Source organism: Cherax quadricarinatus, chromosome 81, assembly GCF_038502225.1.
Source record: "Cherax quadricarinatus isolate ZL_2023a chromosome 81, ASM3850222v1, whole genome shotgun sequence".
NCBI lineage: Eukaryota > Metazoa > Arthropoda > Malacostraca > Decapoda > Parastacidae > Cherax > Cherax quadricarinatus.
The window spans coordinates 19091906-19236084 of NC_091372.1; the positions used below are offsets into that span (position 1 = coordinate 19091906).

The 144179-nt window shown below is 46.0% G+C and overlaps 1 protein-coding gene across 2 annotated transcripts; it reads right to left on the bottom strand.

The window, feature by feature from the left end:
- Nucleotides 1–14018: 14018 nt before the first annotated feature.
- On the bottom strand, nt 14019–84759 carry LOC128699914 (uncharacterized). 2 transcript variants are annotated; one of them, XM_070102245.1, is made up of 8 exons: nt 84584–84759; nt 55921–55973; nt 53281–53599; nt 43675–43715; nt 21060–21132; nt 19881–19993; nt 15267–15396; nt 14019–14132 (listed from the first exon to the last, which is right to left on the bottom strand). In XM_070102245.1, exons 1-8 carry the CDS (start codon nt 84597–84599, stop codon nt 14101–14103), a joined length of 777 nt encoding a protein of 258 aa, XP_069958346.1. In that variant the 5' UTR covers nt 84600–84759; the 3' UTR covers nt 14019–14100. The 2 variants fall into 2 exon arrangements, with proteins under 2 accessions (XP_069958346.1, XP_069958345.1); XM_070102244.1 differs by having other exon boundaries at nt 53281–53629; nt 84584–84753.
- Between the last annotated feature and the right edge of the window lie 59420 nt (nt 84760–144179).

The window sequence follows — 144179 nt, forward strand, 5'->3', positions numbered from 1 at the left end:
TGCTCGAAAATATCACTGCAAGACAGAAAATCATTTTGTACAATGGTATGCGGTAAAACCACCATGACTTTAATGTTATCAGTGGAAGTAAGATGGGAAAGAGCATGAGCTTGATCTGCATTCTGGACTAACAATTATTATTATTATAATCAAAAAGAAGCGCTAAGCCACAAGGGCTATACAGCTGGACTAACAATGCATGCACCACTTCAAAGAGTGTGAAAGGATATATTTTGTCCAACGTGTTGTAAAACAGCTTTACCAGTACTATGGTCAGAAAGATAATCAGTTCGAGATGTCGGTTGCAGGGAAAAGAATTTAGTCCACTGCATACTTATAAACATGGTTCATTAAGGAAGTGGGTGTCATGTAGTTCGTTTCTAGATGGAATGAGCAGCAAATGGTCTGGGACATTAAGGCATATTATCGCGGGTGGCTCGAACTGACATATGTGGGCAATTCAAAAGCCATCATTCCATATTCGGGGAAGCTGGACACATAGTTACAGGCATGTAAGAAGTAGACACACTAACAAAAAGGCAGAGCCCCATCACCTGGAGCACATGAAGCATCACTAGGAGAAAGTACAGGGGTATGGGAAGAGTCTAAAGAATGGTACAATAACGAAACTGGGTCAAAACAGGATACAGGAACCAAAAGGGACCGGAGAGGAGGGTTATCATGGAACAGACTCCATGATAGTGGCACTTTTCTTATTATTTTAAAGAAAACGAAAGAAGGAACGAAAAAAAAGTAGGGACAGTGGAGATACAGTCACTAAAAGGCATGAAAGGGCCGTAAGTTACTCCCACTCATCTGAGAGGACCTCAAGCCCTCAAGGAGTGCAGATATAATGTGAATCTGTGCCATACCCTACCCTTCATGCAAGTAAATCATCGCTACGGGATAGCAACCTCACATCTACCGAGCCACCTCGGCGGACAAAAGAGAGGGCAGTTGGAAATCCACCACAAAACATACCTCTTTCGGCTGTCATCTACCAGAACCGACAGACAGCTTCTGGAGATACACCTATCATCTGCAGGAAATCCAGAAAAGGAGAAGGGCTCCTCCAGACAATCCGGATTCCATAGCGAACTATGCCACACCTGAGGAATCTCATGACGGAAAAGGGAAAAATGGGGAGTGGGATAGGGAAGGGAGGATTGGTGGGGTAATTAGGTTCGGTCTAAGGTAGAAGACCAAAAGGTCTAATTCCTCAGACGAATACCCTCTTCACCACAACAAGGAGCCCCCCCTCCTTGAAGATGTCACTTACAGTAAGCATTGGCAGACTTCCTTAGGTGCTGCTTGAGCACGATGCACTCTCTCTGGCTTCTGCTTTGCCATCTGTCACTGTAGTGTACACTTATTATTCAATCTGTGCATACTGTACATACCTGTAGATATCATCTGGTGAAGGCAAATATAAATTATAGTCTACTGTTGAGTTTTGTTTCCTAATATTCTCATTACGACCAGGTCTCACAGGCCAATCTTTACCTGTATTTGAAATACCATGGAAGCTAGTACCCCCCATGGGGCAGAAGTACTACCCCCTGAGCGGTAGAACCTCCCCCACGGGCGTAGTACCTCCCCCCTGGGCGGTAGTACCTCCCCCCTGGGCAGTAGTACATTCCCCCTGGGTGATACTACCTCCCCCTGGGCAGTAGAACCTCCCCCAAGGGCAATAGTACCTCTACCCTGGGCGGTAGTACCTCCCACTTAGCAGTAGTACCTTCCCACTGGATGCTACTACCTCCCCTCTGGGCGGTAGAACCTCCCCCTCTGGACGGTGGTACCTCCCCCCTGGGTAGTAGTATCTCAACCCTGGCAGTAGCACCTCCTCCCTGAGCGATAGTACCTCCTCCATGGGCGGTAATACCTCCCCAGTGGCCGGTACTGCCTCTCCCTGGGCAGAAGAACCTCTCCTCTAGGTGCTACCTCCCCTTGAGCAGTAGTATCCTGCTTTTAGGCGGAAGTACCTCCCCCCTGAGCAGTAAAACCTCCCACCTGGGAGCTACCTCCCCCTGGGCGTTAGTACTTCCCCTTTGAACATAAGAACATAAGAAAGAAGGAACATTGCAACAGGCCTACTGACCCATGCAGAGCAGGTCCACGTCCCTCCCCCGGATTAGATCAATGACCCACGCCCTGATTAGCCCAATGACCCATCCAGTCTGATCATCTCCACTCAAGGATGGAGCACTGCACCAGACCCAGCAGCACAAGCTAGTCAGGTCCAACTCACACGCACCCACACCCACTCATGTATTTATCTAACCTATTTTTAAAACTACACAATGTTTTAGCCTGAATAACTGTACTCGGGAGTTTGTTCCACTCATCCACAACTCTATTACCAAACCAGTGCTTTCCTATATCCTTTCTGAATCTGAATTTTTCCACCTTGAAACCATTGCTGCGAGTCTTGTCTTGGCTGGAAATTTTCAGCACGCTATATACATACCCTTTATTTATTCCTGTTTTCTATTTATACACCTCGATCATATTCCCCCTAATTCTACGCCTTTCGAGAGAGTGCAGATTCAGGGCCCTCAGTCTATTCTAATAGGGAAGATTTCTGATACATGGGATCATCTCTGTCATCCTCCTCCTCTGTACGTTTTCCAGAGCATTTATATCCATTCTGTAATACGGTGACCAGAACCTAGCAGCATAGTCTAAATGAGGCCTAACCAAGGATATATAGAGTTGAAGAACAACCTGAGGACTTCTATTATTTATATTTCTAGATATGAAGCCAAGAATTCTGTTAGCTTTATTGCAAACACTAATGCACTGTTGTCATGGTTTTAAATTACTGCTAACCGGAACTCCTAAATCCTTTTCGCAATCAGTAGTATTAAGATCTACGTCATTTAGTTTATATGTGGCATGGTTATTTACCTGTCCAACATTTAGAACTTTGCATTTGTCAATATTAAACTGCATCTGCCACTTCTCCGACCATTGCATCACTCAATTCAAATCATCCTGGAGTGCTCTAATGTCCTCATTAGAATGAATTGGACGGCCTATTTTGGTGTCATCAGCAAATTTGCTTATGTCGCTATTTATTCCCTCATCTATGTCGTTTAAGTAAATTGTGAACAACAACGGGCCCAACACTGACCCCTGAGGAACACCGCTTGTGACGTGCCCCCATTCTGATTTCTCCCTATTTATGCAAACTCTCTGCTGTATTTGTCAGCCATGCCTCTACCCAGGAAAAAAATTCTCCTCCTATTCCATGTGCCTTAAGTTACCTCAACAGCCTCTGGTGTGGAACTCTATCGAAAGCCTTACTTAAGTCCATATACACAATATCATATTCATTACCATGATCTACCTCCTCAAACACCTTAGTAAAAAAAGTTAGTAAATTCGTAAAACAGGAACGCTCCTTTGTAAAACCGTGTTGAGATTCATTAATCAATCTGTGCCTCTCAAGATGGCTACGAATTGCTTCGGCAATTATTGATTCCATAAATTTTCCCACTATTGAGGTAAGGCTTATTGGTCTATAGTTCGAAGCCAAGGATCTGTCACCTGCCTTGTAAATAGATATTACATTTGCCATTTTCCCCTTATCAGGCACTATGCCAGCTTGTCATATATTAAAAAGATTAGCCAAAGGTATGCTAAGTTCCTCTTTACATTCCTTTAACACTCTTGCAAACAGTTCATCAGGACCTGGGGATTTGTTAGGTTTCAGTTTCTCTATTTGTCTGAGGACCATGTCACTAGTTACCGCAATCGTACATAGTTTATCATCATCCTGTTCTACATAATCTATTATTTCAGGAACATAGCTAATATTTTCCTGGGTGAAAACAAAGTTAGTAGGTATTTAGAATTTCACACATATCCTTATCACTGTCAGTGATCTGACCCGAGTTACTCTTAAGTCGGCCAATCTTGTCCCTAATCTTACTTCTGTATACCTGAAAGAATCCTTCAGGGTTAATCTTTGAATCCCTTGTGACCTTAGCCTCATAATCCCTTTTTGCTTTTCTTATTCCTATCTTTATTTCTTTCTTTAATTGAATATTTTGATTTCTTAACTGCCCATCCCCTCTTTTGATACGCCTATATATGCCTCTCTTTTGACCAGAGATGTTTTAATCCATTGTTCATCCATTTGGGATCATTTTTGTTAGATCTAATTTCCCTACTCGGTACAAAAGTTGTCTGGGCAGCTAGAACTATCCTCTGTAAAACGTCATATTGGCAACCAAGATCACCTACCTGACCCATAGTCAGGATATCCCAATTTAGCCCACCCAAGTAATTTTTCAGTCTCATGATGTCGGCCAAGCGAAAATCTGGGACAGAGATTTGATTGCAGTTATCTGGGTAATTCCATGATATATTAAAACTAAGTGGTTTGTGATCACTTTCCCCAAGCTCATCATTATTAACTAGTGAATCTTTGTTGGCAAGAACCAAGTCAAGCAGATTGTTTCCTCTAGTTGGTTCTGTCACAACCTGTTCTAAAACGCAATCCTGAACCGTATCAAGAAAGTCACTAGACTCAAGATTTCCTGTCATATTGTTCCAATCAATTTGTCTAAAGTTAAAATCTCCCATTATAACAACATTTTCATATCTAGATGCCTTATGTATTTCGTCCCATAACAGCTTACTGCCCTCCCTATAAAGGTTTGGGGGCCTATAAATCACACCCAAAATTAATTTGTCATGTCCCTCGAGAAACTGTAGCCAAACAGATTCTGTGTTCGATGTCTCTAATCTTATATCATGTCTAATACAACAATTTAAATTTTCTCTGACATACATCGCCACCCTACCACCCTTCCTGTTGACCCTGTCAGTGTGGAATAGTTTATAACCCTGTATGTTGCATTCAGAAGGCATTTCCCTATCTTTCAGGTTGAACCAGGTCTCTGTTATACCAATAATATCTATATTACCTAAACTTGCAAGTAATCTTACCTCATCTATCTTATTTCTTAGACTCCTACTATTTGTATAGTAAACTTTAAGAGAGCTAGTCACTCGTTGCTCTCTACTATCCGTCTGTTTGTTGATCAGTTGATTTGACATTACTAGCAACTTTATTTTGAATATTGTCTTTTAAACATATCCCTGAGGTATCCCGGTAATTACTGGTGTTTTTAACCCTAATGCTGCAGCCTGATTGTTTCCCCACAAACACCCATAGCTCTATAATCTATCAGTTTAAATTCCTAGACAAGTCATCAATTACCCTCTCAATTGAATTGGCTAATGCAACCACTCCATCCCCAGAGAGATGAACCGCATCCCTTGCATACATATCACGTTTGTCAAAGACTAGGTCCCAGTTATCAATGAATGAGATTGCAAGTTCCTTGCAGTACCTGTCTAGCCAGCAATTTATACCAATTGCCCTAGACATCCATTCATTGCCCACTCCCTTTCTAGGCAAGATGCTACATATGACTGAGATCCCTCCCTTAGACCTAACTACTTCTATGGCTGACCTGTACTTATGCAGCAGCACCTCTCTCCTCCCCTTCCCAATGTCATTACCCCCAGCACCAAGACAGATAATGGGCTTGTTCTCATTACCTGCCATAATATTGTCCAACCTGCTGACTATGTCGCCAACACCAGCTCAAGGATAACTCTCTCTGTCTGACCTTTCTGTCTCTGTTACAAAATGCACGGTCCATACATCTTACCTGAGAATCGCCTACTATTAAAATATTCTTACCTTGATTAGCAGGGGAATCAGTGGTACCTTCAACCTCACTAACCACTGAAGTACACTTGTCTTTGAGAACAGAGAATCTATTTCCTACCTTCACATCTTCTCTATTAATTCTCCTCTCTTCCTACTTCCTGAACCACTTGCCACTTAGAGCGGCTGCCACTATCACTGCTGGCGACCATTCCTACCTTACCAGCTAAATCCTTCTCACACTCGCTACCAAACTCATCTATGCGAAGCTTCAGCTTCCTATTTTCCTCCTGAAGAAATAGAATCTCCTTCTTCAAAACTTGAACCTGAGATTCTAAAGCACTACAACAAGCCATGGTGCTTGGTAACAGCCCACGCTAACTCACAAGAGCTTAGGCAGGTATGACCGCAGGTGACCACTGACCTCAGCGTACTGACAGCGTAACTCTTCTGGGCAGTAGAACCTCCTCCAGGGCATTACTGTCTCCCCACTGGGCAGTAGTACCTCATTCCCGGTGGTAATACTTCCCCTTTGGGCGGGAGTATCTCCCCCCTGGGCGCTACATCCCCCCTGGGCAGTAGTGCCTCCCCACTGGGCAGTATAACTTCCCCCGGGATGTTACTACCTCCCCCCTGGGAGCTACCTCCCTTCTGGGCAGTAGTGCTTCCCTCTTGGGCAGTAGTGCCCCCCCCTGGGTGCTACTTCCTCCCCTTGAGTAGTAGTACCTCCCCTTTGGGAGGAAGCACCTCCACCATGGGCGCTACCTCCTCCTGAGCGATAGTGCCTCCCCACCAGGCAGTAGATCATACCCCTGGGCGGTAGTACTTCCCTTTTGGGCGGAAGTATCTCCCCCCTGGGCGGTATTATTATTATAATCAAAAAGAAGTGCTAGGCCACAAGGGCTATACAGCGCTGCAGGGTAGGGAAGGAAGCGAGGGTATTGGATGGCAGAAGGGAGGAGGGATGATCAGCAGGTTACAGAAAACAGCGGGGCAGGGGATTGTACGGGGGTAGAGGGTAGCAAGAGATTGAAGTAGAAAGGGCTGAAGGTATCAGAATTTGTGAAGTAAGTCAGTTGTTGTCAAAAAGTCAATGAGAGAGTCCGGATGAAAGGTGGGTCCATCAGCGAGAAGGGAAGGTAAAGAGAGAGTGGGCAGTCCAACAGAATGAGGCTGACTGATAATGGAGCTTGGCAATTCTCACAGAGAGGAGCAGGACGCCTCTCGATGAGATATCCATGAGTAAGACGAGTATGGCCAATGCGAAGACGGGAGAGAGTAGTCTCCCAACCTCGACACTGGTGATAAGAAGACGGCCAGTAACCTATACTCGGTTTAATAGATTGAAGTTTGTTGCCGAGCATAGTAGACCAACGTTGTTGCCAACGGGTGTGAAGGTGGGAAGATATTGCAGCAAAATAGTCCGTAAATGGAATACCTCTATAAGAAACTGGTAGGTCATGTACTGCTGACCGCGCAGCAGTGTCTGCCTGTTCATTGCCCTGTACGTCAACATGACCAGGGACCCAACAAAAAACAATATCTTTATGCTTGGTAAAGATGCGGCGTAGCCAAAGTTGGATACGGAGGACTAAGGGGTGAGGTGTATCAAACTTTTATATAGCCTGTAAAGCACTAAGGGAGTCTGAGACAACCACAAATGATGACACAGGCATAGATGCAATACGGATAAGTGCTGTAAGGATGGCATATAATTTAGCAGTAAAAATACTAGCCGAAGATAGTAAATGCCCTTGTACGACGCTGTCCGGAAACACTGCTGCGAATCCTATGCCGTCAGAAGACTTGGAGCCATCTGTGTACACGGCAATGGCATGAGAATGAGAGTGAAAGTGGTCAATAAAAAGAGAGCGGGAAGCGACCGTAGACAGTTGGGCTTTCGAGCAAGGGAGGGAGAAAGAACAAATTAACAGCTGGAACTTCCCAGGGGGGTAGGGAAAAGTGAGATGCTACATGTACATAGAAAGGTGGTAGTTGAAGAGAAGACAAGAGCGAATGAAGGCGAAGAGAGAAGGGACGGAGTAAACAGGGGCGGCGAACAAATAAAGAATGTCTACTAATATCAGTGACCATTCTATCAATGGAAGGATTGTGGAGATCATGAGAGCGAACATAGTATTATTATTATTATTATAATCAAGGGGGAAGCGCTAAACCCGGAGGATTATACAGCGCCTGGGGGGGGGATGTGGAAGGCATTCAGGCTTAATTCGGGGAACTGGAGCACAGATCCAATTCCCTAAATCAAGAGCCCCTCACCAACATCAAGGAACCTTCCTTGAGGGGTGCGAACATAGTAGCGCAGGCAATGGGCATCACGGCGATTGGATAAGGATGGAACGTTCGCGTCTGTATAGAGGCTCTCGACAGGGGAAGAGCGAAAAGCACCAAGGCATAAACGTAATCCTTGGTGATGAATAGGGTTAAGGCTAGAGAGAGTAGCAGGAGATGCCGCTGAATAGATCTGGTCATCATAATCAAGTTTCGATAAAATAAGGGTGGAATGTAGGCGGAGGAGGGTTTGACGATCAGCTCCCCATGAAAGATGAGCAAGGGTTTTAAGAAGGTTCAGCAGGCTGTGACAAGTTGCATTCAGAGAGGTAATGTGAGGTTTCCAGGATAACCTACGATCAAGGAGGAGGCCCAGAAACTTGACTATCACGTTCAGGGATACGGGAGCCATAGAGGTACAAAGGATGATCGGAGATGACAGAGCGTCTAGTGAAAGTAATTTGGTGGGTTTTAGTGCTGGAAAATTTAAACCCACGTGTGGTGGCCCAATTGGAAACACGGTCGACTGCATGTTGGAGAGAAACTGTAATGAGGTGACAGTCAGCGCCTGCACAGGCAATAGCGAAGTCATCAACATAGAGTGATGACCAAATATTTGATGGAAGACTAGAGGCCAAATCATTAATAGCAAGGAGAAAAACATTATTAACCCGAACACGGAAATGCCTGTCAGTTAAAAAGTTCTTAAGGAAGGATGGTAGATTGCCTCAAAGGCCTAAGGAGTGGGCTTGGGCTAAAATATTATACCTCCAAGTTGTGTCATATGCCTTCTCAAGGTCAAAAAATATGGCAATAACTGAGTGGTTATTCGCAAAGGCATTACGAACATACATATCCAAGCGTAGTAAGGGGTCTATGGTAGAACGTCCCTTACGAAAGCCATATTGACGAGTGGAGAGACTTATGTGTCTCTAAATACCACACTAAACGTCTATTTACTAGGCGTTCCATTACTTTGCAAACTGCACTGGTAAGAGCAATGGGACGATAGTGGGAGGTTTCATGTCCCGTAGTGCCTGGTTTGCGGAAAGGGAGAACAATGGCGGATTTCCACAGCTGTGGAAGAACTCCTTGTGACCAAATAAGATTGTAAAGGCGTAATAGGACTGCAAGGGCTGACTGATGTAAATGTTGTAGCATACGAATATGAATGTCGTCGGGCCCAGCTGCCGATGATCGGCAAGCTGAGAGTGTTGCCTCCAGTTCTTGAAGTGTAAAAGGCACATTATACTGTTCTTCTCTGAGAAAAGAAATGTCCAAGGGTGCTAACTCTCAGGCAGACTTTGAGGAAAGAAATGAGGGACATAGATGGAGTTCCTGAGAAATACGGACCAGATGATTGCCAATTTCATTGGCAACATCTAGTGGGTTTGCTATATCAACACCGGCAACCCGCAGAACAGGAGCCGGGTCAGGAGAATATTTACCACTCAGTTTTCTTACTTTTTTCCAGACTGCACTCATAGAGGAAGCAGAGGTGATGGTGGAGAAAATCTCGCCAGCAAGTGCGTTTAGCGTCACGGATGACACGGCGAGCGATCGCATGCTTCTGTTTAAAATCAAGGAGTCTCTCTGTGGTTCTATTGTACCGGTACCTGCCTCATGCAGCGCGTTTCAAACGTACTGCACGAGCAAGGCACGCATTTCTGAGAATGCCTGCCCGAAGTTTGGGGTATAGAATGAGAAGCTGCGGTTAAAACGGAGGACGAGAAGAGGTGTAAAAGCTCATCGATGGAGGACGAAGAAGGAACCTCTTTTAAAACAGTTAGGTGCGAGTAAAGGTTCCAATTTGCCCGATCAAATTGCCAGCGTGGGATGCGAAGAGGTGGTGAATATGAAGGGGAAGTAAGAATGATTGGGAAATGATCGCTGTCATGCAAGTCTGGGAGAACAGACTAAGTGAAGTCTAATGCGGTGGAGGAAGAGCAGACTGAGAGATCGATGCAAGAGAGAGTATGAGTCCGAGGATCAAAATGGGTGTGTGTACCTGTATTTAAAACATGGAGGGGGTGGGTGGCAAGAAAAGCCTCTAACTGAATTCCACGGGAATCACAGTGAGACCCCCCCAGAGGAAATGGTGGGCATTAAAATCACCAAGTAACAGAATCGGTGGCGATAATGACGAAACAAGAAAGGCAATATCCAGAATAGATAATGCCCGAGAAGGAGAGAGATATAAAGAACAAGAGCATATACCACCTATGCAAGTGGATACGGGCTGCTGTGTAATGCAGCGAAGTATGAACAAATAGCTGATGGTACGGAATATCAGTACGTAGAAGAAGGGCACTTTCATTAAAGGTCCTCTCAGGAAAAGGATCTGAAGAATACAATAAATTATAGCCTGAGATGGGAGAGATAACAGCAGAGTGTAATTTTGGTTCCTGTAAGCAAACACCAACAGGGGCAAACAGAGAGTAACATCTGAAGCTCACTCCGATTACCCCTGAGGCAGCGTATATTCCACTCTAAATAGGCCATGATTTGCAATGATAAAGATTCTTGAAATCCGCAGGTAAGGGTTCCTACGGACTAGAGGGGTTAGAAAAGTCCACATGCGGAGGCAGTGGAAAACGTTCAAGCAGCGAAGGAACGGTGCGCTGTGAAGAAAGGAGTTGCGCAGATGGAGGAGAGGAGAGAGAAGGAACAGAGGGTGGATCAGTGTCCATTGATGGTTTGGTCTCTGCAATATATTCAGAGATTGCTTCAAGTGTTTCGGAATTCAGAGACGTCGTATGGGAGACAAAATTGGAAATGGTAGGGGGAGGATGAGTAAAGATTGGAACTGTATTGGACTATACCAAGGAAGGTGGGGTCGAAAGGGTGGAGGAAACTGGAGAAGCGTGGAAGGGGATAGAAGAGGCAGAAATCCGGGAGGTGGCAGAAGAGGAAGAAACCTGGGAGGGAACAGGGGAGGAAGGTACAGTACGAGGAGGAGGGTGATCCTCTACACTTGTAACAGAGCCATTGAGAGGGGGAGAACCAGGGACAGAGACGGAGGGTAAAATGAGGAGGTGGAAGATGGGTAGGAGGTGTTAATGGACTTTTTTTGACTTTCGAGAAGTAGAGGGACGATTGGGAGGAGGTGTCATACAAGATCTCGTCGTTACCGAGGCTTGTGAGAGAGAACACGAAGAAGCGGGATCAGACTGAGGCGTTGAAGTAGGGACGTCTGAGCCAAGGACAGCAAAAGGATTAGATACAGGAGTGACTATGGGAGAGGTAACCACAGAGGTGGGTGTAGAAGATGGGATACCAGAAGTGGGGGGACGTTTTGAAACACGGGAATAAGAAACACGTGGGAGTCTTCCTTGGAGGCGGAGATGAGAAACTGCCATGGCATAAGGGAGACCTTCTGTCTCTTTGAGGTAACGGATTTCCCGCTCGTTTAAATAGACTTGACAACGGCGAGAGTACGAAGGGCGAGCCTCATGACAGTTAAGGCAAGAGGGAGATCGATTGCAAGACGTATGAGAATGGTCATCGGCACCACAGACTGAGCATTCGGCGATAGATCTGCAATATTTCGCTGGATGGCCAAATCGCCAGCAATTTCTACACTGTTGCGGTGTAGGGATCACCTTTCGGACTTGTAACCGATGTCCTGCTATATAAACTGAGAATGGGAGTTCTCGGCTGTCAAGAGTTAAACGAGCCACATTGCTAGGGTATCGTCTCCACCCGTGGGCAGGAAGAACATAAGTGTCTACCTTGAGGATTGGGAAATCTTGGAGTTCCAGCTGTTCAAGAATGTCAGTGCCACATGTCTGGAAATTTTGTTGAACTATTGTATGGGGCAGAATGACGGTACCACTACAAGAATTAAGGGAATGATGTTTTTCAAGAGTGATAGGAACAGTATCGATATGGGAAAGACGAGAGAGCTCATGAGCCTGGGTAGCATTCTGTACGGTGATGATGCGCATACCGCTCTTAAGAGCATGAAAAGAAATATCTTTACCAACATGGCGTAGGAGTGCCTTGCCAATACTGTGGTCAGAAAGATAGGCAGTAGAGGTAGTCGGTCGTAAAGTGAAGAATTTAGTCCATTGTTCAGTCTGAAACCGAGCGTGGAAAGGTAGTGAAGGACGAGTCAATCGTTTCTGAGAAGAACGAGAAGGTGGAGAAGTATCATCAGCAGGTAATTGTCGTTGGCGTTTAGGCGTGGGACCAGAGTTGGTCCGACGTGGAACGGGTCGGCGATTTGAAAATTGCCGCACCGTAGAGGGAGAGGCCGGAAGCATAGTCAGAGGAGAGCGAAGGTCCGATAAATCGAAGGAGTCAGTCGAGGCCTCAGTACCTGAAGCGGGTGAGGAAACAGCACCGGCAAGAGGTACAGAGGCATGAGGAGTGTCTGAAGAGTGGTCGAAAGACGAGGCGGGGTCAGAACGGGGTGCGGTATCAAGAAGGGGCCCGGGGGTAGGAGGTTCATGGACTAGGGCTGCCATGGTTAGGTTACTTCTTTCTTTTTGTTTTTAAGAAAAAAAAGAAAAAGAAAATAAAAATAAAAAAAAAAGAATAAAAAAAAGGGGGGACCGGGGAGGGATAGTTCCTAGGAGGAATGAAAGGGTCAGAAATCTCCCTCCGTGCCCAAGAGGACCTCAGCACCGCAAGTAGCGCAGATGCAGCATGGAACCCGTGCCATACCCTACCCATCATGCTAGTAAACTAACAATCCGGGATAGCAACCTCACATCTGCCGAGCTACCTCGGTGGACAAAAGAGAGGGCGGCCGGATATCTGCCACAAAGCATACCTCCTTCGGCCACCACCCCCGGAATCCGAAAGGTGGCTTCCAGAGATACACCCGTCGCCCGAAAGACACCCAAAGCTACTCCGGGATACCGGAGAGGGATCGGGACATCCCCAGGCGATCCAGATTCCACGGCAAACTACGCCACCACCAATAACCTCAATGGAATGGGATGGACCCCGGTATCCTTTCCCCTACCTAGGAACTAGCGCGCCTGTGGGAGAAATCCCAAAGGCTGAAAAGAGGAAGGGCAAAAGGGAGGGGTGGGGAGGAGGAGGAGGAAAGGAAAAAGGGGAGGATGGGGAGGATTGGATAGGGGAGGGGAGATTGGGGGGTAATTAGGTTCGGTCTGAGGAAGAAGACCGACAGGTCTAATTCCTCAGACAAAGAGCCTCTTCACCACGCCAAGGAGCCCCCCTTGAAGAGGCCCTGGGCGGTAGTGCCTCCCTTTTGGGCGGGAGTGCCTCCCTTTTGGGCGGGAGTGCCTCCCACCTGGGCGGGAGTGCCTCCCACCTGGGCGGTGGTACCTCCCACCTGGGCGGTGGTACCTCCCACCTGGGCGGTGGTACCTCCCACCTGGGCGGTGGTACCTCCCACCTGGGCGGTGGTACCTCCCACCTGGGCGGTGGTACCTCCCACCTGGGCGGTGGTACCTCCCACCTGGGCGGTGGTACCTCCCACCTGGGCGGTGGTACCTCCCACCTGGGCGGTGGTACCTCCCACCTGGGCGGTGGTACCTCCCACCTGGGCGGCAGTACCTCTCCCCTGGGCGGCAGTGCCTCCCCCCTGGGCGGCAGTGCCTCCCCCCTGGGCGGCAGTGCCTCCCCCCTGGGCGGCAGTGCCTCCCCCCTGGGCGGCAGTGCCTCCCGCCTGGGCGGCAGTGCCTCCCGCCTGGATGGTGACACCTTCCCCCTGGATGGTGACACCTCCCCCCTGGATGGTGACACCTCCCCCCTGGATGGTGGTACCTCCCCCATGGATGGTGGTACCTCCCTCATGGATGGTGGTACCTCCCCCATGGATGGTGGTACCTCCCCCATGGATGGTGGTACCTGTCCCCTGGGTGGTGGTACCTCCCCCCTGGGTGGTTGTACCTCCCCCCTGGGTGGTGGCACCTCCCCCCTGGGTGGTGGCACCTCCCCCCTGGGTGGTGGCACCTCCCCCCTGGGTGGTGGTACCTCCCCCCTGGGTGGTGGCACCTCCCCCCTGGGTGGTGGTACCTCCCCCCTGGGTGGTGGTATAGAAGGTCAAGACTAAAGAGAATTATCAGTTGCTTATTAAATTTTATTGTAACAAAGCAAAACTAAATTATTAAACTCTTATAAAAAAAACTGTATTCTTATAATCACTTTCTTATTTTCCTTTTTGAGTCCGACGCTGAAAAGAAAAAAAAATTATTGGAGACTAACACTTCGAAAATTACTAGTATAAAACATTGTTTAAATCCATGTAAAATATCTTTATATCAGTTTCCATTAATAATAAATATTTTACTACAACAATTGAATTGTATGCAACTCTTACGTTAATAAGAAGTGTTCATATAACTGGTGTGCATGAACAGTCAAAAGTGAATGGTATAATACAAGTTGATGAGACTTTTGCAACACTAATATCTTGTGCAACACTAATATCTTGTGCAACACTAATATCTTGTGCAACACGCAAGTGTTGCACTAGTGCTTCGCACAGATGACTCAGTGGTAATGTACTCAGTGTTCCTGAACTCTTGGCTTGAACTATCTTGGGACACTAACAGTGGCCTTGTACTTAAACATGGCCAATAAGATAACTACTTAATGAATTATCAAATATACAACAGTCCATTCTCAGGATACTTAGGTTTTCTAACCAACAAAACTATCGCCAGTTTCCCCTTAGTCCACAACTATCCTGTGACTACTACTACTACTACTGCTGCACCAGATCACAATACTTTTTATATGAAAAGATTGCAAGAAGAGTTTCCTTTCGAATCATTTCTTTATATAATTTTATCAAGCCATTATAGACTGCAATAAACTATGTGGATATATGTTTAACTTGAGGGGAACCATTATTGAGGAACACAATCCGCCTCTATTATATTAAAAGAATAAGTTAGAGAAAATGCTTTTGTAGGTAACTGTTGCATCATTGTGTTCATCTATTAACCTCATCTTACACTCCCCGACACCATCCAAGAGTCGTAATTTAAGGGACTAGTCTTTACGATACTTCCCCAGAATATGAGAGTTAAATTCCTACAACGAGATTCATTTTTTAGTAAAAATGTTCGGATAGACATTGTGTACTGTTCTTGAAGCATTGAAAACAAGACTTAAGTTTCCATGCATTATTAAGTAGTAGTTCTCGCACACCCAATCATAGTTCTTGGTAGTTGGCTGGAGTCTGTACAGCAGAGGCAGTACTATATCACCTCGTCTATACATTCTTTTTCTCTGAAACTCGCTACGTCTGTTAGTATTATACCTAAGGTTCAAGCAACACCAATAATAAACGGAAAATTACCTCCCTTGGCTGGGAGTAGGACCCGTTGTTCCTTGACTTGGACCTTAGGCTCCTCTACTGGGACTAGAGGCTCCTCTACTGCGACTAGAGGCTCCTCGAGCTTTTCTTCTTCCTGCTGAAAAGAATTTTCCTGAAAATAAAAATAAGATTAATTATCTATTAATTTATATAGTTCGAGAATTAATTCTACATTCAAACTGCAGAACAAACTACACAGAAATAAGGATTTTACTCTAGCCAGACAATACAAGACAAGACTATACAGTGTTAGTAGTAAAGCAAATCTAATGAACATTTTAAATTGACTACGCGAGCGTGAAGATCCATGGTGACCAGACTACACTCACCATTGCACTGTTGGCCTTGCTACTGGCAAAAGACAGTAGCTCCTCACCTCAAGAAGTGTTCCTGCGATCCCCGTTGGGGAGGGAAACCTCTACTTCGTCGACAACCTATTTCAAGATGAGCTACTCCAACAGTCAAGATAAAACCATCCAGTGGTACGATCAATGACTCCAAGCTTGCCCTTGCTGTGGCTGTCAGAGGCTTACAAGTCAAGGTCAACACAATTCTCTCCCTCCAAAAATCCTTCATTGTCGTCTGTGAAGGCGATGTGGAGGCCGAGAAACTGCTGACTGCATCTGCCCTGTCCATTCTCGAAGAGCGTGGCTACAGAATCATATCCTCTCCAGCCTTAAGGGCTAAGAGGACTGTTTTCCTGAAGCGCCTAGACAAACTGATTACGTCACAAACCACTGAAGACCTCAAGAAATCTGTTTAAGACCAGAACCCTTGGGCTACAGTGTAAAGCATTACCAAGATTCCCGCTGCGTCATCCATGCTAAAAACCACTTTTACCGACATCACGATGGCTGCCCAACCTATGGCTGAGGGACTAGCCATCTACTACTGCTGCTGCTGCTGCAGCATAAACACCATCCACGTCGAAGCTGAGCGATACCAGCATATCACTTAATGCTGGAGTTGCTACTCATACCTTCACTCTACAAAAGACTGTCTCACCAAGGACAAGAAGTTTTGTTCTACCTGCGGTTCTGAGGGCCACGACTCAAAGACATGTACTTCCACTGCTCCACTCAAGTGTCTAAACTGCAAAAACAACCACCACACTCTTGCTAAGTGTCTCACTCGCCGAGAAATTATGAAAAAGAGCACATTATTATTATTATTATTATAATCAAAAAGAAGCGCTAAGCCACAAGGACTATACAGCGAAAAAAAAAAAAAAAAAAGAGCACAGAAGCAGAACAGAAGTAGTCACCATCCAGATCACCCACCTACGCTGCTATCACCAAACTACAGGCAGACACTACAAAACTCCTGAAATCAACCCAACACCCGACCACCAGTACCTCTTCACCTGCATGTGATTCCACGAAAATCCAATACTGTCTGCTGTATGCACGCATGCGCAATATGGCATCTCCAGGATCCTTCAACACGACAGTCAACGAACTTTTCAGACTGAACAACATGCCTGCATTTACTTTCCCACTCTCTCCACCTTCTGCCGACATCAAGCTCACCCAAGCACCAATCAATATCACTACTCCTGTAACCATAACGCAAGAGCCACCTAACACCACCACCGCCACTGACCAATCAGCAACCTCACATGTACTCGAGACCGCCTCCACGACAGCCACAGACCAAGCTACTCCATCTCCACCTCAGTCACCGATGGCCAAGAAAGCCAAAGTACTTCCACCTGAATATCCACCATCAATGATGCAAACACCTGAAGAAATGATAATAGACCAAAAATTCAGATCCACTGCACCTATCAACTTGTTCACATATAACCGTGACATGCATCAGCTACATGCAGCCCAAGCTATCTACAGCATACAGCATGGCCAAGTCAAGTACACTATCGATTATGAGTGCGAACATTACACAGCCAATGCCTTACTTGAAGATCTACGTAATGACAAAATACATCACGTAAAACTTACAGCAGTCTACGAATTTGCATTTAAAATAATCAAAAACGGTTCCTACAGTGTCTTGGACATGTTTTAGAGATTCACTCCACCAGTTGACGACGCCTGTCCCTCCAGCCCGCCTCTCGCCAGTCTTCACCAGTCACAAGCAGTCACTATGCAGATCAGGGGCAGTCAGCTGCGCTCTTCATTCTTCAATCAACTTCGCCTGCAGTTCCCGACTCTCCAACTCCTCCCCACAGTTCAGCTGCTGGGTTAAGCCCTGACTCTTTTTCTAAGACACTCCTCAAGAACTAGTCTGTCCAGTCTTCCCCGCTCACTCCTTTGGGGTCTTACCTAGATTCTCTTTCTTGCTTGCTTGACCACACTTACTTTCTAATATACAACACCAACACTGCTACTGCTGTTACTGTTACTGTCGCTGCTGCTTTTGTGAGAAACCTTATTCACCCCCACCCCCGGATTTTGTAATTTAAAGAAAGCAAGAGCAAAGTAAACTTACAAAAAAAAAAAAAACATGGAAAATTACAGGTTGACAAAGCAATGTCCTGCCACTAGCCTCTATATCAAATTGAGAAGCAGTTCGGACTTTAAGAGTATTACTTACCCAGGGTAGAGTCTTAGAAGAGCTGGTCCAGATCTATGAGAAATTAACTTGAAATGGATGTGGAGGAACTCAAGAATGCCTTCACCTATAGAACCTAAGGTAACAAGTTAAATTTCTACAGTCAGAGCCACTGGATAAACCACCCAATGTGTTACTAGTGGTCAACTTGCTGATCCTCCTGTTACAGTTACCTCTGGCTGGATCCAATCAATACATTGCACTTGGCCGTGTGTGGAAAAGGACGCTGCAGTTCTGGACATCCTTTAAAGCTGACGTTTCGCCACGAATGACTTCAGTACACAAATGTCCTCTTTCCAGTTTGTAGATATCACCACTACTTGCAACCTACACATAATAACACAAGGTAACCAACTCACTAGGGCCAGAGATAAAGCCAGCAACTTGAAGCTTAGTTTAAATCAAATGCATAAAGGTTCCTGTAGTCAATTGATCAATATACTGGAAGTTACGCCAACTTACCATATTTTTCATTACATTCATGGGGTGAAGCAGTAAGCCCACTGACAGTTATATTTCTAACATTAATGGAACACTTCTACTGCATTTACATGCACAAAATATCTGCCACAAAAACAAGGATAAATTCAACAAACTATGTCAGTAACGAACACAAACACTCAACACAAATATATAGTTAAAACAGCCAGCAACAATTAAAAATCCCATTATGTAAGTAAATAAAATGGCACCTCGGAGATTATAAGAACTACGATGAAAGTGAATATGCTAAGGCCAAGAACAAACCATTAAAATATGATCCACAATCAGTGGCACATCTCGAGCAGTGTCAGATCCTCAGTTGAAAATTAGTCTGACTATTCCTAACGGAGGAAGGCCAAACGCCCACTTCCTGCAGAAGCTTGTATAACTTGTTGCCAGTCTGGCTGACCACCCAAGCCCACTCCTTCCCGAGGACACATCTTTGGATGTGGCCCAAGAAGTACCTAGGCCAAAACAAAACCACAGCAGAATGGGCTGACCACAGCAGCCCTGGCCTTGCTAACTGCCTGTTAGCCTCCTGGCATTCCAACATGACCCGGACACCAACACGACTTCACATCCTTGAGTCACGCATGGTGACGCACCAACCACTTCAGTATCTTTGAAACAATAGGTTGTACAGAAGCATACTGGGCCAGAGCAAACACATCACTAATCCAAGTACACAGTCAACCGAGAACCAGCTAATATGACTCCATGATTACATCGAGCTCAACAGTAAACACTGAAACCACACAAGAGTTCTCACCAGCAATCGCAACAAAAACAATATCTTCGCTCTTAGACAAGCCAATAAAAACCTTTAACTTTAAGCACGAGCTGAAGTACGTAACGAAGGACAACTGTACCTCTCTTCCCTACCTCTGATAATTTACACTAAGCCTAGTGTACCTCACAGAGACCTGGTTTATATTAGCTGTTGGTTTAGAAAGACACGTAAGCAAACACTAACATATTTATTAGAAAACGTTTCGGTCCTGGGTCCTGGTTTCGGTCCCAGGACCGAAACGTTTTCTAATATGTTATAGTGTTTGCTTATGTGTCTTTCTAAACCAACTTGTCGGTATTTATTACCAAGGTTTATACCATATTAGCTGTTAACTTGGATCCATTAGGCTGCATGAGCTGGGGACTTTCATAAAAAAAACTAATGTTTATTTCGCTTACTGTTAGGAATCTTTTTCATATCTCTTAGGATGTGATTAAATAATTTGTAACCTTTAGTCTAAAAATGCAAAATGAATGATCAGGGTCAACATGACAGGTTAACCTTAGTCTAATGTTTTATATGATCGTTTGTATTAGTCAAGCCAAATAACAAAGCTCAGATTAATATTTATTAAAATCCTGGGAAAATTTGTTGCCTAGTATTCTCATGTTATACATTAAACATCATCTATCAGTCAGTCAGTCAGTCACTGACTGTCTGTTGAAGACAGGTGACAGTGCATTACAACGAACATTGCAACTTCGTGTTTACATTACAACCCGTGAGAAACCATTTTTGTTGGTGTAACTCACACTTTCCAGATAATCAGAGATGCTGGTGTTGCTGCTGCTACTGATGGGGCTGACGTTTCTGCTGTTGCTGCTGCTGCTGCTGCTGCTAGAATCATCATCAAGAATCCTTCCACCTGAAAAACAACATAAAATAAGCCAACTACAGTGCTCCTCTGGTCAAACAAGAGTTAACTGGTAGAACTTTAAAATGTACTGAGTACACCAGTGTCTGGAAAGAAACTCCAGTGTACTTTTCTATATTCATTAAGGCTAACTCTGCGATTACAGCTCTGTTTAAGACGCTACACAATGTGTTTTTGGTCACTTTTTTCCATAAAGTTAGATAGAAAATTTTTTTTATATTCTATAGGTCTTACAACTTGCCTTCAAATTTGTTTAAATGTGCAATTTTCCAGTTGACATCAGGCGACAGCTAGATAATCATTGAATAGAAGGGTTTAGGCGAAATATCAATAGACTGCATTATGCCCCAAAAAAAAAAAATGAGAAAAATAAACGAAAAATAGTAAAACATATTACAAATCCCTTCTCTACTTTTATAGAACGTGTGAAAAAAAAAACCATGGTGCTCCTATAAATACTCTTCGCAGGAAACGGAAAATAACTTCAATAACTTATTCCTGGGTTATTCATACATGTTTTTCATGAAACTCTAGGGTGGTCGTGCGTCACCTCTCACCCACCATCATAACCACACTCATCTGTGACTCATAAGTCACTGCGGTACTGGTGGTGTGCGCAGTCATCACTACTGACTCAGAAGATGCCAACAAGTATATTTGGATAAAAACAATCAAAAATCGTAATTTTTTAAGTAATAAAAAAAAAAAACACCGAATTGGCTTGTTAGAAACAAGCTGGTAGGAAAACTTTTTTCTCAAAATTTTTTCGATTTCTGTCCCAGATAGTCTCCCAGAGCATCCCTTCCCCTCTTAACCCATCAAGTCAAGTCAATCCGGGGGTGGGACATGGACCTGCTCCACATGGATCAGTAGGCCTGTTGCAGTGTTCCTTCTTTATGTTCTTATGCAAATTCTACAATCCAAAATAAGCCTGAACCATTAAGGTCGGTAGGTCGGTACGTAGGTAGGTAGGTAGGTGTTCTACGAGAGTAACATCACTCAAGTGAACTACGAAAGGGATGGGGAGAGTGGGGGGTCAGTCACTATCATTATTTACCTCGTCTGGTGAAGACTTTTATTCTCCTCATGAGTCTTGTGGTTCTCTTTTCTTGCTCTAGATAAGAATCATCCTGAAAATAAGATGGTAATCAGTAAAGTCAAAGTGTAAACAGTTTAGTAATGGACATGTTAGCAAACTATGAATACAGTAATTAATATGTGCAAATAACAAATTCCAAAGACATGGGAAAGTAGTTAAAACGATCGTAAAATAACCACATTGATAATAAAACGTATGAACCAAACTTGGGAGAAATGTTAAACCAGCATGAGGTAGGTGATGATGGGGTCCTTACGGGGTGACGGGGCCCTTACGGGGTGACGGGGCCCTTACGGGGTGACGGGGCCCTTACGGGGTGACGGGGCCCTTACGGGGTGACGGGGCCCTTATAAATCATATAAATATTTAATACATAGCGGGCGTTTAAATAAAAAATTGATAGTTTTAAAATATCAAAACTAGGCAATTTAGATTTAAAAATCATGGAATGATTGATTATCAAGGTCAGGGAAACTTGATTATCAAGGCCAGAGAGGGCTTGATTATCAAGGCCAGTTAGAGAGGACTATGAAGGACAGTCAGGGCCAGATTACTGCATAGGCAAACTAGGCATTTGCCTAGGGCCCCGCGCATTTGGGGACCCCGCGGTCCAAGGGGTTCAGGGGCTCATCCAAGACTGCACACATGGTGCAAGTGCAAAGGGGTCCCTACCTAAAAAGCTCAAGTGTTTGGAGAGTAAAATTGATTTTTAAAAATTAATCAAAACAAAAATAAATAATGAAATAAAATAAAATAAAAATAAATAAACCTGACCATAGATGGCAACACTCAACACGCTTTTGTTTACATTAGAACAGCTGTGTTTTCCCGCTAATGGGTGAGTATGGGAGATTCCTCTCCAATTTTCTGTAGTAATTACACGTTATCTAGACTTGTACTGTGACAAATTAACTGAAGTGTTGTTGATAGTCATTGATGAGTATGGATAAATGTTTGTTTTCGCCTCTAAATGTTAAGGGAGGTACCTGATAGGGTTACTTGACCAGTAAAGATGCATGGACCAGTAAAGACGCATTTTTGGTAAAAATACTATAAAGAAAAACCTAAAAATGCAAACTGACTTCCGTTTGTAGGTTTTAAAAGCACTTTGTCCTGTCTTTAAGTCTATCATTTCAATAACAGTTCTCAATTGATTGATGTTCTACATCACTTCCGTCGCAAATGCTTAGTTTTCAAGTTGCGACGGAAGTGACGTAGAACATCAATTAATTTACTACATATTTCCCCAGAAACACATAAGCCACATCAGAAAATCGTTGGTTGCGGATGAAAGGTGGGTCCATCAGCGAGAAGGGAAGGTAAAGAGAGAGCAGCTGAGCGAAGACGACGACGACGACGACGGAGGTAAATTCTGCGTGCTCGTTGATAAAGTGGGCAGTCCAACAGAATGTGGCTGACTGATAATGGAGCTTGGCAATTCTCACAGAGAGGAGCAAGACGCCTCTCCATGAGATACCCACGAGTAAGACGAGTATGGCCAATGCGAAGACGGGAGAGAGTAGTCTCCCAACCTCGACACTGGTGATAAGAAGACGGCCAGTAACCTATACTCGGTTAAATAGATTGAAGTTTGTTGCCGAGCATAGTAGACCAACGTTGTTGCCAACGGGTGCGAAGGTGGGAAGATATTGCAGCAAAATAGTCAGTAAATGGAATACCTCTATAAGAAACTGGTAGGTCATGTACTGCTGACCGTGCAGCAGTGTCTGCCTGTTCATTGCCCTGTACGTCAACATGACCAGGGACCCAACAAAAAACAATATCTTTATGCTTGGTAAAGATGCGGCGTAGCCAAAGTTGGATACGGAGGACTAAGGGGTGAGGTGTATCAAATTTTTGTATAGCCTGTAAAGCACTAAGGGAGTCTGAGACAACCACAAATGATGACACAGGCATAGATGCAATACGGATAAGTGCTGTAAGGATGGCATATAATTCAGCAGTAAAAATACTAGCCGAAGATAGTAAATGCCCTTGTACGACGCTGTCCGGAAACTGCTGCGAATCCTACGCCGTCAGAAGACTTAGAGCCATCTGTGTACACAGCAATGGCATGAGAATGAGAGTGAAAGTGGTCAAGAAAAAGAGACCGGGAAGCGACCGTAGACAGTTGGGCTTTCGAGCAAGGGAGGGAGAAAGAACAGACTCGAACAGCTGGAACTTCCCAGGGGGGTAGGGAAAAGTGAGATGCTACATGTACATAGAAAGGTGGTAGTTGAAGAGAAAACAAGAGCGAATGAAGGCGAAGAGAGAAGGGACGGAGTAAACAGGGGCGGCGAACAAATAAAGAATGTCTACTAATATCAGTGACCATTCTATAAATGGAAGGATTGCGGAGATCATGAGAGCGTACATAGTAGCGCAGGCAATGGGCATCACGGCGATCGGATAAGGATGGAACGTTCGCTTCTGCATAGAGGCTCTCGACAGGGGAAGAGCGTAAAGCACCAAGGCATAAACGTAATCCTTGGTGATGAATGGGGTTAAGGCTAGAGAGAGTAGCAGGAGATGCCGCTGAAAAGATCTGGTCACCATAATCAAGTTTCGATAAAATAAGGGTGGAATGTAGGCGAAGGTGGGTTCGACGATCAGCTCCCCATGAAAGATGAGCAAGGGTTTTAAGAAGGTTCAGCCGGCTGTGACAAGTTGCCCTCAGAGAGGTAATATGAGGTTTCCAGGATAACCTACGATCAAAGAGGAGGCCCAGAAACTTGACTGTATCACGTTCAGGGATACGGGAGCCATAGAGGTACAAAGGATGATTGGAGATGACAGAGCGTCTAGTGAAAGTAATTTGGTGGGTTTTAGTGCTGGAAAATTTAAACCCACGTGTGGGGGCCCAATTGAAAACACGGTCGACTGCATGTTGGAGAGAAACTGTAATGAGGTGACAGTCAGCGCCTGCACAGGCAATAGCGAAGTCATCAACATAGAGTGATGACCAAATATTTGATGGAAGACTAGAGGCCAAATCATTAATAGCAAGGAGAAATAGTGTTGTGCTCAGAACACATCCCTGGGGGACACCTTCAGCTTGGATAAAGTCCGGGTTAGTTAGTTAGTTCAATATGTTTATTGAAGATTGAGACACTTATGCAGCATATGGGAATCTTTATTCAGGAAACGTTTCGCCACACAGTGGCTTCATCAGTCCAATACAAAGAGGAAGGCGTAAGGAGAGGAGGAGAATGAAGTAATCAGTCCCTCAACCTGGAGTCGATGTGTTCAGTCCATCAATCTTGTAGAATGTACAGCATAGGGCCGTAGACGTGGCTTATATACTGTAGTGAGGTGACGTGAAGCAGATGGAGGCGGGGTCATAGTGGTACCATCCACTAGTCGAAGTAGGTCTTCGTCCAAAGGTTGAACAAGTGTTGAATTCTTTGTAACAAGACCCCATGATGCTGCCGTGATGTGCCGTGGGGTCTTGTTACAAAGAATTCTTCAACACTTGTTCAACCTTTGGACGAAGATCTACTTCGACTAGTGGATGGTACCACTATGATCCCGCCTCCGCCTGCTTCAATTCACCTCACTACAGTATATAAGCCACGTCTACGGCCCTATGCTGTACATTCTACAAGATTGATGGACTGAACACATCGACTCCAGGTTGAGGGACTGATTACCTCAATCTCCTCCTCTCCTTACGCCTTCCTCTTTGTATTGGACTGATGAAGCCACTGTGTGGCGAAACGTTTCCTGAATAAAGATTCCCATATGCTGCATAAGTGTCTCAATCTTCAACTTGTCGGTTTTTCAAACCATTCATCACAATATGTTTATTATGCACCCCATACCCATCCTGTGGGCGGTAGTCAAAAGATTACAGAGGTACATAATTGGTCCAGGGACTGGATTCCAAAGTTTTGATAGCTGAGCAAGTTACAGAGGTAATGAGTTCACAATTTACAAAGCTAATGAATTCACAAATTACAAAGGTAATGAACTCCGGGTAGGTCTAGTCACAATCATGACAAGTTACAAAGGTATTTACAGATTACAGAGGTACGTAATGGATCCAGGGACTGGACCCCAAAGCTTGGATGGCTGAACTAGGTACAAGGTAATGAACTCACAAGTTACAAAGGTAATGAATACTGTAAGAATGGTTACTTACGTTTATACATGGCTACAATCATGAACAAATTATAGTATAATGAGCAATTCACACTTCCACACCCGGTCACAACTGTAATGAGTTATTGGTGCAAATATTGAGTGTTGAGTCACACACACACACACACACACACACACACACACACACACACACACACACACACACACAAGAATTAAATCGGACGAGGATGAGGCAGGACTGCAAAGAGACCTGGACAGGCTGGACATGTGGTCCAGTAACTGGCTTCTCGAATTCAATCCAGCCAAATGCAAAGTCATGAAGATTGGGGAGGGGCAAAGAAGACCGCAGACAGAGTATAGGCTAGGTGGACAAAGACTACAGACCTCACTCAGGGAGAAAGACCTTGGGGTGACCATGACACCGAGCACATCACCGGAGGCACACATCAACCAAATAACCGCTGCAGCATACGGGCGCCTGGCAAACCTGAGAATAGCGTTCCGATACCTTAATAAGGAATCGTTCAAGACACTGTACACTGTGTATGTTAGGCCCATACTGGAGTATGCAGCACCAGTCTGGAACCCACATCTGGCCAAGCACGTCAAGAAGTTAGAGAAAGTACAAAGGTTTGCAACAAGGCTAGTCCCAGAGCTCAAGGGAATGTCGTACGAGGAAAGGTTAAGGGAAATCAGACTGACGACACTGGAGGACAGAAGGGTCAGGGGAGACATGATAACGACATACAAGATACTGCGGGGAATAGACAAGGTGGACAGAGATAGGATGTTCCAGAGAGGGGACACAGGGACAAGGGGTCACAACTGGAAGCTGAAGACTTAGACGAGTCACAGGGATGTTAGGAAGTATTTCTTCAGTCAGAGTTGTCAGGAAGTGGAATAGCCTAGCAAGTGAAGTAGTGGAGGCAGGAACCATACATAGTTTTAAGAAGAGGTATGACAAAGCTCAGGAAGCAGAGAGAGAGAGGATCCAGTAGCGATCAGTGAAGAGGCGGGGCCAGGAGCTGAGTCTCGACCCCTGCAACCACAATTAGGCGAGTACAATTAGGCGAGTACACACACATACACTCATACTGGTGAAGAGCAACCGGTGAAGAGGCGGGGCCAGGAGCTAAGACTCGACCCCTGCAACCACAAATAGGCGAGTACAAATAGGTGAGTACACACACACACACACACACACACACACACACACTCGCAAATACAACAGGCCTAGTGTCTAATCGACATGTGCCTAGGACAAAATGGTAACTAACACGCACACACAAACACACACACACAAGCACTGGACAAGCACCTAAAGTCAGTTCCTGATCAGTCGGGCTGTGGCTCGTACGTTGGTTTGCGTGCAGCCAGCAGCAACAGCCCGGTTGATCAGGCTCTGATCCACCAGGAGGCCTGATCACAGACCGGGCCGCGGGGGCGTTGACCCCCGGAACTCTCTCCAGGTAAACTCCAGGTAAACACACAGGAGCTTGGACTCGACCCCTGCAATCTCAACTAGGTGAATACACGCACACGCGCACGCACACACACACGTGGTAATGCATTATTTACAGGTAGCAAAGTCAGGGTATTTCTCCAGAATGGTCTGTAATATACCACTGTGGATAAAATACTTTGCCATTTCTTGAACATTTCTGAGTGAGTTGTTTCTAAATTCATTAATTTTATCACACTCCAGTACATAACGACGCAAGGTGTGACAATAGTCCATCTGGCAAAGTTTACATTTCGTTTGGTCTACATCTGGTGGTGGTGATTTAACCTGCCGAAGATACTTGTAACCCAGCCGGAGCCGGGCAATAGTGACATCCAAGAGTCTGTTAGGTAAGACACATATGCAACAGTTGGGTATCTTTATTATGAAACGTTTCGCCTACACATAATAAAGATACCTAACTGTTGCATGTGTGTCTTACCTAACAGCCTGTCGGTATTTTATACCATTTTAATGTTCAATCCAAGAGTCTGCTTATTTTGTTGGATGCACCATCGACATGTGGCTCCTCCTGCATGATAGAGTGATGATAGATGGACTCACTGGTGTCAATCTCCCTGAGCCTTAAGTCCATAAAATTCAGTTGAAGTTCTTTTCGTATTATTGTTCTCAAACTACTACCTGACAGGCCAAGATTGTAATCTACTCCCTCTTTGAAAGCATACAGCTTAGCCAATTTATCAGTTCTATCATGCATCTGAAGACCAATGTGAGATGGAATCCACAGCATGTGCACTCCACTGTCCACAATCCTACCATACCTGTGTCTGGCTTCTGACAAGCATGCCACAATTTATGCTTAATGAGTTGAGAGCATTTATGGATGACAGAGAATCAGTTACAATTAAACTGTCAATCTTTGATACATAGATGCATTTCAGTGCAAGGAGTATAGCAAACAGTTCTGTCTGAAGGGTAGAGGCCCAATTATTGATGCGTGCTCCAATTTCTTTAAGAGAGCCATCACTCTGTACGACAACAGCAGCACTACCAGCTGCACCAGTGGATTGGTGAACAGAACCATCAGCGTAAATAATTTGCGAGAGTGTGTGCTGTGTGACTAAGTTATCAATACAGCTTAAGGCCTCATGTTTGGCTTCAAGGCGAAGTTTTGGTTGTGATTTAAGAAGTAGTTTGGGGGGAAACGGAGGAATGGTAGTTTGGAATGGGGTAATATTCCATGGAGCGGAGAAGTGCCGCTGTTGCCTTACTTGACATAGATCATGTATCTGATTCATGCGGAGGTCGGTTCCAGATTTTTCGATCCATCTGGAGGAGTGTTCACCAGTGCTGAGGAACATTATTAACATTATTAACCCGAACACGGAAATGCCTGTCAGTTAAAAAGTTCTTAAGGATGGATGGTAGATTGCCTCGAAGGCCTAAGGAGTGGGCTTGGGCTAAAATATTATACCTCCAAGTTGTGCCATATGCCTTCTCAAGGTCAAAAAATATGGCAATAACTGAGTGGTTATTCGCAAAGGCATTACGAACATACGTATCCAAGCGTAATAAGGGGTCTATGGTAGAACGTCCCTTACGAAAGCCATATTGACGAGTGGAGAGACTGTTGTGCGTCTCTAAATACCACACTAAACGTCTATTTGCTAGGCGTTCCATTACTTTGCAAACTGCACTGGTAAGAGCAATGGGACGATAGTGGGAGGTTTCATGTCCCGTAGTGCCTGGTTTGCGGAAAGGGAGAACAATGGCGGATTTCCACAGCTGTGGAAGAACTCCTTGTGACCAAATAAGATTGTAAAGGCGTAATAGGACTGCAAGGGCTGACTGATGTAAATGTTGTAGCATACGAATATGAATGTCGTCGGGCCCAGCTGCCGATGATCGACAAGCTGAGAGGGTTGCCTCCAGTTCTTGAAGTGTAAAAGGCACATTATACTGTTCTTCTCTGAGAGAAGAAAAGTCCAAGGGTGCTAACTCTCTGGCAGACTTTGAGGAAAGAAATGAGGGGCATAGATGGAGTCCCTGAGAAATACAGACCAGATGATTGCCAATTTCATTGGCAACATCTAGTGGGTTTGCTATATCAACACCGGCAACCCGCAGAACAGGAGCCGGGTCAGGAGAATATTTACCACTCAGTTTTCTTACTTTTTTCCAGACTGCACTCAGAGGAAGCAGAGGTGATGGTGGAGATAATCTCGCCAGCAAGTGCGTTTAGCGTCACGGATGACACGGCGAGCGATCGCACGCTTCTGTTTAAAATCAAGGAGTCTCTCTGTGGTTCTATTGTACCGGTACTTGCCCCATGCAGTGCGTTTCAAACGTACTGCACGAGCACAAGCAGGAGACCACCAAGGCACGCATTTCTGAGAATGCCTGCCCGAAGTTTGGGGTATAGAATGAGAAGCTGCGGTGAAAACGGAGGACGAGAAGAGGTGTAAAAGCTCATCGATGGAGGACGAAGAAGGAACCTCTTTAAAAACAGTTAGGTGTGAGTAAAGGTTCCAATTTGCCCGATTAAATTGCCAGCGTGGGGTGCGAAGAGGTGGCGAATATGAAGGGGAAGTAAGAATGATTGGGAAATGATCACTGTCATGTAAGTCCGGGAGAACAGACCAAGTGAAGTCTAATGCGGCGGAGGAAGAGCATACTGAGAGATCGATGCAAGAGAGAGTATGAGTCCGAGGATGAAAATGGGTGGAAGTACCTGCATTTAAAACATGGAGGGGGTGGGTGGCAAGAAAAGCCTCTAACTGAATTCCACGGGAATCACAGTGAGACCCCCCCCCCCGTCGCCCGAAAGACACCCAAAGCTACTCCGGGATACCGGAGAGGGATCGGGACATCCCCAGGCGATCCAGATTCCACGGCAAACTACGCCACCACCAAGAACCTCAACGGAATGGCATAGACCCCGGTATCCTTTCCCCTACCTAGGAACTGTGGGAGAAATCCCAAGCGCCAAAAAGAGGAAGGGCAAAAGGGAGGGGTGGGGAGGAGGAGGAGGAAAGGAAAAAGGGGAGGATGGGGAGGATGGAATAGGGGAGGGGAGATTGGGGGGTAATTAGGTTCGGTCTGAGGAAGAAGACCGACAGGTCTAATTCCTCAGACCAAGAGCCTCTTCACCACGCCAAGGAGCCCCCTCGAAGAGGCGCAAATTCAGGAACTGTGAAAAGATCATGGATGGTATACTCTGAAAGCTCAGGAAAAGTGTACTGTTCAGCATGCAAGCTATTTTCTACCAAAGAAAATATCTTCACACAGGGGGTTCAATGACTGGAAAAGTTCCAAGCGTTTCGAGGAACATGAAAACAGCACCACTCACAGGAGTTGCATTTTAGCCAGTGTATTTCGTGCACAGAAAAAAGGCTTATTGGATTCTCATTTGGAAAATCAAACTGAAAAAGAGCGCACTTATTGGAGAAAAGTTCTAGAAAGAGTTGTTTCTGTTGTAAAATTCTTAGCTCTAAGAGGACTTGCTTTCCGTGGAGAAAATGAGGTTTTTGATTCGGAAAACAATGGCAATTTCCTAGGGATCATAGAACTGTTAGCACAATTCGATCCATTCTTAGCAAATCATGTGTCACGCCTTGGGAATGCAGGAAGAGGCACTATCTTACATGTCATCTACTATATGCAATAAATTTATTGAACTGATGACTAAGAAGGTCCTCAATAACATCATAGCAGCTGTGAAAACTGCAAAATACTTTGCAATAAGTGTAGATTCAACACCAGATATTTCACATACAGATCAATTGACATTCATTGTTCGCTTTGTCGACTCCAGTGGTAAGCCTGTAGAGCGCTTTATAAAATTCATTCCTCTTTCAGGCCATGATGGAGAAACAATGATGAATATAGTACTGGATACTCTGCTTGAACATGATCTCTCTATTATGGATTGCCGTGGCCAGAGCTACGACAATGCAAGTAACATGTCGGGTAAATATAATGGATTGCAAGCCCGTATCAAACAAATCAACCCACTTGCTGAATATGTGCCCTGCTCAGCACATTCTCTTAATCTTGTTGGGTCATGTGCTGCGGAGTGTTGTGTCGCTGCAGTTTCATTATTTGGACTTTTACAAGCACTCTTCAATTTTTTCTCTGATTCAACGCATCGGTGGAGTATACTCAAGTCAGCCATTCATGGAGATGTCATCAAATCATTATCAACAACAAGGTGGTCAGTGCAGCATGATGCAACACATGCTTTGAAAGACAGCTTTGCTGAAATACGTTCTGCTTTGATCCAAATAGCAGAGGATGAAGACCAGACAGCAACTACAAGAAGCAAAGCAGCCAGCTTAGCATCAAAATTGGAAGATTTTGAATTGGCCTTACTCTGTATGCTTTGGGACTGTATACTGGAACGGTTAAATGCCACGAACAAGACACTTCAGAAAATTGAAATTGAAATGGCTACTTGTGCTAACCTCTATGCAGGCTTAGTGGAATTTTTAAGCTCACTTCACAATGATGAAGCATTTGAAATGTTTGAAGAGAAAGCTAAACTGCTGGTGAAAGACTACAGTTACCGGGCTGATCATCAGCGGTCAAGGAAGAGGAAACGCAATTTTGAAGAGCCAGACAATGAAATTGTGTTGCTACCAAGGCAGAAATGTAAGACAGCTACATACTTCGTCATTCTGGATTCACTGATTACAGAATTGGTAAAAAGAAAAATCTACCAGAATCTCAATGACAAGTTTGGATTTCTGTTCAAAATTACTACTATGCCAGATGCAGAATTGAGAAGCTGCATTAAAGTTGCAACAACACCTTTCAGCAGATGTTCAGGACACATCTGTTAAAGAAATAGTTCATTTTTCTGGGAATATGAATCAGATTAAAGCTCCACCTGAAAAATGTGCGCCCTCAGCTGCTTTGAAACATTTAAGAAATGCAGGCATCTCAGAAACCTTCCCTAATGTTGACATAGTGTATCGCCTTTACCTAACACTTCCAGCTACTAACTGTGAAGGAGAACGTTCATTTTCTGTTTTGAAAAAGAGTGAAAAACCAGCTCCGTTCAACAATGAGCCAAGACAAATTGTGTAACCTAGCCTTGTTGGGTAAGACACATATGCAACAGTTAGGTATCTATTTCGAAAAGTTTCGCCTACACAGTAGGCTTCTTCAGTCGAGTACAGAAAAGTTGATAGAAGCAGAAGACTTGAAAGACGATGTAATCAGTCCATCACCCTTAAAGTTTTGAGGTGGTCAGTCCCTCAGTCTGAAGAAGAGCATTGTTCCATAGTCCGAAACAATATGGAGTAGAAGTGACAGGATGGAGCCTTATATAGCGCCCGGAGGCGAGACGTAGGTCACTAGTAGAACGCAGATGTTGGGAGGTCAGGTCCCTCTCAAATCCAGCCGTTCTCACTAGTAGAGGTTGTCGAAGTTGATTTCAGGTCTGTACCAAGATACCCTTGTGTTGCAATGTCTGACAGATTGAACATTAAAATGGTATAAAATACCGACAGGTATAAAATACCTGTCGGTATTTTATACCATTTTAATGTTCAAGCTGTCAGACATTGTAACCTAGCCTTGTTGACCATTGAGTCTGATCTAACAAGAAATATTGATTTTCAGAATATAATTGATGATTTTGCCAATATGAAATCCAGAAAAAAGTTTATGTAAGAAGTGCCTGTGAATATAAACAATTCTTTACTTTCTTGAGTTTATATGATTTGATAGTCTTATGCATGATGCAATGATAACAATAATGGTCAGTGATTTATAAAGGGAATAATAGTGCTGTAGTGGTTATGCTGAATATAATAGGTACATGATGTCATTACTTTAATAGCCTAATCTAGTAATACTATGCTGTCTTGAGTTTATTCTCTTTAAAATGCATGATTTAACATGATAGTTATAATGGCTGTTGGTAAATGGTTTTGGTTGTCTTGATGTACTTTCCCTATTAAATTTAATCTAAATAGCCAGAATGTATTTAATTAGACCTTAAACAGGCTCACCCCCCCCCCCCCCAAGCTGGAAGGGGTCGCTTCGTTTCCCCGTAACTCAAAGGGGCCCCGCCAATCTGAATAGCCTAGGGCCCGGAGACTTCTTAATCCGGCCCTGAGGACAGTCATGGAGGACATCTCGGGTAGAGCTTTACACCACCAGGTTAGCACCAGGTATCATCACCACGATATCACCAGGTTAGCACCAGGTATCATCACCATGATATCACCAGGTTAGCACCAGGTATCATCACCACGATATCACCAGGTTAGCACCAGGTATCATCACCACGATATCACCAGGTTAGCACCAGGTATCATCACCACGATATCACCAGGTTAGCACCAGGTATCATCACTATGATATCACCAGGGTAGTACCAAGTGTCTACACCACGCTATCATCACCACAATACCAGGACCACCAGCGTAGTGCTAGGTATCAACACAACAATACCACCACTAACAGGGTACTACAAGGTATCAACACGACGCAACAGCGACCACAATACCACTTCCACCAGCACAGTACCAGGTATCAATACAACGATACCACTATCACAAAGGTAGCAACAGGTATCAACACCATGCTACCACCATAATACCATGATCTCAAATGGATGAACAAAAGATAAAAAAAAAAAGGATTTCAGTGGCCAAGAGGCGCATTTATAGCAGTATCAAAAGAGGGGATGGGTACTTATGAAATCGATATATTCAATTGAGAGAAATAAAGGGAATAAGAAAAGCTAAGAGAGATTATGAGGCTAAAGTGGCAAAGGATTAGAAGACAAACCCAAAAGGTTTCTTTCAGGTATATAGATGTAAGATTGTGGACAAGGTAGACCCACTCTAAAGTAACTCGGGTCAGATCACTGACAGTGATAAGGAAACGTGTGACATTTTTAACACTTATCTCCTCTCAGTTTTTACACAGAAAGATACTAAAAATATTCCAGAAATAATAAATTATGTAGAACAGGATGATAAACTATGCACGATGTTGGTAACTAGTGACATGGTCCTCAGACAAAAGAGAAATTAAAACCTAACAAATCCCCAGGCCCTAATGAACCGTTTGCAAGTGTTTTAATGGAATGTAAAGAGGAGCTCAGTGAACTTTGGGCTAGTCTTTTCAACGTATCACTACAAACTAGCATAGCGGCCAAACAAATGGAAAATGTCAAATGTAATGCCAGTTTACAAAGCAGGTGACATGTTCTTAGTTTCGAACTATAGACCATACCTACACAGTGGGAAAATTTATGGAATATATAATTCAGAGGCAATTCGTAGATATCTTGAAAGGCATAAATTGATTAATGAATCTCAGCACGGTTTTGCAAAGTAGCGTTCCTGCCATATGAATTTACTAACTTCTTTCACCAAGGTATTTGAGGAGGAAGATCATGGGAATGAATATGATATTGTGTATATGGACTTCAGTAAAGCTTTTCAGAGACTTCCACTTCAGAGGCTATTGAGAAAAATTGAGACTCGCTGAATAGGAGAAATTTTTTCCTGGGTAGAGGCGTGGTAGGTAGGCTACAGAGTGTTTGAATCAATGGGGAGAAATCAGAGTGGAGGCGCGTCACGAGTGGTGTTCCACAGGGGTCAGTGTTGGGCCCCTTGTTGTTCACAATTTATGTAAACGACATTGATGAAGGAATAGCAACATAAGCAAGTGTGCTGATGACAACAAAATGGGTAGCATAATTCATTCTAATGAGGACATTAGAGAACTCCAGGAAGATTTGAATAGACTGATGCAGTGATCGGAGAAGTGGCAGATGCAGTTTAATATAGACAAATGCAAAGTTCTAAACACTGGACAGGAATATACCCATGCCAAATATAAACTAAATAATGCAGATCTTAATCTTACTGACTGCGAAAATGATTTGAGAGTTCTGGATAGCAGTAATTTAAAACCAAGACAACAGTGCTTACATGTTTGCAATAAAGCAACCAGAACCCTTGGCTTCATATCAAGGAGCATAAATAATAGAAGTCCTCAGGTTCTTCAACTCTATATATCTTTGGTTAGGCTTCATTTAGATTATGCTGCACAGTTCTTGTCACCGTATTACAGAATGAATATTAATGCATTGGAAAACGAACAAAGGAGGATGACAAAGTTGATCCCATGTATCAGAAACCTTCCCCATGAGGGTAGACTGAGGGTCCTAAATCTGCACTCTAGAAAAGGCGTAGAATTAGCTTTTAGCTGGGAGTCCCATATGGGAGGGAAAGGTAGCAGACCAGTGACTATCTCTTAGCTGGGAGCCCCGTGTGGGAAGGGAAGGTAGAAGACCAGTTACTGTCTTCTAGCTGAGAGTCATGTGTGGTAGGGGAAGGTGGCAGATCAGTGACTATCTTCTAGCTGGGAGCCCAGTACGGGAGGGTAAGGTAGCATAACAGTGACTAGCTTCTAGCTGGGAGCCCCGTGATGGAGGGGAAGGCGGCAGACCACTGACTATCTTCTAGCTGTGAGCCCAGAGTGGAAGGGGAAGGTAGCAGGCCGGTGATCATCTAGCTGGGAGCCCCGTGTAGGAGGGGAAGTTAGCAGACCAGTGACAGGCTTCAACCTATGAGCCTCGTGTGGGAAGGGAAGGTGGCAGACCAGGGACTATTTTCAAGGTGGGAGCCCAGTGTGGGAGGGGAAGGAAGCATAGCAGTTACTCTTGTGAATGGGAGCCCCGTGTGGGAGGGGAAGGTAGCAGAGCAGGGACTAGCTTCTACCTGTGAGCCCCGTGTGGGAGGGGAGGGTGGCAGACCAGTGAGTATCTTCTAGCTGAGAGCCCCCTGTGGGAGAGGAAGGTGGCAGATTAGTGGCTATCTTCTAGCTGGGAGTCCTGTATGGGAGGGAAAGGTAGCAGACCAGTGACTAGCTTCTAGCTGGGAGCCCCGTGTAAGAGGGGAAAGTAGCAGACCATTAACTATCATGTAGCAGGGAGCCCGGTGTCGGAGAGGAAGGTGGCAGATTAGTGGCTGTCTTCTAGCTGGGAGCCCCGTGTGGGAGAGGAAGGTAGCAGACCAGTGACAACATTCTGCCTGTGAGCTCCATGTAGGAGGGGAAGGTATCAGACCAGTGACTATCTTCTAGCTGAGAGCCCCGAGTGCGAGAAGGTGCCAGACCAGTGACTAGCTTCTTCCTGTGAGCCCCATGTGGGACAGAAAGGTAGCAGACCAGTGACTATCTTATAGCTGGAAGCCCCGTGTGGCAGGGAAAGGTGGCAGACCACTAACTAGCTTCTACCTGAGAGCAGCGTGTGGGAAGGGAAGGTGGAAGACCACTGAATATCTTCCAGCTGGGAGGCCCGTGTGGGAGGGGAAGGTAGCAGACCAGTCACTAGCTTCTGCATGTGAGCCCCGTGTGGGAGGGAAAGGTGTGAGACCACTGACTATCTTCTAGCTGTGAGCCCCGAGTAGGAGGGGAAGCTGCCAGACCAGTGACTTCTTCCTGTGAGCCCCATGTGGGAGGGGAAGGTAGCAGATCAGTGACTATCTTCTAGCTGGGAGTCCCGTATGGGAGGGAAAGGTAGTGGACCAGTTACCAGCTTCTACAATTCGAGTCCCGTGTGGGAGGGGAAGGAAGCAGACCAGTGACTATCGTCTAGCTGGGAGTCCAGTATGGGAGGGAAAGGTAGCAGACCAGTTACTAGTTTGTACCTGCGAGTCCCGTGTTTGAGGGGAAGGAAGCAAACCAGTGACTCTTCTAGCTGGGAGCCCCATTTGGGAGGGGAAGGTAGCAGATCAGTGACTATCTTCTAGCTGGGAGTCCCGTATGGGAGGGAAAGGTAGTGGACCAGTTACCTGCTTCTACAATTCGAGTCCCGTGTGGGAGGGGAAGGAAGCAGACCAGTGACTATCGTCTAGCTGGGAGCCCCGTGTGGGAGGGGAAGGCAGGAGACCAGTGACTAGGTACTACCTGTGAGTCCCGTGTGGGAGGGGAAGGAAGCAAACCAGTGACTCTTCTAGCTGGGAGCCCCATCTGGGAGGGGAAGGTAGCAGACCAGCGGCTATCTTCTAGATGGGAGCTGCACGAGGAAGAGGAAGGTAGCTGAACAGTGACTATCGTCTAGCTGGGAGCTCCGTGTGGGAGGGTAAGGTAGCAGACCAGTGACTAGTTTCTACCTGTGAGCCATGTGTGGGAGGGGAAGGTAGCAGACCATTTAGCACTTTCTACCTGTGAGCCCCGTGCGGGGGCTGAAAGTAGCAGACCAGAGACTATCATCTGGCTTGGAGTCCCGTATGGGAGGGGAAGGTAGCAGACCAGTGACTAGCTTCTAGCTGGGTGCTCCGTATGGGAGGGGAAGGTAGCATACCAGTGACTAACTTCTGCCTGTGAGCTCCGTTTGGAAGGGGAAGGTAGGAGACCAGTGACTACTTTCTACCTGTGATAACAGTGTTGGAGCTGAAGGTAGCAGACAAGGGACTATCATCTAGCAGGGAGCCCCGCATGAGAGGGGAAGGTGGCAGATTAGTGACTATGTTCTAGCTGGGAGCTCGGTGTGGAACTAGAAGGTAGCAGACCATTGACTATCTTCTAGCTTGGAGCCCCATGTGGGAGGGGAAGGTGGCATATCAGTGACTAGCTTCTACCTGCGAGTCCCGTGTGATAGGGGAAGACAGCAGAGCAGTGACTATCTTCTAGCTGGGAGCCTCGAGATGGAGGGGAGGGTAGCAGACCAGTGACTATATTCTACCTATGAGCCACGTGTGGGAGGGGAAGGTGGCAGACCAGTGACTAGCTTCTACCTGCGAGTCCCGTGTGATAGGGGAAGACAGCAGAGCAGTGACTATCTTCTAGCTGGGAGCCCCGTGCGGGAGGGGAAGGTGGCATATCAGTGACTAGCTTCTACCTGTGAGTCCCGTGTGATAGGGGAAGACAGCAGAGCAGTGACTATCTTCTAGCTGGGAGCCCCGTGTGGGAGGGGAAGGTAGCAGACCAGGTACTATCTTCTAGCTGGGAGCACCGTGTGGGAGGGGAAGGTAGCAGACCAGTGACTATCTTCTAGCTGGAAGCCCCCTGTGGCAGGGGACGGTGGCAGACCAATGACTAGCTTCTACATGTGAGCCCCGTGTTGGAGGGCAAAGTGGGAGACCACTGAATAACTTCTAGATGCGAGCCCCGAGTGGGAGGGAAAGGTGCCAGACCTGTGACTAGCTTCTTCCTGTGAGCCCCATGCGGGAGGGGAAGGTAGCAGAGCAGTGACTATCTTCTAGCTGGAAGCAATGTGTGGGAGAAAAAGGTAGCAGATCAGCAACTCTTGTAGCTGGGAGCCCCGTATCGGAGGGGAAGGTGGCAGATTAGTGGCTATCTTTATCTGGGAGCCCCGTGTGGTAGGCGAAGGTAGTATACCAGTGACTATCATCTTGCTGGGAGCCCCGTGTGGGAGGGGAAGCGAGCTGACCAGTGTATCTTCTAGCTGGGAGCTCTGTGGGGAAGGGGATGGGAACTGACCAGTGTCTACTTTCTAGCTGGGAGCCCAGTTTGAGAGAGGTAGGTAGCTGACCAGTGTGTTTTTCTAGTTGGGAGCTCCGTTTTTTGAGGGGAATGTGGAAGACCACTGACTCTCTTCTAGCTGTGAGCCCCGAGTGGGAGGTTAATTAAGGTGCCAGACCAGTGACTAATTTCTTCCTGTAAACCTAATGTGGGAGGTTGAGGTAGCAGACCAGTGACTACTTTCTACTTGTGAGCCCCGTGTGGGAGCCGAATGTAGCAGACCAGTGACTAGCTTCTTCCTGTGAGCCCCATGTGGGAGGGAAAGGTAGCAGACCAGTTACTATCTTCTAGCTGGGAGCACCGTGTGGGAGGGAAAGGTAGCAGACCAGTTACTATCTTCTAGCAGGGAGCCCCGAATGGGAGGGGAAGGTGCCAGACCAGTGACTAGCTTCATCCTGTGAGCCCAATGTGGGAAGGAAAGGTAGCAGAGCAGTGACTATCCTCTAGCTGGGAGCCCTGTGTGGGTGGGGAAGGTAGGAGACCAGTGACTATATTGTAGATGAGAGAGACGTGTGGGAGGGGAAGGTAGGAGACCATTGACTAGCTTCTACCCATCAGCCCTGTGTGAGAGGAGAAAGTAGCAGACCAGTGACTATCTTCTAGCTGGGAACACCGTAATGGAGGGAAAGGTAGCAGACCAGTTACTAGCTTCTAGCTGGGTGCCCGGTGTGGGGGGGGGGAAGGTAGCAGACCAGTGACTATCTCCTTGCTGGGAGCCCCGTGTCCGAGGGGAAGGTAGCAGATTAGTGATTAGCTTTTATCTGTGAGCCCCGTGTGCGAGGGGATGGTAGCAGAGCAGTGACTATCTTCTAGTTGGGAGCACCGTGTGGTAGGGGAGGGTGGCATATCAGTGACTTTCTTGTGTCTGTGAGCTCCGTTTGGGAGAGGAATGTAGCAGACCAGTGACTATCATCTAGCTGGGAACCCAGTGTGGGAAGGGAAGGTGGCAGACCAGTCACTGTCTTCCAGCTGGGAGCCCCGTGGAGGGGAAGGTGCCAGACAAGTGACTAGCTTCTTCCTGTCAGCCCCATGTGGGAGGGGATGGTAGTATACCAGTGACTATCTTCTACCTGTGAGCCCCTTGTGGGATGGGAAGGTAACAGACTACTGACTATCTTCTAGCTGGGAGTCCCGTAATGGAGGGAAAGGTATCAGATCTGTGACTATCTTCTATCTTGGAGCCGACTGTGGGATGTGAATGTAGGAGACCAGTGACTATCTTCTAGCTAGGAGCAGCATGTGGGAGGGGAAGGTAGCAGACGAGTGACTATCCTCTACCTGTGAGCCCCTTGTGGGATGGGAAGGTAACAGACTACTGACTATCTTTTAGCTGGAAGCCCACTGTGCCAGGGGAAGGAAACAGACCAGTGACTCTTGTAGCTTGGAGCCCAGTATCGGAGATGTTAGCAGATCAGTGACTAGCTGGAAGCTTCGTGTGGGAAAGGAAGGGAGCTGACCAGTATCTTCTAGCTGTGAGCCCCGAGTGGAGGGGAAGGTAGCAGACCAGGGACTATCTTCTAGCCTGGAGCCCTGTGTGGGAAAGGAAGGTCGCAGGCTAGTGACTATCTTCTAGCTGGGAGTCCCATAATGGAGGGAAAGGTATCAGATCTGTGACTATCTTCTATCTTGGAACCGAGTGTGGGATGTGAATGTAGGAGACCAGTGACTATCTTCTAGCTGGGACCAGCGTGTGGCAGGGGAAGGTAGCAGACTAGTGACTAGCTTCTACCTGTGAGCCCCGAGTGGGAGGGGAAGGTAGCACACCAGTGACTATCTTCTAGCTAGGATCCCCGTGTAATAGGGGCAAGTGGCAGACCAGTGACTATCTTCTAGCTGGGAACCCCAGTGGGAGGGGAAGGTGCCAGACCAGTAACTAGCTTCTTCCTGTGAGCACCATGTGGGAGGGGAAGGTAGCAGAGCAGTGACTTCTAGCTGGGAGGCCAGTGTGGGAGGGGAAGGTGGCAGTTCAGTGAGCAGCTTCTAGCTGGGATCCAGGATTGGGTGGGGAAGGTAGCAGACCAGTGAGTATCTTCTAGCTGTGAGTCCCGTAATGGAGAGAAAGGTAGCAGATCAGTGACTATCTTCTATCTTGGAGCCCAGTGTGGGAGGTGAAGGTGGCAGACCTGTGACTAGCTTCTAGCTGGGAGCCCCGAGTGGGAATGGAAGGTATCAGACTAGTGACTATCTTCTAGCTTGGAGCCACGTTTGGGAGGGGAATGCAGCAGACCAGTGACTAACTTCTAGCTGGGAGCCCCGTAATGAAGGGAAAGGTAGTAGACCAGTTACTAGCTTCGAGCCCCGTGTGGTAGGGAAATGTAGCAGATCAGTGACTAGCTTCTGGCTGGGAGCCCCGTGTTGGAAGGGAAGGTAGCAGACCAGTGACTAACTTCTTCCTGTGAGCACTCGTGTGGGAGTGAAACGTAGCAGACCATTGACCATCTTCAAGCTTTGAGCCCTGTGTGGGAGGGGAAGGTGGCAGACCAGTGACTCTTCTAGCTGGCATCTCCGTGTAGGATGGGAAAGTAGCAGACCAGTGACTTCTAGCTGTGAGCCCCGTGTGGGCAAAGGTAGCATACCAGTAACTACCTTCTAGCTGGGTGACCGGTTTGTGATGGGAACTTAGCAGACCAGTGACTATCTTCTATCTGGGAGCCCCATATGGGAGGGAAAGATAGCAGATAAGTTACTGCCTTCTAGCTGGGAGCCCCGTTTGGTAGGGAAAGGTTGCAGAAAGTGACTATGTTCTATGTTGGAGCCGAGTGTGGGAGGTGAAGGTGACAGATCAGCGATTATCTTCCAGCTGGGAGTCCCGTAATGGAGGGAAGGTAGCAGACCAGTGACTAGCTTGAGAATGTTAGCCCCGTGTGGGAGGGGAAGGTAGCAGACCAGTGACTAGCTTGAGAATGTTAGCCCCGTGTGGGAGGGGAAGGTAGCAGACCAGTGACTAGCTTGAGAATGTTAGCCCCGTGTGGGAGGGGAAGGTAGGAGACCAGTGACTGTCTTCTAGTTGGGCACCCCGTGTCGGAGCGGAGAGTGTCAGACCAGTGACTAGCCCTTCCTCTTTCCCCCCCACCTCTCTGTCTCTCTCTCTGTCTCTGTCTCTGTCTCTCTCTCTGTCTCTCTCTCTGTCTCTGTCTCTGTCTCTCTCTCTGTCTCTGTCTCTGTCTCTGTCTCTGTCTCTCTCTCTCTGTCTCTGTCTCTGTCTCTCTCTCTGTCTCTCTCTCTCTGTCTCTCTCTCTGTCTCTCTCTCTGTCTCTCTCTCTGTCTCTCTCTCTGTCTCTCTCTCTCTGTCTCTCTCTCTCTCTCTGTCTCTCTCTCTCTGTCTCTCTCTCTCTGTCTCTCTCTCTCTGTCTCTCTCTCTCTGTCTCTCTCTCTCTGTCTCTCTCTGTCTCTCTCTCTGTCTCTCTCTCTGTCTCTCTGTCTCTCTCTCTCTCTGTCTCTCTCTCTGTCTCTCTGTCTCTCTCTCTCTCTGTCTCTCTCTCTGTCTCTCTCTCTGTCCTCTTCTCTGTCTCTGTCTCCTTCTCTCTGTCTCCTCTCTGTCTCTCTCTCTCTGTCTCTCTCTCTCTGTCTCTCTCTGTCTCTCTCTGTCCTCTCCTCTCTCTGTCTCTCTCTCTCTGTCTCTCTCTCTCTGTCTCTCTCTCTCTGTCTCTCTCTCTCTGTCTCTCTCTGTCTCTCTCTCTGTCTCTCTGTCTCTCTCTCTGTCTCTCTCTCTGTCTCTCTCTCTGTCTCTCTCTCTGTCTCTCTCTGTCTCTCTCTCTGTCTCTGTCTCTCTCTGTCTCTCTGTCCGTGTCTGTCTCTCTGTCCGTCTCTCTCTCTCTCTCTCTCTCTCTCTAGCCCTGTGGGGGAGGGGAAGGTAGCAGACTAGTTACTAGCTTCTGCCTGTGAGCCCCGTGTGTGAGTCCCAGAAGATGAAGAGTAACTCCGTGCTCCCATGGAAAGACATTATGAATGCAGGGTTGTAGCAGGTGTCAACACTGTACCACCAGGGTAGTACCAGTTATCAACACCACAATACCTACACCACTACGGTAGTTTGCAGGTATCAACACAGATACCTCCTCTACTACGGTAGTAGCAGGAATCAACACCACGATAACTCCGCTACGGTAGTAGCATTTATCGACACGATACTTCCACTACTGTTGTGGCAGGTATTAAGACTACCACCAGGGTAGTGGCAGGTATCAAAACCACGATACCTCCACCACTACGCTAGTACCAGGAATGAACACCACGATACCTCCACTACGGTAGCACTAGGCATCACCACGATACCTCCACTACGGTTGTCGCAGGTATCAACACGATACCACCAGGGTAGTGCCAGGTATCAACACCACGATACCTCCACCACTACAGTAGTACTAGGAATCAACACGATGCTTCCACCACTACGGTAGTACCAGCAATGAACACCACGATACCACCACTTCGGTAGTACCAGGTATCAACACGATACCACCAGGGTAGTGAAAGTTATCAACACCACGATACCTCCACTACGGTAGTACCAGGAATCAACACCACGATACCTTCACTACAGTAGTAGCAGGTATCGGCACCACGATACCATCACTACAGTAGTACCAAGTGTCAACACGATACCACCAGGGTAGTGCCAGGTATCAACACTACGATACCTCCAGCACTACGGTAGTACCAGGTATCAAGTTATTTTTTTCCTAAGATCAGAAGTTTGACAGTAATGTTAATGTACTAGAAACTCAACTTACTTCAGTATCGTAGTTATACTAGCAACAAGACTTACACTAGCATGGTAGTCATACTACCAACAAGATTTACACTAGCATAGTAGTAATACTAGCAAGTAGACTTGTATTAGCATATTAGTCATACTAGCAACAAGACTTACACTAGCATGGTAGTCATACTAGCAACAAGATTTACACTAGCATAGTAGTAATACTAACAAGTAGACTTGTATTAGCATAGTCATACTGACAACAAGACTTACATTAGCAAGCTAGCCATACTAGGAACAAGACTTTCACTGGCATAGTCATACTAGCAACAAGACTTTCACTGGCATAGTCATACTAGCAATAAGATTTACACTAGCATGGTAGTCATTCTAGCAACAAGATTTACACTAGCATGGTAGTCATACTAGCAACAAGACTTACACTAGCATAGTTATACTAGCAACAAGACTTACAATAGCATAGTCATACTAGCAACAAGACTTACACTAGCATAGTCATACTAGCAACAAGACTTACACTAGCATAGTCATACTAGCAACAAGACTTACAATAGCATAGTCATACTAGCAACAAGACTTACAATAGCATAGTCATACTAGCAACAAGACTTACAATAGCATAGTCATACTAGCAACAAGACTTACAATAGCATAGTCATACTAGCAACAAGACTTGCAATAGCATAGTCATACTAGCAACAAGACTTACAATAGCATAGTCATACTAGCAACAAGACTTACACTAGCACAGTCATACTAGCAACAAGACTTACACTAGCGTAATAGTCATCAGTGTCGTGATGCAGATCTTCAGCTGCAAGAGAAAAGTTAAAACGATTTATTCAAGTTAATTATAAGAAAATACAAGTTTTATCCTAAATCATCATGACAAAGTTATTAAAATATACACACATAATTTATTACTAAAAATATTTCAAAAAAGTAAAGTCAATTTCTTTAACAGATTAAACCATAAACCAACAATACTACAGTATAAAACTCTTTCGTTTATTAAGCTCTTCCATCGTCCATTAAATCACTCCATCGTCCATTAAATTACAAATGTAATCAAAACTAAATGCTAAACCGAGAAGGGTTACACAGCGCTGTGTGAACTGTTTAATATGCTTGTTCTGAGACTAGCGAAGATGGAGAGTAACAGAGGTAGAGTTGACTCACGAAATCGTAATGACACGATTGCAAACAAACCATACCACACCACGGCGGTAATAGAACCTGCGATCATCGAGTCATGAAACTCCAGACCGACTGGCTAACCAGCTGGCCCAGTGGCTGGCTAACCAGCTGGCCCAGTGGCTGGCTAACCAGCTGGCCCAGTGGCTGGCTAACCAGCTGGCCCAGTGGCTGGCCCGTCGGTTTGGAGTTTTACTACTCTCTGATGGCGGGATTTATCCCCACCCATGGTATGGTTAGAGGTAGAGTTAGTAAGAGTCGTGAGCAGTGCTAAAGGGAGTATAATGAAAGTTTGTGTAATAAATCTGTTGCTGTCAAAAAGTCAAAGATGGAGTGTGTGTGGAAGGTGTGTGATGGAGTGTGTGTGGAAGGTGTGTGATGGAGTGTGTGTGGAAGGTGAGGCAGTCAGTGAGGAGGGAAGAGACAGCAAGATGTTCGTGCAGTGACAAGGATAAATTGTCTACGACAAGTAGGGTTAGTAAAGTCTAAATGTGGAGGAAGCGGAAAATTAGTAAGCAGCGAAGGCTTGTAAAGCTGTGAAGAAAGATGTGCAAAAGGTTTAGTGAGATGTGAAGGAGTGATTGGAGGTGGATGGGTATCTATCATTGGCTCCTCAGAATATTCGGAGATAGCTTCTATCGTTTCAGTTTGCAAGGACGTTGTATGTAGTATGAAATCAGAGATACAAGATGGAAGGCGAGTAAAGATTGGAGAGACAATGGGAGTTACCAAAGAGGGAGATGAGAGGTTAGAGGTAATTTGGGAAGACACTTTGGAGAGGGTAGGAGAGGCAGGAACTTGAGAGGGAACAACAGAGGGAGGGGGAGGATGAACGTCCACACCCGTAAAACATTCAACAGAGATATAGTACTAGTCACTGAAAAATGTTTGGGAAGCACAAGTGACGGAGAAGGTTACAGGAGATTTGAACTTTGGTGGTATTTTAGAATTTAGAGAAGTAGAGATGCGAGGTGATGGTGCGGTTTTGAGAGGTCGAGTATACAGAAACATGCGAGCAAGTAGATAAAAACGTAAGGACAGTGAGAGTCGGAGGTAAGGACCTCTGAGTCCAGGGCTGCCAAACAGATACAGACATGACTGTGGAAACTGACTACAGAGGAGATTGTCTAAGTACCACCGAGGCTGAAGGCCGCCTAGTAATTCTAGAGTAAGAAAGTTATAGAAGTCTCCCATGGAAGTGGAGATGGGCGACTGCCATGGCGTAAGAGAAACACTCTTTGAATTTCTCGTCGCTCAAGAAAACTTGGCAACGGCTAGAATAAGCCGGGTGAGCTCATTGCAGTTAAGGCAAGAGTGAGGAAGGCTGCAGGATGTACTATGGTCAACGGGACCACAGACCGGGCATTCTGTCATGAACTTGCATTATTTCGCCGAGTGGCCGAAGAGCCAGCAATTTCTACACTGTTGTGGTGTAGGAATCAATTCCTGAACTTGTATACAGTGTCTTGCAAAATATACAGAGAACGGAAGTTCAGACAGTCGAAAGTTAACAGAGCTATATTGCAGGGAAAGTGTCTTCGTCTGCGGGGAACAGGTAGTATATAGAAGTCGCTCGTGGCGATAAGTTTCCTTTAATAAATGTCGTGAACTGTACATAAGTGTTTTTCCACATCTTATCGGTATCATCATACCATTTCTCGGTATTTAAGTGTCCACTTTAAGAATTGGGAGGTCTTGGAGCTCAAGTTGTTCCAAAATATCAGCATCGCACATCTGGAAATCACGTTGAACAGGGAGTGGAATGTTGAAGAACTACGGTACCACTGCATGAATCGAGAGATGTGTTTATGAATCGTGACAGAGGTGTCATCAATAGAGGTAAGAAAGGAAAGATTGTGAGCCTGACCAGCATTTCGTACCGTGATGATGCATGCACCACTCTTAAGCGAATGAAATGAAATGTCTTAACCAACATAGCTTAGTAATGTGTACTTTGGGAAGATTCTGCAGGGGAAATTGCAAAGGTTGGTGAATGAATTTGGATGGGTATGTATAACAAGGAAATTAAAAGTGAAATGAGAAAGCAAGGTGAAGAGGATAAAAATTTAGTGTAATGACTGGTGGGAGGGAATATGAAGGAAGCGAATGTAATCATATATTTGGGAGTGGACTTGTCAGCAGAGGTGTCTATGAAAGACGTGGTGAACCAGAATTGATGAGGGGAAAAAAGGCAAGTGATGCACTGAGGAGTCTGGAGACAAAGAACGTTATCCATGGAAGCAAAGTGGGGAATGTATGATAGTATAGTGGTACCAATGTACATATATGGATATGAAGCATGGGTGGTTAATGTTACAACAAGAAGGCTGGAGGCAGTGGAGACAAGTGTGTATGTGTGTATGTACTCGCCTAGTTGTACTCGCCTAGTTGAGGTTGCGGGGGTCGAGTCCGAGCTCCTGGCCCCGCCTCCTCACTGATTGCTACTAGGTCACTCTTCCTGAGCCGTGAGCTTTATCATACCTCTGCTTAAAGCTATGTATGGATCCTGCCTCCACTACATCGCTTCCCAAACTATTCCACTTACTGACTACTCTGTGGCTGAAGAAATACTTCCTAACATCCCTGTGATTCATCTGTGTCTTCAGCTTCCAGCTGTGTCCCCTTGTTACTGTGTCCAATCTCTGGAACATCCTGTCTTTGTCCACCTTGTCAATTCCTCTCAGTATTTTGTATGTCGTTATCATGTCCCCCCTATCTCTCCTGTCCTCCAGTGTCGTCAGGTTGATTTCCCTTAGCTTCTCCTGGTAGGACATACCTCTTAGCTCTGGGACTAGTCTTGTTGCAAACCTTTGCACTTTCTCTAGTTTCTTCACGTGCTTGGCTAGGTGTGGGTTCCAAACTGGTGCCGTATACTCCAATATGGGCCTAACGTACACGGTGTACAGGGTCCTGAATGATTCCTTATTAAGATGTCGCAATGCTGTTCTGAGGTTTGCCAGGCGCCCATATGCTGCAGCAGTTATTTGGTTGATGTGAGCTTCAGGAGATGTGCCTGGTGTTATACTCACCCCAAGATCTTTTTCCTTGAGTGAGGTTTGTAGTCTCTGGCCCCCTAGACTGTACTCCGTCTGCGGTCTTCTTTGCCCTTCCCCAATCTTCATGACTTTGCACTTGGTGGGATTGAACTCCAGGAGCCAATTGCTGGACCAGGTCTGCAGCCTGTCCAGATCCCTTTGTAGTTCTGCCTGGTCTTCGATCGAGTGAATTCTTCTCATCAACTTCACGTCATCTGCAAACAGGGACACCTCAGAGTCTATTCCTTCCGTCATGTCATTCACAAATACCAGAAACAGCACTGGTCCTAGGACTGACCCCTGCGGGACCCCGCTGGTCACAGGTGCCCACTGACACCTCGCCACGTACCATGACTCGCTGCTGTCTTCCTGACAAGTATTCCCTGATCCATTGTAGTGCCTTCCCTGTTATCCCTGCTTGGTCCTCCAGTTTTTGCACCAATCTCTTATGTGGAACTGTGTCAAACGCCTTCTTACAGTCCAAGAAAATGCAATCCACCCACCCCTCTCTCTCTTGTCTTACTGCTGTCACCATGTCATAGAACTCCAGTAGGTTTGTGACACAGGATTTCCCGTCCCTGAAACCATGTTGGCTGCTGTTGATGAGATCGTTCCTTTCTAGGTGTTCCACCACTCTTCTCCTGATAATCTTCTCCATGATTTTGCATACTATACATGTCAGTGACACTGGACTGTAGTTTAATGCTTCATGTCTGTCTCCTTTTTTAAAGATTGGGACTATATTTGCTGTCTTCCATGCCTCAGGCAATCTCCCTGTTTCGATAGATGTATTGAATATTGTTGTTAGGGGTACACATAGCACCTCTGCTCCCTCTCTCAATACCCATGGGGAGATGTTATCTGGCCCCATTGCCTTTGAGGTATCTAGCTCACTCAGAAGCCTCTTCACTTCTTCCTCGGTGGTGTGCACTGTGTCCAGCACTTGGTGGTGTGCCCCACCTCTCCGTCTTTCTGGAGTCCCTTCTGTCTCCTCTGTGAACACTTCTTTGAATCTCTTGTTGAGTTCTTCACATACTTCACGGTCATTTCTTGTTGACTCTCCTCCTTCCTTCCTTAGCCTGATTACCTGGTCCTTGACTATTGTTTTCCTCCTGATGTGGCTGTACAACAGTTTTGGGTCAGATTTGGCTTTCGCTGCTATGTCATTTTCATATTGTCTTTGGGCCTCCCTTCTTATCTGTGCATATTCGTTTCTGGCTCTACGACTAGTCTCCTTATTCTCCTGGGTCCTTTGCCTTCTATATTTCTTCCATTCCCTAGAACACTTGGTTTTTGCCTCCCTGCACGTTTGGGTAAACCATGGGCTCATCCTGGCTTTTTCATTATTCCTGTTACCCTTGGGTACAAACCTCTCCTCAGCCTCCTTGCATTTTGTTGCTACATTTTCCATCATCTCATTAACTGGCTTCCCTGCCAGTTCTGTCCCACTGAACCCCGTTCAGGTAGTTCCTCATTCCTGTGTAGTCCCCTTTCTTGTAGTTTGGCTTCATTCGTCCTGGCCTTCCTGCTTCTCCCTCCACTTGTAGCTCTACTGTGTATTCGAAGCTTAAAACCACATGGTCACTGGCCCCAAGGGGTCTTTCGTATGTGATGTCCTCGATATCTGCACTACTCAAGGTGAATACTAAGTCCAGCCTTGCTGGTTCATCCTCTCCTCTCTCTTGTAGTGTCCCTTACGTGTTGGCACATGAAGTTTTCCAGTACCACCTCCATCTTAGCCCTCCATGTATCTTGGCCCCCATGTGGGTCCAAGTTCTCCCAATCGATCTCCTTGTGGTTAAAGTCACCCATGATCAGGAGCTTTGCCCTGCATGCATGAGCTCTTCTGGCCACTCTAGCCAGTGTATCAACCATCGCTCTATTGCTTTCGTCGTACTCTTGCCTTGGCCTCCTGCTGTTCTGTGGTGGGTTATACATCACTGCTATTACCACCTTGGGACCTCCAGAGTGAAGTGTTCCCGCTATGTAATCACTTTCTTCTCCGCTGTCTCCTCTCTCCAGCTCATCAAAATTCCAGCGATTTTTGATCAGCAACGCCACTCCTCCACCCCCCTTGTTCCCTCTGTCTTTCCTCAGGATTTGGTATCCCGTTGGAAAGATGGCATCTGTTATCATACCTGTAAGCTTGGTTTCTGTGAGAGCTATGATGTCCGGTGATACTTCTTTGACTCTTTCATGCCACTCCTCCCACTTATTTGTTATTCCATCAGCGTTTGTGTACCATACCTTCAGTTTCCTTTCCAACACTGTGGTTTGGGGGGCCTGTGAGGGTGGGAGACCTGGTGGCATACTGTGGGATTCTATAGCTCGGTGTTGGGTGGAGGCTGTGGGTATGGATTGTAGTGTGTTGGGATGGTGTGATAGGTTGTATGGTTCTGAGAATAGTTTGTGTGCTTGCCCTTGCTGTTCTGTTCTGACTGACCTCTGCTGGTTCCATCCTTGTCTCTTTTCCTAGCTCCTTTCGCTTTTTTGTCCTCTCCCTCAGCTGCTGTCGTTCTGATTTTGTTCTGTCTCTGTCTAGGAACACCCTCTTGTACTCTTCTGAGTATTTCAATCGTGGTTTCTCTTGGAGGATCCTGTTCCGCACTGTTTCCATCCTGAGAATCAGCTTGATTGGTCGGTTTCTCCCCTTCGAGTACCCCCCTACTCTCTGAAAATTTACAATCTCGTCCATCTCTTCACCTATTTCCGTGATGATTTTCTCAATCTCCTTTCTTTCTTCCTGCTGCCTTTCAGTGTGTGTCCTTTCCTCTCTCTCCTGAAGCCCATGGATAAACACTGATTTTGCCTTTTCTTCCTCCCATTGCCTCACCCTCTGTGACTCTGGATCCTGCCTGTATGTGGTCAGTTTCTCCCTTGATTTTTTCCAGTGGCTCTTGATAGCCTGGTTGTGCCTCAGCAATCGACCTATCACCCTCTCCATCTGCAACCAGCTGTTCTTCCCTTTCACTCCTTGGTCCTCCTTGGCAAGCTGATATGACCTTAGCATAATTCATAATTCCTTCCTTCCTGTTCGGCCTCGCAGCTTCATATGCTGTGTCTTCTCTGGTCACTGCCCCTTTAACTCGCTTCAGCCTATTTATCTCAACTTCTAGGACCCTTATCTTGGCTACTGCAGTTTCGACTTGTGCCTCCCAATTCTTTGTCTCCCTCTCCAACCTCTTTTCCAATTTCACAGAGAGCTCTTTCTCCATTTTTTCAGAAAGCTCTCCTAATTTTCTCTCCCACTCTTGTTCCATCCTTTTCCACTGCTCCTCCATCCACTCCTCCCTACCAGAACCATTCTCATCTGATCCTTGGTTCCTGCAAGTCCCCACCATACTTTTTTTTTTGTGAGAGAGAAGAGAGAAGGGAAAGGTAGAAGGAGAGAGGGGAAGAGTGAGAAGGGAAAGGGGGGGGGGAGAGAGAGAGAAGGGAAGGTAGAGAGAGGGGGATAGTGAGAAGGAAAAAGGGGAAGAGAGTGAGAGTGAGAGAGAGAGAGAGGGGGAAAGAGAGTGAGGGGAAGGGTAGGAGAGGGGGAGAGTTAAAAGGGAAAAATGGGGAAGAGAGAGAGCAAGAGAGAGGGAGAGAGAGGGAGAGAGAGGGAGAGAGGGAGGGAAAGTGAGACAGGGGGAGGGAGAGTGAAGGTACGGGTAGGAGAGGGGGAGAGTTAGAAGGGAAAATGGGGAAGAGAGAGGGCAAGAGAGAGAGAGAGAGAGAGAGAGAGAAGGCAAAGAGGGGGAGAAGGGGGAAAGAGGGGGGAGATGGAAGAGTGAGAGAGGATAGGGGGAGAGGGAGGGGAGGAGGGGAGAGAGATGGGGAAAGGGAGAGGGGAGAGATAATGGGAGGGGAGAGATGTTAGAGGGGGGGAGATGTTAGAGGGGGGAAGGTGTTAGAGGTAAGAGATGTTAGAGGGGAGAGATGGGAGAGGGAAGAGAGAGAGAGAGATAGGTAGAGAGTGATAGGTAGAGAGAGAGATAGGTAAAGAGTGAGAAAGGTAGAGATAGGTCCCTACCTAGGATAGGAAGAGGGGGGGAGAGGAGCAAGGTTCAGATAGTCAGTTCACAGGACGGTGTGAAATCCTGTGTATGTGTGTGTTTGCGTGTGTACTACAGCTTACAAGTGCTTGTTCCTGTGTGTGTGTGTGTATGTGTGTATGTGTGTGTGTATGTGTGTGTGTGTGTGTATGTGTGTATGTGTGTGTGTGTGTGTATGTGTGTATGTGTGTGTGTGTGTGTGTGTGTGTGTGTGTGTGTGTGTGTGTGCGCCCCCACTTCTAAGTATTCATACTACTAATAAATACCGGTAGATACCAGTAATTCTAAGCTTACCAATACTTGTAACACTTATCGATTCTACTTATAAAATTCAGAAAGTAGCTAGGTTGTAAAATTTAGCTTGTGTCAGCTTAAGTGTCTGACGTTATCCCTCACTACCGCTTTACTCCTTGCACTCTCGTCTATGCTATTTCTACTCTAATTCTGGTAATGGCTTGCAGGAGTGAGTGACCAGTATCTAACAGTGATGCAGGACCAGACTCAACCTTGCAAAATGCAACCTCAACAGGTGAAATACTTGCGCTGACAGCGGTGTGATGACAAGTTGCCGGAAGCTGATGACGTATCGTCGTACATAGGCCTTCTATCACTATTTTGTAACTCCTTCACCCGTGATGTTTATAACCATATATGCTCATGTATCCCGCGTTCCTCAAGTAATTTCACTTTTCACTTATTACAGAATACACTTCACATTCGGTGCTACACTTTATATGTATAATGGCATACAAACTGTTGTGACGTCACTGCTTCAGTAGGCCTACTGCCACCTTCCCTTGTTGTATATTTTATTTTTTCTTTCTCCTTTTGCTTATTAACTTTTTCACTCTCACATTACGGTGCCCCACATTTCACTTGTTAACCAAACGCTGGTAATTCTTGATCACCCGTTTCCACACTCACTTTGATCTTTTTATGTTTGTATCTGTGTGGCAACAGTGCCTAGTAGATCCACAACGGTATGGCACTTTTAAAAGAAAATACTGAATTTAGGTTTGCCCTCGAATTTTTTCAACTAATAACTATAGTTATCACTCGTAGGTTTGTTCACTGACTTTGTCACTTCCACTGATTACTGCGAGGGGTTATTGCACGCCTCAAAAACACGAAGGTTCTCAGAGCCTTGTGTACCCACGTCTGCACCCACTGTGTGTGTGTGTGTGTGTGTGTGTGTGTGTGTGTGTGTGTGTGTGTACTCACCTAGTTGAGGTTGAGGTTGCGGGGGTCGAGTCCGTGTGTGTGTGTGTGTGTGTGTGTGTGTGTGTGTGTGTGTGTGTGTGTGTGTGTGTAAGTAGTAACGTGCGGCGTGAATATAATGCAGAGAATCCATTGCTTGGATATTAGGTGTGGGGTTACTAAAATTATTAGCCAGAGGGCTGAGAAAGGGTTGAGATGGTCTGAACAGAGAATGGAACAAAATAGGACGACTTGGAAAGTATACATGTCGTGGAGGGAAGGCGGGGTAGGGGTTGTCCTAGGAAAGGTTGAAAGAAGGGTGTAACAGTAACTGTGTACGAGGGCCTTAGACATTCAGCGTTTGTGAGCGTATCTGACATGATTTATTGGAGGTAAGAGGTTTTCATGACTTTACGTGCTGTTGGAGTGTGTCCAAGTAATATTTATGAAGGGATTCAGGGAAATACAGTGCCTGCACTCAGGAGTGGAGATTTGTTAGTTTTTGGAATGGTTTTGTAGGAGGGCCTCTGGCAAAACAGAGGAGGAGTGAGAGATGATGAAAGTGTTTCTTTTTCTCGGGTCACCCTGCCTTGGTGGGAAACTACGGATGTGTCCTTAAAAGTATATAAATATATTCCACTTATGCACACGTATTTATACACACACATGCACACGCATACTTCAGTTAACGTAAAGATAAAAAGGAAATATTCATATGTACTGAATGCACTTGAAAAAGCACTCGTGTACAAAAATTTATACCAACTATACACTTTGCAGCACAGGAATTTTAAGACCATGCATTATTGAGGCTGAGGAGACTAGGCTTATGGGATAAGCCAAGCCTTATGGGATAAGCCCAGCCTTATGGGATAGGATTGTGGAGCGACAGAAATGGCTAGTTAGTACTACTTACATTTATCTGGCGTTGTTGAATGCCTGAGCGTAGAGTAACGAGATGAGTAGGCCCCTGGAACCTCTTGTAGCGTTACATAGGCCCCAGGGTCTTCTAGTAATGCATAGGCCCCCATGTCTTCGTGCAGCAACGATTCGTGGGCCCCCGCGTCTTCCTGTAGTAACGATACGTGGGCCCCCGCGTCTTCCTGTAGTAACGATACGTGGGCCCCCGCGTCTTCCTGTAGTAACGATACGTGGGCCCCCGCGTCTTCCTGTAGTAACGATTCGTGGGCCCCCGCGTCTTCCTGTAGTAACGATTCGTGGGCCCCCGTGTCTTCCTGTAACGATACGTGGGTCCCAGTGTCTTCCTGTAGTAATTACTTCTTGTGAACATTCTTTCACTCATGTCCACTACTGATGAACACCTGTCTCCCACCAGAGAGGACCTCCCCCACTGAAGACCCCACCCTGCTCAGAATAGTCATTAATCCTGCTAGTCATCTCATACCCCCTCCCCCTCAATAAGTACACACAGTTGCTTTTACTATATACATGCAAAATATTTTTTTATTTTTTACATTTAGATACCCTAAATTTTTAGGAATTTCTACTCCTTAGTATAAGTACAGCAAGTATTTTACCTCTTAATTAAGATAGGTTACCTGGGGGAATCAAAAGCACAGAGAAAACGAAGGTAGTTAGATTCATAACCTGGTGACTGCTTTGCATATTAGTTCATTCAGAACTCTTGATAACGTTAAATAAATACAATGTTCATTAATAAAATAGTGAAAACTACCAGCATAAATGAAAAATAAAAGTCAAGTCTTTAAATGGTTCACGACATAAAATAACGGAGAGTGACCAGAGATCTGTACAAGTGTTTCAATGACTATAAAGCATCAACGAAATGTGTAGAAAGATCTAAGTCTTGTGTAAACAATAAAAATGTATCATTCCGCTGTTTGCCACAAGGAAGACGGGAAGGGAAGGGAAGGGAAGGGAAGGGAAGGAAAGGGAGGATTTACAAGACTTCCTGAAAGCTGGAGGTTACAGGAGTGTGCCCAGTTTTCTGACAAATGTCTCCCAGTGAAGCTTCTGTAGAAAAGTGTAAAACTAAAGTCCTACTGATCCCTGCATAATTTACTTTAATAGACCCCTGGTTTTCTTCAGGGGGAGCTGGAAAAGTAAGTCAGTACCAGATTAGCCGGGCTGGGGTTCATACAGTGGACTACGTGTGGCCAGCAATAACATCTAGAGGTTGGTCAGGCCCTGATCCACCTAGAGGTCTCTTCAAGGATCCGACCGCTAGGGCATTGACCCCCTTAACACCCTTCAGGTAGGTAGATTCCTCACTAGGCCTACTAGGAGGTTTTGAGGAGGTTAAACACTGATTATCAAGGGAGCCATGGCACCGGGCATTGTGCCCAGCAGAGGCACTGTTGACAAAGGAGGAGGAGGATGGTAACAAGGGTATGTAGGTATGCCATACAGCCAGCGGGGAATAACTTACTTCATTTGCCAGTATTTCCAGGCACACCAATAGGGACCAAGCAGTTTTACAACTTAAAATTCTTGCGATTCACCGGGAGACAGCTCACTGCTTGCAGTTTTATTAATGCAAGGTGAAGAGTATCCGAGTGGACAGTGAACAGAGTCACCTAGCTGACTATCTGAACGAGGGCAAGAAGAATTGGGTAAAGCTCTGCAGTGAGCACACAGGATGTGATTGGTAACTGTACAGAAGACGAGACCTTGTGGCTGATCACCACAAAGTGAGCACCATCCTCGCTCAACTTTTATTCTTCAAAGCATGAGGAAAATTATGCACAGCGAAATTAGCCAGTGTTATCACCGGAGCTCATCACCTGGAGAATCCCATCCAGGGACTATCCAAGAAGTACAGAGAGGAAACCAGACCACTGATTCCAAACAGACCACAGCCGGCGAACTCGTTCACCTTCCTCTTCTTGGAAAGAAAAATTCATAGTACAAGTTGTAAAAACTATTCTGATGCTCTTAAAAGGAGAATCATGTTATGCACCAGTGGAAACATGTATCCAAGAATGATTGACACGATCTAGAAAGCTAAGCTGGAAATAGTTAACCAAATGCCCATCCTGGAACAGCACAAGAACGGATACTGGCAGTTCATTAACCATCTTTGTCCTTCATGTTCAGCAGGAGGGCAAGTATATTTTCTCACCCACAACAGAACATACACTGACCCTAACATGTAAGGCTTACATCAAGCCCTGACCAATGATCACTGCCAATGTTACTTTCGGATCATAAGACGCTTACAATGAAGTGATATGGGGAGCATGTTGTCTAACACGAGATCCGGATAAAACAGAGACGGAGTCTTCAAACTGGAGAACCCGAAACCCATCAGAAACTGTGCAATAAGAGTTCAGTGTAACTGAGATGGATGAAACTGAGTGGACAAGCAATTACTTAGCAGAAGCACCGAGTACAGTTTTAACTCAGTCTCCCTTTCAATGTGCTACATTTATGGACTTTATGCAGGTAATACTAATTGTCCTTAGGCCAAACAATGGCTGCCATTAACCAGGCGCCATTTGTATCAGCTCTAGCATTTCGTCCATGAATATAATTATGAAGTTAATATTACAATAAGTTATAATCAAAATCTTACAGTCTGATACTCCTTTTCTCTCTGCTTGCTGGCCATTTTCTTACTCTTTACACCTGCAAAGAAACGAAGTGCATTAATGTTATTAGAATTACGGACAATATGGAAGGTAAAAGGACAAGTGCAACTAGTGTGACATTTTATTGTGGCAACGTTTAGCTCTCCAGGAGCAACAACCAGGTTGCAATGAACATTTCTAAAGTACACGCACAAGCTAACACGAGTCGCTATCGGATTCAGCACTTTCATAAGATATCTAACCAGGACTAAATTGAAGTACCATGAGAGTCGATGCAGGGTTTTACATTAAACCTAGTGGAGGCTGCCACAGAATATATGCATGTGAAACAGAGGAACCTCGAAACACGTCTTAGTGAACACATGACAACTTTAACAATGCTTGTATGCAACACCGGAATTCCACCATTCACCTCATTATGTTTAGTGATGCCCGACTAGTGAGCAAAGAACCTAATTTCCGCTGACGTAAATGTCATGAATCATTATCTAAATACAGTTATGCAAAAAGGCAGATTCATCATCTCCGAAGTCTAGGAAAGAATTTTCCTCAATAATCCTGTCATCACACAGTTACTGATACTACATAAGAACACTGAAAAACACAAACAAACCTTCTCAAATCCAAGGTTATGAAAGCTTATTGCTACCAAAGCAATAAGCTTTTATAACCTTTAACTCGTGTACATGCCAACATTCTCTACCATATGTAATATTACTACTACCACGAGTATTACAACTACACCTCACTGTAAACCTATATACACCCTCTGTGTCCACGTACTGTTGGTAACGGCTTGACAAAGCTCCTGGAGACTAACGTTGCCACAATAAAATTTTACATTAGATGCACTTGCGTCCTTTTACCTAACAAAAAATAATATTTACTTTAAAACTGCAAGAGGATGTCTCTGAATAGTGCTTAGAAGTTAAATCACTTAGCTTTTAATTTATTTAATGTCTTTGCAAACAGTACATTGAGATTTTGTATTTACAAAAGTGGGTTGCAATGCAAAGAGAGCCTTTATTATGCCTAGGCATTATTGGCCAACTTAACATTATTGGCTTACAGTCTACTTAACACTAAGGAGTATATCATAGTTGTACAGTAGGATAGTAATTATTTTATAGTTATACAGTAGAATATTAATTATAATTGAGTCAAAATTTGTATAATACAAAGATAAATTAAAAAAAAAATTGATTCAATTATATTCCTGTCAACAATGGATAAAAGGTTCAAAGTGATTGTTTCAGTTATGATGTGGGAGTACATAGGTGAGTAAATGTGTGCTGAGTATTTAGCATTTAGTCTAGGGTGATTAAGTGGCTTTTAAGAAGAGTCTTAAAGTGATTTTCAGACTGGGTTACTTTAATATCTTCTGGTAATGATTTCCATATTTTGGGGCCCTTTATGTGCATAGAGTTTTTACACAATGATATGGACACGAGGTATATCAAAGATCTGTGTCTTGTGTTGTGGTCATGTGTCCTGTTTAGGTTGGTGAGGAGAAGTTTGAGTGGTGGGTTTATATTTGCGTGTATTGTTCTGTGTATGTAGTAGGTACATGAATAAGTATGGATGTTCTTAATGGTGAGCAGATTCAGACTTGAAAATTGGTGGAGTATGTTGGCGGGAGTGGGAATTTATCATTCTTACTGCTGCCTTTTGCTGGGTTATTAGGGGTTTTAGGTGATTGGATGTTGTTGATCCCCATGAACAAATTCCATATGTATGATAAGGGTATACGAGTGAATGGTACAGTACCAGGAGAGCTGATTGTGGAAGGTAGTACCTTATCTTTGATAGTATGCCTACAGTCTTGGAGATTTTCTTGGTGATTTGTTGTATGTGTTTCCGGAACTTAAGGCTACTGTCAAGGTGGAAACCTACGAATTTTCCCTCCGAGTCTTGTGACTGATGATCCATTTAGCGTCATGTTAATTGAATCATTTGCAGCTATGTTTCCAAACTGAATGAAATAGGTTTTATCAGTGTTCAAGGTAAGTTTGTTAGTCATCATCCAGGCAGATATTTTCTGCAATTCAGCTTTGACTGTTTGCTAGTATGACTGTTTGGGTGGGAAAAGACATAAGTAGTGTCATCTGCAAATAATATGGGTTTGAGTAGATGTGATGCATTCGGTAGATCATTGATGTAGATGAGAAAGAGGAGTGGTGCAAGGACGCTTCCTTGTGAGACTCCTACTGTGATTGGTTGGGCGGAAGAGTTTGCATCATTTGCATACACATATTGAGTTCTGTTACTAAAGGTATGATTTTAGGTAGTTGAGGGAGTGGCCTCTGATACCATAGTGCATTAATTTGGAGTACAGCAGTTCATGGTCGACTGTATCGAAAGCTTTACGTAAATCAATGAAAATGCCCAACGGGACTTTTCAAGTGTGGTACATACTAGTTCTAGCATGTGTATGATGGCGTCATTTGTGCTTTTATTATTCCTGAATCCAAACTGACAAGGGTTTAATATGTTGTGTGAAACGAGGTAGGAATAGATCCGTCTATGAATTAATTTTTCAAAGATTTTAGAAAGCAGTGGTAAGTTAGATATTGGTCTATAGTTACTCAAGTCAGCTTGGTCGCCTCCTTTATGGATCGGAGTGACCCTCGCTATTTTGAGGATTGTTGGGAAGGTAGATTATAATAATAATAATCAAAAAGTCATTGTCCTCATCGCCTCCGAGCCGTGTGGACGAGCTGCGCAGACGCTCCTGTTTGAGTTTGTTTTGCGCAGTTTACCTGATTGAGCTGCCCCTAGCGTTGGTTGGTGGAAACTTTATTTTCTCCAACATGGCGCTGAATAGCAGAAGAAGAATCAACACTGTCTGCATTGAGATGATCCGTGGTGCTGTCACAGGATCCAACATGGATTTATTATTACCAGCGATCATTCGCGATACCTATGGTATAGCAAATGAGGAGATATGTGGTGTCGCATTAAATGGAATGACAAGAATCTTCGTTAAAATGACGTCTGCACAAGTCTACGAGGCAGTGGTCGACAAGTATCAGGATACCATCATACCGGTTAATACAGCTGTGTCGGTGAGACTTCATGATGTATCTCGACATTACACCTGGGTGAAAATAAGGAATGTGCCTTTTGAGGCGACTGATTTTGATATTACCAGTGAACTGCGTACTTATGGGACGGTTCACGTAGCCACAGCAGGGAGATGGGCAACTGGACCGTATGCAGGTGCGCTGGAAGGCGCGTATACAGTTAAAATGACTCTTAGACACCCTATTCCTTCATATATTGTGTTGAAAGAATTAAGGACTCAAGTCTATGTAACGTATGCGGGGCAACAACGTACGTGTCGGCTATGTGGGTCATATGACCACATCGCGGCGCAGTGTGGGAAACGAAGTGGGTACCCGGCACAACAGCAACAGCAACGGCAACAGCAGCAACAGCAGCCAGTGGACGAGGTTGGCGATGAGCGAGAACAGTCTCTTGCTACACCGCCCCAACAACGGTTGTCATGGAGTGAGGAGGTGGACAAAGAAAAGGAGCTCGAATCGCCAATTGTAACTCTTCAAGGAGAATCTCAGTCATTGGACATACATAAGGTTTTTGAGGAGAAACTACCTAATATGGGTGAAGAAGTGGCGGCGTCTTTGGTAAAGGCGTTGGATGACTTGTTAGAGGAATCGGTCCTAGATCAGGTGGAAGACCCAGGCTTAGTTCTGGGGAAGGCTGTGAATGATGGTATGGCAGAAGATGACGGTTTGGCGACGAGAGAGTTTAAAGGACTGAAGGTGCATGCAGTAGAGGTGGAGGTGCATCAGGACGGTGCTTCAGATGTCAAAATGCAGGTGGAGGGCGGGACACGAAAGAGGACTGCAGCATCATCGGATTCTGATGATGTGCTAACTCCTGCCCAACGCCCTGGGAAAAAGTCTTGGGTGGAGGTACAGAAGAGAGGGAATGGTGAACCCAAGGATCAAGGGATTGCAAAGGTGATTCCCAACAAAGGGGGGAGGGACAGAGGTGTTGCAAAACGAACTGGGGTAAAGTCAATGCCGGGGACAAAAGGAAAACCCATTTGTTGAATTCAAGTGTTTTACTATAAATATTAACGGGTTGAGAGCTGAGAGGAAGCTTAAGTGGTTTAATGAGTATTTGGTGCGACTTGGTGTGGATGTGGTATTCTTACAGGAACATAATTTTAGGCCTGGTTATGAGTTGGATATGAGTGGTTATAATGTGTACATGGAACATGCGACACGTCTGAAAGGTGGGGCTGCCATTTTGGTAAAGGAAACTAGCCCATTTATAGTAAGGCGTAGTGAAGGGGGGGAGGGGAGGGTAATTAGAGTGGATGGAACTTGGGGTAGGGTTCCCATTAGTTTAGTATGTGTATATGGCCCAGCTGAGGGTGACGTGAGTATTAAAACTAAATTTGTTCGGGACGTGCTGGTCTATTTTTTACGTGGTTTACCGAATGTTGCAATAATAGGCGGAGATTGGAATTGCGTGATACGTCGTAAAGATGTGGAGCCTAGAGGTGCGGGGTGTTGTTTGAGTATATTGGGGGATATATTGACCGGGGTGGGGTTAAAGGATGTGTGTGGGGGGGGAGGGATGGTAGAGCATACCTTCATTAAACGAGGTTATGCGGCGAGGTTGGACCGAATGTACGTGCCTTGTGCGGTTACTGTGCGGAGGGTGGATGTGATAGATGTGGTTTTTTCGGATCATAGAGGAGTGGTAATAGATGTGGATATTGAGGGTGTGCCTCGGAGGGGTCCATCATTTTGGAAATTGAATGTAAAGTTATTAAAGGAAGAGGATAGTCTTTTGTCTTTTGGACATATGTGGGATCGTTTAGTGGTAGAAGCACCAGGGGATGTTGCCATGGTTAATTGGTGGGAAACAATAGCTAAAAAACGTATTAAGGAATATTATATTAATCGAGGGAAGAGATATAATCAGTTACAATACGGTTTTCAAAAATATTTAGAGGGGCAGTTGCGCGACTGTTATGCACAAATTAATGCTAATTATCCTGTTATTGAAATTGAAAGTTTGAAGGAAAATATCCGGAATTTACAAAATGAGAGGTTTGATGGGGAAAGGCTTAAGGGCGGGATTGAGGAGGTTTTGTGGGGAGATCGGCCGTCGGCGTGTGTGTTGCGGAGTCAACACACACGTCGCAAGGCAATGGAGTTAATGGGGTTGAATGTTCAGGTAGGTATGCAAGGGTATAAAGTGGACCAGGTGTTGACGACGACTGAGGGTATGAGTGGGTATATTGATGCTTGGGTTAAGTTGAAAACACAAAGTGTGGGAATAAGTGAAATAGCATTACAGTCAATTGGAAGGTTTGTGCAGTGTGAGTTGACAGAGCATGATCGATTCGTTTTGGAAGGGCCGATAACGGAGTGCGAGACGTGGGAAGCTTTATCTGGGGCTCAATTAGGTAAGGCACCAGGAATTGATGGGTTGCCCAGTGACTTTTATCTCCAAAATTGGAGCGTTTTAAAAGAATTTATGGTAAGATTATTCAATATCCTTAAGCGGGATCGGGTTTTAGGGGCACAGCAGCGGATGGCTGTGGTCGTTTTAGTGCCTAAAGGTGAGCCATTAACAGTTAAAGACTATCGTGCTATTTCGTTATTGTGTGGTGATTATAAGATTTTTGCAAGAATTTTAGCTAACAGAATAAAAAAGGTCCTGGGTAAAGTGATCGATAAGGGACAATATGGGGTGCCGGGAAGGTCTATGTATGACGGGCATGGTTTGATTAGAAGTTTTATTGAAGAAAGAGTAAAATTGGGAGTGGGGGGGGTGTTGGCTATAGATTGGGAGGCGGCATATGATAGTGTAGAAAGGGAAGCGTTATGGAAGATTATGAGATGGCAGGGGTTTGGAGAGGAAATTATATCATGGGCCAAATTAATGTATCAAGATGCATCCTTGCGGGTGCAGGTAAATGGAAGGTTAGGAGAACAAATTCAGATGAGCAGGGGTCTACGTCAAGGTTGTCCCCTTTCACAAATATTTTTTGCGTGTTTACAGGATCCCTTTTATAGAGGAATTAGGGTCTTATTGGGAGCAAATGGGGTTGGTGACGAAAGGGGTGGGGGGGCTGGCATTGTTGGATATGTTGATGACACAACGATTTTAGTAAGTGGTAACAGGGATTTGCCTCGGGTGGAAAAGTTAGTAAATGTTTTTGAAAAGGCTTCTGGCATGTCAATTAATAAGGAGAAAACGAAGTATATGGATCTTGGGGATAGGTTAAATGAGGAATGTGAAGTAGTTGAAAGGTGGAAAAAGGTGGACCAATTACTGATATGTGGAATCGTTTATGTAAGTGATATCAAGTTAGCACAACAAATAAATTCAGTGCGTATTGTAGATGGTGTACTGAAGCGCCTCAGTGGTTTACGAGCTGCACACTTAACTTTGCATCAAAGAGTAATTACAACGAATGTCCTATTATATAGTAAACTTTGGCATGTAGCAGCAATATATCCGATACTTCGTAGTGAGATACAAAGGCTACAAAAGCGCGTTTTTAGATTCATTTGGGGTACTGGAAGCGAATGGTTAGGTAGAGCGGTTGTCACACTCCCGGTTGGCCGAGGAGGGCTGGGTCTTATAGCTGTTGAAAAGAGGATTATGAGTGTGTATTTGAAACGTAGTTATAAGCGGGAGGGGGGGGCGAGGGAAGGCGGACTTCATAAGATACGTCAGGATATGCAACGGTGGTGGGTGGGTAGGGAGTTCATAATCGGTGAGGCAATGTTACGGGTCATCATAAACATGAGCGATCCTTCACATATTAAATTGGGAAACCTTGATGGGGTGGAAGGTAAGGCAGTGGTAGCAGTGGTAGAAGGTGTTTATCCGATGTATGATTGGCGTAATATCTGGGGGCGTTTGAACAAATTACGTTTAAAACCTAAAGTACGAGAAGTAATGTATAGATTTTTACATGGGATCTTACCGTCTGGAATGGTTTTATTCCATAAGAGAATACGGGAGGATGGGATATGCAAGGCTTGTGGTGGATGGGAGACTGTTTTCCATATAGTGTATTTTTGCGAATGTATGGAACTAATAAGGGTTTGGTTGGGTAAGGTAATAAGGTTAGTGGGAGGGGGGGGTTTGCAGGTGTTGAGGGTTTTAAGCTTAGACATAGGTGGGGTGAATCAGATGGTAGAGAATGCGGTAGGGTATATAATTACGGATTATATTTATATGTCTTGGGCTATGAGAGGAGCGAACGTGTGTGAAAGAATTAATGCATTAACAGCAACTTTTTATAGGACAAAGTGTAGGAATAAGGAGGTGTATGGGGGGAGATGGGAGAGGGATTTAAGTGAGGGTTATAGGAATTTCACTTTACGGGATTTACGGGAGTTGAAAGGCAGGTAAGGGGGATGAAATGGGCTGGTTTCCTAGAATGGGCGGTAGCATGATGAGTTTGTTTGATGAATGTTATATGAGGTATGTCCGGGGTGCAATTTTAACATTATTTGTTCCGAGTGTTTCAAGTACAATACAGTTATATTTGGAATTATCGACTTATAACTATGTATGTGTATATATATATGCATGTGTTGTATGTGTGTGTATGTGTATGTATGTATGTATGTGTATGTATGTATGTAGGTGTATGTATATAATATATATGTATATGTATGTATTGTATGTATGTTTACTTTCTTGTATATACCTTTAATGGTTTTTCTCATGAACATTTTCAATGATATTCAATACATATTTTCTATGCGTATTTATGATTTTGATACAATGTGTAAATGTCAAAATGGCTTTTTATGTTTCAGTTTAATTTACAATGTATTTTTGTAAGCACAATTGATTTGGTGCCAATAGAAGCATAGTGTGTTTTGATATATTTGAGTATTGTTTTTCTTTTTAATTTGTCTAGATGGTGGCAATACTATGTATGTAGTTTAAGAGTTTTACGAACCTTGAAGTTGTAAGAATAGATGAATTATTCGTGGTTGAGTTGACGTAATATTATAACTGACGTTGTAAGTGATTGTGTTCAATGTGACAATATACTTTATATACTTATTTATATGTATGTACCTAATGGTAAATTGAAGTCTGATTTTGAAGGTGAAGAATGGGTTTTCTTTTTTTATTGTTCTTTTTTTCTCTTTATGGTAATACAAGGTTGTATTATGTACACCAACAAATATGGTTAGGGGAATGTGGTAAAATTTTAGTGTTGATTAGACATTTATAATACAGATGGAATACTAGGCTTAGGTTAGGGTAAATTTATGATAATTGTGGAATGTTCTTTGATTCAAACTGCTCTTTATTATACTTGTATTTTATTATTCTAGTGTAAATTAAGAGCAAGGATGATTAATTTGAGGAAGAGTTAATATAGGTTTGCATGTTTTTGCGAAAGTTAACTTATCCACATGTAGCTAGTTTAGGACAATTTTAAGCTTCGGTATCTGATTTTATATGTAGGTAATGGTGGTCATATTTGTTATATTGTTATGTTATTCGTTAATGTTTCAATATCTAATGTAATGTTTTTTCAGTTATTGTTCATATATTGTCATCTTTATGGTTTTCCTTTTGTCTATTGTATATTGTTGGTTTTAAATAAAATATAAAAAAAAAAAATAATCAAAAAGAAGCGCTAAGCCACAAGGGTTATACAGCTGGGAAGGTAGATGATTCAATGGATTTGTTAAAGAGCGTTGCAATAATTTGTGACAATACTCGAGAAGCTTTTTTGTACATAAAAGCAGGAAAGTTGTTTATGTCTCCTGCCTTGTTTTTAAGAGTGTTTATGATGAGCGTAACTTCAATGGGGTTGGTTGGAGCTAGGAATAGCGTATTTGGGAAGGTTCCTATGAGGTAGTCTGATGGACAGGTGTTTGTGCTTGGTATTTTGTTTGCTAGATTTTTTCCTATGGTGGAGAAGAAAACATGAAGTCTGTTTGTTGTTTCGGTTGGAGTTTGTGTTAGTTTGATTTTTTTGTTTTGTTTTTGGATAACTTTTTAGTTCCAAGAATTTCAGATAGAGTTTTCCAGTTTTTTTTCATATCACCTTTGATGTTATGTAATCTCTTTTCATAATACAATTTTTTTGACCACCTTATCAGGCTGGTAAGTGCTGACAAGTAACGTTTCGACTGTTCTCTAGTTATCTGACCCATTCTATACTGTTTTTCATATTTGTGCTTTGTGTTAATGGATTTGAGGATGCTGGGTGTTAGCCAGGGATTATTCAGTCTCTTTGCTGTGATCTGTTTAGTTTTTTTCTGGGGCAATGTCTGTTGTAGAGGCATTGGGCTTTTTTTTTTTTTTTTTTTTTTTTTTTAGAAAATTATTTATATATTCATATCTGTATATGTTTCAAGCTCATTTTGCCAATCGATGTTATTCATAGCTGTTATAAAGTTGTTAACTGCTGTCTCGTTATGTAGTCTGAAGGTTACTTTAGTAATGTCTTGTGGCAGTTTGCCCAGATTAGTTATGAGAGGTTGTAGTGTTGTCTGTGATTATGCCTGATTTAAAGGGGTTATGGTGTTTGTCCAGATGTGGTCTATTAAGGAGATGCTTGTCTCGGAGATTCTTGTAGGTTTAGATATTGCTGGTAGCAACAGGCAGTTACTCATTGTTTGTGAATTCGGTTACTTGTGGGTCCAGGTCGTGTAGTATGTTTATGTTGAAATCTCCTGTTAGTAGTAGGTGGTCTTCATTCATGTGTGCATCAGTAATCATGTTTCCTAACTTTTCACTAAAGTGATAAATGTTTGACTGTTGTACTGTGTAATGTTCAAACTGAGGGGTTTTTGCAGGTCTTTTGATTTAAATTTGGGTATGATATATTCTCCTTGTTCGTCCCTTGTGAAAGATTTGATGCATTAGAGTGGATTTGAGTAGTATATAGGTGTTCCTCCCCCTTGCTGGTCTGTTCTACAGTTGTGTATGACCATGTAGCCAGGAATGGTATAGAAATCTGTAATATCAGGCTTAAGCCAAGTTTCTGTGAGTGTGATGATTGATATATTGGAATGAAGAGAATTGAGTAATGCTGTGAGGTCATCATAATGTTTGCTCAAGGATCTGACATTGTAGTTAAAGATGGTTATGTTATTGTTTGCACTGAGTAATGTCTTTGTTTGGTCTGCTGTGTAGTAATTACAGTTACTGGTTGATTCGTGTAATTCATTTTGTAAAAAGTTTACATCAGGATCTATGCCTGTAATCATAGGATGAGAGTAATCTTACAAACTAGATTTTCTGAGTAAAATTATACAAGATTTATATTGAATCTACAACTAGACTTATGACAGGCTCCGTGAATAATATAAAACTTGTAAAAAATTGAAAGAAAAAGCGATTATTACAGAATAGATTATTCAGTTATACACTTAAGCATCTAATAGCACCTTAATTATTTTATCAAGTGAGTTTATGAACTACAGTAGATACTTACAGCTAAAATAAAGGAGCTAATGAATATAATAATAAAAGAATGTATTAAAAGCAAAATCAGTAGCACCTGAGGTAGTCAATAGCACCTGGAGTATTTTAATAAATGTCACTATATGAACAAGAGACCAAAAAAAATGAGCGTGGGAATATAATGGCAAAATAGTGAACTTATTACAATTTAGTCCCTGAGAATAAAATTGATTATTTTAACAATTGTGAATATATGAACTAAGGTAGTTATATACAGCTAAAATAAAGGAGAAAATATACAAGGGACTAAATTAAGTAATGGTAAACAAAGTTCAATGGACAGATAGTCATTATGATATATAATGACAAAATAGTGAACTTATTACACTTAGCTTTTGGAAATAAAAATGATTTAAAACTAAAGTTATAAATGCTGTATATGAAATGTAGTAAAATAATATAAAAAGGCACAATACCGTGACTGGAACGATACACAAATAACCCGCACATAGAAGAGAGGAGCTTACGACGACGTTTCGGTCCGACTTGGACCATTTACAAAGTCACAGTAACGAAAAGGAGAGCAGGATGGGTATATATAGGCAGGTGGTAGTAGTAGTAGTAGTGGAGGTGGAAGGTAGTAGTAGTAGTGGAGGTGGAAGGTAGTAGTAGTAGTGGAGGTGGAAGGTAGTAGTAGGGAGAGGAGGAGCAAGGTGTCGTCAGAGCCTAAGACTTAAAATTGGAAGTCGCGAAGACAGTTTTAGCTAAAACTGTCTTCCCTACTTCCCACTTTAACAGTCGCAGTCTGGTTGAATTCTCCCTAATACACAACTTTCCTTGTATGAATCTTAGTCTTGGCTTCGTCTCTGTAGAAGTCTTCCTTTCCCACTAGATTGTAAAATGTATTCTCTGCTCGTCTGTTGGTGTGAGCAGACGTACTCCTGCTGCCCTCTCTCGGCGATTGGAAGACTTCCTGTTTTTTCCAATATGGGGTTCTGGCTGTGATTGGCTGAGAAGGGAGGTGGTAATGCTGCCGGTACGTCACGGTGGGGGGGGGGGGGGGGGGGGTTAGGGTTATTGGATCTACGGCGTTGGGTAAAATGTGTTTTCTTACGAAGGGAGTATGTATGAGTCGGGTGTGGGGAGGGTTAAAGCTTCTGTATGTTGGAGTGCAGAGGTGGTATGTGGGTGCAGAGTTGAGGGAATGTGAAGAGGTGTTGCATACCCTCATGGTCCTATGGGAGCCTGGCAAGATTCGCATAGGGGTTTTGGCGAGAGTAATTGGGAGCCAGGTGGTGGTGCCGGTGGAGGGAATATACCCCATGTATGGATGGGGAGATATTTGGTGTCGTTTTCCAAAGTTGAAGCTCAGACCTCGGGTGCGGGAGGTTATGCTCCATTTCCTGCATGGCATTTTGCCATCAGGAGCGGCGGTCCTGCGGGCGAGGCGAATAGTAGAGGAGAGTGTGTGTTGTGTGTGGTGGAGAGGATACGGCATATCATGCGGTGTATTTTTGCGAATGTTTGGGGAATGTTAGGGATTGGATGAGTAGGATAGCGAGGCTAGTGGGAGGGGGTGCATACCGGTGTTGAGAGTGCTCGTTTTGGATGTGGGAGGGGTGCCAGCGAGTACACAACGAGCATTGGCATATTTAATGGTAGATTTTGTGTACGTGTCGTGGGGTGTGCGTGGGAATGGGGATTGGGTTGTGAGGAAATGGGTAATGGCAGCTACGTTTTATAGGACGGTTTGCAGGAATAGGGAAATATATGGATCGCGGTGGGAGGAAGCCTTTCCCGTAGGTTATCGTGGTTTAACTATTGGGATCTTACTAGCTTTGTAGTGGGGGGAGGAGGTGTCATGGCTGGGGTAAGGATTGAGAATGTCATCCAGGGTTCCAATGGGCTCGCCGTCGGGAGTGTGGTGTGGGCGTATGGCTTAGATGTAAACGAATGAAGGTTCAGTGTGGTTAGTAGGTGTTAGGAGGTACGTGTGATGACAGCTGGTTTAAGTGTGTGATCCAGTTTGATAGTGGGGATTTTAGGTTCATATTTTTGCATACGTGTCTCGCGGGATGATGACTGCATTACCCTCTGTATATAACGTCTTGTTATGCTTGGTCACTTACCTTCACACCTATGCAAGAGGTTTGAGGTATATATTATTGTTTAGAGGTCTTGTACGCATGTATGCAGTAAGAATGCTTGGGTGTGGTTTGTTGTGATTGAGATACTGTTGTGATGTGGCAGGCTTATATGCTCGTGTAAAGCTGGGAGAATGAGTGACAGGGTAATATATACTGCCGAGAGACAGTGGTGGTTGCCTAAATGAGGGGGAAGACGGGGGGGGGGGTAAGAAGTCTTGAAGTGACTGACTTTGCAACTTGATAGTGTTTATTGTATACACCTTGTGTTGTGCAATGACTTTGTGCAGTGAATAGGTTGTGATAGGGTAGTTTATTTACGTGTTCGCATTAGGATACAGAAGCCTGTGCTGTGATACTGAATTTTGTTGATAGCATATTTATATGATATATCAATTGTATGAGTACAACGACATGTTCATTCAGTAATTGGCCAGTGTGTTTGGCGAAGGTGTGTAGCTCCGGCGGATACAGATACTTCTGTATGATTTAACCCCAGGATAGGGGTAGTTATTAGGAATGTGTTTTTCTGGTTACAGTAATATACATGTGTGATGTCTTCTTTAGTTAACTCTACACGAGTACTGTTTTGGTCCGCTGCACGTCACACTTATGTTAAAGCGAGATATGACAATATTAAGTGTTTTTCATATATACAATATACTGACAGGTTGCTTGAGTGGTGTGTAGTGTGCTTGTAAATTTTATCGTTTTTCTGTGTCGGGTTTCTTCTCCTGTGTACAACGTGTGTGTGTGTGTGTGTGTGTTATTTTCTTTATGTACTTATTGTTCTCAGTATGTCTATTTTATATATATGTATTATGTTTGTCTGTACAAGATATGATCTCAATAAAATAAAAAAAAAATAAATGCTCCAAACTTCAGAACACTCGTGACCTAACCTGATTCCTCCTTTTTCTAATTCTTCCCTTCTCCTTTCCTTCTTTTCTCCTTCGGGTTGTCTTTCTTCTGCCCTGTATATTTATTCCTTATTTATTCCCCCCCCTCGGTGTTCTTGCTCTTGCCCTCTGTGGGCACCAGCTCCCTTGCAGTGCTCCTCTTTCCTAGTATTTGATTGGCTCCTCCTCTCACTACCTCCTCACTACTACTACTACCTTCCACCTCCACTACTATCACTGGGAAACAAGTTAAAAATAACAGCAGTTAACCACCCCACTAAATTATTGCCAACTTTAATTATAATCCTGGATGCCAAGAAGCTATTGCTAAAATGTGCTCCAAAATAAAGTTCCGGATCAGCCGGGCTGTGGCTCGTATGTTGGTTTGCGTGCAGCCAGCAGCAACAGCCTGGTTGATCAGGCTCTGATCCACCAGGAGGCCTGGTCTCAGACCGGGCCGCGGGGGCGTTGACCCCCGGAACTCTCTCCAGGTAAACTCCAGGAATGTCACAATATACAATGTGGGAGAGGAGAACCTGGTATAGAAGTATACAGTACAACATACTTGAGCATAGTACAGCATACTATACGTTAGTGTAGCATAACGATGTAGTGTCTAGTGTTGCTGCAAACAGTATTTCGGGGACAAGAGATAGCACCAAACATTTCACTTATCTGTCGAAGTGTATGACAATGGTTGAAAAGTTTTAAGAGGTGGTAGTGATAATGGTCAACAAGGCTGTTAGTGTCCTCCTGGATGTATCACTACACATATGTTCCGTAGTGTTCCTTTTGAGGGGGATGAGACTGACCTATGCCAAGTGTTCTCTTGCTACAAGCAACATAGCCAGGTAGGAGGGTAACTGACGTATATGTTGGGTTATCCGAGGGCACATTGTCAGTGTCCCAAGTGAACCGTGTAATCCTAGGTCATCTAGCCAAAATTTGGGTCACAGATGGTGTCCTATGTAAGACACCATCTGTGGACAGTTCCAGCTGGAAGGTACAGCAGAGTGAACCCAGGCGGACACCATCCAAGAGGGAGAGATTCAAAGCCATGATGGGACATGCATCACTCCCATGTGGATCGAGCCCCTGCAGAAGAGGGTGCAGTGGTGCACCTTCCTGTGATAGATGACAGTGTTTGTGTTCACCCTGACTGAGGAACTGGACTGGATCAGCTGCTGGAAAAATTTTCCTCCCAGAAAAGGAAGGATTTTATTGACTGGTGATGAACCTGGGACTCTTGCGTGACGAGGCTGCTGTGAGCTCCTTGGATAACTCAGTAACACCTGTACTGTGGTGAGGATCAGTGAAGTGGATGGGGAAGTGGAGGTGCATCAGGCTGCCTCCAACAACAGATACGAGGTGGAGGACTCGCCTATACGGAAACAAGAGCCAGAATCTGAATCTGATACGTTAACCGACACAGACAGCTTGGTAAGACGTCCTGGGTAGGGATGAAGAGGTTTTAGGAGGTTGAAGACTTATCAAGAGGTCTTTGGCACAAGAGATTCTGCCCAGCAGAGGCGCTGCTGGCAAAGGGGTAAGGCGAGAGACTAAGATTGACACAATTTGAGGAATAATTCACCTCCTAAGCCTTAGGCTAATGACACTTCGTTAATGGACTGTGTAGTGGCAAGGAGAGAATAGTCTGATTGAATGATTAGACTATATGCATAGTGATGATGTCTCTCTTTTGCCAGAACACAACCTTAAGGACGTATATAGTCAGAATACAAAAGATAATGTAGTGTATATGTTCCCTGGTACAATTTTAAGAGTTGTGGTCATCTTTGTGTGATAGTCGAGCCAAGGTGTACTATCGTAAAAATGATGGCGATGGTCGCATTATTCATTTGGTTGGGGCGTGGCACTACTGTATCTTACATGTATGCGCCACCAGATTGTGATTCGTGGGTCGCAAATGCTTTTATCTGGGAAAATTTAGCCTTAGATCGTGTTGCAAGCAAGAAGGATGTCGCCACGAGGGGATGGGGACAGTTGCGGAAGCTGTGTTTTATGAAGAATTAGACATAGGTAACAGCTGGGTATACATTTTTTGACATTTCGCCATCCAGTGGCTTTATCAGTGTAATACAAGGACATAATGTAAAGACTAGGACTATATATAAAAGACGAGGTAATCAGTCCCTCAGCCTTGGAGTTGGTGATGAGTACCGTAGTCTTGAATCTGAAGCACAGGCATAAAGATTGGAGTTGTGTACTGGCGTCAAGTGAGGGAGGTGTAGCCGACTAAGGCAGTCACTGGTAGGTGGGATTTTCAAGTGGGAGTAGACCATACCCGAGGGAGGGGCTGGGAGTGCTCTACTATTTTATACCATTCATGTACAGCATGTCAGACACTTCAACATAATGAAATCTTGATACAGAAGACATCTCAACCTTCTAGCTGACTCTTGGCTCATCCCTCGGGTATGACCAACTTCCTCTGGGAAATCCCACTTACCAGTGACAATGTCATCGTCGGGTACACGTCCAGTGACAATGTCATCGTCTGGTACACGTCCCTCACCTGATGCCAGTATATAAACAATCTTCATGCCTGTGCTTCATATTCTTCAAAACTACTGTGGTCATCCCAAGCTCTCGGGCTGAGGGACGGATTGCCTCATCTTTTGTATATACTTCTACACTTCCAATTATGCCTTGTAATTTATATTGATAAAGCCACTGGATGTTGCATATTTGTAATTATTCACCTTGATGGTGTCTTATACCATTATACCATGCGTTTTGTCATTTTTACTATAATCAAGGGAAAGTGCTAAACCCGTAGGATTAAACAGCGCCTGTGGGGGGATGGAAGGTATTCAAGCTTAATTCTGTGAGCTGGAGCACATATTCAATTCCCTAGATCAAGAGCCCTCGCCAGCGTCAAGGAACATTCTCTGAGAGGCTCGTTTTATGTCATTGTTGTTGCCAGCCCACATACTTGCGAGGAGGAATTATGGTGGCAGACTGGACAAAATTTGTCAAACTAACTGCACGTTCAACACTCAGCTGCATTTGATCGTTTTGTGTATATATTTAGTGGAGGGTGTCGTGGTATTCGTTGGCAGAGTAGCAAGAGCTTATTGGAGGTGAAGTATTAGTACAGATGAGAAGACGTTAGTGTGTGAAAGTTGGTGAGAGGTACACAAATATCGGGAGTGATGAACGATGCAAATGTTGGTGGAACGAGGTGAAGCCTGCGATATACAAGTTTTTTAAATGGGAAGGCAACAGGCTTAACCCTGAGACAGTGGTTTTCAAATTGTAAGGATGAGTTGTGTTATGGTTACAAGGCTGGGCGGCTCAGGGGATTTATCGTAACGTATGGAAGACGAATAGGATTGGAAACTTTTGATCAGAGGTTTGGAAATATAAACACATATGCAGTATAATGTGATCCTTTATTGACTACGTTTCGCCCACACAGTGGGCTTTTTCAAGTCACAAACAGAACTACCTGGGGTGGAAGAACGCGAGTATTTATAAATACTCGCGTTCCTTCCACCCCAGGTAGTTCTGTTTGTGACTTGAAAAAGCCCACTGTGTGGGCGAAACGTAGTCAATAAACGATCACATACTGCATATGTGTTTATATTTCCATTGTGTCGGTATTTTATACCATTTATTTCCATCCGAGGTTTGCATGAGTGGCATGAAGCTGTGCATGTACAGACGACGGAGCAGTAGCAGCTACAGGGAAAAATCATCGTGGTATACGATCATAAGAGCAGCGGAGGCAGGAGACTGCTATTTCGTCTCTCACGGTGCATTGTAACATGGGAGACTGCAGGAGTGTTTGTGGACAAGTAATTGAGCAGCATTGGACGAGTGCGGAGACTGAGGCTGTGTCTGAGGTATACAAGGGGGGATTTATTATAATCAAGGGAAGGATTAGGTAGCGCTGGGGGAGGAGCTACTGGGGAGATGTATCTAGGGCAGCGTCAGCAATGTCTTCTGGGGAAAACCACGAGATATGATGAAATTACAGCTTAATTTTACGTCAAGCGCAGAGCTATTAAAATAATTTTTTGGTTGGCATCATTTACGTTATGAAAGATAAGTGAAGGTTGATCATGTTCAGTCTATGACAGTGACTCGTCACAAATGTTAGGTTGTTGGCAGTGATTAGTGATTGTGTGTGTTTTACCTTCATGTTTTCATTATAAACTCTCTGCCAAGTTGTTGTTGATTCTGTTAAAGACTAATGGGTGGTGTTGCTGCCCCGGGCCAGCATGGTGTGGTCGTTCCATTATTAATCTTTGTGCAGTACAGAAGAAAGGCGAGAAGGGCACTTAATTCACTTTTGATCTGAAAAGTGCACATGATTTTGTAGCAGGGATTTAGAGAGGAAATTATAAGGTCGGCGAGTAAGTTTTGTGGAAGAGCTGTTAGCGACCAGGTTAATGGTAGATTATGGGGGAGGAGGTTGTACCCATGTGTATAGGTTTAAGGAAGAATTGTCCGTTGTCTTAGAGGCTCTTCATGCGTGTGCACAGGACCTTTAGTATAAGATGGTGATGAAGTGACTGGTGGGGAGCGACGAGCAGGGGAGGCGGGGAGCGACGAGAGCAGAGAAGGTGGGGAGCGACGAGAGCAGAGAAGGTGGGGAGCGACGAGAGCAGGGGAGGTAGGGAGCGACGAGAGCAGGGGAGGTGGGGAGCGACGAGAGCTGGGGAGGTGGGGAGCGACGAGAGCTGGGGAGGTGGGGAGCGACGAAAGCAGGGGAGGTGGGGAGCGACGAGAGCTGGGGAGGTGGGGAGCGACGAGAGCTGTGGAGGTGGGGAGCGACGAGAGCAGGGGAGGTGGGGAGCGACGAGAGCAGCAGGGGTGTGGAGCGACGAGAGCTGGGGAGCGACGAGAGCAGGGGAGGTGGGGAGCGACGAGAGCAGGGGAGGTGGGGAGCGACGAGAGCACGGGAGGTGGGGAGCGACGAGAGCACGGGAGGTGGGGAGCGACGAAAGCAGGGACGCGACGAGAGCTGGGGAGCGACGAGAGCTGGGGAGCGACGAGAGCAGGGGAGCGACGAGAGCTGGGGAGCGACGAGAGCTGGGGAGGTGGGGAGCGACGAGAGCTGGGGAGCGACGAGAGCTGGGGAGGTGGTGAGCGACGAGAGCAGGGGGGGTGGGGAGCGACGAGAGCTGGGGAGCGACGAGAGCAGGGGAGGTGGGGAGCGACGAGAGCAGGGGAGGTGGGGAGCGACGAGAGCACGGGAGGTGGGGAGCGACGAAAGCAGGGAGCGACGAGAGCTGGGGAGCGACTGGGAGCTGGGGAGCGACGAGAGCTGGGGAGCGACGAGAGCTGGGGAGCGACGAGAGCTGGGGAGCGACGAGAGCACGGGAGCGACGAGAGCAGGGGAGGTGGGGAGCGACGAGAGCTGGGGAGCGACTAGAGCTGGGGAGGTGGTGAGCGACGAGAACAGGGGAGGTGGGGAGCGGCGAGAGCAGGGGAGGTGGGGAGCGACGAGAGTAGGGGAGCGACGAGAGCACGGGAGGTGGGGAGCGACGAGAGCACGGGAGGTGGGGAGGGACGAGAGCTGGGGAGCGACGAGAGCTGGGGAGCGACGAGAGCTGGGGAGCGACGAGAGCTGGGGAGCGACGAGAGCTGGGGAGCGACGAGAGCAAGGGAGCGACGAGAGCAAGGGAGCGACGAGAGCAAGGGAGCGACGAGAGCAGGGGAGGTGGGGAGCGACGAGAGCTGGGGAGGTGGTGAGCTACGAGAGCAGGGGAGATGGGGAGCGGCGAGAGCAGGGGAGGTGGGGAGCGACGAGAGTAGGGGAGCGACGAGAGCTGGGGAGCGACGAGAGCTGGGGAGGTGGGGAGCGACGAGAACAGGGGAGGTGGGGAGCGGCGAGAGCAGGGGAGATGGGGAGCGACGAGAGCAGGGGAGGTGGACAGCGACGAGAGCAGGGGAGGTGGGCAGCGACGAGAGCTGGGGAGCGACGAGAGCTGGGGAGCGACGAGAGCTGGGGAGGTGGGGAGCGACGAGACCTGGGGAGGTGGGGAGCGACGAGATCAGGGGAGGTGGGGAGCGACGAGAGCAGGGGAGATGGGGAGCAACGACAGCTGAGGAGCGACGAGAGCTGGGGAGCGACGAGAGCTGGGGAGCGACGAGAGCAGGGGAGGTGGGGAGCGACGAGAGCAGGGGAGGTGGGGAGCGACGAGAGCTGGGGAGGTGGGGAGCGACGAGAGCTGGGGAGGTGGGGAGCCACGAGAGCAGGGGAGGTGGGGAGCGACGAGAGCAGGGGAGGTGGGGAGCGACGAGAGCTGGGGAGCGACGAGAGCAGAGGAGGTGGGGAACGACGAGAGCGGGAGGTGGGGAGCGACGAGAGCGGGAGGTGGGGAGGGACGAGAGCAGGGGAGCGACGAGAGCTGGGGAGCGACGAGAGCTGGGGAGCGACGAGAGCTGGGGAGCGACGAGAGCTGGGGAGCGACGAGAGCTGGGGAGCGACGAGAGCAGGGGAGGTGGTGAGCGACGAGAGCAGGGGAGGTGGGGAGCGACGAGAGCAGGGGAGCGACGAGAGCTGGGGAGCGACGAGAGCTGGGGAGCGACGAGAGCTGGGGAGGTGGGCAGCGACGAGAGCTGGGGAGGTGGGCAGCGACGAGAGCTGGGGAGGTGGGGAGCGACGAGAGCTGGGGAGGTGGGCAGCGACGAGAGCAGGGGAGCGACGAGAGCTGGGGAGCGACGAGAGCTTGGGAGGTGGGGAGCGACGAGAGCAGAGGAGGTGGGGAACGACGAGAGCAGGGGAGGGGGGGAGCGACGAGAGCGGGGGAGCTGGGGAGCAGACGAGACAGCTGGGGAGCGACGAGAGCTGGGGAGCGACGAGAGCAGGGGAGCGGGGGAGCGACGAGAGCAGGGGAGGTGGGGAGCGACGAGAGCAGAGCGACGAGAGCTGGGGAGCGACGAGAGCTGAGGAGCGACGAGAGCTGGGGAGCGACGAGAGCTGGGGAGCGACGAGAGCTGGGGAGCGACGAGAGCTGGGGAGCGACGAGAGCTGGGGAGCGACGAGAGCTGGGGAGCGACGAGAGCTGGAGAGCGACGAGAGCAGTGGCGGTGGGGAGCGACGAGAGCAGGGGAGGTGGGGAGCAACGAGAGCTGGGGAGCGACGAGAGCTGGGGAGCGACGAGAGCTGGGGAGCGACGAGAGCTGGGGAGGTGGGAGCGACGAGAGCTGGGGAGGTGGGAGCGACGAGAGCAGGGGAGGTGGGCAGCGACGAGAGCAGGGGAGGTGGGGAGCGACGAGAGCTGGGGAGCGACGAGAGCTGGGGAGCGACGAGAGCTGGGGAGCGACGAGAGCTGGGGAGCGACGAGAGCAGGGGAGGTGGTGAGCGACGAGAGCAGGGGAGGTGGGGAGCGACGAGAGCAGGGGAGCGACGAGAGCTGGGGAGCGACAAGAGCTGGGGAGCGACGAGAGCAGACGAGAGCTGGGGTGGGGAGCGACGAGAGCTGGGGAGGTGGGAGCGACGAGAGCAGGGGAGGTGGGGAGCGACGAGAGCAGGGGAGGTGGGGAGCGACGAGAGCAGGGGAGGTGGGAGCGACGAGAGCAGGGGAGCGACGAGAGCTGGGGAGCGACGAGAGCTGGGGAGGTGGGGAGCGACGAGAGCTAGGGAGCGACGAGAGAGATCAGGGGAGGTGGGGAGCGACGAGAGCAGGGAGAGATGGGGAGCGACGAGAGCTGAGGAGCGACGAGAGCTGGGGAGCGACGAGAGCAGGGGAGGTGGGGAGCGACGAGAGCAGGGGAGGTGGGGAGCGACGAGAGCTGGGGAGGTGGGGAGCGACGAGAGCTAGGGAGCGACGAGAGCTGGGGAGCGACGAGAGCTGGGGAGCGACGAGAGCTGGGACGAGGTGGGGAGCGACGAGAGCAGGGGAGGTGGGCAGCGACGAGAGCAGGGGAGGTGGGCAGCGACGAGAGCAGGGGAGGTGGGCAGCGACGAGAGCAGGGGAGCTGGGGAGCGACGAGAGCAGCGACGAGAGATGGGGAGCGACGAGAGCTGGGAGCGAGGAGAGCTGGGGAGCGACGAGAGCAGGGGAGGTGGGGAGCGACGAGAGCAGGGGAGGTGGGGAGCGACGAGAGCAGGGGAGGTGGGGAGCGACGAGAGCAGGGGAGGTGGGGAGCGACGAGAGCAGCGGGGGTGGGGAGCGACGAGAGCTGGGGAGCGACGAGAGCAGGGGAGGTGGGGAGCGACGAGAGCAGGGGAGGTGGGGAGCGACGAGAGCAGGGGAGGTGGGGAGCGACGAGAGTAGGGGACGAGGGGAGCGACGAGAGCAGGGGAGCGACGAGAGCTGGGGAGCGACGAGAGCTGGGGAGCGACGAGAGCTGGAGAGCGACGAGAGCTGGAGAGCGACGAGAGCTGGAGAGCGACGAGAGCTGGGGAGATGGGGAGCGACGAGAGCTGGGGACCGACGAGAGCTGGGGAGCGACGAGAGCTGGGGAGGTGGGGAGCGACGAGATCAAGGGAGGTGGGGAGCGACGAGAGCAGGGGAGGTGGGGAGCGACGAGAGCAGGGGAGCGACGAGAGCTGGGGAGCGACGAGAGCTGGGGAGCGACGAGATCAGGGGAGGTGGGGAGCGACGAGAGCAGGGGAGGTGGGGAGCGACGAGATCAGGGGAGGTGGGGAGCGACGAGAGCACGGGAGGTGGGGAGCGACGAGAGAGCTGGGGAGGGACGAGAGCTGGGGAGCGACGAGAGCTGGGGAGGTGGGGAGCGAGCGAGAGCTGGTGAGCGACGTGAGCTGGGGTGCGACGCGAGGATGGGAGCGACGAGAGCAGGGGAGGTGGGGAGCGACGAGAGCTGGGGAGCGACGAGAGCTGGGGAGCCACGAGAGCAGGGGAGGTGGGGAGCGACGAGAGCAGGGGAGGTCGGGAGCGACGAGAGCAGGGGAGGTGGGGAGCGACGAGATCAGGGGAGCGACGAGAGCTGGGGAGCGACGAGAGGTGGGGAGCGACGAGAGCAGGGGAGGTGGGGAGCGACGAGAGCAGGGGAGGTGGGGAGCGACGAGAGCAGGGGAGGTGGGGAGCGACGAGAGCTGGGGAGCGACGAGAGCTGGGGAGGGGAGCGACGAGAGCAGGGGAGGGGGAGCGACGAGAGCAGGGGAGCGACGAGAGCTGGGGAGCGACGAGAGCTGGGGAGCGACGAGACCTGGGGAGGTGGGGAGCGACGAGAGCTGGGGAGGTGGGGAGCGACGAGAGCAGGGGAGGTGGGCAGCGACGAGAGCAGGGGAGGTGGGGAGCGACGAGAGCAGGGGAGGTGGGGAGCGACGAGAGCAGGGGAGGTGGGGAGCGACGAGAGCAGGGGAGGTGGGGAGCGACGGCAAAGGAAGCAAAGAGAAATTAAGGGCGACGAGGTGGGAGCGACGAAGGCTGAGGAGCGACGGGGCTGGGAAGGTGAGGGCGACGAGCGGGGAGGTGGGAGCTTGGCGAGGCAAGGAGGTGGGGCGAGCGAGGCAAGGGAGGTGGGGGCGACGAGGAGCAGAGGAGGTGGGGGCGGCGAGGCTGGGGCGGGCGGCGAGGCTGGGGAGGTGGGGGCGTTGAGATCAGGGAGGTGAAGGGCGGCAGAGATCAGGGAGGTGGGGGCGACGGGAGGCTGGGGAGGTGGGGGCGGCAGGAGCAGCAGCAGGGGTGGGGAGCGACGAGGCTGGGGGCGACGAGAGCAGGGAGCGGCAGGCAGGAGGTGGGGGCGGCGAGAGCCGGGAGGTGGGGGCGACGAGGCTAGGGGGCGACGAGGCGGGGGCGGCAAGGCAGGGAGGTGGGGGCGTGACGAGGCTGGGAACTGACGAGGCTGGGGGCGGCGAGGCTGGGGGCGACGAGGCTGGGGGCGACGAAAGGGCTGAAAGGGAGCGACGAGGCTGGGAGCGACGAAGGCTGGAGAGCGACGAGGCTGGAGAGCGACGAGGCTGGAGCGACGGAGAGCAGGAGGTGGGCAGCGACGAGAGCGGGGAGGTGGGGGCGGCGAGGCTGGGGGCGACGAGAGCTGGGGAGCGATGAGCGGGGGGAGGTGGGGGCGACGAGGCTGAGAACGACGAGGCTGGGGAGGTGGGGGCGGCAAGGCAGGGAGGTGGGGAGCGACGAGCGGGGTGGGGGCGGCGAGGCAGGAGGTGGGGGCGACGAGAGCAGGGGAGGTGGAGTGGCGGCAGAGCAGGAGGTGGGGGCAACGAGGCTGGGAGATGGGGGCGACGAGGCTGAACTGACGAGGAACTGGGGGCGACGGATCAGGGGAGGTGGGGGCGGCGAATCAGGGGAGGGTGGGGGCGGCGAGGCTGGGAGGTGGGGGCGACGAAGGCTGGGAGGTGGGAGGGCGAGGTACAGGGGCGACGAGGCGGGAGGTGGGGGGGCGGCAAGGCAGCAGGGTGTGGAGCGACGAGGAGCTGAGGGAGCGACGAGGCAGGGGAGGGTGGGGGCGACGAGGTGGGGTTGTGGGGGCGGCGAAGGCAGGGCGAGCAGGAGCAGGGAGCGACGGGCTGGGGAGCGACAGGCTGGGGAGGGCGACGAGAGGGTGGGCGGCGAGAGGCAGGAGGTGAAGAGGCGACGATGGCTGGGGGGCGGCGAGCAGAGGAGGTGGGGGCGGCGAGGCGGGGAGGTGGGGGCGACGAAGGCTGGGGGCGGCAGGCGGGGAGGTGGGGAGCGACGAGGCTGGGGAGGTGAGGCGGCGAAGGCTGGGGGCGGCCAAGGCTGGGGGAGGTGGGGGCGGCGAGGCTGGGAGGCGACGAGAGCTGGGGGCGACGAGGCTGGGGGCGGCAGGCTGGGGGCGACGAGGCAGGGAGGTGGGGAGCGACGGAGGCTCTGGAGGTGGGGAGCGACAGGCTGGGGGCGGCGAGGCAGGGAGGTGGGGGCGACGGGAGCTGGGGGAGGTGGGGGCGACGGAAGCTGGTTAGGTGGGGGCGACGAGGCTGGGGAGGTGGGGGCGGCGAGGCTGGTTAGGTGAGGGCGACGAGGCTGGGGAGGTGGGGGCGACGAGGCTGGGGGCGGCGGGCTGGGGCGACGAGGCAGGGGAGCGACGGGAGCAGAGGAGGTGGGGGCGGCGAGAGCGGGGTGGGGCGACGAGGCAGGAGGTGGGGGCGACGAGGCTCTGGAGGTGGGGGCGACGAGAGCTCTGGAGGTGAGGAGCGACGAGGCTGGGGGCGGCAGGCAGGGAGGTGGGGGCGACAGGCTGGTGGGTGGGGAGCGGCAGAGCTGGGAGGTGGGGGCGGCAGGCTGGGGAGCGACGAGGCGGGAGCGACGAGGCGGGGGCGGCGAGGCGGGGAGGTGGGGGCGGCGAGGAGCAGGAGGTGGGGGCGGCGAGGCAGGAGGTGGGGGCGACGGCGAGGCAGGAGGTGGGGGCGGCAGGAGCGGGAGGTGGGGGCGACGGGCAGGGGAGTGTGGGAGCGGCAGGCAGGGAGGTGTGGGAGCGACGAGGCAGGGAGGTGGGGGCGGCGAGGCAGGGGGTGGGGGCGACGAGGCTGAGGCTGGGGGCGACAGGCTGGGGAGCGACGAAGGCTGGGGCGACGAGGCTGGGGGCGACAGGCTGGGGGCGACGAGGCTGGGGGCGACGAGGCTGGGGGCGACGAGGCTGGGGGCGACGAGGATGGGGAGCGACGAGAGCAGGGCGGCGAGGAGCGGGGGCGACGAGCTGGGGAGCGACGAGGCTGGGGAGCGACGAGGCGGGGGGTGGGGCGGCGAGGCAGGGCGACGAGGCTGGGGGCGGCGAGGCTGGGAGGTGGGGGCGGCAGAGCGGGAGGTGGGGGCGGCGAGAGCGGGAGGTGGGGGCGACGAGGCAGGGAGGTGGGGCGGCGAGGCAGGGAGGTGGGGGCGACGAAGGCAGGAGGTGGGAACGACGAGCAGGGAGGTGGGACGACGAGGCAGGAGGTGGGAGACGACGAGAGGAGCGGGGTGGGAGCGGCAGGCAGGGGAGGTGGGGGCGGCAGGAGGCGGGGGGGCGGCGAGGAGCGAGGTGGGGGAGCGACGAGAGCAGGGGAGGTGGGGAGCGACGAGAGCAGGGGAGGTGGGGAGCGACGAGAGCAGGGGAGGTGGGGAGCGACGAGAGCAGGGGAGGTGGGGAGCGACGAGAGCTGGGGAGGTGGGGAGCGACGAGAGCTGGGGAGCGACGAGAGCTGGGGAGCGACGAGAGCTGGGGAGGTGGGGAGCGACGAGAGCTGGGGAGCGACGAGAGCTGGGGAGCGACGAGAGCTGGGGAGCGACGAAAGCTGGGGAGCGACGAAAGCTGGGGAGCGACGAGAGCTGGGGAGCGACGAGAGCTGGGGAGCGACGAGAGCTGGGGAGCGACGAGAGCTGGGGAGCGACGAGAGCTCTGGAGGTGGGGAGCGACGAGAGCTCTGGAGGTGGGGAGCGACGAGAGCTGGGGAGCGACGAGAGCAGGGGAGGTGGGGAGCGACGAGAGCTGGGGAGGTGGGGAGCGACGAGAGCTGGTTAGGTGGGGAGCGACGAGAGCTGGGGAGGTGGGGAGCGACGAGAGCTGGGGAGCGACGAGAGCTGGGGAGGTGGGGAGCGAAGAGAGCTGGGGAGCGACGAGAGCAGGGGAGCGACGAGAGCAGGGGAGGTGGGGAACGACGAGAGCAGGGGAGGTGGGGAGCGACGAGAGCAAGGGAGGTGGGGAGCAACGAGAGCTGGGGAGCGACGAAAGCTGGGGAGGTGGGGAGCGACGAGAGCAGGGGAGGTGGGGAGCGACGAGAGCTGGGGAGCGACGAGAGCTGGGGAGCGACGAGAGCAGGGGAGCGACGAGAGCAGGGGAGCGACGAGAGCTGGGGAGCGACGAGAGCTGGGGAGCGACGAGAGCTGGGGAGCGACGAGAGCTGGGGAGGTGGGGAGCGACGAGAGCAGGGGAGCGACGAGAGCAGGGGAGCGACGAGAGCTGGGGAGCGACGAGAGCAGGGGAGGTGGGAAGCGACGAGAGCAGGGGAGCGACGAGAGCTGGGGAGCGACGAGAGCTGGGGAGGTGGGGAGCGACGAGAGCATGGGAGGTGGGGAGCGACGAGAGCAGGGGAGGTGGGGGACCGACGAGAGCAGGGGAGGTGGGGGAGCGACGAGAGCAGGGGAGGTGGGGGAACGACGAGAGCAGAGGAGGTGGGGAACGACGAGAGCAGGGGAGGTGGGGGAGCGACGAGAGCAGGGGAGGTGGGGGAGCGACGAGAGCAGGGGAGGTGGGGGAGCGACGAGAGCAGGGGAGGAGGGGGAGCGACGAGAGCAGGGGAGGTGGGGGAGCGACGAGAGCAGGGGAGGTGGGGGAGCGACGAGAGCAGGGGAGGTGGGGGAGCGACGAGAGCAGGGGAGGTGGGGGAGCGACGAGAGCAGGGGAGGTGGGGGAGCGACGAGAGCAGGGGAGGTGGGGGAGCGACGAGAGCAGGGGAGGTGGGGGAGCGACGAGAGCAGGGGAGGTGGGGGAGCGACGAGAGCAGGGGAGGTGGGGGAGCGACGAGAGCAGGGGAGGGACGAAAGCATATGGGGGGGGGGGGAAGTAATTCAACAATTTTTGAGGGGGAGGGGAAGAAATGCAACAGTTTTGGGGTACCTAGAAGATGCTACGTTACTTGTGAATCAGCATACTAGACTAAACGCTAGAAGAGATAGCATGGGTAATGGGGAATGAGTTTGTCAGGACTGGGGTAGCCAACTAGTCACGTACGTGGATTATCTTTAAAGATTTGTGGGATAACGTACACAAGCGACAGTGTTAGGGTAGTACATTCTTCAGCTTGTAAGTAGTCCCGCATTATCACTTAATTTTCAAAGTCATTATTTTTAATGACCTTCCGTACAGTCATACTTGTGTCGCTAACGTTTACCTTTTTAACCGAGTAGTGATACCTAGAATCCAAGGAAGGATTTATCTAGTTTTTGGCGGCCTTAATTAAGTGTGGATGATTGGGAAGGAAAGCAGCGACATAGCCGGTCAGAAGGGAAGGTTTGGGAGTATTTTATCTATGTAAGTGCGCATTGGGTATTTATGTAAAGAATAGTGTTGCTTCGCGAGCCCTTCAAAGATGGGCGTCTGGAGAATATGCTGTGTAAAATACTTACAGGGATTGCTGTTTAGGATGATAAGAGACTGTCAGGATAAATATCAGGGTTTTGTATGATATAATGTCAGGGGATACAAGTGTTCCAGTAGTGTCGTTACTGTGTATTACTTGGGGTTTATATGGAGGGAGGGGGGATAAAGTTAATTGAATTATGCGTCTCCGGGGAAGTCCTGCTTTCCCCCCCCCCCCTCCCCCCAAGGCTAGAGTGTTAGGGTGTATGAAGGCTGATAGTTCTTGTGGGATCTATGGGGAAGGTGACACTTCATTCTGTCGGGTGCACTTCCCTGGACGTTATGAAGTGGTACTAACATGGCTGACTAAAGTGTTAGTTTCAGCGAGGAAGTAGGAGAGTGTCAGTGTTAATTAAAGACCGAGTTAGTCATGAGTAGTTGTTGAACGTTGTGGCGGAGCTCTAACGTATATAGTTAGCTATATTCACATAACGTGAGTGTTTAGGGAATCTAGGTTTGATCTGGGTATCAACTGTCTCTTGGTGGCAAAGTCATAGAGAACTACGTATTGTGGAATAAGTATGGGTTGATGGGTTGCATTATGACCATCGAGGAGCCCATGCATGAGGCTCCGGCGTGAGAAATGAATGTTGCTGTGTCTTGGGTTGCAAGGGTTGTGAAAATGTAACATGTTATTTATATGTACACAAGTTATTACTGCGATTATTAAACTATAGTTCACACACGGTAGGAAAGTTTACGTCGCTGATTTTATAACCTCGTAGAATTTTTCTTACGAGTTGTGTATTGCACATGTGGCCAAATATTTTTATGTCAGTCATAGGCATTTTATATCAATTAAGTTTAAGTGCGTGTTATGACACTTAGAATCTTGGGGAAACATTTGAGTTCATTAGTGTTTTTGTATAATGTGTATTTTTGGAAGTGTTTAGCATTGTGCGAATATTGTGTCAGTATTTTGTGTGTAGGAATTGTACTCCTACATCAACAACACTGTAGAGTAACTGGTGTCGACTCAGTCTTACGTAACTATAATATTTTTAAGTTTTCTGTAGGTTTAAAGTTACCACTTTGTTATATATGTGTATATAAAGCTTTAAATTACGTATGAAAAGGTGAATTCCTTTAAATTATGAAAAGTGCATTAAAAACTTCAGGTAAACACTTACGTCTGCGAGGAAACATGTTTAGTAAGTCACTGCTCAATCACTGCTCCGACACTGCTCACTCACTGCTCCGACACTGATCATTCACAGCTCCGACACTGCTCACTCACTGCTCCGACACAGCTCTGACACAACTAATTTACTGCCCTGTAACTACCCTGACACTCCTCCACTGTTGTGTTACTCTCACTCTCTCCTGGTAGACCATAAATCAGGCTCCTGTTCCTTAAACCTTTTATAATTTATTGCTATTTTCTTCATTTTAATATTCTATCCACATATTCATTAATATTAAAATGTCTTTATAATCTTTTGCATAACAAATTACCATCAACTGTAAAACAAAACTTATAGGAACATCAAGTGTACAACCTGGATATACTTCTTGATCAAAAGCTGTTTCCACAAACCACTTAAATATATTATGAGAAATATTCTGTCTTGTTCTTTATATACTGAGAGCAGCAGTATAGTGTGTATATACTGAGACCAGCAGTGTATATTGCATATATTGAGAGCAGCAGTATATATTGTGTATACTGAGAGCAGCAGTATATATTGTGTATACTGAGAGCAGCAGTATATATTGTGTATACTGAGACCAGCAGTGTATATTGCATATATTGAGAGCAGCAGTATATATTGTGTATACTGAGAGCAGCAGTGTATATTGCATATATTGAGAGCAGCAGTGTATATTGCATATACTGAGAGCAGCAGTATAGTGTGTATATACTGAGACCAGCAGTGTATATTGCATATATTGAGAGCAGCAGTATATATTGTGTATACTGAGAGCAGCAGTGTATATTGCATATATTGAGAGCAGCAGTGTATATTGCATATACTGAGAGCAGCAGTATAGTGTGTATATACTGAGACCAGCAGTGTATATTGCATATATTGAGAGCAGCAGTGTATATTGTGTATTCTGAGAGCAGCAGTGTATATTGTATATGCTGAGAGCAGCAGTATATATTGTGTATACTGAGAGCAGCAGTGTATATTGCATATATTGAGAGCAGCAGTATATATTGTGTATACTGAGAGCAGCAGTGTATGTTGTGTATTCTGAGAGCAGCAGTATATATTGTGTATACTGAGAGCAGCAGTGTATGTTGTGTATTCTGAGAGCAGCAGTGTATATTGTGTATACTGAGAGCAGCAGTGTATATTGTATATGCTGAGAGCAGCAGTATATATTGTGTATACTGAGAGCAGCAGTGTATATTGCATATATTGAGAGCAGCAGTGTATATTGTGTATTCTGAGAGCAGCAGTGTATATTGTATATGCTGAGAGCAGCAGTGTATATTGTATATGCTGAGAGCAGCAGTGTATAGTGTATATGCTGAGAGCAGCAGTGTATATTGTATATGCTGAGAGCAGCAGTGTATATTGTATATGCTGAGAGCAGCAGTGTATATTGTATATGCTGAGAGCAGCAGTGTATATTGTATATGCTGAGAGCAGCAGTGTATATTGTATATGCTGAGAGCAGCAGTGTATATTGTATATGCTGAGAGCAGCAGTGTATATTGTATATGCTGAGAGCAGCAGTGTATATTGTATATGCTGAGAGCAGCAGTGTATATTGTATATGCTGAGAGCAGCAGTGTATATTGTATATGCTGAGAGCAGCAGTGTATATTGTATATGCTGAGAGCAGCAGTGTATATTGTGTATACTGAGAGCAGCAGTGTATATTGTATATGCTGAGAGCAGCAGTGTATATATTTTTTTTATATATTTTATTTAAAATACAATACATAGCTTAACATAAAACCCCTTAAACAAGGGTTGATATACATTTAATATAAATACTTTATGAATCACAATCCCTCAGAACGTACAATAGCAAAATAACAAACACAATATTAACAAACAAAAAGAGGTTGCACAAATACACTAGAAAATATCGCTTATGACAGAACATAACATTAAGAAAGATGGGTAATCTTAATCCTATTTACACAAAAACAACAACAAGGACATAACATGTAGGTGACCCCTGTAACAGGTTCAATAATATAATTAAAGCCATAATCCCTTCAGGTATACACTATTTACATAATATTATTGTGACATATTAACTCGACTCAAGAAATCGTAATGACACGATTGCAAACAAACCATACCCCCGGCCGGGATTGAACCCGCGGTCATAGAGTCTCAAAACTCCAGCCCGTCGCGTTAGCCACTAGACCAGCTAGCCACAATAAGATTCATCCAACTAGGTATATTTCTACACCATAGGAAGGTTAGCACAGGCACCACTGTGACGGGCTGGAGTTTTGAGACTCTATGACCGCGGGTTCAATCCCGGCCAGGGGTATGGTTTGTTTGCAATCGTGTCATTACGATTTCTTGAGTCATGTTGACGGCAGTGAAGGGACTTGAGCTAGAGTTCGTCACGGCCACGCTAGCTGGAGATTCGTCTGTAAAAACTTGCATTTGTGGTTACAGTGGTGCCTGTGCTAACCTTCCTATGGTGTAGAAATATACCTAGTTGGATGAATCTTATTGTGGCTAGCTGGTCTAGTGGCTAACGCGACGGGCTGGAGTTTTGAGACTCTATGACCGCGGGTTCAATCCCAGCCGGGGGTATGGACTGTGACATATTGTCAATGCACAATACAATAAGAAGAATATTACGATAAATATATCGGTTACTCACAACCTGCATAAATAATCAATAAATGAAAGGACCTACATCACAATCTCATGATAAAACAAAGTACATATTCTTACTCAACTAACCCCCCAGTACATAAGTTCCCTACAGTCACACATACTCGCCTTACCACAAGTCTTACGAGTCAGCCACAAAACTAGAAAAGCCATAAGCATTCCGCACTTGTCTACAGGCTATACAGCCCCTCAAGGAAGGTTCCTTGATGTTGGTGAGGGGCTCTTGATTTAGGGAATTGGATCTGTGCTCCAGTTCCCCGAATTAAGCCTGAATGCCTTCCACATCCCCCCCCAGGCGCTATATAATCCTCCGGGTTTAGCGCTTCCCTCTTGATTATAATAATAATAATACAGGCTATACACATTATATAACTACACCACCACATCCTCTCACACAACCACATTCACCACAACCACACATTACACTGATACACACAGCAGCACAGCCCTTGTGCATACCCAACCCCGGAGACGAGCCCGTTCCATCCCCTGAACTTCAACCTCACCCTTTTACAACGCTAACAATGCTCTCGCACTCATTCTACGATACACTGCTGAAAAAGCCTGGTCCCAGCGACTTCCATATATTTCCCGATTACAACACAACGTTCTATAAATGGTCGCCGCAAACACCCTTTTGCGCACCTCCCAATCCCCATTCCCTCTCATCGCCCAGGATACAAAAACAAAATCCTCAATTATATACGTGATTGCACGTTGCACAGACGCCTCTACGCCTCCCACGTCCAAACTTAACGCCCTCAATACTGATATCCCGCCCCCTCCCACAGTCCTCTCAACCTTACCCATCCATTCCCTGATACTCCCTAGATTATCACAAAAATACACTACATGAAACGCGGTCTCTTCATCCCCGCACACCCGACACGCGCCCTCCACCATCAACCCTCTTTCCTTAAGTGCAAGTGCAGAACCCGACGGCAGTATACTATGGAGAAAACGGAAAAATACCTCTCGCACGTTTGGTCGCACGCGCATCAACCGCATCAACCGTAACCTCTCCAATATATCCTCTCACGCATACATAGGGTAGATACTCTCAGTCTTCGCGACTACCTTCGCCCTTACAGCACGCTCTAAAACACCCACCCAAACTTTATTAGGGTCCCAGACATGCAAACACGTCTTCACACACCCTCATCTCCGGCCCTTCCCACTACATTCGCACCTCTTCATGTAAGTCATTCACGCCCCTCCCCGCTTGTCCCCGCACACGGCATAACCCCCACTTTAAATAAATACACTTGACTCTTAACTGTAAATCCATCAACCCTAATCCTCCTCTGTTGACCGGTAGAGTAATCACACTCCTACTCAACCATTCACACCTGGAACCCCAAAGAAAATGGAAAACCCTCCTTAACGACCTCGTAACATCTGGACCTGCTAACGGATATACTGCTGTCACGTTCCAGACTTTACTGTATAACAACACATTCACAACAATCGCACGCTGATGTACTGTCAAATGAGTTGGTCTCAACCCATCCAAGCGCCCCACCACTCAATCCACAACAAGTCCAGAATTAACCATCCTCGCCTCTCTCACACTACCTATGTACACTATCCCACACACTTTTATCCTGTCCACCATATTCCAATGTACATTCCATCCCCAACTCTCTCTTCCCACCCAATCTCCTAAGACCAGTAATTTTGATTTTTCCACATTAACTCTTAAACCGGTAACCCTCGCGAAATTATCAATAACATCTCCTACCGCACGTAAACTCCTCAGCGTTCGCACTAGTATTGTCGTGTCATCCTCGTACCCTATTATTCCCTGCTCTCCACTTCCTACTCCCCAATCCACTTCTATACACGCTCCCATCGCTCTATAGAAAGGGTCTGTTAAACAGGCAAACAACAATTGAGACAAAGGACAACCTTGCCTAATACCCCAACCCATGGATACCCACTCCCCCAACTTCCCATTTACCTGTACACACACTCCCACACCTATATACAATGTCTCTGCCCAACGCACCACCTCCTCCCCAAAACCCTGCCTCCTTAATATGTATCACAACACCTCACGTTCTACACTATCATACGCTGCCTGCCAATCTAATGCTAAGACACCCCCCCCCCCGTGCTCCCCTCCCGACCCTTCCACAAATTTTTTTATAATACTATGCCCGTCATACGTCGTCCTCCCAGACACACCATATTGTCCTCTCGCAACCACTCTATCCACCACACACTTCAGCCTATTTCCTAAAAATTTTGCAAAAATTTTATAATCAGCACACAGCAATGATATTATCCTAAAGTCCCGCACCATGTCTTTTTGCTTACCTTTTGGTACTAAAACCACAACCGCAGTTCCTTGCAACCTGCCCATCCTCCCCTCCCTTTTCAACGTATTCATTAGTTCTACTAAGAAGGACTTCAACACACTCCAATGGCTCACATAAAACTCGCAGGGCAAGCCATCCAAACCTGGTGCCTTACCTCGTGCCATCCCCTCTAAAGCCCTCCACACCTCCCGTTCTTCAATATCCCCCCCCCAATGCCATGCGATCACTGCCACTTAGCACACAAGATACATTCTCCCCAACCCCCCGAAAGCCCTCACACCCACCCCTGCACTAAGTAAATTTCTTCCAAACTACTTATCCATGTAATCACTCATTGCCTCCGTTGTTCTTAACTCCTGTCCCGCCCTATATCCACCTAAGTCCTCATGTACCACTAGCCTATCAATTTCCATAGTCACACGGCGCTGCCTCTGTCCCCTTAACACACAGGCCGATGGGCAATCACCCCACACCGCCTCTTCAAATCCACCCTGCACTCAAATCTGTTATTCTGCAAATCTCGAATCCTCCCTTTTAACAACTCGATTTCCTCCATGGGATACTGCCCTGCCTGCACGCCCCTCTCATGACAACTTTGCAACCTACCCTCGAAATACTGCTGCAACCCTTATGTCATCCAACCCTGGTACTTTCCCCATTGCACATAAAACCGCCGGATCCTCAACTTAGCTACCCCATCCCACCACCCCAGCAAATCACCCACATCCCCACCCTCTCCCCACAAATTCTCCCACATTGTTCTAAAATCTAACCCCGCCTCCTCCGCCCCAAGAAGTCTCACATTTAACTTCCAATACCTTAGGCAAGCTGGCCCAAGTCAAGTCCATATAAACAGCTCTATGATCAGTGTATACAGAATCTACCATATGCACGCACATCACCCGCACACTTCTCGTCACATATAACCTATCTAGCCTGGCCGCGTATCCCTGTCTATGAAACGTATGCTCAACCATCAGGTCCCCACCTCCAATAACATCCCTTAACCCCATGCCCAGCAAAAGATCCCTTAGGCTAACCAAAAAACACCCTGCCCCCCGTGGCTCCACATCCTTTCTACGTACCACACAATTCCAATCACCGCCTACGATTGTTACCGAGGGAAGAGATCTCAAATAATAAATCAAAACATCACGCACAAACTCATTCTTCACCCGTACATCACACTCTGCTGGTGCATACACACAAACCACTGCCAGTCGCTCACCCCTCCAGCATCCATTTACCCAGAGTACCCTACCCTCCTACCCTCCCTCACATCTAATTACAACAAACGGGCTCGTCTCCCGAATCAGGATCCCAACCCCACCCTTCAAATGTTCCGAATATGCCACAAACACACGATATCCAGCCACATTCAAATCCCAACCAACCTTAAAATTATGCTCCTGCACAAGCACAATATCTATGGCATAATGCCTCAAAAAACCCTGGAGTCACAAACACTTCACATTCGCACACATCCCATTTACATTCACAGTCATACACCTGAAACCTTCGTGAAGGGTTTTACACACTGCCCTGGAACTCCTCTCATAGGCGCATTACCTGCCTTCCTACTTTTCGCACCTAGCTCTCCACTGTGAGCGCGATTCCCTCCCCCCCGGTCGAACACCTGATCGGACACACCTGTGGCGCCTCCACTCACCACATCAGCCCACGGTTTCTTCCCCAGCCTCTGCGCCGGGGTCAAGACATCACCGGAATCAGAGTGCGTTGCCGCCCTCTTTCGCCGAACACTCTCTGCATCCATGTTCTGGTCGGGAGATGCCTCACAATATACCTCCGCCGCCGCCTCGACCACGGTCACCACTCCCATAGAAGTGGCACCCGCAGTCAGCTGACTACCTCTTCTCTCTTCATCGCTCTCCTCTGGTCCTTCCACCGACTGTGCATCATCCCCAGCTCTCGTCGTCTCCAAAAACCTGTCCGTCAACTGCACTAAAGCCACATCCTCCACTCGTTCCTCACCACTTAGCTTGGTCTCCCCTTCCACCAAAGCGGAGACCATAGAGCCTACAGATATTGATGGGCTCGACCCCACCGTCGGGAACTCTCTCTCCACCTCCTCACTCCAAGAACTATGGCCATTTACAAGTGTCCCGCTGACAGGCCCCCCCATCGGGTCAGGCCCTCGCTCCATCCCTCTGTCTGCATCCTGTCGTCGCTGCTGCCTTCCACACTGGGCTGCCATATGGTCATAAGTGCCACATAGCCTGTAAGTCTTGCGCTGCCCTGCATAATACACCATAACTTGTGTCTGAAAGTCCTCTAGGATGACAAACAATGGGATAGAATGCCTCAGCATCATCTTCAGGTTGAACGTACCTTCCAGCAAGCCGGCGTATGCCCCATCCGCCCAAGTACCCGCTGTTGCCAGGTGAACAGTACCGTAACGTTCAAAAACGTTCCTTAGGTCTGCCTCGTCAGCTTCGAAAGGCACATTACGTACCTTCACCCAGGTGTAGTGTCTCGACACATCAATGAGACGAACTCGTATTGCCGAGTTAACGTCCACACAGCCATCTTGATACTTCTCCGCCAGGCGTTAATACACTGCCGTTGATCGTAGCTTGACGAATATTGGGTGAGCCCCATTGAGCGATACTCCATACAGATCCTGATCAGCAGTGCCGTATGTGTCGTGAATAATCATAGGTAGTATCACCTGTGCGGACTGAGGTGTAACGACACCCCACACTAAATCAAAGCACACAGTGTTGACGCGCCTTCTTGTATCCTGCGCCAACTTGAGAAAATCAAACTGCACACGAAGGCCTCTCAACCAGGAGCGTGTGCGCAGCCCAACCACACGGCCCAAGAGCGATATGGTCAATCATCAGCAGTGTATATTGTGTATATTAAGAGCAGCAGTGTATATTGTATGTACTGAGAGCAGCAGTGTATATTGTATGTACTGAGAGCAGCAGTGTATATTGTATGTACTGAGAGCAGCAGTGTATATTGCATACACTGAGAGCAGCAGTCTAAATTAGCTGCCTTTAGTGCTGCACTGTTTCTTTTAATCCTTGTATCTGCACAGTCGTAGGCAAATCATCTACTACCACAGCTTCTACTCTCTTTTTCCTGTTACCTAGACCAACATTGAACTTGGCTTGGTCATATGTCTGTTTATCAAAACTCTGGAAAAAACCACCTATATCTAACTGTATTTTGCTCTGGGTTTGTTCATTTCTGTAACACTGTTTTTCTTATGAAGGACCTTTTTGAGCCTTGATTAAATAGTGTTAGCAAATTGGTTTTGTGTAATTTATTAGATAACTCAACTTGGGCTATTGGGAGATCTGTCGATTTAGACTTATCTTTCACATTTAATGCTGTTGTTTGTTGGTTTCCTGTTTCTGTAGAAGTCACCTGTTGTTCAGCATAAATGCTTGGGCACAAAACTGTATGATGCATACCATTGCATTTAAAACACTTTTTCAGTGAGCATTTACCTTCCCTGTGTTTACCTAAACACTTAGTGAACAGTTTCAGCTGATGAGCACGTTGTTTCTGTGCCTCTTTTGTTGTATATTGAATACAAATTGTGCCCAATGTGATCCATCACAAAGTACACATGTTGGAGTACGTTTGTGTGACAGTCTGTTTACTGTCTGTTGTTGATTCGCTGCCTGGCTACAGTGGAGCGCAGTTGTGCTCTGCACCCCTCTGCTGTTTTCAGGCGAGCAACATTGTACCAACATGGCGCTGAGTGTGAGGCGTCGAGTGAACGCCATCGGCACTGAGCTGCTTCGGGGGGCGATTTCACCCTCATCGACCATCATTAGAGAGATGTATGGCATACAGGACGAGGAGGTGTATGGTGTAGCTAAACTAAATTCGATGGCTGTGTACGAGTCATTGGTGACTAGATTCCAAGACGTGAGCTTTGATGCAACTCCTGCTGTGAGAGTGCATTTGATTGGCGTATCCCACCACTTTATGTGGGTAAAGATTTGTAACGTCACGTTTGAGGCAGACGAGGCTGACATCAGGAGTGTTTTCGAGGCATATGGAACCGTGCATCTGGCACAACAGGGCAAGTGGGCGGCAGGTGCTTACATGGGCCACCTAGAGGGAACCTTTTCCCTGAAAAATGACTCTGAGACATCCCATCCCATCTTATATCGTGTTGGAGGAGTCCAGGACGCAGGTTCTCATATTGTATGCTGGACAAAGACATACGTCCAGGTTATGTGGGGTATACGATCATATGGTGGCAGTGTGTGTGAAACAGAGGGCGCCTGCACAGACTGGTGAAGCACCAGTTAACAATGTGGACGCCATAGTTGAGAGCCCCACGTGCAAGCAAGGGAGTGGGAGCCTGTGGAGTGATGTGGTGGAGGATATCCTCGCGGAAACTGGTGTGTGTGAGGTAAGCTGCATCGACCCAGGAACCGCCACTATGAAGGAGATGAGTGCAGACATGCGAGTGCAAGAGGAGGTAATGGCGCTGTAGGAAGAGCTCAAGGTCTTGAGGACATTGACACTGCGGAGGACGATGTATCTGAGCTGGGGTAAGACAACACGTTGCTGGCGGAGGAGTGTGCCAGGCAAACCCATGGCAAGGAGGAAGGGACAAGCAGTGCGAGAAAGGTGTCGCTCTGTTCCATGGAACGTAGAACAGTGGAGACTGATGTTCATCATGAGGGCTCCTTAGACGACAACTCCTTATCGTGTTGTTAAAAAGGGGGGGGGAGGTCGAGAGAGGGTGTTGGATGTGGTTGGGTGGTGGATGGGGCAGAGGGTATCTTTTGTAAGTGTGTATGCACCAGTGGAAAACAATGTGAAAGTAAAGGATTTTGTATGTGATGAACTAGTTTTTTTCTTATATAGTTTACTAGCAGTGGCAATCGTCGGTGGGGACTGGAACTGTGTTATTAGGAGGGCTGATGTAGAACCAAAAGGGGCGGGGTATGTGTTGGCGGCCTTACGAGACCTCTTGCGGGATATTTAGTTGAGGGATGCGGTTGGCGGGGGGGGTGGGCGTGGGAGGTAGAGCACACTTTCGTAAGGAGGGGTTACATGGCTAGGTTAGATTGTATCTATCTCAGGGGGTCTTGTTAAAATATTTCCATACAATAGAGGTAGCTTTTCGGGTCATCGGGCGGTAGTGGCAGAGGTGGGGTGGGAGTCACAAGCGAGTATCTCTAGGGGTTACTGGAAGTTAAATACGAGTGCGCTAGGAAATGAGGAGGAGTTGGAGGGATTTACAACACTGTGGGAGGGGCTAAATGAGGAGGTAAATGGGGTGGAGGATGTGGTGACTTGGTGGGATGGTGTGGCTAAAGAAAGGATTAGGCAATATTATGTGAATGAAGGGAAATGAATCAGTTCTTTAAAATATGGACTTGCTAACTATTTGGAAGACAGGACAATGGTAGGTACTTATCCTATGTATGACATTATGGCAATTAATGGAAGGCTGCACGAGCTACAGGACAAGAGGTTCCAAGTGGTGAGGGTAATGGCAGGGGTGGAAGAGGTGTTATGGGGCGATAGACCTTCGATGTGCATATTGCGTCGGCAAAAGCAATGACAGCAGGCAACGGCTATTCCATGGTTGGAGGTTCATGAGTCGGTGGGTGGGTATAGGAAGGGTCAGGCCATACAAGCTACAGATGGGATGGGAATCCTTAACCTGTAAATAGCTTGTCAATAAAGCTAGGGATCCTTAACCCTGTCAAACCCTGTGCCAAAAAAAAAAAAGTGGTATGAGAAGTACTGGCAAAGGGATGGGGTCGGGGCTGGGGTTTTAGAGCAGGTGTGTGGGAGTGTGATATGTCAGTTGGAAAACAATGATAGGGAAGCATTGGGAGGGGAAATAACTGAGGGGGAAATATGGGGGGCTTTAAGTGAAATGCAAAAGGGCAAAGAACCAGGAATCAATAGTCTCCTGGCGGAGTTTTATCAACAGCATTGGGAGCCGATAAGGGGGATTTTAGTTAGGTTATTAAATTTGATGAAGGAGATGGGAGAGTTGGGTGAGAAGCAGGCAACAGCTGTCGTAGTATTCCTACCGAAGGGTAAGGGGCAGGATGCGCTTAGGGATTACTGGGCAATCTCGTTGTTATGTGCGGATTATAAGTTGTTTGCCAAGATTTTGGGAAATAGGTTTAAGTGCGTAGTGGGGAGGGTAGTATTGAAAACTCAGTGTTGGTTGTCAGGGAGGTCTATGGTGGAGGGGCATGGGTTACTACGGGATTTCGTGGAATCAAAGGGGGGAGGGGGGGGTTTGGTGGCACTAGACTGGCAAGATGCTTATGATAGAGTGGAAAGGGATGCATTGAGAGCTTTCCTCAGGGGACAGGGATTTGGGGAGGAAATAGTGGGATGGGTAGATGCCTTGTATCGTGTTGTAATGGCAAGGGGACAGATTAATGGAAGATTGGGTGGGAAGATTGTAATGGGTAGGGGACTTTGACAGGGATGTCCTCTCTCAAAACTATTGTTTGCATGCATACAGGACCCCTTTTATAGAATGGTGAAGTAGTGCATGTGCATTAGAGGTGGAGAAGGGAGTGGAGTTGGGAGGGATTGGCCAGTTTTGATAGGGTATGTAGATGATACTACTGTTTTGATTCAGGAGGGGATGTCATAGGATGCCTTAGATGGGGGTTAATGTGTTTGCAGGAGGGAATTCAGAAAAGTCCATGGTAATGGGGTTGGGACCTTGGGTGGGGAGGGCTGTGTGGGGTAGTGCAGTCGTGAGGAGATGATCTGGCTGTGGCACGCAAGGAAAACTCGCATTAGTTGATGGATCGAATTCAGGGGTGCCTGGGAGCATTGCGGCCTTATCATTTGACCCTTGTGCAGTGTGCCATTGTTATTAATGTCTTATTGTATAGTAAGGCATGGCATGTGGCAGCCATGTTTCCATTAACTGGGATGGCAATATCGGGTATACTTAGGAGGGTTTTCAAATTCTTCAAGGGTTTGGGGTGTGATTTGCATAAAAGGGAAGTGGTAATGTTACCTGTGCATCAGGGGGAGTTGGGATTGCTGGACTTAAAACGGAGGGTCAAATGTGTCTTCATTAAAAGGGAGGTGATGAGGGAAGGTGTGGGTGGGGGGTAGGATCCATGATAAATTGAAATGCATGTATACAGGAGTGGAGTTGCATGAGTGTGATACTGTTTTGAGGGCTATGGCGTGGGTTTGAGAGCAGTGAAAGGTCAAAATAGGTGGGATGTGTAGATTGTTAGTGGGGAGGGTTGTGGCACCTGAAGAGCGAATTTTCACTGTGTATAAATGGGGAAGTATATGGGATAGGTTAAGTAGGATGAGGTTACAACCACGTGCGTGTGACATAATGTATCGTTTTCTGCACGGCATTTTGCTGTCAGGTGTGGTTTTATGGGATAGATGAGTGGTTGATGGGGCATGTGGGATATGTGGTGGGGAGTAGTTGGCATTTCATGTAGAATGTTTTTGTGATGGAATGAGGAGCATCATGGGGTGGTTAAGTAGGGTGATACATAGGATTGGGGGTAAAGGAATTTCTGTTCTGAGAGTGTTAAGTCTGGACGTAGGGGGTTGGGATGATAGCATCATGAGGGCTGTGGGGTACATTATGGTTGATTATATATGTATTGTGGGGATTGCGGGGGAAAAAGGTTAGTGAGGTGAAGAGGAGGGTGTTAGCGGTAACATTCCATAAAACAGTATGTCGAAACAGGGAAATTTATGGGAGGAGGTGGGAGAGGGGTTTTTCAGAGGGATAGAAGGAACTTACATTAGTGGCTTTATTAGACTTGTAATGTACGAGGAAGGGGTGGGTACAAATGGAAAGTGATACTGTGGGTAGGGAAGTCAGGGGTAGAAACAGGGTCGCCTCCCTGGAGTTGGATGGAAGCAAAGTTTGCGTGTGTGTTGTGTGTGTGATATTATGTATGGAACGTAGGTGCATGCACATGTGGAGTGTGGGACATGTGGGCACAGGTGCACCATTGTGGCTGTTTGAGCATGCGCAGGCAATTGATATGTCAGCGTGGATGGGTAGTGCGTGTATGTAGTAATGTGTATTGTCAGGAAGTCTGATATGGTCAGGTAAAGTAGTGTGACGTCCAGTTTCATATACTACATCACTGGCTGTTCGTGGATTGTGTACACCATTCATATAGCCCTCGTGTAACTTTCAAGATGAGAGTGAATGATGGATAAGGTATGAGTAGGGGAGGTCTTAGCCTCTATCACTGTGCAGAGTGAGGCGTAGGTGCAGTATATTATGATGAACGCAATAGAAAGTTGATTGTCCAGTGTGGGTGTACTGTCCCTCACGTGCTGATAATAGACATAGTATTGTATGTAAAACGATGTGTCAGCATACAAGTGGGACATAGAACTGTTACAACGGGAAGTACTTTCTTACTTCCGATTAATTCAAAGTGGATTCTTATCTGCTATGATAACCTATTTTAAATTAGATTTATTATCATGTTACAATAGAGTTCAAAGGTAATTCCTTAAGTACGAAGTTGTTTTAGTGTTTAGTGAAACTTCAAGCCGAGAGTTTCAAGGTAACATTAACCAAGTGATTGCAAATCCACCTGGCTGAGGAGATAATGTGTGTGGAAAATATTTTAATTTTCCGAAACTATAGTGCCTAATAGGTGTTTAATGTGTCTATATGGGTCAAAAATGTATTTGAAAATAGAGTAGAACCAAGAGTTCCCTTTGCGCATGCGCGGATGTGCGGGGGGGTTGGGGCGACTCGGGCCATGAGGGGAGGCGGATTGTTTTGAATGTGGTGAGGAAGCTGGGAAAGCATGGAACCACGAAATTGGCATTCACGGCGGCCTAAGGATTAATATAGGCCTCATTTCATAATAGGAAGTGTCGTAACTGTTCCTGGTGGAGAGTGAGGGAACGTGATTTACGGGACCACGGTAATAGAGTGGTAAAATTAGTGAATAATGTTCGACCGGGTGACTGGTGCGTCACCATGGACTGTGTCCCGGGGAAAATTACCCTTGGTTTAATCATCACTCATCGGTCTCAGATCTTAATGGAGTGATCTCTAACGTGTATAATAGTTATGAGACGTTAAATCGTCTTGCGAATGGTAATGTAATCAGTGATAATAACATTGAGTTAAGAGAATGCGGGATGTGAAATAAGTCGCCTTGCTCCGAGTGAACACGTTAGACCTTGTTGTACCCGAGACGAGGAAAGTGAAGCTCATTGAGTCACGACTTCTAAACCGGGACAAACCGACGGATACCTCGTCCTGCCGGAATGAGACCGTGTCGGTGTAGCAGGACATCGAGATGAGATGGTGAATGGAAGAAATAAGGAGTATCAATCACCCACAGTTAAGTAACCCTTCTAGTTATAACAGACTCATGCTGGCCAGTTATGTTATGTTGTAATTGGATAGGTTATGAGTGATCCAGCTACATCAAGTGACCACCAGAGAATATCTGGTAAGTGGTGGGATTATGTACAAATGTTTTTCCTTGATGGATGTATCCATGTGTATCCTACCCCCCCCCCTTCATTCAGCTAAACTAATATAATATATACAGTCCACAATTAATTAGTAGCACCATACTTGTGGGTGCTATCCAATCCATACTGGTCTTGGATAGATATGGATAAGATTGTGAGGTCGAAGGGACCACCTGTAGTGACCAGAGGTGGTTAAGTTTTCTCACATGTCTACACGGGGTGACTACGGTAAACAATATGGTTGTCTCCCAATGAGATTACTTGTATGTATATAATGTTGAGGTACATACAGATAAGCACCCTAGAAAATTTTCCAGATCTGCGTATTACTAGGTCAAGTTTCCCTTATAGTCATATTTGTTAATTAATGTACTGTGTCTTGGTGAGATTGTTCCTCCAATGTGAATGTAATGACTGTTTTGGCTTATTCTTTTAAGTTAAGTTAGGTTACATGCCGCCATATTGGTGTGGCAGATCATTGGGGGAGAAACAATTAAGTGTGCACTATATAAGTTACACGATCATACCAATTCATTGGTGGTTGTGCACAGGTGTATACGGAACGGAAATATTGTATTGTGTTTAGTTATTTTAAGGTATTGTGTATTTAGTGGCCATGTACCAACGATGTTGAAAATATTCTTTCCTCAAGGGACGTGATGAGTTAGGGATCTAACTTAATGTTAAAATTTTCGGTTGAGGAAATGTGGTTATAATTCATGTGTGTGTGTGAGAGTTGGGACGGTGTGATGCGTCAACTGTGTTGCAGCACATGATTCTTATTTATGTTCACATGCAGTCTCAAGTCATATGTTGAGAGGTGTGTTTAGGGTGCTATTGCCACAAAGCTGATGTATTGTTATCTGTGTTAGGGATGTACTGTAGAATTTTTTTTTGCCTACAGCTGCTACATGGCTATTTTATTATACTTTATACCTCTTTGTATTGTGCAATGTTTTAAAAAATATACAAAAAAAGACTGTTGTATTCACAGCTTGATAAGTACTCACATGGGATTTTCCAATCTTTGATTTAGTAGGAATAGGTATATTCTTCTTATACTGAGTTAAAGTTTTGGTATCCACAGTAGGATTTTTAGATTTATCATCACGCCATGTTGCTTGCATGCAAGAAACTATTGCTTGTAAACCGCAATTGAAATAATGTTTGTTGAATATAATATTTAATCTTTCAGTGGTTTGTGGTAACAGCGTCTCCTGTACAAATACCACTGATAAACCAGTTACATTGCTTTAGGGCATATTTAGTGTCTAGATATCTGAGACTATTGTCTAATGAGATCCTAAATGCTTGTAAATCTGAAAAACAATGTTTTGGTGGTTTCAAGGTTGAGATTCATACTGCATGTCTAACCCTGGATTTGTCAGCATTAAAGTAGTTGTCTGACAAGACATGTAATGCTAGATGATAATTGCGTTTGACCACCGGAAATGACTTAATTAGTTCATAGGGTCCTTCCTTCACAAGACATTTAGGGTAGTTGAACGTAGCAATCTCATCAATATCAGATCTTGTGTGTACCAAGGATTCAAAAACCACTGGGAAATTCTACATAATTATGACCTTCAAAGATAGGTAATTGAAATGAAGGAAGACTAGGTAGTGGTATGCCATTCGTGGAACATGTAACAGATACCTGACCACTAGCTACAATAGGTCTTTGCATTCGTCTCTCGACCTGCGGGTTCTCTTGCACGCCACCTGGTGAGGAAAACATAGTATTAGCACCAAGATGGCGGACCGACTGTACCGGCGCATAAATACTGTCTGCATTCAGCTGGTTAGAGGATCTTTAAGCAACGACACGATGAACGTTCTCCTGCCAAGCATTATCAGGGACTGTTATGGCATCCCCAATGAAGAGCTGTATGGTGTGGCACTGAATGGAATGTCAAGGGTCTTCGTGAAGTTCATGAGGGCTGACATCTACTCTACCATCGTAGATGAATTTCAAGAACGACGGATGAGTATCAATTCGGCAGTGGAAGTATGCTTGCATGATGTGTCTAAGTATTTTACTTGGGTGAAGGTAAGGAATGTACCTTTTGAGGCAACAGCATACAGCCTACAAGATGTGTTCAGTGGTTATGGAACTGTACACTCGACGAGCATGGGAATGTGGAGGGACGGCCCTTATGAGGGGATGCCGGAAGGATCCTTCACACTGAAAATGACCCTGAGGAGACCGATACCATCATATGTTACATTGCATAACCATAGAACACAGGTTTTTGTACACTATGCGGGGCAGAGGAAGACGTGCCGTTTATGTGACTCTTATGAGCACATGGTGGCACAATGCCCCAGGAGACAGGGGCCTAGGCGTCAGGAAACAGCTTCTGTGGATACGCCATTAGAAGCCACGGATGTTATGACGGGTGAAGTGGAAAGCCGGGGTACAGGCCTATGGAGTGAGGAGGTCGACAGGGCAGAGGTGGTTTTGGAGACGTGTTACACTACCAGTGGAAACGGGCGGGGAGGGAATATCGCCGTCAGACAGGCCGTTAGATAATGCAGAGTCAGCTAAGGACGGGATTTTGGAGGCTGTGCTGAAGGATTTTTTGGAAGAGTCGGAGCATGGTGTGGAAAGTGATGTGAGGTCAGGTGATGACAAGGTGATGGATGAACAGAAGCAGGGTAAGGAAGACTTGAGTGAGGTTCGCAAGGAGAGCAATGTGGTGGTGGAGGTCCATCAAGAAGATGTGGTAGCAGAAGAAATGTGTGTAGAGGGTAGCTCCCGCAAGAGATCAGCGGGGGCATCAGACATGGACGAGGTCCTCACACCAGCGCAGAGGCCTGGGAAGAAGATGTGGGCAGCTGTGGTTGCAAAGGCAAGTCAGGGAGGAGGGGGAGGCAATGGGAAGCTAGGTGGGAAGGGACAGGGAGGGGTTGGAGGGCAGGAACGAGGGATTGATAGAGAAGAACCGAGACCTATGAAAGGAGGACCAAGTAAGCCTCAGCGGCACAGGGGTAAGCCGCCATTCTTGTAAAATTCAGGTGTGTAACTTTCAATGTAAACGGTCTTAAAACCGAGGTCAAGAGGGTATGGTTAGAGTGGGTTTTGAGGAGATTTAGTATTGATGTCTGTTTTTTGCAGGAACATAACCATAGGTTAGGATGTGAGTTGTTGTTGAAAGGTTATAGGTTGTTTACATGTGATGCTTTGAGGTTGAAAGGAGGTGTGGCTGTGGCGGTAAAGGAGACCAGTCCTTTGCGTATCCTGGGTTGGGAGGAGGGGGGGGGGTGGGAGGGTTGTCAGGGTGGATGGGTTTTGGGGGGCCAGGAGGGTTAGTTTTGTAGGTGTGTACATGCCAGCAACTAGTAACACTAGAGTGAAGGTGGATTTTGTACGCGAGGTTCTGGTATATCACTTGAGAGGTTTACCTGCTTTTACTGTGATTGGTGGGGATTGGAATTGTGTCATTAGGAAGGGTGATGTGGTTCCGAGGGGGGCGGGTTGTGTTTTGGGGGTTCTGCGGGATGTTTTGCGAGATGTTGGAGCGGTAGATGTGGTGGGAAGTAGGGGATGTGGAGTGGAGCACATGTTTATTCGTAGGGGATATGAGGCACGGTTAGATAGGATTTATGTTAGGCAGGGCATAGGTGTGGAGAGGGTGAGGACTATCGATGTGGGTTTTTCTGATCATCGTGCTGTTATAGCAGATTTGAGGGTAGATGGCATAGTGAGGGTTTATGCAGGATATTGGAAATTAAATGTGAGGCTACTTAGGGAAGAGGGTGACCCTACGGGGTTTGAAGATTGGTGGAAATCCTTTTGGGAGACTAGGAATATGGAAATGGATTTGCTGGATTGGTGGGAAATGAGGGCTAAAGTTGAAATTGGGAAATTTTTTAAAGTACGGGGTAAGGAGATGGCTAGGTGGAGCTATGGCCTACAAAATTATCTTGAGGGTCAGTTAAATGACTGTTATGCAGAGGACCGTGTGGGGCGGAGTGAGGACATGGAACGTTTGTGAAATAGGTTGGCGGAAATTCACAATGAAAAATTTGAGGCAATTCGAGTTAGGGCAGGGTTGGAGGATGTCTTAAGGGGAGATAGGCCATCGGGTTTTGTATTAAGGAGGTTTAAGGAACGGCAGGCGAAGACCACCTTGGCGTATATTGAGGCAGGTACAGGGGGGGGTGGCTTTGAGGAGGGTCAAGGCCTATCCACCACGGAAAATATTAGTTTGTATGCAGATTTTTGGTTTAGGGAGAAGTGGAGGAGGGTTGGCAGGGGAGTGGGTGAGGGACGGTTTGGGGATGAAGGGTTTAATAGAGTATTAAGTGAGCAGGACAGTGACAGAATCGAGGGTAGTATTAATGTAGAGGAGGTGGAGGAGGCAGTTTTTGGGATGTGCCAGGGTAAAACCCCAGGTATAGACGGAATACCAAACGATTTTTATAGGTATCATTGGGGGAGTGTACGGCATTGTCTGGTGGGGGTTTTGAATTGTATGTTAAGTAGTGGGAGGATGGGGAAATCACAAAGAACGGGTGTCACGGTTTTAGTGCCCAAAAAGAAGGAATGCCGAGTTTTGAATGATTACCGTGCGATTACGTTAATGTGCTCGGATTACAAGATTTTTGCTAAGGTTTTGGGCAACAGAATAAGGAAAGTGTTGGGTTTAGTGTTACATAGGGGACAGTTGGGAATTCCGGGAAGAAGGATGAGGGATGGACATGGTTTGATTAGGGATTTTCTAGAGAGATGTACGGGAGGGGGAATACTAGGTTTAGATTGGGTGAATGCTTATGATTGCGTGGACAGAGATTTCTTAGGGGTTTGCTTAGAGAGGTTGGGGTTTCGGGAGGGGGTAGTGAGGTGGGTGAACACCCTGTATGATGGGGCAGAGGTGAGGGTACAGGTCAATGGGAGGTTGGGTGAAAGTGTACCAATGGAGAGAGGTTTGAGACAGGGCTGTCCGATGTCACAGCTGCTCTTTGCGTGTGTGCAGAATCCTTTTTATGAGTCTGTTGAGAGGGTAATGAACAATCAGGAGATGGAAGGGGGGTGCAAAGGGGGCATCGTTGGGTATGTGGATGATACTACTGTTTTGCTAAGGGGTAAGGAGGAGTTAAGGAGGGTGGGTAGAGTGATTCAGATGTTTGGTATGAATACCGGAATGAGAGTTAATACGGTGAAATCAAGGTTACTAGAGGTCGGTAATTGGATAGGGGGGGGCTTGGGGATAGGGTTAGGATGGACAGTGGTTGACAGAATCAAGGTATGTGGGATATGGTATTTGGCGGAAGTGCAGGCATGCAGAAGGGTAAATTCGGAGTCTGTCACGGGTAAGGTTTTAAGTAGACTAGGAGGTTTAAGTGCGAGGGACTTAGCTTTACATCAGAGGGTAGTGGTGGTAAATTCACTTGTCTATAGCAAGGTATGGGGGGTGGCAGAGGTTTTTCCCTTAGAGGTACGAGATATTGTGGAAATGCAGAGGAGGGTGCTGAAGTTTGTGTGGGGATTTGGGAGGGCATGGTTAAGTAAGGAGGTAGTTATGACGGATGTTCGGAGAGGGGGTTTAGGTTTGTTGCCTTTAGGACTGAGAGTAATGGCTGTATATATCAAGTGGAGGTATATGAGGGAAGGGGGTGTGAGGGGCGCTAAAGTAGGAAGAGTTATGGAGGAGGCACGTAAATGGTGGAGTGGGAAGGATTTGAGGGTTTGTGAAGATATGTTGAGATTTTTATTGACAGTGCAACAGGTGGATAAAATCAAAGTGAAACGGTTGGTGAGGGTAGTGAAAGGTCAAGGAATTATGCAAGGGGTAGCCGTGTATCCAACGTATGATTGGGGGGTTATTTGGAAAGATTTTAGTAAGCTTCGGATACCGGCTAGAGTAAGAGAATTAGTATATAGGTTTATCATGGGGATTCTGGCTTCCAAGGAGGTGTTACGTAGTATGGGGTTTGTGGAAGAGGCTTTTTGTCAGTTTTGTGGTGATGTTGAAACGGCGTTTCATGTGGTTTTTTTTTTGTACCTCCTTGGAGGGGGTGAGATCATGGATGGGTGGGGTTATCAGAATGTTGGGGGGGGGTCGTTTGCCGCTTTTAAGGGCTTTACTACTGGATGTAAGGGGAGTTCCTAGGGATGTTGGAAGGGCTATAATGTATATCATAGTGGATTATCTGGACATTTCATGGGGAATGAGGGGATTAAGGGGTGATATGAGGATAAAAGCGTTGGCGGCCAGATTCTATAGGACGAAGTGTAGGAATAAGTTGGTTTATGGGGCGTCTTGGGAAAAAAGTTTCCCGGAAGGTTATAGGAATCTCACTGTGGGTTCCCTTAGGCGGGGTCCCTGAGGATGGACAAAGGAGTGGTCTCCTTATGGGGGGATGTAAAGGGGGGGGGGGGGTTTGGTTTATCTGGAACTGATGTAGTGTGTAAGAGGAAGGTAGTGAGAATTAGGTATGGATGGTACGCCATGTTTCACGAGAATGTTTGTCATAGTGAGATATAAGTGTGGTTTCCAGGGTTACATTTCTAAGCCTGATGGTTATGTTCACTGGGTTTAAAATTTCCTTGAAAGCCAGGATACCGAGCCCTTAGGATCTCGTTTTTAAGTAATTAGATTGGCACGTTGGTATCAACACAAAATTTTTCTGAGATACGTGTCAGTTCTTTTGGGACTGGCACATTACAGCAGCCTTATCCTTATAACTACTCTAGTCTTATTTTAGTCTCGGGTTCTTTAAATAATTTACATAGCCTAGTATTGTACCGCTAATGTGGCATGTGGTGTATTATCTTGCATTTTGAGTGTGAACTTCACTATATGCAATGTTTTGAATGTTTGTAATTCATGGTTTACATTAATATTTGACATCATATTGGTGGTGTATATTCTTCTACTTATTACAGTGTAGGTGTATAGGAATGTAATGTTTCATATCTGTTTTAGTCTGTAAATTTTGTGTTTTTGTCTTGTTCATGCACTACCAACTTTTAGGTTTTGATGAGGTCAGGGTATGACCTTTCATTAGGATAATTGAATGTATGTTATTTAGAACGGTGACTGTACATACGGCGAGGGGGGGGGGTAGAAGTGTCAGCTGTGTCTGCACTGGCAATAATGATTATTATAAAAGGAGGGTTTATAGGTTATGTATATGGTTGTGGGTTATGTATATGGTTGTAATATGGCCTTGATCTATGGTGTTCTTAAAATGTACCGGGATTGTGTACTAGAGGTTTTGTAATATCTAGTATGGTTTTTAATTTTATACTATAATCATTATTGTATTTGCTCTGTTTATAAAATTCTGTATTGTAAGGATGTGGAAGGTTGGGTTTTCAATATTGTGGTGTATGTGTTAGGTATGGTGCTCCTGTTTAGCCAAGTACTTGTGACATGCAAGTAAACTATATGTATTTTTTCTGTATACCGATCTGAGTTGTATATTAATTTAATTTATATATATGTATGTGTGTGTGTGTGTATATGTGTATATATGTGTATGTGTATATGTATATATATATATATATATATATATATATATATATATATATATATATATATATATATATATATATATATATATATATATATATGTGTGTATATGTGAATATATATGTATGTGTATGTATGTATTGTCATCAATACTAAGTACTTCTATAAAGTTACAGTGGATGTGGTTGGTTTTATTGACTAGTTTGTAATGTTGGTGTTTAATTTCATGTTCGGAGAGGTATGAAGTTCACTGTATGTACCATTTATTTTATTTTTCACCGTGGTTTGTTTTGTAAGTAATACAATGTATTTTTTTTTTTTTTATATTTTATTTAAAAGGACACAGTACAAGATATAAATAAATAAAAGAACACAATTATTAACCGTTTGAAAATACAATGACCTACCATTAACCCCATAGCATACCACAAGTGTTACATTCATATTGTATTAAAGAATATACCATCACCGAACAATGAAACGAACAGGATAACACCTGCTCAGAAAAAACATCAACAAATTCTAAACCTACAAATCATGCCTATTATACAGTACAGTAAAACCTCCTTGCACAAAGTACACAGATGATATGAAGCAGCATACGAAGGATAAAATTATACATTACAATAATTAAACAAAGGCTAACCTAACCCTACAATAAAATTGCAAAGACATACCACATTAATACTTCCCGCAAATAGCAGGAATCTCTTAACATAATAAAGAGCGAGAGAGCTCCAGCACCGAACAAAAAAAAATAGCAAAAACCAAAAACTCAAAAATTTTATGTCTGTGTCCACATAAATCCCCCACAACTCTGTACAATTAGACCCCTTTCACAAAGTGCACAATAAATATTATTTAACATACAAAAATTAAAATTATACAGAACATTAATTTTAACATTATGCAAACCTAAGCCTACAATAAACATTACATTGATACATCTCACAATGAAACTCCTCACATAAACACTGGGCAGGAAACACCCTCAAGTAAAAGACATAACATTATATACGCAAGTACAACCCATACAACTAACAAAATCCTAACATAAGGTATCAAAACTGTCTAGTTACAGGACATAAAAAACCTTATCTCCCTATTTGAAACACTAGTACATCATTGCTGATTTTTTTTTTTTTTTATTTTTTTTTATATATAAACAGTCTAAAAGATAATATATAAACAAATAATTAGCATATAATTATAATTCTCATTGCCTAAAGACTCGCCGCACTTCCTTCGTGCCGGCACATACTACCCCTCCCCCCCCTTTTCCCTATTATCAATTTTATTATACTGAGCATTATCATGGGAATAAAAATTCCTCATGCACATACAGTAGTCATAATTAAAAATATTGACATACAAGTTCGTACATGTTCCATCCTTGTTTTTTCCCCAATAACACCATTGAACAAAACCAGTTTACAATCTCATAGAAACCCCATTAAGGGCATCACACAATAATATTGCCCACTCCTAACCTAATACCTCACTATCCATTATAATTCATATATCATTACATAACATGATTAGGTACATAGAAAAAGGTGTCATTATATGTGATTATAAAATTGACTAAACCAAAGATCATGATTTCATATATAAAACATAGCAGAAAATTTTTCCCACAAAGCAACTGTGCAGGGTGACAGCACTTCACAAACATAAGTTATACAACGATCAAGTTAACTTGTGTGCTTATCTTAACATCATTCTGCTCTAAACCCGAGATCCCAAGGTTTAGTCATCATGGTTTTTAAGGTTATCCTGTATGCAGTGAACATAACCATAGATTCCAAATCCTCATTCATCACCCTTCCACTCTATTCATAACCCTCCCACCATCCACACTACAAAGAAGCCTAAACCAACCCACCCTCATGCATCCCCCGGTAGTAGACCAACCCTTTGCCCGCCCCCTGGGTTCATGAGGAGAAGGCCCCCCACAGTGAGATTCCGGTAACCCTCCGAAAAGCTAACTATCCACCTCCCACCATAGACTTGCCTATTCCTACACATAGTTCTATAAAATCTCGCTGCTAACGCTTTTATCCTCAACTCTCCCCTAACCTCCCTCATCCCCCAAGATACATGTAAATAATCCGTCATAACATACATTAAGGCTCTACCCACATCACCCGGCACCCCAGTTACATCCAACATTAAGGCCCGTAGGAATGGCCATTGCCCCCCCCCCAAAAATCTGATAACTCTCACCATCCATAACCTCACCCCCTCCAAAGAGGGACAAAAATATACCGCATGAAAGGCCGTTTCGATGTCCCCACAATGCAAGCATGAGTCCTCTCTCACAAGACCCATTTTATATAACACATCCCTAGAGGCCAATATTCCCATCAGAAAACGATATACTAACTCTCGTACCCTCGCTGGTATTCTAAGCAACCCAAACTTCCTCCATATGCTTATCCAGTCATATGTTGGATATACAGCAAGTCCCTGTAAGACCCCCTTGCCTACCACAGCACCCACCATTCGTTTGACCTTTAACGTGGACACCTGTTTAACATGTAATAAAACCCTCAACATATCCTCACAATACCTCAAATCCCTTCCACACCACCATCTTCGTGCATCCTCCATTACCCTACCTACCCTGACTCCTCTATTCCCCCCAGTCCGAATATATCTTTGTTTAATATATAAAGCCATTACTCTATGACCCAATGACATCAGGCCAAGACCCCCACGTCTCCCCTCCGTCATCACCACGTCCTTGCTCAACCATGCCCTCCCAAACCCCCACACATACCTTAGAACCTTCCTCTGGATTTCTGCAATATCCTCTGCTCTTAAAGGGAACACCTCAGCCACTCCCCACACCTTACTGTAAACCAGAGAGTTGACCACTAAAACTCTCTGCTGTAATGTTACATCCCTAGCCCTTAAGCCTCCTAGCCTACCCAAAACCCTGCTCGTAACTAATTCCGAATTTATCTTCCTACTTTCCTGCACTTCCGCCATGTACCATATTCCACAAACCTTAATTCTGTCCACTACTGACCATCCCAACCCCTCCCCCAAGCCCCCTCCCACCCAATCCCCCACCTCTAATAGTCTCGACTTCATTAAATTAACTCTCATACCCGTGGCGTCCCCAAAAATCTGAATGATTCCACCAACTTTCCTTAGATCTTCCTCATGCCTTACCAGCACGGTAGTATCATCTACGTACCCCACAATCCCCCCCCTCCCACCCCCCCTAATCCCATGTTCAATCATCACCTCATCCACCAGCCCATAAAATGGATTCTGTACGCAGGCAAACAATAACTGAGAGAGTGGACAGCCCTGCCTCAAACCTCTCTCCATCAGTACTGGGTCCCCCAACTTACCATTAACCTGTACCCTAATAACTGCTCCCTCATACAAGGTTTGCACCCATCTCACCACCTTCTCCCCCAAACCCAGCTGTTCCAAACAAACTTTTAAGAAATCCCTATTCACACAATCATACGCATTAGCCCAATCTAATCCAAGTATTCCCCCTCCGGTGCAGTCCTCAATAAAATCCCTTATTTGACTATGCCCGTCCCTCATACTTCTTCCCGGAATGCCAAACTGTCCCCCATGTACCACTGATCCTAGAACCTTCTTCAGTCTATTGCCCAGAATTTTAGCATAAATTTTATAATCTGCACACATTAAGGATATTGCTCTATAATCATTCAATACTTTCCCATCCTTCTTCTTCGGCACCAACACAACGATCCCTGTTTTCTGGGTCTTCCCCATCCTCCCACTGCTCCACATATGATTCAAGACTTCCACTAACCCATACCTAATGCATTCCCAATAAACTCTATAAAAATCATTCGGTATTCCATCAATGCCCGGCGTCTTACCCTGACTCATCCCGTAAACCGCCTCCCCCACCTCCTCCTCACTAATACTACCCTCCAGCATTTCCTGTTCCTCTTGTCCCAATACAATAGTATTCTGCATAACCCCAAATACCTCCTCACTGACAACTTCCTTGTTCCTCCTCCATTTCTCCCTAAACCAATAATCAGCATAACCACTAATATCATCTGTATCAGTAAGACCTTGACCCACCACATAACCCCCCCCCCATCAGCGACCACTAGATGCGCTATGGTAGTCACCATCTGCCTTTCCCTAAATTTTCTTAGGACATAACCTGATGGTCGATCACCCTTTAACACCTCCTCTAATCCTGCCCTAACTCTAATCGCGTTAAACCTTTCATTATGTAATCCTTCAATCCTACTCCTTAAGCCATCCACCTCACCTCGCATATCTTCCCTTCCCCCCCCGTCATAAACAGCATTCAGCTGTCCCTCCAGGTAGTTTTGCAAACCATATCTCCACCTTGCCTGTTCCTTTCCACGTATCCTAAAAAACTCTGCTATTGCTGTCTTTGCTCGCATCTCCCACCAGTCTAGCAAATCCATCCCACCATCCCTACCCTCCCAGCAATGTCTCCACCATTCCTCAAAGGATGAGCCTTCATCCCCCTCCTGCAGAAGCCTCACATTCAATTTCCAATACCCAGCATATATGCGAACTATACCATCCACCCGCAGATCAGCTATCACCGCCCTATGATCCGAAAAACCGACATCAAAAGCCCTCACTCTCTCCACACCAATCCCCTGCATCACATATATCCTATCTAACCTCGCCCCATAATTCCCACGAATAAACGTGTGCTCCACCCCATACTCCCCCCTGCCCACCACATCTACAACACCTACATCCCTCAACACATCCCGTAGTGCACCCAAAACACATCCTGCCCCCCTCGGCGTCACATCCCCATACCTAATCACACAGTTCCAATCACCTCCAATTACAGTTATGGAAGGTAAACCCCGCAAATAATACATCAAAACATCACGTACAAAATCAACTTTAACTCTAACATTGTTACATGCTGACATATATACACCAATGAAACATACTCTCCTCAACCCCCAGTGCCCATCTACCCTTACAACCCTCCCCCCTCCCCCCTCCTCCCAACCCATGACACGCAATGGGCTGGTCTCCTTTACAGCTACTGCTACCCCTCCTTTTAATTGCAAAGCATTACTGACAAACATTTTATAACCCCTCAAACTCAATTCACTCCCTAACCTATGGTTATGCTCCTGCAAAAAACATACATCCACATCAAACCTTCGTAAAAACCACTCTAACCAAACCCTTTTTACCTCAGATTTAAGCCCATTGACATTTATTGTGACACACTTGAATTTGCTAGAAGAGGGGGCTTACCCCTATGCCGCTGTATCTTACTCACTTCACCTTTCTCAGTACCTGTACCATTTTTATCCTTTTTTCTAACCTGGCCTCCAGCCCCTCCTTGCCCCCCCCCCCACTAATCTTCCCCGGTACACCCCCTCCCCTGCCTACCTTTTCCCCTACAACTACCCATGACTTCTTCCCGGGTCTCTGCCCAGGTGTTAAAACCTCATCGAGGTCAAAAGCACCCGCAGTCCTTTTTCGTGAGCTCTCACTCACACACAAATCTACTTCCTGCACATCCTCCTGATGGACTTCTACCACCACTTCCATGTCCTCTCTGGCATTCCTCGAACCCTTCACCTGTTCCTGCTGCTCAACCATCAGCTGTATCTCACTTGACTTCTCAGGACCATCCTCCCCGGCCACCGTCTCGTCGAAGAACTCCTTCAGCACCGCATCCAGCAACTTCTCCTGGGTAGACTCTTCCACATCCACCCGTCCCTCAGGCGATGGGGGCCCATCCCCTGTCACCTCTGGGATGGTAACACAGGTACCGACCGTCGATACTTCCCGTTCTACCTCTTCACTCCATCGACCACTCGTCACTGGTTCCACCTCTCCCAACTCAGGCATCAACTCACATGGTCTCTGCTCCACTGCCAACGTACCAGGAGCCCTGGTAGGCTGCCTTCTAGGACAGTGAGCTGCCATATGATCATATGAGCCACAAAGTCGACAGGTCTTTCTCTGGCCGGCATAGTGTACAAAAACCTGCGTCCTGGACTCCACCAACATGACGTAGGATGGTATAGGCCTAGCCAACGTCATTTTGAGGGTATAAGAGCCCTCAGGTCGTCCCTTATATGGCCCTTCTGTCCATACTCCCATCGTTGCCGAATGGACTTTACCGTAGTTGTTGAATACCTCCTGTATACTATACGCCGTCGCCTCGAAAGGGACATTCCTGACCTTCACCCACGTATAATACCTGGATACGTCATGCATAACGACGTCCACAGCCGAGTTCACCGTCACCTTCCTCTCCTGATACTCTTCAACAAGTCTGTCGTAGACGCCGGTACGATTCAGTTTTAGGAATACTCTGGTCATCCCATTCAAGGCAACACCATATACTTCCTCGTTGGGGACACCATAGGCGTCCCTGATGATAGCAGGTAGCAATGTATGCATCGTTGCTCCAGTAAGCGTGCCACGTACCAGCTGTATACAAACAGTGTTAATCCGTTGTCCCACTCGGTACGCCATTTTGTCTTCTAGTTGCTAAAGGTCACCACCAGAGGGCAGGTGTAGCTACTAGGCGTGCGTCCTCTCTCCCCGGAGGTCGAGAGACGAAATGTAATACAATGTATTATGTATATGCAGTTTTTTAAATAAAATATAAAAAAAATAGGTCTTTGTGAAAGAATTTTGTGGCAGGTAGCCCGTGCTTCTGTCCACCTTATCTGTTGATCAATAAAATTACCAACAACATTTTTAACGTCATCAACAGACGGATTTGATTCTAAGAATTCACTTTCATATTTCCCATAATCTGAATTAATAATTTCCAGACGCTGAGTAAGTAGTTCCAGTTATGCTTCTAGATCATCAAAATCAATGGTTGCATCTTGGGTCAACCCTACACAGACTGAAATTAGTTTTTCTAATTGTGTAATTTTTGTTTGTGAAGATTGAAACTGTGTTCAGTGATGCCATCTTGATCTTGAATAATTCCTACCACTACACTAGAGTGTTTAAAACTTCACCTCAGTGAACAGGTGAGTGTGTGTTATAATGTAAGTGCACCACTAAACCTGTGATCACAGGGTCAGTGACCTTGAAGGGTACATGAGGCTGGACTCTACTGCTGAGTCGTCAGACACTATGCATCACACATGTATATACATTATACATCATACATATAAATGTCACTGTTTATGTATATGAAGACTTAATATATGAGAAATTACATGTGAGGGAAAAGTTCAAGACATAGGAGTAGCGAGCGAGTATATGGTAACGATAGTTTGATTGCTGGCTGCTTGTTAAGGTAGGGACAGTCTAGGTCCCGCTATCCCCCCACCCCTTTTTTTCCCACCCCGAAAGGTGACGTGTGGGGCTCCGGCCAAACAGTAATCACTCGACTCACAGCTGTGAGTCTCCCAGCACAACTGTAAGTAAAAGCCTCTGCTCCTATTCTTGTGGATATTGGTTGAAAGCTTCACTTTTGACCAATAATAAACTTAGTCCTTTCAGTTTTAAGGTCCACATGAGACTTTTAGATAGTCACCACCTTTTTTAAGTATCTTACACTTATCATGGAGAGTGATTTCTTAAGCAGTGGGTAACCTCTCTTTCCAGCTTGGAATGACAGCTCAGGTCACCTGCCAACCAACGAGAAGTGTTGAAGGAAACGGACTGAAACCGGTCTTGAGACGTTACTTTATGATCTCCCTACCTGATTAATTGTACAGGACACTACCCCTCATCTTTATAGTGGTAAAAAACCTGCGTTCCTGTCATCTGGACTGACTATTCAAGGTTACAGACTCTGAAGAACTAGTCGTTGGGTTGTCACTAAACACCTGTGACCCCCCCCCCCCACATCAGCAACGGCTACAATTTCTACAAGACGGTGTCAACCTCAACAAGACACCCCAGTATAACTGTATATATTAGCGTTGAATTCAAATGTCATTTTTCCATTTCATTTTTCATTTTTCTTTAAAGTAGGATACACCTTCATGTTTCAATATTTTATCTTTGCATTACTAAATAATAAAGTGTTTATCTTTGTGAATTATTTCTTTTTCTATTCATTAATTTTCCTGAGGAGGAGCCAGCCTTGGTAATACTGTCTGAAGTTGTTACAGGGCTGAGTAAGCCTTCACAAGTGGCGACCTTGCCAGGATCAACTCTACTGAATCAAGATTCTACTCCATCTCGAATCTATCATTGGAACTTCAAGGCCGCATATCACAGACGGTTACCACCAGCCATGAGTAATCATTCTCTATGGTAAGACTACAGTACAGGTATTTAAAAGATTTGGTGATAGTTATAGTCTCAATTTATTGTAAGTCAAGTCAGGCAGGATATACTAGTTAATTCTGTCACCTTTATTTTTGAGCTTGAAACGATTTGGAGGAATAGACTCTAAGGACCCGAGATTTTCCAGTGACAAGTTATTTCATTGAGCTCTATTTATTATATCAAAGGAACTGTTGTAGAACAATTCCCTTGATATATAAATAGATTTGTTGGTGAGAAGATTGGATGGTCAAGGGACCCCATTCTACTTACTGTTTGCTCGGAGCCGGCATAGAACCCTCCATTTTCATTCACACATACTGTTTAATCGAAGCAGGGATCGAACCCTCCGATTTATTTACAGTTTGAGCGGAGCAGGAATTGAACCCTCTGTTTTCTTTGATATATCCGTTTCATCTTCCCCTGGTAGTTTAAGTTATTCTTGCAAGTATGGAGGAATACCAGTTTTGGATGAACACTGGGAGTAAGTTATGAACAACGAGGAAGAATTTAGAAGCTTTCATTAGCGCTAAGATCCAGGAAAGAGAAAGAAAGGAGAGAGACAACCTTGAGAGAGAGGAGAAAAAGGAGAGAGAGAGAGAGAATCTAAAGAGAGGAGAAAAAGAGAGATCGAATTGAAAGAGAAAACCAAGATAGACAGTGAGGAGAGAGCTAAAGTATGTGAGGAACAAGTTAAATTAAGAGAACTTGAGGAAAGAGCAAAGGATAGAGAAGTTGAGAAAAGAGCTAGAGAACGTGGGGAAAGAGCTAAAGAACATGAGTTAAGAGAGAAAGAAAAAGATTGCAAGCTCAAAAAAATCTCGCCTTGAATTAGAGAATAAAAAGTTAACTTTTACACAACAACAATTAGAGGAAGGAGTAATTGAACATCATGCAGCTAGTGCACATATTCCAACACCTAATTTACCTCCCTTCACAGAGGGTGAAGACATTACTTCATACATTATCAGGTTTGAAAATACCGCTACCCTCTGTGAATGGCCAGCTGACACCTGGGCTACCAGGTTAGGTATGTTATATTCTGGTACAGCTTTGAATATCTATGCAACTTTGTCTCAGGAAATCATATGTAATTATAACCTACTGAAGAAGGCAATCCTTAAAGCATATAAAAAACCACAAATGCTTATAGGAAAGATTTCAGGTATGCCACTTTACAGCCTGGCCAAAACTTTCAGCAGTTACAGGTAACACTCTTTCATTTGTTCGAATTTTGGATCGAGAATTCAGGAATTGATCACAGTTATGAATCTCTTAGAGACTTCATGGTTGCTGACCAGTTCCTGACAGCTCTTCCTCACCAGATACGAACATTCATTAGAGAACGTAACCTGATTAAAGCTGATGAAGTTGCTGAAGCCGCTGACTTGTGTGCTGAGGCTCACAATTCCTATAAAAACCTAAAGGGATCGAACCCTAAGGGCAAGGGTTCACCAGATCAAAAGAAAACAAAGCCTCTAATAGAAAGCCAACTAACTTCTTTTATTCCTGTTTGTCATTTATGTGGTGTTAAGGGACAGAAAACGTCCCGGTTGTCCTTCTAAGAAGGTCCAAAAAGTTGGAAGATGTTTTAAAGACTGTAATGACCAAGCACCCTTCTGTTCAGGAACAGTTAATGGACTTAATGTATCTACCATTTTACGAGACACTGGATGCACATGTATAGTAATTTCTGATAAGCTGTTCCCTAACCTTAAAGAAACTCATTCCTCTGCTATACTTTCAGACTACTTGGGCCGTACAGACACTTTTCCTACCATCCGTTGTTACATTAGGTCTAAATGGTTCACAGGTTGGTCTGAAGCCGTACTAGCTCCCATCACTTCTTGCTCCGTACTAATACTAAATACTAAATACTAAATAATACTAAATAATACTAAAAGGTGCCGTTCTTCCTTCTGAGGTTGACCTTTCGTCACCAAAGATGGGCATCAGTTTTTCAGCTCCTCTTCCTGTAGAGTCAGAGAAGCCCCTCGAAAGTTCAGATGAGGCAATGTCTCGGGATATTCATGTGGGGTTAGAAACCAGTGATACTACTCTCGAAAGCGAGATAGTAGAATCACTGGTTCACTTGTTAGATGAAAGTGAGGATATCACCTCCGATACTATAAATGTCTTGACTAGGGCTTAGACCAAAGCCCGGGCTTCTCCTATTGTCCATCCTTTGATTTTCCCTGACTTTAAGCCTTTAGATGTATCGAAGGACTCCTTTTGTCAATTTACAACGTAATTGCCCTTCTCTTCAGAATTGCCATAATGCAGCTAGACAATATCAAGTTATCCAAAGGAAAACCTTATCATATAAATTTGAATATGTAAAAGGTATCTTGTATAAATCAGTATTCAAATTAAATTCAGATAAGATAGACTATTCCATCTTAGTTGTTCCAAGTCAATGCAGAGAGACTGTTCTTAAAATGGCTCATGACCTACCAGTGGCCGGACATTTCTCGCATCGTAAAGCCTTAAATAAAATTAGGGAAACCTATTTTTATCCCAAAATATCCTCAGATATCACTACCTATTGTAGATCGTGTAAAGTCTGCCAACTGTCATCCTCCCGAGGTACCAAGCGAGTACCTATGGTCAAAATGCCAGTCTTTACGTTACCATTTGAAAGAGGAGCTATTGACATCGTTGGTCCTTTATCCCCACTTTCATCTGGGGGACATAGATATATATTAACATTAGTTGATTATGCTTCGAGTTTCCCTGAAGCCGTTCCCTTAAATCTTCTCCAGAGTGGGCATTCCTAGAGAAATTTTGTCTGACCGTGGGACACAATTCACATCTGACTTAATGCAACATCTCTACCAACTTCTGGGAGTGAAGCCTCTCTTCACCACACCCTATCATCCCAGCTGTAATGGGAGGATTGAGCGCCAGCATTCGGTTCTCAAGTCTATTTTAAGGAAACTTTGCTCCCTTAAATCTAAGGAGTGGCATCGTCACCTACCCTGTGCTTTGTTTGCCATGAGGGAAGTTCCCAGTGGCTCTTTGGGGTTTTCACTTTTTGAACTTCTCTATGGTAGACAGGCCAGAGGTCCACTGTCCATCCTTCATGACTTATGGACTAATGAGGACGTGATCCTCAGTAGTCCATAAGTCATGAAGGATCCAAACTTGAGGAGACCTCTGACATAGTTTCGAAAAACTTAAGCTTGTCAATGGACCAGTACAAAAACTATTTTGATTCCAAAAGTCAGAAGAAAAGTTTTAAAGTAGGGGATGAGGTTCTGGTACTTCTACCAATAAAATCAAATAAATTATTAGTAGCATGGAAAGGTCCGTATAAGGTATTGAAAATTTGTGGGAAGGTTGATTATCTCATAGAAGTCGAGGGGAAGCCCAAGCTTTATCATATCAACATTCTTAAGAAATATTACCGAAGAAATTCGGTTAACTGTTTGAAAGACTTTGATTTAGTTTTTCCACACATACTTGATTCGAAAACTGGAGAGTGTAAGGTGTGCGCAATTGACACCTCTAACATAGACTATGACAGAGAACTACATGACTTGGTGACTCTTGACCACTCGGGTGCAACAAACATTAATATTAATGAGTCTTTGGATGACCATAAGAAACATGAACTACTTCAATGTGTGAGTAACTTCTCAGACGTTTTTACTGATATTCCAGGTGTTACCTCCACGGTAGTCCATAAGATTGACTTAGTGACAGACGATCCTATCAAACGAAAATTATACCCAGTTCCAGTTCACCTTAGGGAAGCATTTGACCGAGAGGTAGACAAATTATTAAAACTAAAGATCATTGAACCTTCAGTATCTGCATATTGCTCACCAGTAGTCATGGTTAAGAAGGAGGATAATTCATATAGACTTGCTATTGACTTCAGAGGCCTTAATGCTATAACTCGGTGGGATGCTGAGCCTATGCCCTTAATAGATAGTGATCTACACAAATTTTATGACTCTTCCTTCTTTTCAGAGATTGATATTGCACAGGCATATCATCAAATAATGTTAGATCCTTCTTCTAAGCAGTACACCTCTTTTCCTACCCACCAAGGACTGCTGCAGTATAGAACTATGCCCTTCGGTTTGGTAACTGCCTGTGCTACCTACGTGAGACTGATGAGAAAGGTCTTGGGTAATATGCCAAATGTTTCAGTTTATTTTGATAACATTTACGTAATGACATCGACGTGGAGCAAGCATATCCAAACATTAACATCAGTTTTACGTAGGTTACGCTCACATGGCCTCACTGCCAAGCCAAAGAAATGCTTCCTTGGGTATAACAAGATTAGATATCTCAGACTGATCCTTTCTAATAACTCTTTGTAGTTTCTCCCCAGTAAGATCGAAGCTTTATTAGAGTTTAAATTCCCCAAAACCAAGAAGCTCATGCGTAGCTTTCTTGGTTCTGTAAATTTTTATGCATGGTATATCCCGAACCTCACTGATCTTACAGGTATCTTATCTGATTACCTTAAAAAGTCTGTGAAGGATCTCTTGAACATTCCGACGTAGCTCGAGAAAAGTTTAATGAGATTAAGGACATCTTCTCTAAAGACCCTCTACTCAAAATTCCAGATATTAATAAGCCGTTTTGTTTAAGGACTGATGTCTCTAATACCGGCTTAGGTGCAGTGTTACTACAGTACCATGATGATTCTCCCTTCCCTGTATGCTTCCTAAGCCAGAAACTTCTTCCTGCAGAAACGAGATACTCCACCGTAGAAAAGGAATGTTTGGCCCATGTGTGGGGTATCTCCAAACTCAAATTTTATTTACTGGGAAAAGAATTTATTTTAGAGACGGATCACAAACCTTTGATATACCTAGAAACTTTTAAGGGAACCAACAGTCGCCTCTTGAGGTAGACATTGGCACTCCAGGCTTTTAAGTTTCATATTGTATGTATCAATGATTCATCCAATTACTTCTCTGACTGGTTAAGTCGTGACAGTCAGTAGATTTGGTGCCTTACACGACTTCGTATCAGAACTTTTTTCTCGCCTATTCTTCTTATACTCCTTGACTATAAGTCTTGGTATGGGGGAGTGTGAGGGAAAAGTTCAACAGATAGGAGTAGCGAGCATATGGTAACAATAGTCTGATTGCCGGCTGCATGTTAAGATAGGGTCAGTCTAGCTCCTGCTATCCCCCCCCCTTTTTTTCCCCCACCTCGAAAGGTGTGTGTGGCTCCTGCCAAACAGTAATCACTTGACTCACAGCTCCCAGCACAACTGTAAGTAAAAGCCTCTGCTCCTATTCTAGTGGATATTGGTTGAAAGCTTCACTTTTGACCAATAATAAACTTAGTCCTTTTAGTTTTAAGCTCCACATGAGACTTTTAGATAGTCACCAAAGCTTTACTTTTGACCAATAATAAACTTTGTCCTTTTAGTTTTAAGCTCCACTTGAGACTTTTAGACAGTCACCACCTTTTTTAAGTATCTTGCACTTATCATGGAGAGTGATTTCTTAAGCAGTGAGTAACCTGTCTCTCTTTCCAGCTTGGAATAACAGCTCAGGTCACCTGCCAACCAACGAGAAGTGTTGAAGGAGACGGACTGAAACCGGTCTTGAGACGTTACTTTATGATCTTCCTACCTCATTAATTGCACACGACACTACCCCTCATCTTTATAGTGGTAAAAAACCTGCGTTCCTGTCATCTGGACTTACTATTCAAGGCTGTGAAGAACTAGTCGTTGGGTTGTCACTAAACACCTGTGACCCCCCCCCACATCAGCAACGGCTACAATTTCTCCAAGACCGTGTCAACCTCAACCAGACACCCCAGTATAACTGTATATATTAACGTTGAATTCAAATGTCATTTTTCCATTTCATTTTTCATTTTTCTTTCAAGTAGGATACACCTTCATGTTTCAATGTTTTATCTTTGCATTACTAAATAATAAAGTGTTTATCTTTGTGAATTATTTCTTTTTCTATTCATTAATTTTCCTGAGGAGGAGCCAGCCTTGGTAATACTGTCTGAAGTTGTTACAGGGCTGAGTAAACCTTCACATTACACTATAAACACTGTAAACACTGTGTAGTTACACACATTCGCAGTCTGGTCTGCATGCTGAGTAAGGGTAAGTGGAAAGCAGAGGCTGTCTCCCGCTTAGTGAGTTGATGGGTGAAAACGGGTGAGTGTACCCCATTTTCTATTGGGTGATGTGTGATTGGCGACATTGAAGATCCAAACAGATCCTAAAGTTAAGAAGTGGTACGTAGATACGACGCATAAAACAGAAATTTATGGAGCTCAAGTTCGATCCTTACAACGAACAGCTGTGTATAAATACTTGGGAATGCATTTTTCTTCAGCTGGTAGGGGAAAGCCAGATATACAAAAGTTGCGTGAAAAACTTCGAGCGCTAGATGAGGCGCCCCTGAAACCTCAACAGCGGTTATATATATTGAATAAGCACCTGATTCCTGGCATCATACATATTATGGTGCTTGGTGGCGTCTGTCAGAATACCTTGAAGACGTCGGACAAACTAATTAGGCAAAATGTAAGGAAGTGGCTGAAATTTCCCAGAGACACGTCACTAGGTGTGTTTTATGCTCCAGCAGCTGCCGGGGGTTTGGGATGTATTTGTTTATCAACAAGAGTTCCTATATATCGAAGAAACAGGTTGGATGCATTTCACAACTCTGAGGATAGCACTATACGGAATTTGGCGTTGCACCCGAACACCCTGAAAGCATTGAGGTTCGTAGGCAAGAGTAGAGTGAGGGATGTGGTTGTAACAACTAGGAAGCAGGAGCTCAAGGAATGGACAAAAGCCTTGTTGGGTTCGTTGGATGGGGCAGGACTGAAGGAACATCACTTAGTCCCCCAAGTACATCATTTGATGACGAATGGAACAAGCTTATTAAAGGGGGCCTCTTGCGTGGATGCATTAAAAATCAAGCATAACTTAATGCCAACTAAGACTAGACGAGCAAGAGGACGAAGACAGAATAACACAACCTGTGACGGTTGCGATCAACGAGAGTCCTTGGGACACCTTCTCTAGGTTTGCCCGCAGCTTCATGGACAACGGGTCCGACGACATGATAACATCGTGGATGCTATTTCTTCAGACTGCATGCAGAAGAAACATGCGGTAGCCAAGGAGCCGCATATTCCAACAGCCCTTGGCATGCGTAAGCCGGATCTCTTAATTTGTGATGTGGAAAACAAAAAGGCTTACGTGCTTGACGTAAAAATAGCTAGCGATTCTGGCATTTCAACTATGGCAGATCAGTATCGACGGAAGGCTGAGTACTACGACAGCGGGCAGATTAGATCCTGGACAGCCCGGTGGGCGACCCAGCAGCTACATTTATACAACGAACTTCGAGACGACGCTGTGGAGCCATCTACAATCAACATACAGCCTATTGACCCACAAGATGTCCTCGGAGCAGTGATAATTACCTGGAGGGGAGTTATGTCCCCAAAAACGTACAAAATACTCAAAGAACTTCATCTACCAGCCTCGAAGATTGAGTTGTACGTAGTTAAGGCCATGGAAGATTCCATCGCGCAGTGGAGAATGCGGTGGCCTTAGGGTGCCTTAGATCTGGGTTATATGTGTTACAACATCAACTAAGGACTTCTTAAAAAGGACTGTGGAGTGAGAAGAGACCAAGCGGCAAGCCGTCCGGCGTGTATATTATTTTGGACCTGCAAACAACAACACGGCGAAAAGGACAATCTGCCCCTGAAGTTGGCTTTACCTTGTGTTGTGGCCCCAAAATCACGGACTAAAGCATAATTTCCCTACTCGTTTGACACTGCAACAGATTTCATTACAAATGACAGATTTCCTAGACTTAAGACTTATCCAGTGTTTTACGATAGTTTTAACTTGGAAATAAAGTGATGCAGGGTTTTCCTGTAAATTTTCCTGCTACGGTAAGAGAGTCATTTTCCTCACTTCTTTAGCACTCATATTGCAAGACTCAGTGATGGAGGAAGGGGGCTACATGACTGCTCTCTGGTACATTGCTTGCATCTGCTTCCAATTAAACTATTGATCAAGAAGTTAGATGTCATGTACCCTTTCTGAGAGAGTTCTCTATCAGAGTGTAAGGGCTGAAGGGGCCGATACCCCTCCTTTCTGGAGAAAATTTCTCCACAGTACCCGAATGCCCATTCTACCCCATTACTTATTCAACCCTAATGCCCACTCTCAATCTATGCCAACTCTACTCCACTGCACACTGTACTCCACTGTGCAGAATATTCTCCAATCAAGGGAGTAGGGGTGATATCCCTTCTCTTTCCAACATCTGGAGAACATTGAATATGTACCTTAAAACATCAGCTCAGCATATGTGTTCATTACTAAGCAAGACTGCAAATTGATCATAGATCAGATACTTATGCTACACTACTGCATCACGAGACTACTTCTCTCCTTAGGAGAACATCTGCTGGATTGTACACCCGTGTGTTAGTCTGAAGGAACTGCTGTTTCCCCAGAATATTAAAAATTCGAGATAATTTGCCTCTAACTTGATTATTTAGTTAGGGGCATTATTACCTCCAGCCCACTCCTAGAACTCAAGCGGCAATCCTTGATTGTAGTCAGTCATAAGTACTGGCACCCAACGTCTGTAAACTATATGTCCGCAGAAACTTCTTTGAGAAGAAGGGTGCAGAGGCTGGTAGGGCAGATTGCAGTTTTTTTTGGACGAGTGAATATGTGACGAATTGGACGGTGTCCAGAGCGGGCACCAGTGCCACCTTGTGTTGAAACATAGAAACGTTCATGTCCGGTCTCGTGTGCGTATTTCCCCGTGTCGTGCAACCGACAATCTCCAGGAAAATGTCAATCCTTCCTGCCGTGAATGTTTACGAACAATAAGTGATAGTCGTCAAGCGACGTGTTTTAATTAGACGACAGAAGACGTGGCCAAAAGTGTTATCACCTCTCACCTCTCCAATCAAGCCATCGAAAGTGCGGCGTCACATCAGTTGGGTCCGATACATACACCCAGGTGAGTACTTATCCGACCCGTTACTTTAACCATTCCACTGCAGCAGAAAGCTATATAGGTGGTGTAATAGGACAGGTCATTTAAAACGCCGTTATATTCGGACCATTGCCCATAACCAGGTAATATTCACCCATGATATTCCAGGAAATTAACATGAAATAGTGAAATATATAATCCGTAGGTAGAGTTAACCTTGTTAACATCACCTTCCACAGCCCTGTGGGACACTGTCAACGAGGGAGACATCACCTTCCACAGCCCTGTGGGACACTGATAGTCTACGAGGGAGACATCACCTTCCACAGCCCTATGGGACACTGATAGTCTACGAGGGAGACATCACCTTCCACAGCCCTGTGGGACACTGATAGCCTACGAGGGAGACATCACCTTCCACAGCCCTGTGGGACACTGATAGTCTACGAGGGAGACATCACCTTCCACAGCCCTGTGGGACACTGATAGCCTACGAGGGAGACATCACCTTCCACAGCCCTGTGGGACACTGATAGCCTACGAGGGAGACATCACCTTCCACAGCCCTATGGGACACTGATAACCTACGAGGGAGACATCACCTTCCACAGCCCTATGGGACACTGATAGTCTAAGAGGGAGACATCACCTTCCACAGCCCTGTGGGACACTGATAGCCTACGAGGGAGACATCACCTTCCACAGCCCTATGGGACACTGATAGTCTACGAGGGAGACATCACCTTCCACAGCCCTATGGGACACTGATAGTCTACGAGGGAGACATCACCTTCCACAGCCCTGTGGGACACTGATAGTCTACGAGGAGACATCACACCACACTGCCCACAGTACACCCTTGTACATTCTACACTGTCCATTGTACACTACACTACCCATTCTACTACACTGCCTATTCAACACCACTCTGTCCACTTTACACACCAGTGCCCACTTCCTAACCTGCTGCCTACTGTACCACACTGCCCATTCACTAACCCATTGCATACTCTACCCCACTGCCCACTCTTTACCCTACTGCCCACTCTCTAACCCACTGCCCACTTTCTAATACACTGTTAACTTTCTGCATCACTGCCTAGTCTCTACCCCACTGCCCACTTTTCCCACTGCATACACTACCACAAAGCGCACACTACCACCTAACCCACTCTACAGCTCTGTCCACTCTCTACCCCACTGCCCACTCTACCCCACTGCCCACTCCTTACTGCCCACTCTCTGCCCAACTGCTCTCTCAAAAGATTTAGAGAACATGCAGAGGTTTGCAACGTGCCTAGTTCCAGTGCTAAGGTGATTGTCCTGCTAAAAAAGTTTATGGGAAAGCGGCCTGATGACACTGGAGGACAGAAGGGTCAGGGGAGACATGATAACGACGTGAGGAATTGACAAGATGGACAAAAGCAACATGTTCCAGAGAAGGGATCCAGAAACAAAGGGTCACAATTGAAAGTTGAAGACTCCTATGAGTCAAAGGGATATTAGGAAGTATTTCTTCAGTCATAGAGTTGTCAGGAAGTGAAATAGCATAGAAATTAACGTTGAGGAGGCAGGATCCACACAAAGTTTTAAAACAATGTTTGATAAATCTCATGGAGCAGGGAGAGAGAGGACCTAGTAGCAATCAGTGAAGAGGTAGGACCAGGAACATTGACTCGACCACTGCAACCACAAATAGGTGAGTAAAAATAGGTGAGTACACACTAAAAGGGGAAGTCGAAGGCTAACCTGGATCAGAGGAAGATGGTTATTGAAAAGAAAATAGATGGAACAGGAATGTAAAAGGATGGAACAAGGATGGGAGAGCAAACTAGGTGAGGTTTCTGTGAAATTGGGGAAGAGGATGGAGGTGGAGAAGAAGAAATGGGAGTTACAATCCGAAGCCACAGAAGCCAGAATACAAACCCTAGAATATGAGATAAATCAGCTGAAGCAGGTCACAGGATTATTGCCCAGAGGAGACGTAGCATATGAAGCAGGTATACCTCTACTGAACGACGGGCCTAGAGGAAAGAAAAGATACATTACTTATGCTAAGGCCCTATCAGTACCCCAAGCAGGGCCGAGAAATGAAGGGAGAGATGTTTGGAGCAAGGACAGTGGTATGGGAGGGTGGAGAAGGTGGAGAGTGGGATAGACCCCCATGCAAAAGCACGACCATGCCACAAAGAGATACAGGAAAAAATAAGGGAAACAATGGCTACATACAAATGAGACCCAGAGACACAGTGGGAAAAGCAATGGGAGGAGGAGAGGGAGAAGTCAGTGTTTATTCATTGCCTTCAGGAGAGCAAGGGGAGGACACACAATGAAAGACAACAGGAAGAAAAACAGGAGATTGAACCCATCATTAGAGAAATAGGCGAGGAGAACATGACTGAGATAGTAAATTTTCAGAGAACTGGGAGTTACTTGAAGGAAAGAAATCAGTCACTAAAACTGATTTTCATGACAGAAATGGTGCAGAACAGGATCCCGCAAGAGATAAAAAGGCTGAAAGAATCATTAATATACAAGAGGGTATTCCTAGACTGAGACAGAACAAAAACAGAATTACAGCAGCTGAGAGAGAGGACACAGAAATGAAAGGGGCTAGGAAGAGAGAAAATCAGAGTCAGCAGAGGACAAACAGAGCAAGCCACAGCAACAAGCGCATGTATACACGGAACCACCCCCAGAACCCCACTACCAAACAAACTATCCGAACAGAAACCACAATTCACATTTAGAGTTCCCTCCCCACACTATGCTGTTGAATTCCACAGCACACTGCCAGGTCCCCACCTTCACAGACCCCCCAGAACACAGTGCTGGAATGGAAACTGAAGGTATGGTACACCAACACTGATGGAATAATGAATGAGTGGGAGGAGTGGCAAGAAAGAGTCAAAGAGGCATCACTGGACATCATAGCTCTCACAGAAACCAAGCTCACAGAAATGCTAATAGATGCCATCTTTCCAATGGGATATCAGATCCTAAGGAAAGACAGAGGAAACAGAAGCAGTAGTGGCGTGGCACTGCTCATCAACAACCAATGGGATGTTAGGTAAGACACATATGCAACAGTTAGACAACTTTATTCCGAAACGTTTCGCCTACACAGATAGTTCCTGACTATGGAACTGAACTTCTCCAGGCCGAGGGACTGACAACCTCAAATTCTACGACTTTAAGGGTGATGGACTGATTACATCGTCTTCACATCTCTACTGTTCCTGCCTATTTTCTGTATTCGACTGAAGAAGCCTACTGTGTAGGCGAAACGTTTCGGAATAAAGTTGTCTAACTGTTGCATATGTGTCTTACCTAACAACCTGTCGGTATTGTATACCATTTTGATGTTCAACCAATGGGATTTTGATGAGCTGGAGAGAGGAGATAGACGAGAAGCAAAATACTTCATAATAGGAACACTTAAGTTTGGCAGTAATTACAGTGATGTATAACCCACCACAGAACACCAGGATGCCAAGGAAATAATATGATGAAAGTAACAGAGCGATGGTTGACACACTGGCTGAAGGGCCGGAAAGGCTCATGTGAGCAGAGCAAAGCTGCTGATTATGAGTGACTTCAATCACAAGGAAATCGACAGGGAGAACCTGGAGCGACATGGGGGCCCAGAAACGTGGAGGTCCAAGATGTTGGAGGTGGTAATGGAAAACCTCATGCACCAACACGTAAGGGAGACTACCAAAGAGAAAGGAGAGGATGAACCAGCAAGGCTGGACCCAGTAATCACGTTGAGTAGTGCAGATATTGAGGACATCATATATGAAAGACCCCTCAATGCCAATGAGCATGTGGTTCTGAGATTCGAACACATAGTAGAGTTACTAGTTAGAAGGCAGGACAAATGAAGCCAAACTACAAGAGAGGAGACTACAGGAGAGGGGACTTCATGCACTGGGTTCATTAGGACAGAAAACTGGCAAGGAAGCCAGTAAACTAGATGATGGAATATGTGATAACAATATGCAAGGAAGCTGAAGAGAGGTTTGTACCCAAGGGTAACAGAATTAATGAGAAAGCCCGGATGAGCCCTTGGTTCACCCAAAGGTGTAGAGAGGCCTGAACCAAGTGTGCTAGAGAATGGAAGAAGTATGGAAGGCAAAGGACCCAGGAGAATAAGGAGAGCAGTCTCAGAGCTAGAAATGAATATGCACAGGTAAGAAGGGAGGCCCAACAACAATACGAAAATAACATAGCTGTGAAAGCCAAATCTGACCTGAAGCTGTTGTAGCTCCACATCAGGAGGAAAACAACAGTCATGGACCAGATAATCAAGCTTAGGAAGGAAGGAGGCGAGATCCAAATAAACGACTGCGAAGTATGTGATGACCTCAACATGAGATCCAAAGAAGTGTTCACAGAGGAGACAGAAGAGACCCCAAAAAGACAGAGACGTAGGGTATACCATCAACTGTTGAATACAATACATATATTCGAAGAAGAAGTGAAGAGACTGCAAAGCGAGCTAGATACCTCAAAGTCGTTGGGGTCAAATAACATCTGTCCAGGGGCCCTTAAAGAGGTAGCAGAGGCACTATGTGTAACACTAGCAACAGTCTTCAACACTTCTATAAAAACAGGGCGACTACCTGAGGTATGGAGGACAACAAATGTAGCCCTAATTTAAAAAAAAAAGTAGACAGACATGAAGCATTAAACTAAAGACCAGAGTCACTGACATGTCCAGTATGCAAAGTCATGGAGAAGATTATCATGAGAAGAGTGGTGGAGCACCTAGAAAGGAATGAGGTTATCAGCAACAGCAAGCACAGTTTCAAGGACAGGAAATCCTGTGGCAAAAACCTACTAAAATTCTATGACAGGGTGACAGTAAGACGAGAGAGAGGGGTAGGTAGATTGTGTTTTCTTGGACTATAAGAGAATATTTGACACACTTCCACAAAAGAGATTAGTGCAAAAGCTGGAGGACCAGGCAGGAACAACAGGGAAGGCACTGCAATGGATCAGGGAATACCTGTCAGGAAGAAAACAGAGTCATGGTACATGACGCGGTATCAGAGTGGGAGCGTGTGAGGAGCGGGGTTTCACAAGGACCAGTCCTAGGATCGTTACTGTTTCTGGTATTTGAAACTGAAACTGAAACGTTTACTTCTCTGTAAAATTACAGTGGGTAGTTTACATATTATAAAACAACAATTCCAAAGAAGGCCACTAGCATGCAATGACATGACGGAGGGAATAGACTCAGAAGTCGAGGAGAGGTTTAGGGAAATCGACCTGACGGCACTGAAGGACAGGACAACAGATTGGGGGACATAACTACATATAATATGCTAAGAGGAATCGCGAAGGTAGAGACAGAATGTTCCAGAGATGGAACACAGTTGGAAACTGAAGACTCAGATGAATCACAGGGACGTTAGGAAGCATTTCTTCCATCACAGAGTTGTCAGGAAGTGCAATAGTCTGGGAAGTGATGTAGCAGAGGCATGATTCATACTTAGCTTTAAGAAGAGGTATGATAAAGCTCATAAAGCAAGAAGAGTGACCTATTAATGGCCAGTGAAGAGGCGGGTCCAGGAGCTGTGACTCGACCCCTGCAACCACAACTATGTGAGTACAATTAGGTGAGCACAGGCACACACAGATACACACACCCCTAAGACGAGTTGTCTGATAAGGAATCATGGGTAACAAAGCTCAGAAGCATGATGGAACAAAGCTAAACATGTTTTGCAATGAAATGGTCCAGATGATGGATACAAAGAGTAAAAAATGGCAGTTTTGAGGTAAAGCCGCTGAGGCAAGGTTACAGAACCTAGAGGAAAAACTGGAATTTCTGAAGTGGGATATAGAACTGGGGAACGAACACCTGGGGTACACCTGGAGAGGGTTTCGGGGGTCAACGCCCCCACAGCCTGGTCTGTAACTAGGACTCATGGTGGATCAGGGTCTGATCAACTAGGCTATTACTGTTGGCTGCATTCAACATGATGTACTAACCACAGCCTACCTGGTCAGTTACTGACTTTAGATGCCTGTCTCGTGCGTTCTTGAAGACAGCCAGGGGTCTATTGGTAATCCCTCTTTTGTATGCTAGAAGACCCCGGATGCTTATTGTGCTGTTACTCATCGTGTTAGTGGCACCCCTGCACCTAATACACTGGACCATACGATCCTTAAGAGTAGCGCATCCAGCAGAACTGGATGCTATACTCGCTACCCAAGGACACACGATGGTGTGGATGACTCTAGGCTAATTTCATTCTAGTCCCTGTTTGGAATACTAGTACAACGAGCAGCATGGGTTCGAGTCCTTGGCTAGTGCAGTGTTGTTATTGATCAATTCCATTCGTTCTTGGCCACAATAATATAAAATACTGCTCGTTGTACTAGTACACCAAACAGGGACTAGAATGAAATTAGCCTAGAGTCATCCAAACCATCGTGTGTCCTTGGGTAGCGAGTATAGCATCCAGTTCTGCTGGATGCGCTACTCTTAAGGATCATATAGTCCAGTGGATAAAGGCATCATGTGTTTTCACCCACCATGAGGCAGGCCAAAGCAGCATGGGTTCGAGTCCTTGGCTAGTGCAGTGTTGTTATTGAGATATATATATATGTGTGTGTGTGTGTGTGTGTGTGTGTGTGTGTGTGTGTGTGTGTGTGTGTGTACTCACCTATTTGTACTCACCTATTTGTGGTTGCAGGGGTCGAGTCTTAGCTCCTGGCCCCGCCTCTTCACCGGTTGCTACTGGGCCCTCTCTCTCCCCGCTCCATGAGCTTTATCAAACCTCGTCTTAAAACTGTGTATGGTTCCTGCCTCTACTACGTCATTTTCTAGGCTATTCCACTGCCTTACAACTCTATGACTGAAGAAATACTTCCTAATATCTCTCTGACTCATTTGTGTCTTCAACTTCCAATTGTGGCCTCTTGTTTCTGTGTCCCCTCCCTGGAACATCCTGTCTTTGTCCACCTTGTCTATTCCACGCAGTATTTTATATGTCGTTATCATGTCTCCCCTGACCCTCCTGTCCTCCAGTGTCGTCATGCCGATTTCCCTTAATCTTTCTTCATAGGACATTCCCCTTAGCTCTGGAACTAACCTTGTCGCAAACCTTTGTACTTTCTCTAGTTTCTTGACGTGCTTTATCAAGTGCGGATTCCAAACAGGTGCTGCATACTCCAGTATGGGCCTGACATACACGGTGTACAGTGTCTTGAACGATTCCTTACTAAGGTATCGGAATGCTGTTCTCAGGTTTGCCAGGCGCCCATATGCTGCAGCAGTTATCTGATTGATGTGTGCTTCTGGAGACATGCTCGGTGTTATATTCACCCCAAGATCTTTCTCCTTGAGTGAGGTTTGCAGTCTTTGGCCACCTAGCCTATACTCTGTCTGTGGTCTTCTGTGCCCTTCCCCTATCTTCATGACTTTGCATTTGGCAGGATTAAATTCGAGAAGCCATTTGCTTGACCAGGTGTCCAGTCTGTCCAGGTCTCTTTGAAGTCCTGCCTGGTCCTCATCAGATTTAATTCTCCTCATTAACTTCACATCATCTGCAAACAGGGACACTTCTGAGTCTAACCCTTCCATCATGTCGTTCACATATACCAAAAATAGCACTGGTCCTAGGACCGACCCCTGTGGGACCCCGCTCGTCACAGGTGCCCACTGTGATACATCATTACGTACCATGACTCGTTGTTGCCTCCCTGTCAGGTATTCTCTGATGCATTGCAGTGCCCTTCCTCTTATATGCGCCTGATGCTCTAACTTCTGCACTAATCTCTTGTGAGGAACTGTGTCAAAGGCCTTCTTGCAGTCCAAGAAGATGCATTCAACCCACCCCTCTCTCTCGTGTCTTACTTCTGTTATTTTATCATAAAACTCCAGAAGGTTTGTGACAAAGGACTTGCCTTCCATGAATCCGTGCTGGTTGGCATTTATACTCTTGTTCCGTTCCAGGTGCTCCACCACTCTCCTCCTGATAATCTTCTCCATAATTTTGCATACTATACACGTCAATGACACAGGTCTATAGTTTAGTGCCTCTTTTCTGTCTCCTTTTTTAAAAATGGGAACTACATTTGCCGTCTTCCATACCTCAGGTAGTTGCCCAATTTCCAGGGACGTGTTGAAGATTATGGTAAGTGGCACGCACAACATATCTGCTCCCTCTCTAAGGACCCAGGGTTAGATGTTGTCCGGTCCCATTGCCTTTGAGGTATCGATGTCCCTTAGCAGTTTCTTCACCTCCTCCTCATCTGTATGTATGTCGTCCAACACTTGTTGGTGTATTCCTTTCTGGTGTCCCCATCTGGTCTGTCCCCCCAGAGTCCTTCCTGTATCTACTGTAAATACTTCCTTAAATCTCGTGTTGAGCTCCTCACATACCTCTTGATCGTTTCTTGTGAGTTCTCCACCTTCTTTCCTCAGCCTTATCACCTGGTCCTTGACTGTTGTCTTCCTCCTAATGTGGCTATACAGCAGTTTCGGGTCAGATTTTACTTTCGATGCTATGTCGTTTTCATACTGTCGCTGGGCCTCCCTCCTTATCTGTGCATACTCGTTTCTGGCTCTTCTACTAATCTCCTTGTTTTCCTGGGTCCTATGCCTCCTGTACCTTTTCCATTCTCTGTTGCACTTAGTTTTTGCCTCCCTACACCTTGGGGTAAACCAAGGACTCGTTTTGGTCTTCCTATTATTTCTGTTTCCCTTGGGAACAAAACTTTCCTCTGCCTCCTTGCACTTTGTTGCCACATATTCCATCATCTCGTTTACTGATTTTCCTACCATTTCTCTGTCCCACTGAACCTCCTGCAGGAAGTTTCTCATACCTGTGTAGTCCCCCCTTTTATAGTTTGGCCTGTCCCCTTCAGTTCCTGTTACCTTCTCCATTTGTAACTCTACTATATAATCAAAACTCAGAACCACGTGATCGCTAGCTCCAAGGGGCCTCTCGTAAGTGATGTCTTCAATGTCTGAACTGCTCAGGGTGAACACAAGATCAAGTCTTGCTGGCTCATCCTCCCCTCTCTCTCTGGTTGTGTCCCTGACATGTTGATGCATGAGGTTTTCAAGTACCACATCCATCATCTTGGCTCTCCATGTTTCGGGACCCCCATGTGGCTCCAGGTTTTCCCAGTCGATCTCCCTGTGGTTGAAATCGCCCATTACCAGTAACTTTGCTCTGCTCGAGTGAGCTCTTCTTGCCACCTCAGCCAGTGTGTCCACCATCACCCTGTTGTTTTCTTCGTACTCCTCTCTTGGCCTCCTGCAGTTCTGTGGTGGGTTATACATCACTCCAATGACTACTTTATGTTCTCCGGATTGAATTGTACCTACAATGTAGTCTCTTTCTCCAATCATGTCCATGCCTTCCATTTCCTCAAATCCCCATCGGTGTTTTATGAGCAGTGCAATCCCTCCTCCCCCTCTACTCCTTCTATCTTTCCTCAGGATCTGATATCCTGTTGGGAAGATTGTGTCTGTTATTGTCTCAGCGAGTTTTGTTTCTGTGACTGCTATGATGTCTGGGGATTTTTCACTGATTCTTTCGTTCCACTCCTCATGTTTATTCGTTATTCCATCCGCGTTTGTGTACCAAACTTTTAGTTTCTTTTCTATCATTGTGGTCATGCAAGAATATTGGGGTTGGGGGAGCGAGAGCCTTGGTGGGGGCCTATATGGGGCTGTGGTGTAGGTGGGGTTTGTGATGATGGGGGTGGGGTCAGAATGCCCATAAGGGACAGCTGTTGGGGTGAGGTTTGTGATATGGGGGTTGGTGGCAGAGGGAACAGTGAGTGGGTTGTAGTATAGGTTGCTCAGTTGCGTTGGGAATGTCGCGGTTGGAGTCTTTTGGTGGGAGATTCTGTGGGGTGTGTTTGCCCTTCCTCCTGTGTCTGGGTCCTGCTCATTTTCGTCATTGCCTCTCGTTCCTCCTTGCCTCTCTGTACCCTCTCTTTCAGTGTAGTCCTTTCTTCTTGTGTTCTGTCACGGTCGAGGTATACTCTCTGGTACCCCTCTTTGCCCCTCAGTCTTGCTTTCTCTTGCAGAATCCTGGTTCGAACTGATTCTTCCTTGAAAGTTTCTCTGACAGGCCGTATCCTTCCACTCGCAAACCACCCAATTCTCTGAAAATTTGTCACCTGGGTCATATTGCCCTCACCTATTGTTTTCACGATGCCTTCAATCATTTTTTTCTCCTCCTGTTTTATTTCTTCAAAGTTGTCCCCCTTGGCTTCTTGGAGCCCGTACACAAAAACTGACCTCGCCCTTTCCTCCTCCCACTGAGTCTCCATCTGCTTCCTCTGAGGCATTTTATTTCCTTCCATTGACATGTTCTTGCCTTCAGTCCCTGTCATATCTGAAACTTCTATTCTCAGTGAACAGTCTTTCCTGACCAGCTGTCCCTTGCTACTGCAGTTGGCTGTTAGAATCTCTGCATATAGCATATCTTCATTGTCTTCGGACCTGTCATTTGATCTTAGTGTGCTCCTCGTCTTTTCCCTGGCCCCACGTGGGTTTGATAGGGCCTTCGTGTACGGCATGTCTCCGTTGTTGCTTACCGTCCCCTTGTCTGCACCTGACATTGAATTTCCTGATGTCACATCTGAATTGTCATTTGTCTCTCTAATCTGTTTCAGGCTTTGCAGTTTCTCTTCTAAGCACTGTATCCTAGCTTCTGCTGCTAAGACCTGTACTTCCCACTTCTTGCACTCTTCAGCTATCCGCTCCTCCATTTTCTTACCAAGCTTTACTATCTTCCTTCTCCACTCTTCCTCCCTTTTTTGGAGCTCTAACTCCCAGTCTTTCCTCCCTGGTTCGTCTACCAGATCTCTGGTTTTCCGTCCTCTAGGGCCACCCATTTTTTTTTTTTTTTTTTTTTTTTTTTTACCACAGACAGAAGGCTAGACGAGGGAGAGGGTGCGAGGGGGAGAGAGAAAGGGTAGAAAGAGGGAGAGAGAGAAGAGAGAAAGGGTAGAAAGAGGGAGAGAGAGGAGAGAGTATGGGGGAGAGGGATAAGACCAAGGGGGAGAGAGAGAGAAATGTGAGGGGGAGAGAAAGGGTAGAGAGAGGGAGAAAGAGAGGGAGAGGGAGAGGGAGCGAGAGAGAGAGGGAGAAAGGAGGGCGAGGGAAAAGGCTATGAGAGAGAGAAATGGAGAGATGGAGAGAGAAGCCTATAGAGAGAGTGGAGGGTGAGAGATAGGGTTATGGGAGTGAGGGAGAGAGAGAGAGAGAGAGAGAGAGAGAGAGAGAGAGAGAGAGAGAGAGAGAGAGAGAGAGAGAGAGAGAGAGAGAGAGAGAGAGAGAGAAAGAAAGAGTAGGGGGAAGGGGAGGGAAAAAGGCTATGAGAGAGAGAAACGCGAGGGAGGGAAAGATAGGAGGGAGGAGGGAGTGAAGGCAAGAGCGGGGGAGGGGAAAGGTCTGTGGGGGAGGGAAAGGTGTGTGGGGGGGTGAGGGGACGCGGTCAAATTCCAAGGATCAGCTGTTTGTACTCACCTAGTTGTGGTTTCAGGGGTCGAGACTCAGCCCCTGGCCCCGAGTGTATGTGTGTGCACGCGTGTGTGTGTGAGCACGTCAGTTGTTTATATGTCCCAGAGATACAATTCACCCCTGTGTATCCGTAATACTAATAAGATACCATTGTGTGTGTGTGTGTGTGTGTGTGTGTGTGTGTGTGTGTGTGTGTGTGTGTGTGTGTGTTCCTGTAATACGGTCATGGTTCTTGAAAATATCTTAATGAATATACTGTACATGTGTGAGTGGGTGTATTTGTAAGTGAATGTGTAAGAGAAATATATATGTATGTGTGTATATATGTATGTGTGTATATATGTATCAGTATTCATTTCTGTGTGGTAATATTCCCTGTTTATTGTAAAGTAACATTTAAAGTTAGATAAGGGTTAGGTTTCGCTACCTATTTTCTGATATGTATCTTTAAGGTTGGGTGTTATGTATCACTGAATAATATGAAATGTTGTAAAGTTTTAGGAGGTGTGTATTGTAGAAATGTGTATGTTTGTGTTGCGTTAAGATTGTACAAGTGTTTAAGTTTCATAGTAATGCTAGTGTTGCTTATTTGTTCGTAAACTAGGAAAATTAAAATTTATTCTTATACTTTCCTCTCTATTGGTCAATTAAATGTAATTTATAAGTCTAATGTTTATAAAGTTGTAAGAAAATGTTTAGAGTTCAGCGTAATTTGTGTTTTGTACGTGAATGTGTAAGGAATGTATTTAGTGTTATTGTGTATGTGTTTCGGTTATCTGTTTAAGTGGTGATGGAGTTTCAGTATATGTTAACAATAATATAGTCATGTTTTAGGTATGTTTGACGTACCTATGTATGTATTATATATATAAAGTTTTTAATAAACTACTTCTACAATATTAGTGATAATGATAACACTGGCACTTTGAGAGCGCGCTGGGGTTGCTGTGGCCTCAGTCATCCAGTCTAGGTTGTGGGAGGAGACGAGTGAGTGGTGCAAGGATTGTCCACAGTGTTATGTCATACACACCAAAGTCCCCACAGTCATCATTAAGTACGGTATAACAGTAACAACAGTTAATTGTATAAGAGAAGCAAGTGGCTAACACTGAGTTACTTATAACAAGGTAAGGAATTATATGGTATATACTCTCTTTTTATATTCTAGCCTTTCATCCCTTGGTATATTCTGGCATCTCCTTTTTTGGTATAGTCTGGCCTCTCCTCTCTTCTTATATTCTGGCCTCTCCTCTCTTCTTATATTCTGGCCTCTCCTCTCTTCTTATATTATGCCTTCCGTCCCTTGGTATATTCTGGCCTCTCCTCTCTTCTTATATTATAGCCTTCTATCCCTTGGCATATTCTGGCCTCTCCTTTCTTGGTATATTTTAACCTCTCCTCTTTTTATTTGGAATATTCTGATCAACTATCATGTGTATTTTGGTCTCTCCTCTGTTGGTATATTCTGGCCTTTTCTCTCTTGGTATATTCTGGCCTCTCCTTTCTTGGTATATTCTAGAATTTCCTCTCTTGGTAAATTCTGGCCACTCATCTCTTGGTATATTCTGGCCTCTCCTCTCTTTGTATATTCCGGTCTCACCTCTCTTCTTATATTCTAGACTTTCGTCCCTTGGTATATTCTGGTCTCTCGTTTTTTGGTATACTCTGGCCTCTTCTTTCTTGGTATGTTCAGGTCTCCCCACTCATTACTTGGTATATTCTAACCTATCCTCCTTTTATTTGGAATATTCTGACCTCTCTTCCCTTAGCATATTCTGGCCTCTCCTCCCTTGGTATGTTCTGGCCTCTCTTTTCTTGGTATATTCTAACCTTTCCTCCTTTTATCTTGAATATGCAGACCGCCTCTCATGGTATATTCTGGCCTCTCCTGTGTTGGTATATTCTGGTCTCTCCTCTCTTGGTATATTCTGGCCTTTTCTCTCTTGGTATATTCTGGCCTCTTCTCTCTTGGTATATTCTGGCCTCTTCTCTCTTGGTATATTTTGGCCTCTCCTCTCTTGGTATATTCTGGCCTCTCCTCTCTTGGTATATTTTGGCCTCTCCTCTCTTGGTGTATTTTGGCCTCTCCTCTCTTGGTATATTATGGCCTCTCCTCTCTTGGTATATTTTAGCCTCTCCTCTCTTGGTGTATGTTGGCTTCTCCTCTCTTGGTCTATTCAGGCCTCTCCTCTCTTGGAATATTTTGACCTCTCTTGGTATATTCTGGTCTCTCCTCTCTTGGTATATTTTGGCCTCTCCTCTCTTGGTATATTTTGACCTCTCCTCTCTTGGTATATTCTGGCCTCTCCTCTCTTGGTATATTTTGGCCTCTCCTCTCTTGGTGTATTTTGGCCTTTCCTCTCTTGGTATATTCAGGCCTCTCCTCTCTTGGTATATTTTGACCTCTCCTCTCTTGGTATATTCTGGCCTCTCCTCTCTTGGTATATTTTGGCCTCTTCTCTCTTGGTGTATTTTGGCCTCTCCTCTCTTGGTATATTCAGGCCTCTCCTCTCTTGGTATATTCTGGCCTCTCCTCTCTTGGTATATTTTGGCCTCTCCTCTCTTGGTGTATTTTGGCCTCTCCTCTCTTGGTATATTTTGACCTCTCCTCTCATGGTATATTCTGGCCTCTCCTCTCTTGGTATATTTTGGCCTCTCCTCTCTTGGTGTATTTTGGCCTCTCTTCTCTTTGTATATTCAGACCTCTCCTCTCTTGGTATATTCAGGCCTCTCTTCTCTTGGTATATTCATGCCTCTCCTCTAAGTAGTAATAATATCTTTGTTTCTACATATACATGTACAAGGTATACAGGCCAAGCTGTCATCAATGACATATTACTATGTGGAAAGCCCCTTGTTATGCTGAGAATTTCCCTCAAATTAGGTCAATTTTTTCCTCGGGATACGACGCACACCAGTCGACTAACACCCAGGTACCCATTACCTACTTATGGATGAACATAGATAACCAGTGTAAGGTAACACGCCCACTGTTTCAACCCTCTCTTGGAACTGAACCCGAAACTCGTGGTGTGAGGCGAGAGCCTTTGTCACCAGGTCACGGGCCAGATATCTTTGTATAAAGGGCAAACATGAGTGTGAATTATATCTCAGGCCTTGTTAGGTGTGAGTCCCTTCACCCACAACCATGCTGGTATGTGGTGGTGACTGCTTCCTATCCACCCGTAATCTAGCTTTAGTTTAAATCCGCTTGGTTAAGACCACATTCAGAGATTAAATGTGAGGTTTAATGAGGCTAAGTTGCGGGATATACGATCATCTCCATCCAGCTAATGAGAGGATGAAGGATCCATGACCCTGTCCAGGACGTGTATCATGGCTGGGAGAGAGGTGTGAGTCTCACTATTCTCGCCGTTTAGTCTCGCTCATGTTGAACATAACTTCTCCACAACAGTGTTAATATTATCTGGCCATTGAATGTTTTGTGTCATTTTCGTATGTTTCATTCTTCCAAGAAAATTTTAAATCCATTAATGAGACATAAAATCTAAGAGAGAATAATGAAACGAACCTACACGTGATACTCAAAAAAAAATCTACATCGGTAGGACAGAGATTTATTACAATAGTGGTGAGGAAGGAACCATGGATCACAAATGCTGTAAATTTATTGTTAAATATTTATAGAAAAAGCCGTTGAATGCTTCCTTCCTTCTCCGATTACTTCCTCCGCAACATCTCCCCCTTTCTCTCAAACTACGAAATACAGGAGCTAAAAGTGATTTGTGAAATTGAAAGAAATTCGAAATATTTCTTTTCATATGCTAGAAACAAGGCAAAAACCACCTTAGTATAAGGCCCTTACTCAGACAAGACGGCTCCTACACAGATGACAACAGAGAAATGAGTGAAATACTGAAATCTCAATATAAGTGTGTTCAGCGAGCCACTAATCACTCTAAAGATAGACAATCTAGACAATTTTTCATGAATGTGCCTCTAAACCCTGTCAATGTATGCCAAATATCTGACATAACCCTAACTCCACAAGCCATCGACGACATGCCCATGCACTCAGCCCCAGTCCCAAACTCGTGGAACTCTGTGTTCACTAAGAACTGCAAGAAACCTCTCTCACGGGCACCAAATATACTATGGAGAAGGAGCATAGACACAGGTGAGATTCCAGAGTCACTGAAAACAGTGGATATAGCCCCACTCCATAAAGGTAGCAGCAAAGCAATAGCAAAGAACTATAGACCAATAGCTTTAACGTCCCACATCATAAAAAATCTTTGAAAGAGTTCTAAGAAGCAGGGCTGTAACCCACTTGGACTCCCAAAAATTAACACAATCCAGGGCAACATGGTTTCAGAGCAGATCGCTCCTGCCTCTCGCAACTACTGGACCACTATGATATAGTCTTAGATGCACTGGAAAACAAACAGATTGCAGATGTAGTATACACAGATTTTACTAAAGCCTTTGGCAAGTGCGATCATGGTGTAATAGCTCACAAAATGCGTGCTAAAGGGACAACTTGCAAAGTGGGCAGATGGATCTTCAACTTTCTAACCAATCTAACACAGAGTAGTGGTATACAGAGTTAAATCGGAAGCTGCCTTAGTGAAGAGCTCTGTTTCATAAGGCACAGTACTCGCCTCTATCCTTTTCCTCATTCTTATAACAGACATAGACAGAAATTAAACCATAGCACTGTATCATCCTTTTCAGACGATACTAGAATCTGCATGAGAGTGTCATCCATGGAGGACGGCAAATCTCCAAAAATATATAAGCCAACTTTTGCAATGGGCAACGGCGAACAATATGATGTTCAATGAAGACAAATTCAAACTACTCCGTTATAGAAAACTGGAGGAAATAACAGCTAGGACAGAGTATACTAGAAACTTAAATCACACATTAGAGCAGAAAAGCAATGTGAGGGACCTGGGAGTAGTAATGTCCGAAGATCTCACTTTCAAGGACCACAACAATGCCACTATCACATCTGCGAGGAAACTGATAGAGTGGATAATAAGAACACTCAAGACAAAAGATGCAAAGCCACTGATGATCCTTTTTAAATCATTCGTTCTCTCTAGGCTGGAATACTGCTGTTCATTAACATCCCCATTCAAGGCAGGTGAAATTGAAGATCTAGAAAATGTACAGAGAACCTTTACTGCCCGTATTAGTTACATAAAACACCTTAAGTACTGGGAACGCCTGGAAGCACTTGATTTGTACTCACTAGAGCGCAAGTGAGAGAGATATATCGTAATCTACACCTGGAAGATTCTGGAGGGACTGGTCTCTAACCTGCTCACAAAAATCACTCCATACGTAAGCAAAAGACTTCGCAGGCGATGTAACATACCCCCAATGAAAATTAGGGGAGCCACTGGTACACTAAGAGAAAACACAATAAGTGGCCAGGACCCAAGAGTGTTCAACAGCCTCCCACCATCCGTAAGATGATATACCAATAGACCCCTTGTAGTCTTCAAGAGGGAGCTGGACAGATTCCTAAAGTCAGTGCCAGATCAGCCGAACTGTGGTTCGTATGTGGGACTAAATGCTGCCAGCAGTAACAGCCTCGTTGATCAGGCCCTGATCCACCAGAAAGCCTGATCATGGACCGAGCAGCGGGGACGTTGATCCCCTGGAATGCCCTACTGGCAGACTCCAGATAGGTAGGTAATAAGAACATAAGAACATAAGAATGTAGGAACACTGCAGAAGGCCTACTGGCCCATGCGAGGCAGGTCCTTATCAAAACGACCTCTACCTAAAGCTACCCAAGAAATAACTCCCTTACCCAATGATACCATTCAAACCCAGCTCCCTCCCACTCATATATTTGTCCGTTCTCTTCTTAAAGCTACCCAAGGTCCTAGCCTCTATCACCCCACTGGGAAGACTGTTCCACGCATCTACAACTCTGTTAGAAAACCAATACTTAAGAACATAAGAACATAAGAATGTAGGAACACTGTAGTGGCAATTAGTGAGGCTATTGTCTACTCCGTTTATAAATCTTCAGTTTCTAGTTAGTAGTTGCGAATAAGATTGAACACACGTTCCCTAAAGCAAGCGGTACACACCAAACACCTGAAGGCAGTGGTACACACCAGACACCTGAAGCTAGTGGTGCACACCAGACACCTGAAGCCAGCGGTACACACCAGACATCTGAAGCCAGCGGTACTCACCAGACACCTGAAGCCAGCGGTACACACAAGGCACCTGAAGCCAGCGGTACACACCAGACACCTGAAGCCAGCAGTACATACCAGACACTTGAAGCCAGCTGTACACACCAGACAGCTGAAGCCAGCGGTACACACCAGACACCTGAAGCCAGCAGTACACACCAGACACCTGAAGTCAGTGGTACACACCAGACACCTGAAGCCAGTGGTACACACCAGACACCTGAAGCCAGTGGTACACACCAGACACCTGAAGACAGTGGTACACACCAGACACCTGAAGCCAACAGTACACACCAGACACCTGAAGCCAGTGGTACACACCACACACACTGCAACAGGCCTACTGGCCTCTGCGAGGCAGCTCCTATTCTCGTACCGGCTTACTCCAATACCTTGACCTAGTGAGGTCAGACACGTCACTTAAGGGAGGAGCAGTGCATCCGACCTAGTAGCACAAGCTCGTCAGATCCAACTCACACCCACCCACACCAACTCATGTATTTATCCAACCTATTTTTAAAACTACACAACGTCTTAGCGTCTATGACGGTACTAGGGAGTTTGTTCGACACATCCACAACTCTATTTCGAAATAAGTGTTTTCCTACATTCTTCCTGAATCTGAATTTTTCCAGTTTAGAGCCATAGCTGCGAGTCCTGCCTGTGTTAAATATTTTTAGCACGCTACTTACTTCCCCTTTATTAATTCATGTTTTCCATTCATACACTTTAATCATATCCCCCTAATTCTACGCCATTCTAGAGAGTGCAGGTTCAGAGCCTCAGTCTATCCTCACATGGAAGATTTTTGATACATGGGATCAACTTTGTCATCCTCCTTTGTACGTTTTCCAGTGAATTTATATCCATTCTGTAATACGGTGACCAAAAATGCGCAGCATAATCTAAATGAGGCCTAACCAAAGATATATAGAGTTGAAGAACAACCTGAGGACTCCTGTTATTTATACTTCTTGTAATGAAGCCAAGGATTCTGTCAGATTCATTACAAACACAAATGCACTGTTGTCTTGGTATTAGATTACTACTAGCCAGAACTCCTAAATCTTTTTCGCAATCCTTAATATTAAGATCTACATTATTTAGTTTATATGTGGCATGGTTATTTTCCTGTCCAACATTTAGAACTTTGCATTTGTCTATATTAAACTGCATCTGCCACGTCTCCGACCACTGCATCAGTCTTTTCAAATCATCCAGGAGTGCTCTAATGTCCTTATTAGAATGAATTGGATGGCCTGTTTTTGTGTCATCAGCAAATTTGCTTATGTCACTATTTATTCCCCCATCTATGCAGTTTATGTAGATTTTGAACAAGGGGCCCAACACTGACCCCTGTGGAACACCGCTTGTGACGTGACCCCATTCTGATTTCTCCCCATTTATGCAAACTGTCTTTTGCCTATTCGTCAACCATGCCTCAACCCAGGAAAAAATTTCTCCTCCTATTCTGTGTGCCTTAAGTTTCCTCAATAGTCTCTGACGTGGAACTCTATCGAAAGCCTTACCGAAGTCCATACACACAATATTATATTCAGTACCATGATCTACCTCCTTCCCCTCTTTCATACATTTATTAAACAAAAATACCAACCACTCCAACACAATATAATCTCCCCACTGTTTTTAACATTTCTGTCATGATCCAGTCAGTTCCAGCTACTTTACCCCCTTTCATTCTACATAATGCCTCACACACCTCCCCCACACTCACATCCTGCTCTTCTTCACTCCTAAAAGATGTTATGCCTACTTGACCAGTGAATGAAATTACCGTCTCCCTTCATTTAAAAGTTACTCAAAATATTCCCACCATTTACCCAATACCTCCATTTCCCTATGAACTAACTCTCATACTCTGTTTTTAACTGATAAATCCAGTCATTCCCTAGGCTTTCTTAATTAACTTGTTCATCTCACTACAAAAATTTGTCTAATTTTCAGCAAAATTTCTTGACACTGCCTCTACCACTCTTTCATCTGCTCTACTTTTGCACTCTTACCACTCTCTTCACCTTTCTTTTATTCTCCATATACTCTGCTCTTCTTACCTTTTTCTCTCTTATCACACCATTTACTTCATCATTCCACCAATCACTCCTCTTACCTCCTGCACCCACCCTCCTATAGCCACAAACTTCTGCCCCACATTCTAATACTGCATTTTTAAAACTATTCCAACCCTCTTCAACCTCCCTCCCCCCATTTCCTACTCATACTTGCATTAGCCCACCTTTCTGTCAATAGTTGCTTATATCTCATTCTAACTTCCTCCTCCCTTAATTTATACGCTTTCACCTCTCTCCTACTTGTTGTTGCCATTTTTCTTATGTCCCATCTGCCACTTACTCTAACTGTAGCTACAACTGACCACTGAGGTCAGTGGTCACCTGCGGTCATACCTGTCTAAGCTCTTGGGAGTTAGCTTGGGTTGTTACCAAGCACCATGGCTTGTTGTAGTGTTTTAGAATCTCAGGTTCAAGTGTTGAAGAAGGATATTCTCCCATCTACCACTTACTCTAACTTCAGTGGTTAGTGAGGATGAAGGCACCACTGATTCCCCTGCTAATCAAGGTAAGAATATTTTAATAGTAGGCGATTCTCAGGTAAGATATATGGACCGTGCATTTCGTAACAGAGACAGAAAGGTCAGACAGAGAGTGTGTCTTCCTGGAGC

What these genes read in the sequence shown, in the direction of transcription:
- LOC128699914 (XM_070102244.1), bottom strand. An exon ending in AAAAGTCTTCACCAGACGAG is followed by an intron (nt 19,994 to 21,059) that starts GTAAATAATGAT and finishes GTTGTTTTTCAG; the next exon opens with GTGGAAGGATTCTTGATGAT. An exon ending in CCTACTCCCAGCCAAGGGAG is followed by an intron (nt 14,133 to 15,266) that starts GTAATTTTCCGT and finishes TTTTCTTTTCAG; the next exon opens with CGTCGGACTCAAAAAGGAAA.